Source organism: Tachypleus tridentatus, chromosome 10 (genome assembly GCF_004210375.1).
Source record: "Tachypleus tridentatus isolate NWPU-2018 chromosome 10, ASM421037v1, whole genome shotgun sequence".
NCBI classification, from domain to species: Eukaryota; Metazoa; Arthropoda; class Merostomata; order Xiphosura; family Limulidae; genus Tachypleus; species Tachypleus tridentatus.
The window spans coordinates 151,674,365-151,776,271 of record NC_134834.1 but is presented as its reverse complement, the minus strand read 5'-3'; the positions used below and the strand labels follow the sequence as shown (position 1 = coordinate 151,776,271).

The 101,907-nt window shown below is 32.4% G+C and overlaps 3 protein-coding genes across 5 annotated transcripts in view; 2 read left to right on the top strand and 1 right to left on the bottom strand.

The window, feature by feature from the left end:
* Positions 1-1,759: 1,759 nt before the first annotated feature.
* LOC143230645 (uncharacterized) lies at positions 1,760-34,964 on the bottom strand. Of its 3 annotated transcripts, XM_076464520.1 has the most exons (11): positions 34,832-34,964; positions 33,311-33,525; positions 26,303-26,391; positions 24,506-24,602; positions 24,247-24,346; positions 23,523-23,619; positions 22,385-22,511; positions 11,426-11,594; positions 9,649-11,185; positions 3,117-3,228; positions 2,985-3,007 (listed from the first exon to the last, which is right to left on the bottom strand). In XM_076464520.1, the coding sequence occupies exons 3-9, from the start codon at positions 26,307-26,309 to the stop codon at positions 11,015-11,017; spliced, it is 768 nt and encodes a 255-aa protein (XP_076320635.1). In that variant the 5' UTR covers positions 26,310-26,391; positions 33,311-33,525; positions 34,832-34,964; the 3' UTR covers positions 2,985-3,007; positions 3,117-3,228; positions 9,649-11,014. The 3 variants fall into 3 exon arrangements, with proteins under 3 accessions (XP_076320633.1, XP_076320634.1, XP_076320635.1); XM_076464518.1 differs by lacking the exons at positions 9,649-11,185; positions 11,426-11,594; positions 22,385-22,511; ... (4 more) ...; positions 33,311-33,525; positions 34,832-34,964 and adding an exon at positions 4,301-5,213 and having other exon boundaries at positions 1,760-3,007; XM_076464519.1 differs by lacking the exons at positions 9,649-11,185; positions 11,426-11,594; positions 22,385-22,511; ... (4 more) ...; positions 33,311-33,525; positions 34,832-34,964 and adding an exon at positions 4,301-5,213 and having other exon boundaries at positions 1,760-3,007; positions 3,117-3,225.
* A 7,616-nt stretch (positions 34,965-42,580) lies between these two features.
* Positions 42,581-71,740, top strand: LOC143230644 (delta-1-pyrroline-5-carboxylate dehydrogenase, mitochondrial-like). The gene is made up of 14 exons (XM_076464516.1): positions 42,581-42,857; positions 44,938-45,136; positions 53,247-53,294; positions 53,718-53,873; positions 55,832-55,912; positions 56,547-56,621; positions 58,295-58,369; positions 59,291-59,478; positions 59,989-60,062; positions 65,699-65,847; positions 66,137-66,315; positions 66,938-67,126; positions 69,985-70,103; positions 71,034-71,740. The coding sequence occupies exons 1-14, from the start codon at positions 42,790-42,792 to the stop codon at positions 71,147-71,149; spliced, it is 1,716 nt and encodes a 571-aa protein (XP_076320631.1). The 5' UTR covers positions 42,581-42,789; the 3' UTR covers positions 71,150-71,740.
* Positions 71,741-80,814: 9,074 nt separating this feature from the next.
* LOC143230642 (dnaJ homolog subfamily C member 11) overlaps positions 80,815-101,907 on the top strand; it is a 29,253-nt gene continuing 8,160 nt past the window's right edge. The window contains 13 exon segments of the mRNA XM_076464515.1: positions 80,815-80,934; positions 82,477-82,609; positions 83,855-83,928; positions 84,485-84,586; positions 85,130-85,197; positions 87,431-87,605; positions 91,961-92,028; positions 93,615-93,679; positions 94,041-94,165; positions 94,473-94,552; positions 95,069-95,185; positions 96,648-96,803; positions 100,981-101,050. Coding sequence (XP_076320630.1) covers positions 80,851-80,934; positions 82,477-82,609; positions 83,855-83,928; positions 84,485-84,586; positions 85,130-85,197; positions 87,431-87,605; positions 91,961-92,028; positions 93,615-93,679; positions 94,041-94,165; positions 94,473-94,552; positions 95,069-95,185; positions 96,648-96,803; positions 100,981-101,050 — 1,317 coding nt within the window. The 5' untranslated portion in view covers positions 80,815-80,850.

Here is a 101,907-nt window from a genome sequence, read left to right as displayed (position 1 = left end):
CCCTCAGAAATTCCTGGACGAACTCTGCTTTTATTGTGAGTTCGTCTATTTCATAGTTGTCGAGAAATCGGTTTCATTCACGAATACAACCACCATGTACTTTTATGATTAAATTAGATATATGGCGAGTACTAAGAGTTAATCTCTGGCGAGTTTTTTCGTATTAGCGTAAAGCTACACAAGGGCTATCTGCACTCTGTCCACCATGAGGAATCGAGACCCGGATCTTAGCCCTTTTAACTCTGTAAACCTATCGCTGACTCACCGGAAAGAAATCTAGGATGAAGGAAATTGTTAGGCCTACATTACTAAATATTTTCACTATTATTTACAATGACACTTAACCTATTTTTCTATTTTTATAGAACACGCCTAGTTATGTTTAACTTCGTCTCAAGTCAATAATTCTAACGTTTAGTATATTATAATAAAAACAAAACGACCAAATATCGTGATTTATAAACTTTATATTACATGCTGTTGGCAAACGAGCTCAGAACGCAAATGAGGATATTATGGAGAATTCTTTTCTATGGCCAAACCTATCCTATAATGTTTTTGGAACAATGTTTACACTAATTATCAAAGTACTTATGGCATATATCAACAGTATATTAATAGGCCAATTCTATAAAATATTCTTGATTTTTAAATCAAACAGATTCCCCCTAATTTAAAAGAAAAATTGAACTTTCATGTTAAGAGTTATTCATAAACCATTCATTTACGGTTTGTTTGTAATTAACCACAAAGCTACACAATGAGCTATCTGTAGTCTGCCGACCACGTGTATCAAAACCCAGTTTGTAACGTACTTTTTTACATCTTTGCTTTCTTTAATTTTTGTATATTTTGCTGTATTTAACTTGTATACTGTGTTTTGAATTTTTACTTTTGTATAATTTTGCTTTGCTTTTAATTTCTGCTCACTTTTTGTACATTTTTCATTGTACAGTTCACCCGTTTATTAAAATTGTGTTTTTTGTTTAACTTTAATCTACTTTGTTTAATTTGTACATTTTTTCTTTTTTTTTTACATTATTGTTTAATTTTTGTACGTATTTGCTTCTTTTTTTTTTCACTTGTATAATTTTGCTGTTTTTCTACTGTTGTACATTTTTGTCATTTCCGTACATTTTTTCTCACTGTCACTATTTTTGTTATTATTTCATTGTACATTTTGCTTTTTATACAGTTCCTTGTTTTGCTTTTGTACCGTTCCGGTATTTGTCCGCAAACATACCACTAGAAGGCTTAAGTTTACGAACTCAAAACTCTTAACATTCACGATTCGACTCCTATTGATGGAACAGAGGACAAATCAGCTGACTCTGGAGGTTTATGTTAAGAAACAACAGCAACGCTCCGAAAACTTTCAGTGTGCAAGTGTATATATGCGTGCGTTATTTTTGGCACAGTAAAATAACGTTTTTATTAGTTCTTTCAGTCAACTAGTTGCCATCATTAGGGCTTGTAAATACAATTATTGACAATACCTTTACTGGTGAAACCAAGATCGCAATAAATGATGCATTTGTAAATCATTCAGTTATCTTGTTTTTCTTCAATTCCCTTTTATTTTTAATACACGGTAACACAACAATGTGTTTTTCATAATTTTTTCCCGAAAAAAAGTTTATATGCAACTTGTACCACTACAACACTTGTTCTAATGTTGTGTTTACCATATGGAATTGCCGGAAGGATGGATCTCCAAAATACGAAACTACACGCGAATAAAAATCAACAACCAAGAAAATGCGATTCAATATTGTTTATTCAGCATATTTACAACGTACATGACAACGATTATCACGATACATACATCTAGTTAATTTCAAATACAAATATCTCACACTTTAAAAAGAGACGGCACAGTGTTCTCATACTTTATTTTTCAACCCCAGATACAAAATTCAGAACCATTTGGAAACTAAAATTAAAAATTTATGTAGCTTGTTGACCTTGGTGAACACTAACACTAATCCAAATAAAAAGTAAAACTGTCTTTATTTAAACAAAAGATACAAAGACTAAACAATCTAAACACGTAAAATATATATTATTGTTCCAGAAAATAACAAAGAACATTTTTCTCTCTTACTTTTAAAATGTTTCTAAAGTTATTACAGTAAGTAGTTCTGCAAAACTCAATCTTCTCGTCTGCACTTTATTTTGTTTTGGACATTCAGAATACTGTTGATATATTTCTTTTTAACATCTTCACCTGACTGAAAGTGGTTTCTTCAGGTAATTTATAAATATGATAAGACTGACTATACAAACATACATACAATACTTATTTAACCGACTTTTGCCATGGAGTGTGTGTACCTATTCAAAGCAATGTAACAAATTATCTTTACTACAGATGTGGGAAGACTAGAATCTGTTCTCCTTTCGTCAAGCCAGTGTCAGTTGATTAGCAAACTCAATCAACCTCAAGTCACGCTCTTTCTCTTGGCACGAGTCTCAAGATGGTAGCCTTTCAGGCTGCAGTCATCAAATTCCACCCTGTGGACCTCAGCTACTGCTATTCGCTTTGATCTCACGAGGGAGACTATTCCTATAAGCTCAACGTCCTGGCTCGTTTCTAGCCGAATATCTAGCCCATTGCATGCGTTTCTGATTTTAGCCCATAGCCTAACTTCAATGGTTTTTTCAACGACTCCATCTTTGGTTACCCGCATGTCTCTCTCAGATTGAGAGTTGGAACATTTTCTTACTGTTAGTTCTCCGCAGACGACATCTTTATCATCTTTGATAATGAACTCATCACCCTTCTCCATGGCAACAACGGTAAAACCGTAACCATTTGGATCCGTGTCAGACCAAAAATAATTTTCATTGTAGTTCAGGCTCTCGCTTTCAAAGGTCAGCCGCTTTCCATAGCCCATTCCGATTGATTTTAAATTCAAGGCCTTGCCATCGAACTGATAAAGGTCGGTTTGAATGATTCGAACCCTGTACTTAAAACCTGGTACAATTCGCCTATCTATGTAGGTACCTGTGAAAACATTCAAGAAAAGAATATAAAATTGTACGTGTGTACACATATACACACACGGAAAGTATTATCTTATAATTAGAAAATGACAATTTTATTAACCTCTTACCAACGACAGGAAATTCATAATTTTGCAGACCACTGATGGTGTAAACTGTTGGTATATCTTCGCCACGTATTGTAAGACCGGTATCTACATCAGAGATGCGAGTGGGAACCTGCTAACAAAACCAATCAAAGAATACTTGAGGTCAGTACATTGTTGTTATAGAAGGCAAATATTAACCCACCAGTAGCTTGGGAGTGGGGGAGGATGTGTTACAAACACTAACCGTTTATATTCATGTCTACGTAGCTACTAACTAATATGTAAAATAGAGGTTCTTCCACTTCATAGATTCCATCCACACTCCCACTATTTTCAGATATGCATTTTAAATAAAATGATGTACGTCTCACATGTTTCCAAACCCTCCTACAGTCAGATATAAGACTGTATCACTTGTGGTATGGTAGTGTTCTTTTTAAGGAAAATATTTATTTGCACCAAATTTTTCCTTATTTCTTTTTGGAAAAGACCGGAATACATCCCATAGTTTGAAAACTGACTGATGCGAAACATATTACGATATTTCAATAACCAAGGCTTAAAATGCACGACAAATTTTGACTTCGTATCAAAAGTTTAAAATGTAAAATATATACATATATAGTTATAAAGTTAACCTACAGCACTGATATAATACAGTACAACCGATTCAACTTATAACTTACAAATGGGTTGTTTTGATTACCCTGGAAAACTCCGTTGCTAAACAGAAAAAATATCTATTAGGCGTAGCTCATACTATTAACATTACATGTTTGTTGTATAGCTCGAAAGGTACAAAATGGCTGTGTGTATCTGAGCTCGATGTTTAGTGTTATAAGCCCCATACTTACCGCGGTATAACTGAATGGAAGGATAGAGCAATACTGATACAGTTAATATGCTGAATATTGTTATATTACACAGGAAATCCAGGGCTTTGTTGGGGGATAACGAAACATCACATGCACTTAAAAAACACACACAAAAACCTATTATACCAGAAAGCGTATAAAAGACCCGTAAACAACAGTTTGTTACCTTGTTTAAAACAGTATATACAAACGAAATAAATTTTACGTTTTCTCATACCTAAAATACAAAGCGAGTATCAAAACACAGGCCTACTTATATTATTTGTTGAGAAGTAAATGAAGTGCCTCACTACTATTTGAGGCCTAACCAACCCTAATATTCAGTCCTACCTTCTGGGCGAAATCCAATATATCTGAAACGGGTTTGCTAACGCTATCTTCGTACAGAAATTGATTCTCCAAACTGCTAGAAAAAACTTGACTTTCGACAAGCTGAACTCGGTGCTTTTCGGCATCCCAGAATTCTTCCAGTCTCATGTTTAGTACATCATCATTATCATCTTCATTAGAGCAAAGAGGTTCAACACGGCGTTCATCTTTAATCTCAATATTGATGGGCTGACTCGGATAACAGTCCATTTCAAACCAGTCAAGTTATCCAAATGAAAAATTGTTTCTTAGAAAACTTTATTATTACGAAAATAATAAATTCTACGAGTTACTAGTTTTTACTTTGGTATAGTCTGAATTTTTACCAATTTTAACAATAAAAAATACTTATCACTTAAGCACTCTGTACAGATTTGTAATTATGTATATTTTGATCCCAGATAAAGGAACTTTTTAAACATAAAATGCAATTCCGTAAGTAATGTAAGCTGAAATTTCAATTTATGAGTCTATTACAAAAATAATAAGCGACGTTTACTTTTATAATCAGACCTTAATGGAACGGTTGTGAAAAGTACGCGTTTTTCAAATGCGATCCTTTATTACAAAACTTCAAACCTTTTAACATTAAAGACTTCTTCTCTTTCTTCTTTAACAACTGCACCTTAACGCCGGTTTTATAACACAAGTCTAAACTGCGTGATGTTCTTGTTATTGGTCTCTTTACTAGGAATCCACACACTCTGCACGTGATCGGGCGGATCCTCATTTTTCATTGGTCAACATTAGAACTTATTCCTTTTTCTAAAAATGATGCAGTTTTGACGTCGTGGGTATTGTATAACAGGGTATAGATGGAGTAACCATTTCCATCCCTACCCCTCCCTTCTGACATTCTACGTTCTTTCAACAATACTAAAGTAAAACGCACTACCAGACTGCGTCTTGGCAAGTTGCCAAAGTTTATTGAACGCTGCATGTTGTAAACAACGTAAATGGATTTATAATCATACTGTATGTTACGATATCTGACATACAGCCTACTGTCTTGAAAGCACACCCATGTAACAAAAACTAAATAAAAAATAATAATGTTTTATTACTAATACCAGGCACTAAATTAGCTTGAGATTAGTATAATAAGTTCATGTTCATGTTGCATGTTATAAGGTCTTCAATCTGTTAGAAATGTCTAATGGATAATCCGTTAATTTTATATTTACGCATTATTTCCATAGTTTTACAATATGAATATATACAGAAAATATTTAAAATGGTTAACTTTCACATTGCCAAGATATAAAACAGTTGTATATACCTTGTGATTATTTGAAACAATAGATATGCGATTAGTGAAAAAGACCACTAATTATCAATGTATTCTTTGATAGATTGTTTAGGTCAGTGTGTGTGTGTGGGGGGGGGGGGGTGTTGTCGGTCGTTTATAGTGTCCTGGTGGATTGCGAAAGGCGGAAGACTTTCGAAACGTCGTCCTCTACACTTGTCTCTCCACAACTGGCAGTTGCCGTCCATTCTACAGTTTCATCAATTATCAATGTTCAATAAATTCTTAAAACACCCTACATCAGATTAAATATGCTACAGAGAAAGTGACAGAGGATCTTAAAACTTAAAACAGTTTGATAAGTAGATAGAGAGATGGATAATAAATAAACAGCTAAAGAAAAAAAAAACACAACGAAATAAACGAATATTAATGCCACTGTTTTAAAGTAAATAATACACAAAATGAATCACTGAAATTTCTGTCATCTTCTCATATTTTTTCTTTTAATCTTGGACTTTTCAACCAACCCACGGCTGTTGCTATAAATAGCGCAATTATCCACAACGTTTTTACCTTTTATATAAGAGTTAAGTCAACCAATGAAAGCGAAACAATATTGACGTCAATGCGGACACCAAACGCCTACTGCATCCCTCCTTGTACCGCAGTATCATAAATTAATATTCCTGTCATGTCTTAAGCTATAGTATTACAATTCAACGTCAAACAATAAATAATAAATTCTTGGAAAAACTGATGTGATAAGACTGGAGTTTGTGTAATGTGACATTACAGCATGACTAAAGTGTTAAAATTATTGTTAACAAATGATATAGAAACTTATAGAACATACCGAGCACAAAGAAACTTACACAGAACAGACACCAAAAAATTGTTGAAAAATGTTATCCCTAGAACGATTTCTATGCCAACAGGACGAAACAGAACTACTGAACGTTTCGTGTACCAAATATAGCTGTTTAACACTTCGTTAGTTTACAAGGTTCTACCTAATTGCTGTTGCCAAAACAAGAATTAATGTCAGAATATTTTGAGGATTTAACATGTTTATTTCATTTTTGTTGAAACTGATATATCAGTTACGACATCATATCAAAATGTAGATGATATGCTGAAGTATTAGGTATTTTAAAACACAGAAACAAGCAAGAAGCAAAACTTGAACGAAAAAGATGCGATCTCTTCAGCTCATGCTTTAGAATATTCTGTTTGTTCGTGTTAGTCATACATCTATACACACAAACACGTACACGTAAACTTTATTTTGAATATATTGCAAGTCATTATATTCAATATGTTGACATGAACACATTACTTTAGAAACATGTTTGTTACAAAAGTGAACATTATTTTACAGACATGTTAGTCATAGCAGTAAACATTACTTTACAGATATACTTACGATAGTAGTAAAGTTGTACTCAAATTTTCTTTCGAAATTTTCATGGACGTTTGAAGGTCAAATATTTTATATTTTAAAGCAATGATGCAGTGGTTGACGTAAAGATTAAACTGATTTTGATTGGCTACATATAGAGTTATAAAACCAATTTTGTTTTCCTTTTCTGTATAATTTGTTTTCCCTATAAAATAGTTCCAGAAATTTAGCACACGCGATGACACTTGAATTTTGTTATTGTCAAATAATTAACTATGTTTGGTTCTCAGGAGGGAAACTACAGTTCTCCATATAACTCAATAAATACGAGTATTCACTTGCCTTTTAGGAATTTAACATTTTGTTTGGTAATTAGACAGTCTCTCCTTTTATTTATTGCTGAAAGCGGAAATGTCTAAGTTTCACTCTTTGTAAAATAGTTTTGAAGGGATGAAAATATTTTCCCAAAACTTGATAAAATTAATTTGCTGGTTTAATTAAATGTTATCCTGCATGTAATTTTTATTAGTATACTAGGTTTTTGATTAATTTCCATTTTGAAAAACAAAGCATTGCAGTTTGTCTCTCTCTCTCTCTCTCTCTCTTAAAAGTCAAAATGTATAAACTATCGTTTCACAAATAGAAAAATATTAACACTCAGAACCTTGAAAACTACGAATCTGAAAGACACGAGACAAAACGGTAGAATAAAGCCCCATGACCAAATACGACAGATTACTTACTACCTAGTGTACCACAAACTGCTGTAAAACTAAGATTACAACATGTATTTTAATAGATCACTGAAAACATGCTCCAATTTCTCATAAGATTTCAGGAATTTTGGCTCGTTGCCAAGTTCTACTTTTGGCTTTTTACTTAACACGTGATAAATGTACGTTATATCTTACCTCATTAATAAGGTATATTATACTTTGAAACTCTCATAGTGACTTATAGCTTAACTACCCGTATAAAATGCACCACTACTTCCTGTTTCGTCACGCAGACCCGTACAGAAAAAAAAAAAACAACACTGAAAACACAGTATTAAATCTTAATTCATTAGGCTTAAGATAGTTAATCTGAGTATAATTATTCGATTATCGTTATAAAATTTCACTATTTAAAAAAATACACGAAGTACAATCTTTGTTGGATGACACTTTTACTGTTTGGCGCTATTGTAACGAAAATTACTCAAAACGAATCAAATACAATAACCACAAAACACAAGTTACAGCTAAAATAAAATTTATGGTTCGATAAGGACAGTTTTTGTTTGTTTTTCAACAACAAAAGAACATTTGAAGGAAATCATTGAAAATCAAATGAGTTTAATTCACTGCGTTAAACACGATAAAATGGTTTCAAACATTGCTACTGTGGAAAGTACATGGAAATATATAAAGTGTTCTTCTATAAAACGTTACTCAAAATTATAATAAGCTAATAAAACTTGGCAGAGAGAGGTGGTACTTGTCCCTTACATTTTACAACGAATTGCACATATTATGATCTAAACTTAACATCGTAGTTAAACTAAATATTTCTATTAAAACTGTACATAGATGGTTACGTCTCTTTAATTCAGGTTTATAACAATATCATTTTCTATATGTCCCTGCTTTTAATTAAATTTACATTAAAAACCGAAGCCTGGAGTTAAGTGTAAACACGGAAAATCTTTCGTGACAAAGTACAAGTTGCCAGTATTGTGTCATCGTGCACGTGAAGAATTTTCAGAAAATTGGGGTGACTCAGACACACACGGTCAAAGCACGTGAATAGCACGTGGAAGGAGAGTTGATAGTTTCAATTCGATCTGGAGCAGTGACTTGTTCAGGTTTACCCGTAACTTACCTAACTCTGACTTAGGCCTAAAGTTTTCGTTTTGCTGCCGTTTATTTAAGATTTGCTCAGTTTTCTTTCATATGCAATAAAATACAAATTGTGAAGTTGTATGTAACCATTTCTACACATAATTTAACTAAAACAAAATAAATACAAGACAGAAAAAATCAATGAGAATATAACGAATAAATTATTATTATTTCATTTTTCTTGTCTCATCATCACAGTAATGTACTAAGTCACCTTTCGAATGGTTACCGAAGTTACTCATTGAAATATGAAGTCATTCACGTGTTTTATTTTAAATATAAATGTATGCAGAAGCTTAGAAAAGATTCAAATACACCATTCAACATACACTAACCGTGCAGGGCAATTTGTTGCCCCGTAAGAGAGCTGTGGCGCCAGTGCTCACTTAGGGTGCCTAACCATCGTAGGGAAGACAGTGCATGGTGGCTATGAGCGATTTGCAGCCTTGTATAGTAATCTCGGTTGAATTTTGTTTTCATGTCCAAAGACAAAACACATTTACTTCGCTATTGGTGAGCAACGTACTAATTAATGATAAAACTCACCTGGAGTCTCAAGAGATTGGACCTTACCTTATCATGCACCCTTCATTGTTCACTTTTCGTGTCCTTTTCTGAAATTCTCAAAAAATATTTTTTTTACGGAATACGATTTTTCTCAAGGAAGGATACATGTTGAAAGGTTATAATAAATCACATCATAATGAATACAATATAAACTCAATAAATAAAATAAATAATGTTTAAGATGATAATTATTTTCTACTGTTTATCTTACCTTTCATTTTATGTTACTTTACAATAATTTGAGTGGCAGACAGGGAGTTGCTGATACTTCATGTCAGTATACTCGTGACATTATCCTGGCTTACAACCGGCTATGGCCAATTTCGTTCCTACCCTGCCACACGTGTGTTTCACCAACAATGACACTGGTCGTGTATTTTGTTGTCACCAGCTATAATGTTTCAACAACAATGACACTGTTCGTGTATTTTGTACGATGTAAAACGAAGCTACCAACTACGTCTAGAAACAAAATAAATGTGAACAAATAGGTCGGATTGAGTGTTTTAAGAAAATGTTTTACATTCAGTAGAATGTAAATTTCAACCGTTTTTTTCTGAATCTCAAAACGCACCAACAAGAACCGGAAATGACGTTTTATGGCGTCATAGACAACACAAAACTCATTCTGAAGCTATTTATCGATTTCTAACTTTGTTATTCATGAAAGACAATTAGATCCGCGTGTAAAGTGTTCATGATGTACTATCTTCCCCCTACGTGTTTAAAAACACTTTTCTAAGTTTTTTTTTCTCAATTTCTGGCCACAAATGACAGGATTTCGCTTGAATAGTCGCTTGGTACTTGAAACACTGATAACACAGAACTGTTTCTGATGATATTCACCGCTTTATAACTCCGTAAACATCGAATCTGCGTGTTAAATTCTTCACCTTCGTTGGGCTCCACTACGCGCAGCAAATTCATTTTTTTTTCCTGCACATTTGAATGGAGAAAATAAAGTTCACGACAGGAAACTGAGGCGAAATGGAAAAATTCTGTCCCCACTGCAAGTCTATATGCACACAGGATAAAAATTTCGCGAAGTTGGGAGTTGCACATCGCTTAATAATGTTTTTTTTTTCCAGTATCATACAAGCAAGAGTTTTATTAGAGTATGATGCCATAATCAGCCAGAGTCATTCTACCCAAAACCAGTTTGATTAATATTTATTTATTTGTGATGTAAAATACATTATTTCATTCACAAACTGCCGAAGCTTAGTTTCGATAGTACCAGAAACCTGAATCAAAATATTTATATACAGTCGCATTTTTTGAAGAATTATATAGGTATGTTTTTCTTTTGAACTTGAAACTTTATCATAGTAATTTAGGAAACATTTTATTTCTATATCAATAAGATGGAGACTTGATTTCTCCACCATCAAGTATTTGAATGAATGGATTTGTTCGGAAATTCCATTTAAATCAAATTAGTTTGTACTACTCATTATATCATATTTTAATATCAGACTTTAATCGTCGACATTTCATCGCAAGTTGTTTCACAAAGTGGATTGTGATAAGAAAACAGGAAAAATCATTTAAAAATTTTGAAATAAGCTAACTGTAAGTTAAGAGAAAAAACACGAGTCTTGACAGTTTTTGTTGCTATACAATAAGACTGAGAAATTTCTAACTTGCCACATGATGTACACCGTAAGCATTAACAAAAACAGTGCTAAAGCAAGAATTAGTATTGACACATTACTGTGGCTCTCTAGACGGTCTCGGACAGCTTCAATCTGAAACAGAGGAAAAATATGCGTTAAGTCTACAGGAAAAAGAAGTTCTTATGTATATAAATAAATATAGTTGAAAACTGAGAATGACAGATGTGATATGTATACAGAACATAATAGATGTGTTGTGTATCCAGGGTAGGATAGTTGTGTTACTATATTATAATGGTATTACATCTACATCAAGAAATAACACTGCTGTTATATGTACATCTAGAAGTAACACTGGTATTATATCTCTACCTTTTTAATAAATTCCTTGTCTTCAGATGTAATATTTGTCTCTCTAGTCTCTTTATGTGAGGTCATTTTGACCGCCGGTGATGAAGGAAACATAATGGATGACTGTTGTTGTATATCCAAAGATTCAGATGACAGGAGCACCGAATGAAATGGAAAGCTGCAGGTTAACCTGAAAAAAACAGTCAAAGAAGATTATTCAGGGTTCTCACATGTTCATTGTATTATAGTTTTGAGACCGTTATTTTATTCACTACACTAAATGGGTAAAAGTGTAAACAGAGGCAAGGTTCGATTCTCTCTACATTCTTAGCACTTATTTCAAATTATCATACAAGTTTCTGACAGACACAAATATTTCAGCCTTTATATTTTTAATCCTATTAACCAAAACAACAATGGTAGACAATATGATCAGAAATGTGACCAAGTAAAGGGGAAACATAGTTATCACACTGGTCACTGGTGACGTAACCTTTGTGAACAACGTGGAAGGAGTGTGTGTGTGTGTTTTTCGTATAGCAAAGCCCCAAAGGGCTATCTGCTCAGCCCACCGAGGGGAATCGAACCCCTGATTTTAGCGTTGTAAATCCGGAGACATACCGCTGTACTAGCGGGGGGCCGTGGAGGGAGATAAGTTAGTGTTTTGTTGACTTTCGAAGAAAGAATTCATACATTGACCAGAACTAATTAACATAAAACATCCGGCAAGTAGAAAATGGACAATAATTAAAGTATCTACGAAAATTCTGTGACATAATTCTGTAAAACTTTACGTTTTTAAACCCTTTCTTTTTAAATCATTGTCCATTGTTTAAAAACCTATCGTGTCCTTCTAGCAACACTGGGCAGTGTTGAAATTACTTTAGAAGTATATTGATGCACATTAACATATATATGAGCCATACTTAGAAATCGATTATAATTAATAGCATGAGCTCGGGTTCATCGGGTTTACAGGAATTATTTTAACGGTTTGGCTCTATGTCAACATGGTCACACTTTTTTCATAAGACAGTTAGAGATTGACAAAAGCCAAAAACAGAAACTTAAAGTAAATTGCCGTGATAGGGTTGGAAGGCAAAGTTGGAAAGACAAATGAAAGAAGAAATGTTATTGTATAAAACTCGGAGATACATAAATTATAAAAAAACGACGTCAAAACTAACAAAACGAATGAAGTCTGAAACCACATTAATGAGACTAGCTTCGTCTAAAAGTAACTTACCATAAATTCAAACACAACATGGGATTTGTTAGTTCATTTAGGGCGTCACATACATAAAAATGATCGTAAGGTTAGTCGTTACCACACATATTAAAATGTTTTATATTAGGATTTTTCAAGAAATTTGAGAATCCAGAAAAGGGATGTGTTGTAAGCCATATTTTCAATGTTTTATTTTAATTGTTTACTAGAGGGAGCTGTTAACACGGTGATCACTAGTTTAAAAAAAAAAATAACAGTATACCCAGAATATTCTTCAATGTTAGTCTAGAAACAAAGACCCATTATAAATACGATAATAACCGGTTCGAAAGTGATTGAAAAGTGAGTGAAGTATCCAGATCAGATAATCGATCGATTAACCATAGAACTGTACAAGGTTATTTATACGTTGGTCTCAGTATCATTATCGAGCAAATGTTTGCTGAACGTTCAAATATTATACGACTGTGTAAAAGTGATCGTAACTTGTAGCAGGCTCTGTGGAATAAATTAACTAATTTGTTATTGCTAAGTAGACCAGATCTCACATTATTCATACCACTAAGAAATAAAATATCCATAAAACAAAACGAGTGATAGGGTACATTGAATAATTTATTTTGTTAGCTTTTGGCCCGGCATGACCAAGGGGTTACGGCGCTAGACTCGTAATCTGAGGGTCGCAAGTTCGAATCCCCATCGCATCAAACATGTTTGCCGTGGAAACGTTATAATGTTACGGTCAATCCCACTATTAGTTGGTAAAACAGTAGCACAAGAGTTGGCGGCGGGTGGTGATGACTAGCTGCCTTCCCTCTAGTCTTACACCACTAAATTACCGACGGCTAGTGCAGATAGCTCTCATGTAGTTTTGCGCAAAATTCAAAACAAACCAAACTCAGCTTCCCCATAAATTTACTGCTTTTACAGCATTTGGAGAAAACTCATTCCAAACACTAACTATTCTGTTCAAAAATTGTCTTAGCTGAAGATGACCCCTACCTCGATAAAGGTTTTCTTAGGTGACTCATATTCCTACCCTTCTTACAAGTATACGACACACCACCCCTAGCAATTCCTTTAAACACGCCATTTAGATGACCCTTACCTCGATAAAGTTTTTCGTATGTGACTTATATTCATACTTTTATTATCAGTAGACGATGCACCAACCATAACTATTCTCTTAAACACGCAATTCAAATGACCCCTACCTCGATAAAGTTTTTCACGTCACTCATATTCCTACCTGTCTTACCAATGGACGTTACACTAACCCTACCAATTCCTTTAAACATGCCATTCCGATGGCCCCTACCTCGAAAAAGTTTTTCTTACGTAACTCATATTCCTACCTGTCTTACCAGTAGACGATGCACCAACCCTGGCAATTCAGTTAAACACACAATTCAGATTCCCACAAAACGTCTTTTTTAAAGAGTTCTTCGCATATTCTTGTATTACATTCTTCCCATCCCAGTTATCAGCCTAGCATCTCTCTCCCTAACCACTTCCAACAACTCAACGTACTTCCTGAGGTAAGAATCACAAGAATGAATACAATTCACAAAATATTGTGTTACCAATGGTCTATACTGTAACTTTAGATTTGCATTCAATATTTCTATATTTTTTTCAAAAGCTTATTAACGAGAGCCGTGGGGGTGTATAATGTGACGGTCAATCCCACTATTCGTTGGTAAAAGAGTAGCCCAAGAGTTGGCGGTGGGTGGTGATGACTAGCTGCCTTCCCTCTAGTCTTACACTGCTAAATTAGGGACGGCTAGCACAGATAGCCCTCGAGTAGCTTTGTGCGAAATTCCAAAAACAAACAAACCAAAACTTATTAACGAGACCATTATTAAAAAACAGCTAAAAACAAAAGTATTGAGATAAATACGAAGTGTTAAACCTTTGTAAAATTTTAAAAAATATTTTACGAAACGGGAAATAAAGATATTTTATTGCTAAACAATTTGGTTATAGCCTCTTTAAACTTGTATTATGTATTTATATAGATTTAATCTAAGACACTATTTACGCTGTTTTGGAAGACTTAAATAGACTGGTCAACCATAACGCTAGGATCTTTCTTTTTCATTACACTCTTGAGGTTATTCGTATAAATGTTTACACAAAATTCAATAAAATTAGAAACACTATATTACCACTTCGTTTAACATTGATTTCAGGCCTGAGCTTATGAATGAGCAAACAAAGGATTTGTTCATTATGTAACTCCGCTATGTTTGTTTGTTTGTATTGAATTTCCCGAAAGGTTATATGAGAGCTATCTGCGCTAGCAGTCATTAACTTAGCAGTTTAAGACTAAAAGAAAGGCTGATAATTATCACCACCCCTCTTTTACCAACAAATAGTGGCATTGACTATCACATTATAACGCTCCCACGGCTGAAAGGAGAAGCATGTTTAGTAGTGACGGGAATTCGAATCCGCGACCCTCGGATTACGAGTCGAGCGCCCTAACCACCTGGCCATGACCTTAACAAATTAGATATAACGATAATGTTCATTATCATAGGTCGTGTTTGAATACATGACAGCCGTCATTCGTACTTCATGAATTAATTTGTCCTTGGTGTCAGCAAAAAGACTGATGAAACGAGTAAAAAAACATGTTAACAAACAAAACAAACGTACATGAACGCGTTCTAAGGCAACGTGATGAGCTCTTTCACAAGTTCAGGTCTGAAATTCGCATGCATTACCTTGCATTTATTATAATTAAAGTCACCTGCCATTTATTTGACAAACTCATCGGACGATCAGCAAATTTAAGTAATTTATTGACCAGTCCTTGATCTATGTCATGTCATGGTGTAAAGCAAAAAGTTTGTTTGTTTTTAATTTCGCACAAAGCTACTCGAGGGCTATCTCTGCTAGCCGTCCATAATTTAGCAGTGTAAGACTAGAGGGAAAACAGCTAGTCATTACCACCCACCGCCAACTCTTGGGCTACTCTTTTACCAATGAATAGTGGGATTGACCGTCACATTATAACGCCCCCACAGCTGAAAGGGTGAGCATGTTTGGCACGACAGGGATGCGAACCCGCACCCCTCAGATTAGGAGTCGCTCGCCTTAACACGCTTGGCCATGCCGGACCCAAAGTAAATAGAGCAAAGGTACTGGCATTGAACCCTGGAGTACCAACTTGTGACATTACTCCAGTTTGTGATATAATTCCTTTAATAGCAACTCTCTAATTACTTCTATCCTACCACTTTCTATCCAATGAATCCAATTATTCCTTCTCACTTAGTAAGTTCATTTTTAACAATCTTTTTATGTGGTACCTTGTAGAATACTTTAAGCAATAACAAAGTGGTTATTAAGGAAATTAGCAGGAACCATGAAGTCTAAAATGTATTAATAAAAAAAATGTAGAGCGAAGCCTAAAAGAACAAATTAAAGAGACAAGCGAGGTCGGTGACACCAAAGTTGATTAGTGAAGTGTCGCGGTGCTTAATAAACAGATTTTTCATAACTTAATTAGTTTTATAGACGAGTTTAAAATTCATCGTCGATTAAAATAAACAAACATAACGTGTACAGGTGGCTCAATGGTATATCTAACAACTGAAACTTCTAACAATCAAAGAAAGTTCAATACTTTCCTGACAAAAGGAATAGTCATCTTTGTATACACTGCCATCTATCGATAATGTATGAACTAAATTATTGAAACTAAAATACCTTCAGATAACTTGTAACTATTTCATTATGAAATGTTATCCAAATTCAAAAGGAAATTATTAATTGAACATATAAAGGAAACTAAAATGAACTTTTTTAACGAATGAGCTATTATATAATCACAAGTTCATCAAGAATCAACGGTTGTCATGGAGATATTTTTTCTTTTGAAGATTGGTCTAGCTTTCGCTTCGTCACTAAACATTTTTCTGGATTTTTTTTCTAATTTATCACTCAACAGACTTCCAAACATCTCAAAATTATTTAATGATTAAAACGAGGGGTTTTAAAACTTTATCTACAAAAGGATATTATGGAAATAAAACTTAGAAATTATAGTCTGAAAAAGATTAGTATTTCATAAACTAAACCAGAGAAGTCAACCAATATTAAATATAGTATATTATGATGTGAAAAATGTCAGTATTAGATAACTTGAACCAGAGAAGTAAACCAGAATTAAACATGGTATATTATGGTGTAAAAATGCCAGTATTTCATTAATTCAAGCAGAGAAGTAAAGAAGTATTAAACATGATATACTATGGTGTAACAAATGATAGTATTTTATAAATTTAACCAGAGAAGTGAACCTGAATTAAACGCGGTAACCAATGGTGTAAAAATGTCAGTATTTTATAAACTCAACCAGAGGAATAAACCAGTATTCAACATGGTAGGTTATGGTGTGAAAAATGTTAGTATTTTATAAATTCAACCAGAGAAGTAAACCACTATTAAACATGATATACTATGGTGTAAAAATGTCAGTATTTAATAAATTGAACAAGAAAAGTTAACCTGTATAAAACGTATGATACTATGGTGTAAAAAAATGTCAGTATTTTATAAATAGAACCAGAGAAGTCGGCACGTATTAAATAGGTATATTATGTTGTAAAAAATGTTACTGTTTTATAAACTAAACCAGAGGAGGAAACCTGTATTAAACATGGTACACTATGGTGTAAAAAAATGTCAGTATTTTATAAACTGAACCAGAGAAGTAAACTAGTATTAAACATGGTATATTAAGGAGAAAAAATATGAGTATCTAAAAATTTAATCAAATAAGCAAAGCAGTATTAAGTATACTATATTATGGTATAAAAGATGCCAGTCCTTTATAAATGGAACCAGAGAAATAAACCTCTATTAAACATTCGAAACTGTGGTGTAACAAATGTCACTATTTTATTAATTTAACCACAGAAGTGAAGCAGTATTAAACATGATATACTATGTTGCAAAAAATATCTGTATTTTAATAACTGAGCCAGAAAAGTAAACCCATATTAAACACAGTATATCATGGTATACAAAATGTCAGTATTTTATAAATTGGGTTAGAGAAGTAAAACTGTGTTAAACATGGTATTTATTGTGCAAAAATATCAGTATATTATAAATGAATGAGAGAAGTTAGCCTGAATAAAACGTGGGATACTATGCTGTAAAAATGTCAGTATTTTATAAATTGAACCGGAGAAGTCAATCTCAATCTCTATTAAACATTGCATTTTATGGTGCAAAAAAATTCAGTATTTTATAAACTGATCCAGAGAAGTCAACGTCTATTAAACATTGTATTTTATGGTGTAAAAAATTTAAGTATTCTATAAACTGATCCAGAGAAGTTAATCTATATTAAAAAGAATATACTAAGGTGTGAAAAATGCCAGTATTATATAAATGGAACTAGAGAAGTAAACCAGTAATTTTAATTTAACAAATTAAACCTGAAAAGTAGCCTGTAATAAACATGGTACACTATGGTGTCGAATATGCCAGTATTGTAGAAATTTAACCAGAGAAGCCAACCTTTTTTGACCGTCGTATGCTATGGTGTAAAAAATGTCAGTGTCTTATAAACTAAACCAGAGAAGTAAACCAGTATTAATATGGTATACATCGGTGTAAAAAAATTCAGTATTTTATAAATTGAATTAGAGAAGTAAACCTGCATCAAGATGGTATAAATTGGTGTAAAAAATATCATTATTTTATAAATTGGACAAAAGAAGTAAACCAATATTAAACATGGTATATTATGGTGTAAAAATGTGAGTATTTTATAAATTCAACCACAAAAGTAAACCAGTATTAAACATGGTATATTATGGTGTAAAAATGTGAGTATTTTATAAATTCAACCACAAAAGTAAACAAGTATTAAACATGGTATACTATGGTGTAAACAATGTCAAAATTTCATAAATTGAACTAGAGAAGTAAACCAGTATTAAGCAAAATATACAAACATGTAAAAATATCAGTATTCTATAAATTGAACCACAGAAGTAAACCAGTGTCAAACATGTTATATTACTGAGTGAAAAATGTATTTTATAAATTGAACTTCAATTTCTCATTACCTATAAAAAAAATTACATTTTTGAACAAAACGTATCGAGAGACACAAAGCCTTTTATCGACGTGTACTTTTGGCCACAGTAAGTTTTTTAAAAAAAATTGTGTGGGGTGTATCACCCTGAACTTAAATAATAGCAGAGATTCGAACCCGTGATAATACTTACAGCACAGGTACAGTACTGTGTAAAAGTGTTGGGAATATCTTTATTCTTTCCATTTTATGGGGCTAATTCTTCCATGTCATTATAGAATGTATATTTTAACACTATGGCAATGTTTCACTGATCCATATTGACAATTGAATGAGCCAGGGTGAGAATACTTGTCATTCTTTATAATTCCCACATATTTGTATCGAGGACATGTTATAAGGGTTATGTTTGAATGAACGTACTGATCAAATTTAGGGTCTGAAATAACTGTCATGGTACCCTATGTAGTGTCTTAACTATATAGACAGAAACTAGCAAAAAGTTAGCGTATGGTACTGATATATACACTGCTGGCCAAAATCTTAAGGCCAATGAACATAAAGAAAAAATATGCATTTTGCGTTGTTAGACTCAACCACTTATTTGAGTAGAGCTTCGAAAGATGAAAATAAGAAAAAGGAAATAAAAATAAAAAACTTTTTTAGCACTTAATAGAGAAAACGTGAACATTATGAAATTAGCCTAAATACTAGCTGGTCAAAAGTTTAAGACCATTCCAAAAAGAAGTCCTAGTTTAGGGTAGGAAATGCCCAACAAAAGGTCTCAGTAATGAGTTGCACGGGCGTCATTGCGAATAACTGCAAACATTCGCTTTGGCATGGTCGATATAAACGTTTGTAGAAGACTGGCTGGAATGTTATTCCAAGTGGTGAAGATGGTTTCACGAAGATCATGCAATGTTTGGAATTCACGTCCATTTCTATAGACTTCCCTTGCCATCCACCCCTAAACATTTTCAATGGGGTTCAGTTCGGGCGAACAAGCTGGATGGTCCAAAAAATCACGTGATTCGCCATGAAAAAGTCCTTTGCCTTGCTGAAAGATCCAGTCATGTCCACACAAGCGAGGGGCTTCAGTCAATAAGGATGCCCTCTCCAACATGCCAATGTAGCCAGCTGCTGTTTGACGCGCCTCTATAACCTGAAGCTCCATTGCTCCATGGAAGGAGAAAACACCCCAGATCATGATGGAACCTCCTCCACTGTTTCGTGTAGAAAATGTTTTCGGTGGGATATCCTTATCGTGCCAGTAACGTTGGAAGCCATCTGGACCATCCAGATTGAATTTTTTCTCATCAGAGAACAAACCTTCGTCCACTTTTCTAAGTCCCATGATTGATGCTTCTCAGCAAAGTTTAACTGAGCTGTTTCGTGGTGCGGAAGGAGGTGTGGCCTTTGAAGATGTTTACGGTTTTTAAAGCCTTTCTCTCGTAGATGCCATCTTATTGTTCTTGAGCTGCATTCTGCGTCCGTAAGAGCCTTAATCTGGTTCGACGATCGGCTGGTGTCTTGCCAGACAACCCATCGAATCCTCCTGCTCAACGCCTGCGAAATTGTCTTAGGCCGACCATTTGAAATTCTCGTTTCGCATCCCTCAGGGTCTTTTAAGAAATTTGCAACAGCAGTTTTACTACGCCCAATCTCACCAGCGATGGCACGTTGAGGGAGACCTTACTTTTGCAGCTCGACAATTCTGCCACATTCAAACTGTCAACTTTTAGCCTTTGCCATGTTTTTACTCAATGTAACACAGGAGATGTGAGTAGGAGATGTTGACAACGCTAACGCTTGAACACAAATGGCTAAATTTCGTTAAGTATTTACCAATTAATGCTTCGTTTCAGTATGGTCTTAAACTTTTAATCAGCTAGTATTTAGGCTAATTTCATAGTGTTCACATTTTCCCTATTAAATGCTAAATTTTTTTTTCCCCTTTTCTTATTTCCATCTTTCGAAGCTCTACTCAAAAAAGTGGTTGAGTCTAACAACGCAAAATGCATATTTTTTCTTTATGTCCATTGACCTTAAGATTTTGGCCAGCAGTGCATGTTAGAAGAAATCAATTTAATAACACTCCACATATAAACCTTGGTAAAAACAGTGTTTAAGAATATATATTAAGTTTTGTTGTTATGCCGTGGCCCCCAAACACACATACAAATGTCATTAGAGCAGAGAGTTTACATAAAAGCTATACATAATGCTGGTTGGACTCTTAGACAGATTACTGCAGACTTGAAATGTTCCCTAAACACTGTCAAAAACATCATACGTTGTGAGACCAAAACAGGTAAATTTGAAAATAGGAAAGGAAGAGACAGAACACCTAAACTTATTGATACTGATGTTAAGTATCTTCGTTTATGTATCCTTCAGGGCAGAAGGAAGACTACTACTGATCTTAGGCATAAGATAAACAACCATGTATCAAATGATAGAAAAGTGTCCAAACCTAAAGTATCTAGAAGACTCAACTAGAATGGAATATTTGGTCGTGTTGCAGTTTAAAAAAACCTCCACTTTGATCTTCAAATATTGTCAAGAGACTGAAATTTTGTAGAAAGCACAAAAACTGGACTGTTGATGAGTCAAGGTTCGAAATATATAGATTAAAATTGTAGGTTGTACCTTCAGTGGAATAAAGATGAAAGATATTTCCCTTACTGCATAACACTTACCATGAAGCATGGGGAGGCAGTGTGATGACTTAGGGGTGTTTTTCTGGTGAGGCAACAGGAGATATTTACAAAATAGATGGAATAATGGACTAGTGCATGTACCATCAGATACTGATCCATCATAGTATACCGTAATTTGATATTTGGTATACCGTATTATTGGTAAAGGTTTCCATTACCAAGAACATAGTTATCCAAAACACTCATCCCACTTATACAGAAATTACTTATCTAGGAAATAAGCTGTTGAAGTCCTTTAAATGATACAATGACCCCCACAGAGCTCTGATCTCAATCTAGTTGAACAGATCTGGGATTTTACAGCTCAAAAACTTGACAAATCACAAGTTACTTGTAAAGGAACTTTATGGTAGTGTATTAGAGACGTTTGAAGTAAAATCTCAAAGGACACTTTGATTAAATATGTTATAACAATGTCTCTAAGACTGTCTGCAGTTATAAAACAAAATATTAACTGTTTGTTGAACTCAACCACTTCAAGTGAGTTTCTGTTGTACTAAATATGAAGGTTAGTAATATGTTGATGTTTCACCTGTGATTTACCTTCCACTGTTGTTTGAAAATAGCCTGACTTTACCGAAATACTTTTCACAGTACTGTATATTAGTTAATAAACAATGTACTCTTGATGTTTACCTAATTCATATCACTGGGCCTAACTAACTCTGACGAAGAATTTATTGCCAATCGGTTTCTTCGAGTTTGTTTCTTTGGAATTAAGCAAAGACCGACACATCAGACTATCTGTTGTCTGGCCACCATGGGTTTCTAAACCCGGTTTCTAGCTGTCCAAGTCCGTAAACATACAGCTGCGCCACTAGGTGGCATTTTTAAGAGTTAAAATTTACTTACTATACAGGTGGGTGATACAGAGTTGCGTCCCGTCTGTTCCAGTTTTCACTTCATAATAGATTTCAAACAATTAGAACAAATATTAATAAACAACATGAACAAATACTGACGGTAATTACTTCTGATTGACTATTCTTTCTGAAGAAATATTTCTCCACAACTTTTTAATTTCGTGAACGTTCTTGTTATGTTTATTTGCAGCAACCATTTGAATCAGAATCTTATCGTTTGGTTGAACGACCATACCTATAAAAATATAAATATATTATCACTTTTAAAACAGGCATTTCTTGGAGTAAAATCATTTAAATGTAAATATTGTCATAGTGCCATATTTTACAAAAAATAAAAACACGAAAGTCTTGACTGTAATGTAAAAGTGTATAGAATTGGTAATCACGTACCTTCATCCATCTAACAACCATGTCACATGAGGAGCACGTGTCACAGAGAAGCAGGAATCATAAACCAGTTGTTTTAACAGATATGGTGAAAAGTAAAACATTTTAAAAATTAAATGTACTATTAAAATGTTACAATATAGTGTTAAGTTGATGAATCGCTGCTTTCTGGTCCACAAATTAATTTATATCGAAACTACGTGCGATATTGTTACGCGTTTCTTTCTTTTTTTGGTTCAAACCCGTTGTCATAATAATATGTTTCTTATCTTATGATATTATTACGAACAATACTGTTGTTGTGTTTTTCTTATGTGATGGTATTCTAACTAACTGTAATATATATATATATATATATATATATATATATATTGCCATATTCGAAAGAGTTGTACTTCAGTTCTTTCTTTCTTATGACATTCGAACTACATGAATATTGTTGTGAGTTTCTTATAGAAATATATAATTGTGTGTTGTGTTAACTCCAGTTGTCAGAGTGACGTTTTGTACTACACCGTTAGGTTACACACAGACCATAATTGTGTATTGTTCTCCAAACATTCCACCATTTGAATCACCTCTTTAAGACGTTCTTCAACAACCTTCCTACCAGGAACAGTTTGAACCAACACTTTAAGACGTTCTTCAAGAACCTTCCTACCAGTTTGAACTTTAAGACGTTTGAACCAACTATAAGACTTAATTACCAGGAATAGTTTGAACCAACACTTTAAGACGTTCTTCAGCAATTAACCTACCGAAAATAGTTTCAACCAACACTTTAAGACGTTCTTCAATAACCTACCAACAATAGTTTGAACCAAAGCTTTAAGACGTTCTTAAACAACCTACCTACCAGGAATAGTTTGAACCAGCACTGTAAGACATCGTTTGGGCCACAGAACACCGCAAGCTGGTTGAACTTTGAATGCACCAGGGTTGGAAGTTTTAATCTATTAAAAACAAATGTAATTAAATTAGACACCATAATATATAAAATCATTTGTTTGTTTTTTTGTAGTTAAGCAAAAGCTACACAACAGGCTATCTATTCTCTACTTACCACGAGTATCGAAACCCGACTTCTAGCATTGTAAGTCTGCATATATACCGCTCTGCTACTTGGGGGCGTTTGTAATCAATGTACATCAGTTTTAAATTTTTAAGAATAATATAAAAATATAGAATGTGACAAAATCTACAAAACAAGAACTCTATTAAACTGACGCTATATAATATAATAATAGATGTTTTCAAATAATAAATTGTACATATTATTATTTTGTTAAATAGTTTGGTTTGAATTTTCGCCAAAGCTACACGAGGGCTATCTATGCTAGCCGTCCCTAATTTAGCAGTGTAAGACTAGATGGAAGGCACCACCCACTGCCAACTCTTGGCTTTGGTCTATTCTTTTACCAAAGTATAGTGAGATTGACCATCACTTATAACGCCCTCACGGCTGAAAAGGCGAGCATGTTTGGTGTGACGGAAATTCGAACCCGCGACCCTCGGATTACGAGTCAAGTGTCTTAATCACCTGCACATGCCAGATCTTTGTAAAATAGCAGAACATTTACCTTGAAAGCAACAGCATTGTCCATTTTGTTTTGGAGTTTTATCAGCGCCTCCATTGCCGCACAATTTTGTTGGGACGTATGAAACTGTAAAGTACTGGGCCTAGAATTCAATGAGAGTAAAATATTTGCAACAATTATTCAAGTAAATATACGGTACAGATATTTTATTTGTAACCGTGCTTAGTTAAAGATTACATTAATTTACACACATACGCCTTGAGCCAAACATTATACTGGGACAGAGTAATTTATAACTTACGAAATATCCAATAATCGTTCATTTTGGTTCTTTGTTTCGTTACTGTCGGCAATGTTTTTGTGTGGCACATCAGGGGTCACGGTCATTTCACATTCTCCTTATACAAATTAAACAAAAAGCTTCAGAAACACTTTCTCCAATCATATTATACTCTTGTTAGTTTAATTGTTCCTGAGCTTGGTTTTAGATTTATTCGCACAAACTACCATTATTAAAACATTTAATATAATGATTAAAGTTTGGTTAATATCAGCTCTTCGTCTAGTTCTTTGAAAACACTTGGATCTCCATGGTGAATGTCCTCTTCATATGATACATGAACATAAGGAGATCAGAGTGTATCAAAGAATCAGATAAGACGTCACAAAGAATTCCACAGAAACTGCTTTGACATGAATCATACACAACTTGATTCATTTTAATATGCAACATGTACATATTAAAACCTTCCTCACATGCAACCTATACACCTTCTCACATGCAACATACATATCTTAAGTCATTCTGATAGGACCTTAGAATATTCAATCGAAAAATAGCTTTCAGGAAACATAACAAAACACAGTTTTCATGTTTGAAATTCTGTAAAGTAGACGAGCATGGGCAGTAGAAGAAATTTGAAAGTTATAACCAACAGTATTTAATGAAACAATTTATAGAGAAAAGAGGAATAAAGAACCAGCAGTTCGCTACTGAGGTCCAGCACAGCTTATGGACACGTCCACAACGGTTTGTGTATTTGCAAAAAGTGCGCGTCCATCTATCACCATTACAAACTTATACCGTGTACATCCACCATCAGTGATATACCTAACGCTGCATTGGAGATTAAAACTTTACGCAGATAGCAGTTTTAAAATGTTCAGATATATATCCTTTATTGAACATTTCTTATATTTTTAGGATCTTCTTTTTCCCAAATTTATGATTTGCGATATTTCTAGTACTGATAGAAAATATTATAAAAATAAGTATTTTGTAGTTGGATTTTTTTTATGAAAGATGTATTTACGAAAGTACGTTTTTCAGACTGAGATAAAATCTATTATTATTAATTTATTTTTACTTTTTGTTAAAATATATTAAAAGATATGCTAATTATTTCTGAAATTGTCTATATTAATCTTTCATTATTCCTAATTTCGATTTATGAAAAGTTTCTTCAAAAAATTGTCTAGAGGCGAATTCTTAAAGGTTTCTCTGTTGAAGATGTGTGATCTTTAGATACTTTTTCTTTGTTTAGAAACTGGTAACTATTTTTGTTTATCCTTATGTTGGTTCTAAAAGGTATATTAATGTATATTTTTGCAAACACAAATATCAGATTCACAAAACCTTTCATCATGTGACCAGTGACAAAAACCAACGTACCTCTCTTTTTGAACTACCCGCCGTTACCAGGGCAACATAAATAATTTCATTGTTGTGAAATATAGGCTTTCGTGGAACAGTTCCTAACGTAATATATTGTTGACGCTTTTCTTCTACTTGTTGCTAACGTAGTATATCATATAAGAAAAACGTCAACATTTAATAATAATATAATTTATAATAAACAATCTCAGACTTGATAGAGCTACTTTTGCGATAAAAACTACACTATTTAAAAGTACGCCCATTAAGATATTTAGTATTTTCTCAGTTTCAACAATAAGTTTTCAGGTTATAGGAACCCTTATTCTTAGACCTGACTATCTTACCATCGTTTATTTAAAAATACAAGGACTATTATAATGTAACATAAAGCTAAGCCTTTACAACTGTCTTAGCGTCAAGGAAAAGGAAAGTTAAACTCACCTTTCATCCTTCAGTATACAATCAAATCCATTCTCAACCACCTGAAAATTACCGTCCCATAGGACTTCTGTTGCAGTTCGCGTCATTAGCTATCCAAAAAATAAAACTATGTTTTAATGGAGCCTTGTCTATTTTTTCTATGTCTTAACTTGTGTTCGATTATCTTTGTAAATCAAATAAATAAATGTATCGGATACATTTATTCGATCACTTACCAAACTGGAATTACGTTCCTTTTTTCGTTTACGAGGTTTGAAACTAACAATAGACAATATATTTCAAAACTTTGTTTTTTATTTTCAAAAGTAGTTTTCTTCTAACTGAAAATATTGGTAACGATTCGTTATTCTCGGATTCCAAACATATTTTTACAGCTGGATGTTTTCGACTTAGAGCCATAACAGAAATTACACGGTAATGTTGATATACACATTTGTGACATTTTAATCTGCAATCCTACATGAAATAACACGATGGTTGTGATGCTCTACTCCCAATGTGTGAGACGCAGGATTGAACACTACCACCGACCACACTCGCCCTTTGAGTCCTGGGGCTGTTATAATCAGTGATAAATCCTATTATTCGTCGGTAAAGATTTGGTAGTAAGTGGTTCCAAAAAGAGTCTAGTCTATCACTACATGCACCCCTCTAGTTCAGCGGTATATCTACGCATTTACAACGCTAAAATCAGGGGTTCGAGTCCCCTCGGTGGCCCAAGCAGATAGCCCGATGTGACTTTGCTATAAGAAAAACACACTATCACTACAAAATTAGGTACGACTTGCTGAGATAGCCCATGTGTAGCTTTATCAAATTAAACAGCAAGAAATCCAAAACGAACCAATCTCTTTGAAACACTGTATATCATTTGTATTTCGTCACATGTGTGTTATATGTTTAGTTATAATCCATTGGTGTCCAGGTCATGGACTAAATTAAATTATTTAGAAGGCAATAATGGAACAACTGGTGACATTGAAAGATGACGTCATGTAACTGCAAGAAAATTCTCCCTCTATTATAGATATTTTCATTAGCTTCATCAAACCTACACGATTACCCTCTCTCAACGATAATAATAATAAAAAAATTAATGTTCAAGAATAATTAAAGCACAATAATATAAAGTTCAACAATAATGAAAACACAATACTTCAAATTTCAACATTAATGAGACACACGATAATTTAACTTTCAAGAACAATTAAAAATATAAAGAATTTAACGATCTTATTAAAATAATGGTTAATAGTGTATTTATTTTTCTATCAAATTTCATAGTTTTAAATTTTTAACTTGTCAACCTTCTCTTAGATTATATATTTTTACATTTTATATCGTTCATACTAAAATTATGGTGTGAATAAATATAATACGTAAATAAACATGACAAATGGAAATTGTTAAACATAAAATATTTTTTGTTAAAATGGAATACAATGTGTCTAATATTCTTCTTGTATCAAGTTATTTTTTATTCGCCCAATATGAGTTCTATCAGATTTGATGTTTTGTTGCCTAAGTAGGTCAAGGTTAATATTTTGATTGCAAATGTTGAAAGCATGCAACAATAATTATTTGTTTTGAACTGGTCAGCGAAGTTGTTCAGAAAAACCGAGCTAATAAATTAAAGAATTAAAGCTAATTAAAGAAATATTTAAATATTCAAGGTGACATATTCCTTACAAAAAGAAAAGAGTAGCTGCAAGTGAAAAAACAAACAAAACTGAATTAGTTCACAAAGAGAATAATACATAAAATTAAAGAAAAGTATAATAAATTTATGGAATTTAAGTTGCCTTGTGCGACAGGAAGCTTAGAAGATTATAAAATATCAAGATAGTCAGTGAAACAGGAAATTAGGGCATTAAAAGGTACGTTTGAAAAAAAAGTGACTGAAATTGTAAAAGTAAGGATTTCTGTAAACATATTAAAGATGAATAGAATGTTAAAATCGGAGTAGAACCCTTGAATTATAATAAAGGAAAGTTAGTATCTGATTTTTATGAGGTGCCTGGGTTATTATTTTGTGTTTTTTCTTCAGTTTTTACTAATGAATACTTAAACAGTATTTCACATCTTGAACAGTTGATAAATGGAAACAAGATAAAACAAAATGAGTACATTAATTCTGAACTGGTTAAGAAAAAACTGGGAAGTTTAAAAACAATAAGGCTCCTGGGCCAAATATTTCCCAAAAAGTTTTGACAGAGGTTAAAGCTTGGATATGTGAGCCACTCACTATTTTTTATCAGTGCATGAATGGTGGACAGGTACCAAAGGATTGGAAGTTAGCTAATGTACCTACTCTTCTAAAGGGAAGTGATAAAAATTGTTCTATTAATTATAGATCCATTAGTCTTACACATCATTATGGGAGAAGTTTTAGAAAGTCTGATAAAAGATGAGTATTACTTCTTGAGTCTTGTGTATAATGTTAAAATAAATACACAATTTAAAACATTTTATTGAAGGTAGATATATGACTACTAAAACGTTGACTTCATGTTTCAACGTTCCAACATTATCTTCAGGAGTGAATGTAAGACAGAATCATCTCTAATTTATACTTTTTCGTGTTTTTGTTAAATAGATCAAGTTTACAATTCCGCGTGAACATTTTATAGGTCACACCACATTTTTACATAAGTACTCGCCGGATCTTCATCTATTTAACCTGTTCAGTGCCGTAGACGAGATAACTCGTCCAAGCCGATCGGTAACACAGAACCACGGAAGAGTTAATTCGTTCTCAATAATACCTAACTTCAACGCTAGATATCAGCATCATAAATGCATTTGACCTACTTACAAATTGTTTCACTTTCGATCCAAAATGGCGTCATGAAAAAGTTACAAAATGAAGAAGCATTAGAGTTGTATTTTGAACTTGGTTCGGAGTTTGAAGATAGCAGTGGCGATTCAGAAGATTCGGATTTTGAAGATTCTTTGAAAAATACGGAAATACAAGGCTCAGATGTTAGTGAAGATAACTGGCCATTAACCAGCACTGGTAAACGGGCGATAACACCAGGGAGTAAACGTAAAATTGCAAGTCGTGATAAGAACAGTTCCAAGAAAAAGTGCCCTAATGACAATGATTGGAACGCTGAATCCTTTGCTGCTCCAGTTATAAACCCCTTCTCAGGAACTCATGGTGTCCAGTACGACGATTTGAGTCAAGACTCAAAGCCCTTTTATTGTTTTCAAAAGTTCTTCCCTCCCACAATTGTCAACCATATCGTAACAGAGACCAATAAATATGCAGAAACTATGATGGCCCGCGCTGATTTGAAGGAACATTCCAGAGTAAAATTATGGAAGCCAACTAATGAGAAGGAAATTTATGAATTTATGGGCCTGGTAATGCTAATGGGCATAGAAAGAAAACCAACTGTTTCCATGTACTTCAGTACTGACCCTTTGCTTGCCACACCAATGTTTGGTCACTGTATGTCAAAAACCGGTTTCTTTTGCTGCTATCGATGCTACACTTTGCTGACAATACCCAGGAAAATATTGTTGACCAACGACATCACAAGATACAGCCCATTATTGACCATTTACGAGAAAAATTTAGAACCTCAGATTCACCAAACGAACATGTTTGTATTGACGAATCCTTGATACTATGAAAGGGTCGACTGGGATTTCAACAGTACATTCCATCTAAAATGGCTAGGTTTGGAGTCAAAAGTTATGAGCTGTGTGAAAGTGTAACAGGCTATGTTTGGGATTTTTTCATCTATACTGATGCTACTACACAGTACAGCACTAAAGAGGGCGGCAGGGCAAACGTGTTGTACGCACATTGATGAAACCATTGTTTGGACAAAATTATAAGCTCTATTTGGATCGTTTTTTTTTACAAATCCCACTTTAGCGAAGTCATTGCTTGATCGTGACACCTATTTGTGTGGGACAGTAATGAAAATCGAATTGGGACGCCGAAATGTTTCACAAATATCCAAAAGGGAGAAATGGAAGTGGCATAAAAAGACAACATTGGTGTTTTTCACTGGAAGGATAAAAGGGACATTTTCATGTTGAGTACAATACATTACAATACCATGCAAAACACTGGAAAGATCAACCGTGCTACTGGTGCAGCTATTGTAAAACCAAAATGTGTCATTGATTACAATAGGTATATGGGAGGGGGTTGACTTGTGTGACAGTGTGTTGCATGCTTATCTGAGTATGCGCAAGGCTGTCAAGTGGTACAAAAAAGTACTTTTTCACATGATGGATATAGCAGTGCACAATGCTTTGGTAGTTTACAAATCACTGGGAAACAACCTATCTCTCCTGGAGTTTAGACTCGGTGTCATCCGTACCCTGATTGAAGATTACCACACCCAGCGCCCAAAATCCACCAGAGTCCGGCCTTCCTTGGAAAACCCCCTTTGCCTCACAGAACGTCACTTCCCAACACTTATTCCTCAAACAGATAAAAAAAACACCCCACTAGAAAGTGTAAAGTGTGCTCTGACAAATCCACGAGAAGAGAAAGCAGATATAAATGTACTGATTGCAAAGTGGCTCTTTATGTTGACCCACCCCTGCTTCAAAACATTTCACACGAATTGAATTATTAAATGTGTCATGTATTTCAATACCCAAAAATGACATTTTGTGCATTATTGTTTCATGTTTTGTACATATTTTTTTATTTTATGTACTACTATAAGTTTGGCTTACAGAAAAAATAGTATTTGTTGCTTATTTCCTTTGTTTTAAAAATTACTCAGTTTTGCTGAAAAAACCCCGGCATAGGAGCTGCCGTAGCAACTGAAATACTTGGCAGTCAACAGGTTAACGATCCATGATCTTTTTAATATTTACTTATTTCCAAGGATTTTCGAATATCATTAAATATATCTTTTGGTTGAACTAATATTATGGTATTTAAGCACAATATCGCATGTCGTGTTTCATGTACATGTTCTATTAATACCGAATTTTCATGTGTTTTTTTTTATATGTTTCTAATGTATCCTTTTTGGTCCATGAAACGATATTCTAAATTACGTTTAGTCTGTCCAAAATAAATATTTCCAGATTTACATTAAAACGTCATAAATTCCCGTTTCTTCCATTAAGCGTATTTTATATTTCGTATTACATAATTTTTTTCTTTATTGAACGGTTTAAATATAGGATAAATTATTAGCTTTTTTATTTGTTTCTTTTTTGAATTTCGCGCAAAGCTACACGAGGGCTATCTGCGCTAGCCGTCTCTAATTTAGCAGTGTAAGACTAGAGGGAAGGCAGCTAGCTAGTCATCACAACCCACCGCCAACTCTTGGGCTGCTCTTTTACCAACGAATAGTGGGATTGACCTACATTATAACGCCCATACGGCTGAAAGGGCGAGCATGTTTGGTTTCACGGGGATTCCAAACTGCGACCCTCAGATTACGAGTCGGACGCTCTGGCCACCTGGCCATACCAGGTCCTGAAGAAAATAGGAGATGATCTAGAAGTTAAAGGTCATATTCTAAAGTCTGTTGTGTGACCATTAATATACTAGTATCGGTTCATGCGTCGTTATGTAAACAAAGTGTTAAGAATGTTAACACGGTATTCCTTTGACGGATATTCAGTCACTTTTTCGTATAGAATTCAATAAGCAGTATAGGTCGGTAAGCCATATGGTCGCTAAATGATGAACTGAACTGTGCGTATCGATATTTTCTTGGTATGTTTCTTATGGTATGAAAAGACAAAGTTGCTGTTTTAAGTTTTGGTTTTGTTTTCGAATTTCACTTACTTTCGCTTCGTTGTAGAGAAGTATTTGTGAAACAGGTAACCCAATAATTAATTATAAAGAATTACTGAATTTAAAACAGACCATTGTTTTCAAGTAAACATATGTCTCAGGAAGTATATTTAAAAATGGTTTCTTAGAAATGCTTTATTTTACGCATGGTTACTTTCTCTGAAATTAGGATTTCGTTTATTTAATTTCCATAAGTGTACACCTCAAAGTTTGTTTCAGCTGATGACATTATCAAACTTACTACACGTTTTCACGATGTTATGCTCTTATCTAATCGGCATCATTAAGTTTCTCATGATTAAGTTTTGTTTTCCTTTCTTTTTTTATTACAAAATAACGCTTTCTCCAACTGAAGATACAAAGTTAACCTTCTAAGTTTTGGTGTTGGTTTCGAATTGTACTTATTTATTATCAAGTAATAAACAATTGTAAACCATTCGGTTCGTTGTAGAGAAATATTTGTGTAACAGGTAAGCCTAGCATTAATTATAAAGCGTTTGTTTGTTTTTAAATTTTTCGCATGGTTACATGAGGGTTATCTGCGCTAGCCGTTTCTAATTGAACAGTGTAAGACTATAGTTTGTTTGTTTGTTTTGTTTTGTTTTGAAATTTCGCACAAAGCTACTCGAAGGCTATCTGTGCTAGCCGTCCCTAATTTAGCAGTGTAAGACTAGAGGGAAGGCAGCTAGTCATCACCACCCACCGCCAACTCTTGGGCTACTCTTTTACCAACGAATAGTGGGATTGACCGTCACATTATAACGCCCCCACCGCTGAAAGGGCGAGCATGTTTGGTGCGACGGGGATTCGAACCCGCGGCCCTAAGATTACGAGTCGAACGCCTTAGCCCATCTGGCCATGCCGGGCCTAATTATATAGAATTACTGAAATTAAAACAGACCTGTTTTTCAAGTAAACATACGTTACACATTTAAAACAGATCCTTCTATCCAAATAATTAATGTTTTGTATGTCTTACAGTAAAGCCGCATCGAGCTATTTGTTTTGTCAACCATGGGAAATCGAGCCCCTGATTCTATCGTTATAAATCTGCGTATCCAAATAAAACATTCTTTTATAAAACCTGTGAAACGTGAAGCGTCAAAATACGGGTGTCTAGCATGATTAGTGGTGTATAGTATTAATTTGTCAAGTGTTCATAAGGAGAGTCCATTATTATTTTAAGAAATTCCATATATGGGTAAGTGAAGTACGAAACTTACTCACAAAAAAAAGTAAAAACATTTTCAACAAGAATCAGAAACTTTCCGGTCTATAACGTGAATCCCTGGCGCCAGCCCCTTCGTTTGGTCAAATAAACCTCTTCCCTCCACGCGTTTTACTTATCTGCAAGTCCTCACTGTAAGAGAGAGATGATATCCAGAAAAGTCCATGGGTTCAAGAGCGTCCAATAAACAGTTGCTTCACCAGCTTTCGCCTGATATTAATATTTTTAGTTTATAAATATTCGAAACAAATCTTTTTTCAAACAGATAAAATAGAACAAAGAAACTTTTCTGAAAAACGTTTACACGAGAGATGAACTATTTGATTTGTAATATGTTTACAGAATGTTGTTTTAATAAGTATAATAACCACTTAGAATATAGTATGTTAACAGAAAAGAATTTATACAGAATGTTATTTTAACTAAAACCTTACTATACAGGATATTATTTTAACTAAAACCTCAAAATACAGAATGTTGTTTTTAACTAACACATTAGTATACAGAATGTAGTTTTTAACTAACAAATTAGTATATAAAATGTTGTTTTAACTAAAATCTCAATATATATAATGTTGTTTTTAACTAACACATTAGTATATAGAATGTTGTTTTAGCTAAAATCTCAACATATAGAATGTTGTTTTAACTAAAATCTCAACATATAGAATGTTGTTTTCAACTAAAATATCAACACATAGAATGTTGTTTTCAGCCAAAACCTTAGTATATAGAATGTTGTTTTAACTAAAACTTTAATATACAGAAAGTTATTTTAACTCACACCTTACTATACAGGTTGTTATTTTAACTAAAACCTTATTGTACAGGGTGTTACTTTAACGAAAACCTTAGTATATAGAATGTTTTTTAACTAAACTCTTATAATACAAAATGTTGTTTTAACTAAAACCTTAGTATACAGAATGTTGTTTCAACTAATATCTTGGCATGCAGAATGTTGTTTTAACTAAAACTTTAGTATACATAATGTTGTTTTAACTCTAACATTAGTATACAGAATGATGTTTTTAACTAAAATCACAGTGTATAGAATGTTGTTTTTAACTGAAACATTAGTGTACAGAATGTTGTTTTTAACTGAAACCTTAGTGTACAGAATGTTGTTTTTAACTAAAACTTTAGTATACATAATGCTGTTTTAACTCTAACATTAGTATACAGAATGATGTTTTTAACTAAAATCACAATGTATAGAATGTTGTTTTTAACTGAAACCTTAGTGTACAGTATGTTGTTTTTAACTAAAACTTTAGTGTATAGAATGTTGTTTTTAACTAAAACCTTAGTATACAGAATGTTATTTTAACTGTAACCTTATTATACAGAATGTTGTTTTAACTGAAACCTTATTATACAGAATGTTGTTTTTAATTAACACCTTAATACATAGAATATTGTTTTTAACTGAAATTTTAGTATTCAATATGTTACAGTTGTGAACCGGTGGTTATAGATATATGTGAACTGGTGGTTATACAGGTGGTGAACCTACCTTTATATATTTGTCCTTCATTAGGTTTGGAAGATGATAATCGTCATTTATTTTTCCTTTTATTCCTCTCCTCTGGAGAGGCTGGTTCTCCATGTCCTCCTCCACAAGATATAAACCCTTGGTTGTGTATGAGTACTCCAACCTTCTTTACTCGAAACTCCTTTATTACCGTCATCTGTAACATACCGGGGTGCGAGAGCAATCTAGAAAGGGTTGTTGGCATTAAAGGTTATCTTTTACTGGACCGGGTGGTCATTTTGAATGTTTAAAGAAAGGATAATGTAAAAGATAAAACGACGATGGAAAGTTAAGATTTCCACCGTAGTGGATGAACCAGTGACGAGTACGAGAACTGGAGGTTCGAAACACGATTCTGTCAAATTGAAGTTTTTGTGACAATCCTCTTAATGGACAAGAGTTTTATCTCAAGAAACTTGTTATATCTAACTGCCTCCTGAAAGGTGAGACCTGTGTTGACTGTCCCACAAGACAGGAAAGTGTTGACATTAACCGCTACGAACACATCTACGTCAACGTAAAACTTGGTTTCGAAACACAGAACCTGAGAAACCTGAAGAACTTGGAAAAGCTGGATCTATCCTTCAATAAGTTTGAAAAAATCACGAATACATATTTTCCTTCTGATTTGATCAACATAGAAAACTTGATGTTGTCTCATAACAATATCTCAGTGATAACGACCTTTGCCATTTTTCCTTCCCTGACTATCGTGGACCTGTCTCACAATAGACTAAAGAATATAACCAGAGACGTAGTCGCTGTTCCAAGTAGAAACCTAAGAATTCTAGACCTGAGGTAACAATTATGTACTTTATCAACATCACAACATGTGTTATTCTAGTAACTTCTTAAGATAAACAGTCTCACTCAATTCGTGCCTGTCGTATCCTGGTAAGTTCTGGTATATATGTTGTTACACGTGCTGCTTTACTTTTATTCATAAGTTCTTAGAATTTTACAGCTAACACGTAATATGAATTAGTGTTACGAATTATTCACAGTAAATTTGTATATCTTACAAATTTGTTTTAAACGATTTATATAAAAGTTTTAATTCAGAAAATTAAATCGTCGAAATGAAAACTTCTATGTTAGAGCAGTAGATGTGTTTTAAAAACGTTAAGTTTGCTCTTACACTTTAAAACAGGCTTACCAAGAATAGTCTACAAACAGTGTTTAAACTTTTGTTTCATTACCAACATGGATTACTAAAAAAAAAAACAAATAAAAATCAACACTCGTTATATATATTATCAGAGTAATACAGTGTGTTTAAAACATTTTTAAAAGTTTTGTGAGTGTATTTGGTGTTCTAATGTTATACTGATGTGTCTTAATAACTATGATATATGATAAAAAAAACATCTGTCTTTTAACGCTTTCGCTTCTGCTGTTGAATCGAACAAGTCATATTGTGTCTCACGCCAGTTCCTAAGAGAGAGTAACAATGTGAATGTTGCTGCTCAGATTGAGAGAACTCCACCACTGGAAACAGGGTCACAGACAACCGGAATGTTCTTTAACATTCTGAGTGAGCACTACCACTGGACATGGATCACAAACAGTCAGAATGTTCTTTCACATTCTGAGAGAGCTCTACTGTTGGACATGGGATCACAAGCAGTTAGAATGCTCTTTAACAACTGAAATAGCTCTACCACTGGATACGGAGTTACAAACAGTCAGAATGTTCTTTAACACACTGAAAGAGCTCTACGATTGGACAATACAAGCAGACTACACCCCTTCTCACGACAGTTATTAATGCTATTACTTTATTCAAAATTGATTCTTCAGCGCAACATGCCTGCATGAGAATTCAAAACAGGGCAACACTCTTTCAGTAAACCTGGTCTGAGTTGTAAGTGGACAATCAAAAGAGAACAAATTGTGCCTTACTTATTTTTCTCTGAAATTTGTAGTTTTGGTGTTGTAAGAGCAAAACAAAACGTTATTTTACACATTACATTAAATATTAGGAAAGAAAGTAAAAATGTAGTACTTATCAAGCACTTACCTTGCAGCTATAACAGAATGTCAGTGTTACCCAAAGACGTGTTTTCCTTCATGCCGAAACTCCGTGAAGTGAGTCTTTCTAACAATTTCCTTCAGTTTTTGCCTTAAGATACCTGGAAAATAGCTCTGAATGCTATCGAGACGATAGATGTAGTTGGTAAGTTCTGTGTTGGTTGATATGATATATGAGTGTTTTGTTCTGTGTTGGTTAATTTCATCTATGAGTATTGTATTCTGTGTTGACTGACGTGACCTGTGAGTGATGTGTTCTTTGTTGGTTGATGTGACAGGTGAATGTTGCTTTGAATATAAAACAGGTGAAACTGGTCACTGTTACGCATTAGGTTTTATAGAAATGGTTGTTGTTATTAGTGTTCTAGGTGTTACAGGTGCACAGTAATGACTGGTAAGTGTTATATTTTTAGTGAAATAGTTTGAAAGTTTATTGCTTGTTCCTTATAAAGCACAAAACTGCTCAACGAAAGTCTCAAAATTCAATTTTTAACGTTATAAACCACAGACTTACGATAGAATCACAAGTTTGGGTATTGTTAAAACTATTATCTTACAAATAAATTATTATTTAAAACTTTCAAGTATATTTAATTAAACAACATGAAATTGAATGGCACGAGCAACTGGTATTTTATTAGTCCTTAAATATATGAACAAATTCGTGTATTTAAAATCATAAACATTTATTTTTTATTATAACCCTAACTACTAGTTTGTAAAAGCATAAATTACCATAAATAATACTGTCAATTTTGCCAGTAGATATTTATTTCACAACTCTTTTTGACTCAGTAAAGAAAAAATCTACTAATAATATCTTCTTTATTACACAGCGTTAATATGGGATTTTTAAATGTCTGGATTTCTATCACTTATTTACTTTTTACATTACTTGTACTTCATGTTTTAAATTTCGACTGTCGCTTACCTGTACATATTTGAGAGCTATTGTTTTCTGTGTGTATGCTTTTTCACTCGATTTCATCACTAGGTAATAAAAACAAAGTAGTAACAGAATTAAAGTATATTTTAAACTTACCTCTTCTAAGTTTGAAATTAAATTTAATCGTTTATTATTCATTTATTGTAAATGACTGTTTTTTTGTGTGTGTTTCAGAAAATGTTTTTCATTTGTGACTGTGAAATGAAATGGATAACAACGAATTTAACATCCACAACGAAATTAAATGGCTGATGCAGCGCCCCCTTTCGCCTTGAAAAAAAACCCTTAAAACAGGCAGCTCAAATCGTTAGCTGGTACTAGCACCAATCAGCTCTTCAACGTGGGAGTGACTGTAGCTGTTTTCTTTCAAGAACTTTACTCTTAAAAATACTTGAAAGTAGAAATGTAACATTTTATTTTATTCTCTTGTACAACAAAAATAAATAAATAAACAAATTCAAAAGTAGATTGTTTCATGAAACTGAAACCAGGGAAACTACTACGTTTAAAAGAACAATGGTTTAGTTGTTGTTAAGCGCAAATCTACATAGATGGTTACTTTTTGTTCTGCTCATCACCGGTATCAAAACTCTAAGTAGTCTACAGAGGAGGTAAAATAACACAATTCATGACACTAAGACGTCGCGAAGTGTCAACAACAACAAAAACACGATAACTCACAAAACATAAAATCTGATCAACCAAGTGATTTTTCTCTTTTGAGCCACTTGGGTTATAGGGTTCCCTGTTTTATGTAAAAAGAACACTGTTAGCTCTGACTCCAGTAAATATCCATTTATTTCATTCACCTGTGTTGATCGACTTATAATTGAACAAACGGAAATTAACGAATAATTATCTTTACAATTAAAATATTTACACGCTATTAGCTGTAGAGAAAACTCTGACAACTAGACCTAACGGATTTAGCAAGCTTTGTTTATTTTTTATTTTTTCATATTACATTAACGTACATTAAGAATTGTTAACAAAGTAACCAAGGCTTGTGTGCAATTACCATGGAAACCATCGTCGTGAAATGTAGTCCACACATTTCGTTGGTCAATATTTCACAGTTAAAAAGGACACAGTGTTCATTTAGTCATTAGCTTTTTGACAAAACGAGTGTTCAGTTGGTAATTAGGTAGTTAATATTTGCTATAATGACCAAAAGGTAGCAGCACACCCACTAGCAGTGGTCAACCACAAGTTTATGGTGGGGATTAAGATTTTATTTCTTCCTGAAAAACTTCGAGATTGAAAAGATACATATTAATTACATTAGTACTTAACAGTAGGAATCACCATGGAACAAAATGGCGGCCAAAAAACGCTTTAAATTGTCTGACTACTAATAATGACAGTTTCACAGTACTGGCTGAACAACAATAAAGCTAACTGAACTTATATAGCCGCCTAAATCATTATATACACGTTTGTGGAATTAAAGAATTTTCATCTAAGTAAGTTTGTTTCTTTGATTTTGAATTTCGTGCAAAGCTACACGAAGGCTATCTGCGCTAGCCGTCCCTAACTTAGCAGTGTAAGACTAGAGGGAAAGCAGGTAGTCATCACCACCCACCGCCAACTCTTGGGCTACTTTTTTAGTAACGAATAGTGGGATTGACCGTCACATTATAAAGCGCCCACGGCTGAAGGGGCGAGCATGTTTAGTGTGATGGAGATTCGAACCCTCAACCCTCTAAGTAAGTAAATTACTTTTCTAGACAAGTATACAAAAATAATGACGGACCTTGACCGAAAAGGATACCATTATGTAGATAACTTTGAAAAACATATGTAGACATATAATTAGATTTGAAGATATGCTGATGAGTAAAATCAAAATGAGTATACACGCGCCTCACGGTTGGTATTGCTTATGCATAAACATCTAGTTAATAACAACGAAACAATTGATCGCTTGTTTGGAGTTAACTACAAAAAACAACAACATAATGGGCTGTTTGTCTTACAAACAAGTATAATATATATTTTTTAATTCTAAATAGACAACTAGGGATTGATATATATGTAAGCTAGGTAGCTAGCTATAAGAATACAGGTTTTAATAATACAGAATGTATTGAAACAAGAAAGTCAAAACTACATTAAAAAAATTAAATTACTCTGTTTTTGTAATTTTGAATTTCTTGTTTAATTAGATTTTCTATAGTTAAAACTTTTTATATTACTATATAGCTAGCTAGTTTTTGTATTTATCGATTTTCATTTGTATTTATAAAATTCATTTATTTATTTTATACTTCTAACAAATAAGATGGCAAGAAAACCTAGGGTGTCTGCATCCCACAGCAACATGATCTTATGAAAATGACAGAATATAATAGTTTTGGGTATAAACATTTCAAGTACCATTAACTGTACGAGTAAACCCAAGAAACCAAAGAATTTATAAAAAGGCCTATCTTATCTATTCCCCACTCGAAGCTTTGCTTTTACGTCAGTTATTTTCATGGGACTCGTACAATTGCGTAGTTGTCAAATGAGAATATAAAAGGTGTGATTAGGTTTATAAGATATTCAGAAATTGGGGCATTTTTTTACCATACGGAACGACACTGTAACAGCTCTGAAACAGTTTAATTTAGAGTAACTCGCTCTTTAACGTTTACTAAATAATTTTATATTTATTGCATCGCGTTTTAAAATCATGGACAAAATTTGTTGTCTAGTAAAAAAGATAAAATAAAAAAATGCTTTGATGTAGTCTTGAATATATACGAAAGAAATATATCACTTCTTAGTTTTCTGTTTCACGGTTGGGCAAGTTATCGAACCTCAGTGGCTGTGACTGGCTATTGACAGTTCAGGTTAAGAAATCGTATATTTATTGGAAAGAAACTTTAAAGTAGCTCGGTAAAAGTGACAAACTGTATACATCAAATTGATATTAGATTACAGTTAGATTTTTTCACTACTTAGGCCACTCAGCATAGAACGCCTAAGCCTATTTTACTTTACAAAATTTAAAAAAGAGGCGTGACCTTTCACATAACACTTTAAAAAAGTATTAATTATCTTATATTTCAATATTATATCAATGTAGCCTAAATTAAACATTTCCCGTTAATTTCTTTGATATACTTGATAACGTCAATCTTTCTCATAATGTTATAACTTTTTACTGTGAATTCGAGGATCCATGGTTCGCAATCCACTGCCGCAGAAACGCGCTCCACACTTTGCAGCCTTGAGTGAGTTATAACTGTGATGGTCAAATCCTACCATTGGTTAGACCTTTAAACGTTCAAGAGGAGTTGGCAGTTGCTATTGTTGATTTGCTACCTTCTTATAAAAGTTCAAATCTAGGAAGGTTGTTTACAAATTGCCCTTCGGTTGTTGTGCTGCGTGAAACAGTTAAAACAAAACAAAACTACATTCTTCTCTGCAAGTTAACAACTCAGAATCATGTCTTACCCCATCTATCGGTTTCGATGCTTGTAAAATCCAGTTATTGATAAATAACCATTGCTATGAAACATTCTATCTACTTGTCCCCTAAACGAGATAATTCCAGTTAGCTTGAACTTGAAAGAACAATTACCTTAATTACAATAATTGAATTTCTTGGAGGAACGCCTTGGTGTCAAAATGTATAGCAGATCTAGTGGTCTTAACATGATTTTCTTCATGTGCTTGAACAATGTTTAACTATGCTATAATTAAGATATAAGCACATTATAAACCATGAATTTATACCTAGCTTAGTAAAATCGATGAAAGTATAAACGTATTTAAATTAGTAATAGCTATATATCTTATTAAACTCATCGAAAATACAGCATTATTCTCGGAAGTATTCGTAATACGGAGAGATAGATACATGTGGCTTTATCTCTGTTGCATAGAACGCTTGAAGATACGAGCTTTTGAATGTATACATACGTGGAAATCCTTAAACACTGGGTTCAAGGATAATAAGTTGATTATATATATATTTTTTTTTCTAATTATTACTTTAGGAAAAGGTGTCAACAAATTGAGATAACTACTGCGGGCATGTCATAAAAGAAGAAAGTATCGGGTTTATACGTAATATGTGTATACGGCTATCAGAAAGAGATATAATTTATTTCAATCCATGCAGCTATTAAGTAAATAAATATTTGTTTCGAATTTCATTATTTCAAAACCTTACATAAAGTATACCAGATCGTTCATCAACCAGAATATATTATTACCTTTACGATTTATAATTCAGACGACATACACACTTCACATACAAGTAATGATTTTATTATAAAATATAGATTGAAATACATTATTTTATAACAGTCCATAAAATGCTACGTACGTGTGTGTGTATAAATATATATACTTTTTGTTTTTCTACTGTAAGAGCCCCCAGTGGTACAGCGATATGTCTGCGAACTTACACTTGGTTTTGAATCCCATGTGTGAAGAGCATAGACAGCTCAACACCAGTAATTACAACATAATAAATACATCAATTGAAATATTAACACTTCAACAGATATATAACTAGAATTTCAGCTTTATATTCAATTCTTGTCCGGGCAGAATCGTCAGAACCTTGACTCGTGTTATGTTTTACCATTTACGTGTGTTAATCCGAAATATTCAGATTCAAATATAAATATTTGTTAGGTATGACTACATTATTTAAATTATATATATACATGTGTGGTTATGTTATTGATAAATGTCTATTACAAAAGCAAATCATTTATTGATTTAATATGTATATATTCTTGTTAATTTATGCGTCGTAGGTATACATAGTGTGCTTAGGAATATGAGCATGTGACTCCGTAAGCACACGTGTATAAAACCCTATTGTTTGTAACATAGTACAGAATCGTAAACTGATACTAGACTATAATAATAACAAGCAATACCACTGTGACTTTAAGTGAAAGAAACAGTCTTACCCTTTTCTGCCGTTACTGTTATATATATTACAGTTTATTCTCCCACCATGATGGCACTACCACGTTGTATAAATGTCATGCGTCATTCTACAGTTAGTTTATCGGCGTTTTCAAGGTAAGGCCAATTTCAACTTTATAATTACTATTACGCTTTATCGTTAAGTAATAAAAAGGGAGTTTTTTGTAATTAGTCACAAAGCTAAACAAGGTGTTATTTGTGCTATCTCAACCACGGGTATTGAAACTTGAATTCCAGCGTTGTTAGTCCGCAGACATAGCGCTGTGCTACTGGATCCCCCCTCCCGCCAAAAAAATAAAAAGACGAGAGCAGCTGTAGTTTATATTTACAAAACTAATTTTATTCTTTTATATAACATGTTCATATGAAATTTGTGTTCGTTGAGTTTAAATCAATTATCAGACTCAAAGATATGATTTGATCCAGACTTAGGCTAACTACGTAATAACAATTGTTGTACAACTTGGAAAACTAGTGGATTTCTAAATACGAAAGTAGAAATCAGTGAAAGGGTTAGTTAGTTATCGAAACTGTTCACAATATACATTTAATTCAAGGTTTAGATACACCAGGGTGTATAGAAATGATCGATCAACGAAGAATTCGTGTAATGTCGTCCGTTCCTTTTTACCATTACCAATACCAGGATATCATCGTCATGTAATTCCACAGAACACACGAAGCAGTAAGTAAACAACGTCACAGAATACTACAGATGAATAACTTTTCCACACACTGTCCATCGGTTACTTTATCTCTCTACAGCCCAACATGTTTAGGTTATGTACTCACTGTCTTCCCTGCACCCAGTATAAATATTTCTGTAGTCCTAACATGTGAAGGTTAAATAATGAAACCTTAGTAACACATAACCTTATACTTTGTTCTAATGCTCTTAAAAGAACTTTAATTCATGAATCGTGTGAAATTGAAAATTAAATATATGGAGCTAGTGAGAATATAGGAACCTGGGACAAATTTGGAGATAAATCAAAATCCCGGATAATAAAATTATGAGTAATATATGTGTGGTATCAGAGTAGTGTAAATGACTGTACACACCAGTAATAAGCTTGAAGAAAACCGTTTCATTCGTATAATTAAGTTTTAATCTTCCTTAGCAACCTAGAATATCAAACTCATAAGAGGCCTGAACGAATGATAATTCTATCCTACATTTTCCGTGTGTGAAACGAGACCTTGATATCTTGTTAATAATTCTGATCAGGTGTTTGGCAGTCCTCCAGATATGACTTTGTATCACACGTCCACGTGGAAGCACTGCTAGGCTGGATAGAACATCAGTGTAAAGGGATTTGTTCCAAACAGGAACAACTACACGTCCTTGCTCTTTTGACACAAAACTAACTTTGTCGTACAAACAATTTTATCAAAGTAGTTGTAGATATTCGAGCACAGTAATATACTAGGTTTGATGTTATTATTTTAATTTTTATGTGATTTTTCTAACAACTGAAACAAATTTGACGATATTTTCAGTTACAAGAGAAAATAAATACATGAGTTGTGTTTGAATTTTAGACTTGTATTATTCAAGTCTTTTTTCCTTTATATAAAGAGATGCCATTTGGATTTATAAACTCTAAACGTGGAGTATTTAAGTTTCTCGTCTAAATTTATAAATTCCAAACATGTAGTATTTAAAGATTTGTCATCTGGATTTAAAACATCCAAATATGTAATATTTAAGCTTCGCAATAGTCATCTTTTATAGTTGTAGTTTTTTTTGTAGTTATCAGCTGATAACTATTATATATAGTATTTATTTTACACGTGTTTGATCAGAAATAAAATAATAGCTATTAAATATATTGTATATTTTACACATGTTTGATCAGTTATCAGCTGATAGCTATTAAATATATTGTTTATTTTACATTTCTTCGATCAGTTATCAGCTGATAACTATTAAATATGTTGTTTATTTTACACGTGTTTGACCAGTTATAAGATAATAGCTATTAAATAGTTTATTTTACACGTGTTTGATCAGTTATCAGCTGATAACTATTAAATATATTGTTTATTTTACACGTGTTTGACCAGTTATAAGATAATAGCTATTAAATAGTTTATTTTACACGTGTTTGATCAGTTATCAGCTGATAACTATTAAATATATTGTTTATTTTGAACGTGTTTCTATATTTCACAGAGTAAGGTCGCTATCGTTTGTGACGCCGGTAGACGATTTTGAAGTTACGAATGAACCTACTTTAGATTACTTGAAAGGAAGTAATGAACGAAAAACACTGGAAGATGCATTAGAGAAATACAAAAACACTTGTACCGATGTTCCAATTGTGATTGGCAATGAGGAATTTCGTACAGATAATGTGAAATATCAAGCTATGGTAGGTATTTAGAAATTTATTGTGAAGCTGCGTATTGCGAATTCTAATATTCTGGTTGTATTCTTAAAACTTTCATATATTTGAGGCACTTTTTTCTCAGATATTTTTCCAAAGTTCTAGAAAATAGCTTAATCTATCTAAAACTTACAATGATGTTTTATTTTTGTTATTGCTGCATTTAGAGCTAAAAGGAGTATGCTTTTGTACTTTTTGAAAAATGGTTTGCAAAAAGAATTTGGTTGTAGATTACACATTTATTATTTCGGTCATCAGAGAGAGCTGTTTTACATTAACTGGTGATTTGTAAAGTCTGGAAAATATATAAAAATTTAGACTTCCATGGAATCTTAAACTTCCTGTAGTTTATAAAAACAAGAAGCAAAAATGAGGTGTTTTTTACTGACGTCATAAGCGTCTTAATAATAAATTATATCGCGCCATCGTGGAAGACAAGCTGCCTGAGAATATGGCGGAAGTAAAAAATAAATATTTAAAGACACCACCATACAAGCGCATTTTGACACTTTATATGATAATCAAACGCCAAATATTTGACAATAATTAAAGACTCAAGTAATGAATTAATCTGATTTCAAGGACTTGTATTAATTTACGTTTCACAACACACATCATAATGTGATAACAGTATCGTCGTATTTAACGAAAACAAGTAAAGGCCTTTATTTACCCCATTTAGTTTGATAAACTAAAAATTAATACAAGTCCTTGAATTCAGATGAATTCATCCCTCTTCCACTGCAGATTCAATTTAGAAGCGCAATGAAAAAAAACAACTCACAATTAATACGATTTTCATCAACAACTTTAGGCAATTACTGGCTTTTAATACGTCGCCAGATTTCAGCATTTAAACTACAACTTTTAAGCATGTAAATATTGTATACGTTTAATATTGTTGCATTAGTTTATTTGAAGTTAAGTACAAAGCTACAAAATCGACTATCTGTGCTCTGCCCACCACGGATTTATAGATTCTAAACTTGTAATATTTACGTTTGTCATCTGGATTTACAGATCACAAACATTTAATATGTAATAGTTTGTCGTCTGGATTTATGGACTCTAAACTTGTAGTATTTAAAGTTGTCATCTTGTCTCGTAATCCGGTTTCTACCGTTGTAAGTCCGCAGACATAACACTGTGTCAGTGGGAAATATTGCATTAATTATTGTTATTGAAAACAACCAAAATTTGTTAACATTTAAACCCAATTTTAAACTTACTATCAATGACACGTTCGTACAATACTTTGATGTAGGTGGAGTTACTCTGTAAGTGTTTGTGATGTGTGGGCACTTATCTCATTGATTTTGTGGTAACTTTTTTCTTCTCCTTGAGTTTCTATTGCATTATATAAATGGTAAAACGACTTTTCTTTATCCATGCCACCTCTGTTCGAACAGTTGATTGGCACACAAAAGGTGTTGTGTAATGGTTCTTACACAATTATTAGCACAATTCTTTTAAATTTAATGTTAGTCACGATCGATGCGTGGCCGGAAGCCATTACTTGTTATCCGAAATGGCTGCTATAAATTTTGTAACGCCATATACAAATATCTACATATAAATGCTAAGTTAAACATAAAAACAGCACAACCACAGATCTACATGAATGGTGAACGACTCCAGATTGACACACCAGCAAAATTCTTAGGACTTACGTTTGATTCAAAACTTACGTGGATAAACCACATAAATAAAATTAGAACAAAATCTGGCGAAGAACAAACTATGCTATGAGTCTAATTGGCAAAAACAGTGGAGCTACGGCAGACAACATTGTGAAAATACGTATATCAAACATACATTAGATCCGTCACTGGCTATGCATCTCCTGCGTGGATAAATGTAAGCAAAAAAAGCTACTTCAAACAAAACTGCAAACAAATCAAAATTCATTACTCACAACAGCGTATAAAGTACCTAGAACATCTTTCGAATTTATGCATAAATACGCACATATCGAAACAGTAGTAGATAGACTCTCACATAGTACAATAAATTATTTTAATAAAAATTGGAGAAAAAATAAACTAGTGAGCGAACTTGACAGGTATTGTTTACATGATGGTAATAGACCTAAGCACCTTTCCCCAGTGAATATATATTTTCTAAATAAAAATAAATAAATAAAATAATAATAAAGCGCCACCTATTAACTAGACTCCACATTAGTTTAGAGATTAATTACAAAACAATTTTTTAATGTTTTCTAGTTAATATCTAACTGATGAAAGTACAAATAATCTATAAAACTATAAGAGAAATGTTTTATTTGCACCAATTGTACGTATAGATCATGCATGGATATTGCCCTGAAAGGGGCCTGAGTAAATGCGGGTTACTCTGGCCCTCGTATATATATATATATATATATATATATATACGCTTGACAGTTGAAAAACCAAAACCTGTAGGAAGAGGTTAACGAAACCTGACAATCCTGGGTAGACAAACATTAATACCCAAATATCCATACAGAGAGAGAGAGCTAATTCAGTTAATCAGTTTAGTTTTGGTTAGAGAGACAAACAGATTTAGTGTGTTTGTTCACATGCGATTCAGTAAGCGAGTTCGTTATCAATCAATAAGTAATGAAATTCTTGAACATTATTTGCGAGTTAGGCATTTATTAGTCTCCGAATTTCTGTTGAAACTTGTTTATGAAGTTGGGCCTACCAGTGGACATAGCCTTTAATAAACTTTATTATTTGTTCGTTTGTTTGTTTGTAATTTCGCGCAAAGAAAAAATTGTAGAAAATTAAGAGATGAGAAATGGAAATTTAGAAGGAATTAAATACACAATACTTAAAAATGGATTACAACCAAATAAATCTGAGTGAAGAAAAGATCCACGAATCTGTTGGAGATGTACAAGGAATTACAACAAAAATATTATTGAAGTACAAGACTGATGTAAGAACAAAACCAAAGAGGTAAAACAAAAATGGAAAATGAAATGGCAACTTTATAGATTATACCGGCATCTGCCTAAACATGGAATTGAAGAAACTATTTGATCTATACAAAGGAAACTGCAAGATCTGTGTGGACTATTCCAGCTATGTCACTACCGATTCCATTTACAGGATTAAAATGACACACAAAAGGAAGTATCTAAAGCATGGTTCTAGGAGCTGAGCACAAGGGAAAGATGCTTTAGTCAAATTTGTGGAAGATTTGGAAAGGCTTGCTCAATTATCTTACCCAAATGCTCCAAGAAAATGATGAATTTATTGGCATTTCAACAATTCATAGATGCCATAAGAGATGAGGATATGTGAATTAGCTGAAGCAAAGTAGGATTGTATACCTTCAAAGAAAGTTCTTCAGTTCATGATGGAACTAGAATCCATTGAAATTATAGATAAATAACTAACATCAGCATCTGTAATTTAGTGGATCATCAAATCTATTATTGAAACTTCAATTCCCTTGATACTTGTATAGCCAAGAAGGCAACTAGTTACACATAATGGATCAAGTAAATTATGAGATCACATGTGTATTAAAGGGCCTAATGCCAAGAACTGCAAATTAAAAAACCTATATGGAACAAAAACAACTTTTAAAGGATGCCAAAAAGAAAGAGAACCGTTAATACTGTGAGAAACGTGTCTATTAAAGGAGAGATTATGAAGGACCAATGGCTGATAATGAGCCAGGATACAATACCATAAAATGAGTCTCCAAGCTCAACCAGATCAAAGGATCAACAAAGAGCTGATGAACAGACATAAAAAAACAAGAATTAGCTGGACATACGGAGCTGAGTCCAGCTGGACACACTCCACCTGCCATAAATAAGATAAGAAGTTCATTATATGAAGAAATAAGTCTGCAAATGTATGGATTTTGTTGGGAAATATGTTGAGTAATAGTTATTCTATGTCAACAACTGTTTAATCCAATTTTGGAATAACAAACAGGAAACTGTTTCCAAACATAATGAAAGGTGATGGACCATTGCAAAAATTAAGTGGAAAAGGAAAGTTGGAAGCCTTCTTTATAGTGGGAAGCTTCTCAGTAGCACATACATAAGGGCCCGACATGGCCAGGTGGGTTAAGGCGTTCGACATATAATCTGAGGGTTGTGGGTTCGAATTCCGGTCGCACCAACACTGCTCGCCCTTTCAGCCGTGGGGGCGTTACAATGTGTCGATCAAGCCCACTATTCATTGGTAAAAAAGTAGCCCAAGAGTTGGCAGTGGGTGGTGATGACTAGCTGCCTTTCCTCTAGTCTTACACTGCTAAATTAGGGATGGCTATCGCAGATAACACTCGTGTAGCTTTGTACGAAATTTAAAAACAAAACAAAACAAACATACATAAGAGCAAATACATTGACAGAATGTGAATAGTGGGTTACACAGATTTATAGGTGCAAGATTAGGCCTACTTCAAGTAAATTTATAGATTATAAATGGGTGATTTCTGTCCACTGCAACACAATCACTACACCAGAGGTTGAACTTCCTGTGACAATAAGAAGAACAGTCATAGAACTATCAAAAAGTGAAATATTCATATCTGGATTTATTAGGAATAAATTTATATCTGGTGAGTAGAATAAAACCAAACACTTCAGCATATTTTAGGAGATTTGTTGCAAGAATTTTTGTGGATCTGAGAAACACGTATATCATCATTAGAACTAGGAATGCAACAAACAATAAAATTCAATTCATGTCTACAGGTGGCATTGCAAGATGTGAAGCTGTGTAGAAATTCAGTAGTAATCACCCTTGAACCAAGATGTGTGAAGACTGATGTCAAACTTTCATATAAAGAACCTTACCAACTAACTTAAAAGAGGTTTATGGCCTGAGCTGTTGAAGTCTTGCTACTAATGAATATCATAGAATATGTAACATGCTCATGGAATGTAAAGACACTTTCTACACAAAACTTCATGGTGATGGCTGAATTATTTAAATATTTCATAATATTGATACTGGACATTGTACTCATCTATTTCAATGAAATTTCCCCAAAGGAAGACCTCACAAAGCACTTGCATTGGTTGAATAATCATTACTTTATCTGAATTTCAATTATTGCAAATTGTACCATTAGTAGGTGAATACATAATCATAAGAGAAAGACAGTGCCTACACTCTTATCTTAGATCGAATCTTTTTAGATCTGACCAAGACCATAGAACTTGTATGAGATTATGCTCTTGTTAACACATGTTGTAAAATCAGTTTCTAAAATAGCTTGCCCTCTACTCAGATTACTTGAAAACAAATGTTTGTACACTGCTTATTGTGAACAACCAATACACAAATAAAAGAAAGAATTAACTATAACTTCTGTGCTACCATACCCAACTAATGAAGATTAATTCATCATAAGTACGATATGGAAAATTATACAATAAAGTATTGTACAAACCAGAAGGATTAACAAAGAATACAAACATTGCAAAAAGAGAGAAGCAAGAGATAGTCAAGATGACAAAAAGTACTGTGACATTCACAAGTGATATTAAACAGAACTAATGTGGTATAGCACTCAACTGAAAGATGTTCAGGTAAAAGACATGAGGCTGAAACCAGTTATTGAATGGATCAAGATGCAGGAAAACCTGCGACAAATGGCCATTTCCTATGAGCTTAACACAAACATGCCTTGGGTACAATAGAATTTGCTATATTTACAAGAGGACTTATGCTTGAAATAGGATTTAATGCCTATAACCAATACATCTCCAGTCTCTACATTTCAAAGTACTCTATAATCTCTACAACCTTTAACATTTGGCACATAAGTGCTAAGATGACACTACAGGGAGTATAGTTTCTTTTGTTCTGAATTTAATACAAAACAACCCAAGGGCTACCTGAGCTAGCTGTCCTAATATAGCAGCAAAAGACTAAAGGGAAGGTAGCTATTCAACATCACCTACCACAAATACATGGGATACTCTTTTACCAATGAGTAGTGGGATCGACAGTTGCTTACAATGTCCCCAAGGCTGAAAGGGTGAGCATATTTGGTGATGAGGATTTCGATCTTTGACCTGCACATTGCAAGTTGAATGTCCTGACCACCAAGAGGAAGGATGATTACAACAGTATGTTAACTATGTTAATGTTCTTGGTTGTCTATCATTGTTGTGATGGACTTTATCTAATGACCAGAACCATATTCTTATCCTAACAAACTCATCAGTGGGAACTTCTTTCAGAATTTATTTATCCACTTATCCATTCTACAATAGTGAAAAATCAAGTACTTTCAAATGAATTATCTATTACTGGACAAACATCAGAAAACATTATCAAGGTCTTCCAACACTACTTACAAGCTAGCTAATGGTAGTACACAAAACAGCACACCATCATCAATGAGATTCAGAGAGAACTTAAAACATGCCATTCTAGTCATCATCTAAAGAGTATCAGTCAGCAGAGTCACACACACAGAGACTAATGAACACTATTCTTGTTACACTCTGGAAAGGCTTAAATTAACTAGTAATAAATCACAAATTTACTATGATGATAATACTGGTATAGTGGTGTATCACCCTCACCCTAACAGAGAGTGAAGCTGTTGATAGAAATATAGAGCTTTGAAAAGAATTAATGATGGGATTTTTAAAAAAATCTAGAGAACAAATAGTCCAAGCTGGTTTACTCTGATTCTATTTAAAAGTACATTAGTTAGAAAATAACCAAAGGAATACATCAGAGAAGAATTTCCTTGAATCTCCTGAGAAATTCAGGGTTCATTTCAAGACTACTTCCAAAAGGTCACCAAGGATACAGCCATCAGTGGATTCATTTGACCTAGACAGAATACCCTTAGTGATGTGACAGCAAATTGTAATAAGGGACAAGAGGCAATTCCATCTGCATACCATGAACTTCTAAGAGAAAATTCTCAAAGATACTTGGGGAATGTACAGTTTAGCCATGGTAGAATAAAATATCAGAAGTTTTGTTTTGTTAGTTGTAAGCAATAACTTGATTTTAAGCATAAAGTACCATTTTATTTGTGCATTAGGAATGTTCAAGGAACAATCCAGGAAGGGGGAATTACTGTGGATTAAGTTAATATAATTTTATGTTTATTTCACTAAAGGGAGTTTTAAGTAGTAATTGGTGAAATCTAGAAAATTCATGAGACTGTAATGGACCTCTATGGAATTCATGAGATTGTAGTGGACATCTGTGGAATTCATGACACTGTAGTGCACCTCTGTGGAATTCATGAGTCTGTAGTAGACCTCTGTGGAAGTCACGAGACTGTAGTAGACCTCTGTGGAAGTCATGAGACTGTAGTAGACCTCTGTGGAAGTCATGAGACTGTAGTAGACCTCTGTGGAATTCATGAGACTGTAATGGACCTCTGTGGAATTCATGAGACTGTAATGGACCTCTGTGGAATTCATGAGACTGTATTAGACCTCTGTAGAAGTCATGAGACTGTAGTAGACCTCTGTAGAAGTCATAAAACTGTAGCAGACCTCTGTAGAATTTTTACCTTCGTATACAAATCCAGACTAGGTGAGTTAAATCAGTTCACTGTCAATGAGCGAGTTAAACAGTGGGAGTTAGTGACTCTGTGATTTATTTAGTGAGTTACGCAAAGTGAGTCATCATATTTGTTATTGACTGATTTACAAGGAAGCGACATGAGAGTTGGGCATGCATTAGTTTGAGTATTTCTTTACCAAATTATTCTCTCACCAACAGAACATGTTACAACACATATATTGAATACAGTTCAATTCCCACAATGATCTTAAAACCCCTCAATCAGATCTCTCTTCTTGAACTGAATGTAATATTTGACCTACTTTTAAGTAATACATTTCTTTAGTTTCTACAATAGGAATTGTAGTGATGGTTCCATTTTCCTCTGAAATTAGTGAAAACTGAGAAAAGAGAAGTATGGATGCAACAGTCAATGACGTATGAATGTTATCAGCTAGTAAGTACTAGTGTAATAATTAATGAAGTAAGCATGTAACAGTTCATAAAATACAAGTATAACATTTAATGCACAACTGAGTATATCTGCCATTCAACTAGAAACAGAAAATTCTGATAATTGCAATTGTTGTATTTTTCAGCCATTTGATCACTCCAAGAAGATAGCAAAATATTACGGGGCAACTTCAGTAAGTTCATAAAACTTGTTTTAGAAATTATAAACATACTTAAATAGTTTTCTTTAGATTAATTTAAATAGCAGTGTACAGTTGATAGAACAGTTCTCCATTGGAATGTACTTTTATCTTAAGTACATGAAGGTTACGTCCATATTCCTCAAGGACATATTACGTACTCATGTGAACTTAAGGGTGACAAGCACAAGTAAATTATATAGTTTTTGGACTTAACTAAAACTGTTTTAATGTATGAAAATAGTATTTAATAAAGGAGTTGAAGTTAAGGCAAAAAGTATACAGAGACAAGAGGCAGAAATTTAAGATACAAAACTGGCTAACTGAACAGATTTTAATATACTGTCACTCAATACTTCTGTGAATCATGGCTCACTAAGTTAGTATGACATTACACTATACATATTCTACATATAGGATATTGTTCAAAAAGCAATTGATTCAAGTATTGAAGCAAGAAAAGAATGGGAAGCACGACCAATATCGGAGAGGATTTCTATTCTGCTGAAGGCAGCTGACCTTGTGAGTGGCAAGTATCGCATGGATTTGAATGCAACAACGATGCTAGGGCAGGTAAGTCATCAGCTAACATACATAAACTTGCATAAAATTTAAGAGTCCATCTAACCCATCCTATCCCTTTAACTAAACATTAAAAAAAGCTCAGTCATCCTTTATTATTCAAATATTTATCAAAGCTTTCCTTAAATTTACTGTCCTCACAACATAAAGCTGTCATTGGTGAGGATGATTCTGATCCTGTCAAAATTATTTATATTAGTAATCATAGTCCTACCATTGTTACTGTTGAAAACAATAATGTACATACAGTGTTAACTTTCCTTTCTCAAGCAAAAATCATTTCTGAGATCTTCTAGTAGCCCTCCCCTGAACCATTTCCAAAAATCAAAATTCTATCTGAGGTCAGGAGCCCAACACTGAACATAATTGTTCAAAGCAGACTAACTAGGGACCTACACAATGATGTTGTAACCTATTTAGATTCGTATTCAACATTTCTATAGATATAACCTAAAACCTATTTACCATGCCATTTGTAAGAGACTGATCAAACAGAACACACACATGGGTCTTTTTTCCGTAACACTTTTAAAGGTTTTTCTGATTAATATTATAATTGTAATATCACACATGAATTACCTTGCATTTATTATAATTAAAAGTATTTTGTCATTTATTTATTTAACTCACTAAGTGTTCTAAATCTTTTTGTATATCAGTAGCATCATCCACAACCAACAATACTCAAGACCTTTATATTATTAGCAATTTTAGGAAATTTATCGACAATTCCTCTGTTTATGTGGTTGATATAAACAGAGATGTCCTAACACTGAACCCTGACATGTGACATTAATCCAGTTCTGACTAAACTCCATTCATTAAAATACTTTACTTTCTTTCCTTCAGAGAGTGTTCATCTAATTTATCCTTCACAAATCAACAAATATAACGATTTTTACACAAGCTTTTTTGGTGAATGTGTCAAATGCTTGCTGAAAATCCAAATACGCAATATCTACACTTGTACCATTATCAATATAAACAATAACCTCTTAAAAAATTCTCAAAAAAACAGTAATGTGAAATTTTTCACAACTGAAATCCTACAATATTCAAAACTTTGTTGAATTATTTTATAAAGTATCTTATATCAAACTTTCCTCACAATTGATGTAAGACTAATGGGTCTATAATTACTGGAAAAATTTGTATTACTTCTCTGGAAAAGAGGAATGACATCAGCCAACTTCTAATCCTCTGATACCTGCCCACTCTTCAGTGATGTATAAAAAATAGAAGCACTTGAACCTTTTCAAAAACATCTGGTAAATATTACTGGGTTAAGAAGTTTTATCATTCTTTGTTTCTTAACCAGCTCATAACTAATGTGATCTTTTTGTTAAACATTGTTTTCATTGAAGAAGTGGTTAGGTTGGGGAAGGTTGCTTAAACCTTCATTAGTAAAAAATAGTAGTTGTAACAAATGCGCTCCATTTAGCCATTTTTAATAGCAAAGAAAATAAATGCAGATGTACACTGGCTAGTATTAAGATATAAAAGTGCTTCTGTCTTAAAAATGGTGAGAGTTTAGGAAAGATGACTTGCCACCTGGAATCTAAGATTTTCATGAAACCATGATTATGATATTAAATCCTACATCCTGGTGGATGTTAAAGTGAGTAGCAAGCAGCCTGCTAACAAAAGGAAGAAGGAGGGACAAATAATGCTAACCTCTTGTCAATCTATCAGTTCATATGGGTTCTTATCCTACACTATATCATAGTACATGCATACGAGTTAACCTAGCTTTATGTTATATTGTATTGTGTATGAGTTACTCTAGCCCAACTGGAAATATCTAGCAGATATTACCATTTTCCCTTCCACAGACCCATCCCCAAATTCTGCTAGACAGGATCTGTAATTTTGAAAAGAGCTGCTGGGTTGATTCTTAGAATATTTAAATGTAAAAATAATTTTTTTATGGTATTTATAATATGTTTTAGGGTAAAACTGTAATTCAAGCAGAAATTGATGCTGCTGCAGAACTTGCTGATTTCTTCAGGTTCAATGCATACTTTGCAAAGGTAAGTAACATGTTCAACTAATAGTTATTATGTAGGTTAACATGTTCTTCTGATAGTTATTATGTAGGTTAATACATTCTACTCATAGTTATTATGTAGGTTAACATGTTCTGCCAATAGTTATTATGTATGTTAACAAATATTAAAGTTTTGAATCCCATAATCTGTGACAGGTGACCAAAAACTTGTTTTTTTAAAATTATATTTAAAATAAATAAAATTGATATATTAAAATTGGCATATATATGATAGCTCATGTTTAGTGGGTAAAAAATTCCATGTTGAGCCAAATTATAGATAATAGGTATATCTGGTTAACCACAGGTTCAATATAAATGAAACATATCTGTGATTTTTGTTAATGATATACCCAACAATTAACATAAATTAACTACATTACATATGAATTATAATCAACGGATACTTTATGATCATATTACTACAGAGTCTATTATTTATTTTCATGTAGGTCATTTCTATTGTGGAATTTTTGTATACACAAGTTTTTTGTACATGTACTTTCTGTTTAAAGTTTCAGTTTATAATCACATGTAGTTTAGGTATTACTGAGAGTGTTATAGCTATTGTTAATTTGCAACAATATTCTAACCCTTGGATAATTTCATTTCTTTAGGAGCTAACAAAATATCAGCCACTATCTCCTTCTCCTACCATATCAAAGAATACTTTCAGACACAGAGGAATTGAGGTAATAGGACAGTTAAGTGTATCTGTGTAAAGCACACCCTATAAATGTCTTTGGGAGATTTAGAAAAACAATAATTTAGTATCTTTTTCACTGATAAAAACACATTGAAACTTCTCTCCAACTCATAGAAGAAACATGTTCCCAAAGAGGTACTTACTGGCTAATCCACACATTGAAATATTGAAACTTCTCTCCAACTCATAGAAGAAACATGTTCCCAAAGAGGTACTTACTGGCTAATCCACACATTGAAATCTTGCAACAAATAAACATTACACCACATTATCCTGTAAACGTACATTTATTTTCTTATTTTGACTGAATCTTCCTAAATGTTTCAACAAATAAATGTAACTACTTCTGATCTACATGTATTATTATAACTTACCTTGTAAGGATGGATGCAGTAAGACCAGGACACAGAAAAAGATGACACTAATGAGATTGTGAAACTCTAAAATAAAAAGTAACTATCATATACCATAAAAGGAAATTGAAACAGTATATCTCTGATTATTCATGTTAATTTTCAAGTGAATGTGATGAAATTGTTTCATAAATTAATATATTATAAAAGAATGATTATTATCACAATTACAATGTCTATACATCATTAAGCTTACATTATTGTCCACAAGTTCTACCTTTCCCCATATGACATTCTCTATTTGCTATTGAACTCAAGTAAATACTTCATATATCTTTTAGGAATTATTATTCCATCATAGTTATTATCCAAATTATTACAATTAATTATCACACACAATTAATATTCAGTCCAACATATCTGTACAGTTCATACTATACCATACATAGTGTTCAGTCCAAGTTATCTGTGCAGTACATACTATACCCTACATAGTGTTTAATGTGAGTGAATGTTATAGAAGTATGATTCTTTGCTTTATCCAAGTAATAATTATTTTATGTGGTAGATAAGGGCTGTTTCTAGTTAAACTGTTAGATTTAGATAGTTTAACTAGTATGAGTGTTAAATTTAATTATTTCTAGAGGCAACAGTTTATCACAGGTTCATTTACAAATCATACTTTGTGCAGTTCAGCAGTTATGAATTAGTGATTATTATAGTATTGTGTTGTGTTACTGAGACCTTCTAAATTTTTTCCTTGTTTTATTTGAGTATCATTCTATCATAATATTTTGTATAACATGGAACATTAAAAGTCCATGTTGGGGTATAAATATGTATCCAAATATATCTAGACTGTGTGATTATAGGTTTAGTCATAAATAGAATATAGTGACAGTTTCTAAATTCAAATTATTATGGAAAGTACTGTAATAACAAGAATGGAGAAATATAATTTTTCTTATCAATTGTATTTCAAAATAAATGAACCAGTTTGTGTGGACTTTGTTGAAAAGGAGACAATTAATTAATCACTGGATATAACTGTGACATCCAACAATGTAAAGAACATTTGTATATACTTTTGACTTATTTTTAATATATTATTTTTTAAAAAATGTACTATGTGCTGTTTGTTTATTGTTGAAATGTGTTGAGAAGTTACAGACACTTAATTAAAGAATCCAGCCCGTATCAAAATAAAGCCTGATATTCTGTCTGCCAGACTTTTTTATAGGTTTCTTTATTTGGTTTAAGAAAAATTTTAGGTCACTTTAAGAAATTAGGCTGTTCTTTTGTCTAGGGATTTGTGGTTGCAGTGTCACCTTTTAACTTCACAGCTATCGGGGGAAACCTTTCTACCAATCCTACACTAATGGTTTGTACTAACTGCTTTAATATGAATATTTTTATTGTTAGACATTTTGGTATTCTTACATTAGACACTGCTGTCTCATACATCTGAAATATATTGTTAAAGTGAGACATTATTTAAATTAATTTTTTTCTTAAATTAGACATTGCTGTTTCATACATCTGAAATATATTGTTAAAGTGAGATTTTATTGTTTCAAGTAATTTTAAAGCATTCTTAAAGTAGATAATACGGTCACAAAATCTGAGGATATCTTATATTAGATGCCACTGTGTATATTTTAACAATACTTTTAAACTATTGTTAAAATTGACACTACAGTTTCTTACTGCTTGAAAATATTGATAAAATACATACTACAGTTTCACACAGTTTAAAAAAAAACAGCTACTGAAACTTTGGTAAATTTTTATCAATATAATCATTGTAAAATTATGTAACAATAAATAAATAATATAAATAATAATCGAATTTTAGTAAATAATTCCACATGGAAAACTCAAACACATTTAATTCTACCAAATATCACAGATAGAGAGATCATTTATTTGTAGTGACTCTAAAATTGTGTCAGCATAAGGGTTATCATTACAAATGACTCTCACCGAGGAAACTAATCCACACTGGATAAGTATAGTTCATGTTAGAAATAATGCATGTTGTTTTGAGTATACTTAATCATTGAGTTAACATGAGCTGTATCTTTTGATGCCAGTTAAACTTACTCTTATACATTCAATGGACTGTTATTCAAAATACTTTGTACCAAACAAAACATACCAATTTGTTCATCTATAGTTTTAAAGTATGTAATTGTAGTTAGTAAAGTAACTGTACTTGATATGTTAGACTTAATTTTTAATTTGACATGTTCTTCCATCTACTGACTTAAAAGTTAACAGTGTTACTAATATATATGTGTAGGGAAATGTTGTGGTCTGGAAACCATCAAGTACATCTGTTTTATCCAATTACATCACCTACCAGCTGTTGAGAGAAGCTGGTTTTCCTCCTGGAGTTATAAACTTTGTGACTGCCAATGGACCCATCTTTGGTGATACCATATGTTCATCCCCGCAGTTAGCTGGGATTAACTTTACTGGAAGTGTGGGGTAAATTGTTATACATTCTTGTTTTATACATTTCTTTGAGGTAAGGAAATGTTCAAGACTTTAAAAAAATAGAAGAATGAAAAAACTGTGTGTTTCAGAACTGATGAGAAAGAATTTTTTTATTTTGTTTCTGAGTTTATTACTGAAATTTGAAAAACGTTTGAACTGTTTTCAGTTAATGCAAGAGTCTATTCTAACTGAAAGTTCAATATGTTCTATAAGGTTTCAAAACTTTTGTAGCTCTGGTACAATAACGAATTGACTCATTACAAGTATTACTTATAGGTAGGTAAGCAGATAAACTATATATTTAAGGGTTACTTACTATTTTGAGCATATAAACATTTTCAACACTGAGAGATCACAACAGATAATGCTCCTATAGCTCTGATAAGTGATACAAAGTTTTGTCCAGGTAGATGTAATATTGTGTTTTAATCTATAATCTGAATTTCTTTATGTAGAAAAGCCTGTCATCCATTTGAAGTTTGCTTTTAATATTTGTTGTAGCACATTCCAGCATTTATGGAAACAAACAGCCCAAAACCTGGAAAAGTATCACAACTTTCCTCGATTTATTGGTGGTAAGTTCACAGAATGTAAAAGATTGTTGTGTTTTTTAAACTTCTGAAGACTAGATACATTGATCTTGTATTCAACTAAAGAATTCAGTTGACAGGTGAAGATTACCTTCAGAAAAAAACACTAACGTACAGAAATTGTGTTAACAAAACTTTCTCAATTTTAATAAGCATTAGTGGGTGGCTCAAGGTATTACCTGCTACAATATGAAGTTCAACTGATACATAATTATTGTTAACACAACTTCTTACAAACAAGATGGTTGTCTTAACTTTATCTTCTTATATTATCACTAGTTCTCTCCTGTTAACATACCATTACATATAAGATATAAGAGTAGTTTCTTTAAATTTCTTTGCTGGTACTATCCATATAGATGCCATCATTCTAAAAATAAGCCAGGGGCTTCACACTAATTAGGGGCCCCAACCTATGACTATAAATGTATTACATGGAGAGGTTCTCTCTCGAAAGGGCCTTCACATGTTCAAAAGCCCAGGGCCAAAAAAAAATACTTGCTGACAAATTAAGGAGTTATACAAAAATATATTGTTTTTATTTATTTATTTCAAAATGTTTTATTTACCTTAAAGTGTAGTGATCAGTCATAATTCCTGTATGTTATTTGTTATTATAGCATCATAAAATACATAAAGAAAACATAAATGTTTTTCAGACTTAGACAAATAATATACTCATTACTGGAATTAAAGTATATTTAATACATCATTCAAAAGTCTTTTCATAAGAAAAGATTACAATAATTAACATGTTGTCTTGTAGCTACATAAATTGTTTACCTTTACCTACACTGATAAACATGTTCTCTTGTGGCTAAACAAACTAGTTAACATTACCTACACTGATTAACATGTTGTCTTGTGGCTATACAAACAGGTTTAGATTACTTAGACTGATTAACTTGTTGTCTTGTCACTACACAAACAGGTTTAGATTACCTACACTGATTAACATGTTGTCTTATGGCTACACAAACAAGTTTAGATTACCTACACTGATTAACATATTGCCTTATGACTATACAAAAAGGTTTAGATTACTTACACTGATTAACATGTTGTCTTATGGCTACACAAACTAGTTAACATTACCTACACTGATTAACATGTTGTCTTGTGGCTATACAAACAGGTTTAGGTTACTTAGACTGATTAACTTGTTGTCTTGTCACTACACAAACAGGTTTAGAGAATCTACACTGATTAACATGTTGCCTTATGGCTAAAAAACAGGTTTAGATTACCTACACTTATTAATATGTTGTCTTGTCACTACACAAACTAATTAACATTACCTACACTGATTAATATGTTGTCTTGTAGCTATGCAAACAAGTATAGAGTATCTACACTGATTAACATGTTGTCTTGTGGTTACACAAACAGGTTTAGAGAATCTACACTGCTTAACATGTTGTCTTGTGGCTACACAAATTAGTTAACATTACCTACATTGATTAACATGTTGTCTTGTGGCTACACAAACAGGTTTAGATTACCTACACTGATTAACATGTTGTCTTGTGGCTACACAAACAGGTTTAGATTACCTACACTGATTAACATGTTGTCTTGTGGCTACACAAACAGGTTTAGATTACCTACACTGATTAACATGTTGCCTTATGACTACACAAAAAGGTTTAGATTACCTACACTGATTAACATGTTGTCTTATGACTACATAAACAAGTTAACATTACCTACACTGATTAATATGTTGTCGTATGGCTACACAAACAGGTTTAGATTGCCTACACTGATTAACATGTTGTCTTGTAGCTACACGTTTAGAGAATCTACACTGATTAACATGTTGTCTTATGGCTCCACAAAAAGGTTTAGATTATCTACACTGATTAACGTATTGTCTTGTGTCTACATAAATAGGTTTAGATTACCTACACTGATTAAAATGCTGCCTTATGACCACACAAACAGGTTTAGATTACCTACACTGATTAACATCTTGTCTTATGGCTACACAAACTGTTTAACATTACCTACACTGATTAATGTGTTGTCTTGTGTCTACATAAACAGGTTTAATTTATTTACACTAATTAACATGTTGTCTTGTGGCTACACAAAAAGGTTTAGAGCATCTACACTGATTAACATGTTGTCTTGTGGCTACACAAACAGGTTTAGATTACCTACACTGATTAACATGTTGTCTTGTGGCTACACAAACAGGTTTAGATTACCTACACTGATTAACATGTTGCCTTATGACTACACAAAAAGGTTTAGATTACCTACACTGATTAACATGTTGTCTTATGACTACATAAACAAGTTAACATTACCTACACTGATTAATATGTTGTCGTATGGCTACACAAACAGGTTTAGATTGCCTACACTGATTAACATGTTGTCTTGTAGCTACACGTTTAGAGAATCTACACTGATTAACATGTTGTCTTATGGCTCCACAAAAAGGTTTAGATTATCTACACTGATTAACGTATTGTCTTGTGTCTACATAAATAGGTTTAGATTACCTACACTGATTAAAATGCTGCCTTATGACCACACAAACAGGTTTAGATTACCTACACTGATTAACATCTTGTCTTATGGCTACACAAACTGTTTAACATTACCTACACTGATTAATGTGTTGTCTTGTGTCTACATAAACAGGTTTAATTTATTTACACTAATTAACATGTTGTCTTGTGGCTACACAAAAAGGTTTAGAGCATCTACACTGATTAACATGTTGTCTTGTGGCTACACAAACAGGTTTAGATTACCTACACTGATTAACATGTTGTCTTGTGGCTACACAAACAGGTTTAGATTACCTACACTGATTAACATGTTGCCTTATGACTACACAAAAAGGTTTAGATTACCTACACTGATTAACATGTTGTCTTATGACTACATAAACAAGTTAACATTACCTACACTGATTAATATGTTGTCGTATGGCTACACAAACAGGTTTAGATTGCCTACACTGATTAACATGTTGTCTTGTAGCTACACGTTTAGAGAATCTACACTGATTAACATGTTGTCTTATGGCTCCACAAAAAGGTTTAGATTATCTACACTGATTAACGTATTGTCTTGTGTCTACATAAATAGGTTTAGATTACCTACACTGATTAAAATGCTGCCTTATGACCACACAAACAGGTTTAGATTACCTACACTGATTAACATCTTGTCTTATGGCTACACAAACTGTTTAACATTACCTACACTGATTAATGTGTTGTCTTGTGTCTACATAAACAGGTTTAATTTATTTACACTAATTAACATGTTGTCTTGTGGCTACACAAAAAGGTTTAGAGCATCTACACTGATTAACATGTTGTCTTGTGGCTACACAAACAGGTTTAGATTACCTACACTGATTAACATGTTGTCTTGTGGCTACACAAACAGGCTTAGAGAACCTACACTGATTAACATGTTGTCTTGTGGCTACATACACAAACAGGTTTAGAGAACCTACACTGATTAACATGTTGTCTTGTGGCTACATACACATACATGTTTAGAGTATCTACACTGATTAACTCTTCCTTTACACACAAAGGGTGCATGTCATAATGTTTTGAATAGGGATTTTCAAAATCTAATTAAACAATTTTATCATTTGTTTATATCAATAAAACTGCCATCACATCAGAATTTATAATTCAAAATTTAATAATATATATAGCCAATAAAATGAACACATTCCAAGCTTAATAAATCTTATAGTTGTTTGTAGTTGGCTTAAAGGGAACCCAGGAGTTTTACTGCAAATGTTAACATCTGTTGATTAAGTGATTGGTCTGAATATAACTGGTATTTTTTAAACCTAAGTATCACAAACATTTCCTTTTGTTACCTTAGACAATTATTATTGCAACCATTGTACCATAAATAAATTATCTCCCACAGTGTTCTCAGAGCTAAGATTAACATAAACTGTGTAGGAACGTTTAGTAATTCCACCAAATGAGCTGATTTGCCATCAAAAGAGTCATATTATAGTGTCACCTAAATACTCTAATGACAGGAATGACAATTCCTGTTTATATTTCAGCTGCTAAAGGTAAAATAAACATGGAAAATAGATGTGAAAAGATTAGAAATAGAAACTCTCAGGTAGTGTCTTTTAAACTTCATGGTCAATACTATAAAGAAACAACAGTACTACTCATTTTATACCACATTTTTTTTGCCTCTGAAAGTTTTATGGTGGTTACAGGGTTGGTCAAAAATGACCAAATGCATATAAATTTAGGATGGAGAATGTAACAGATAAAATATAAAAGTTTCTCTGAAAACAATAATTTGACATTTATTTAGGAGGTTTTAGATATTATGCAAATGAAATTTGAAATTTTCAGACATGAAAGTATTTTTTATGTTAACATAAAAACTCACTTTGACTTAGAGCAGTCATTATTCTGACTCCTATATTCACAGATAATTTTTTCTTAATAATTCTCAATTAAACAATTCTTATTTGTGCATCTACAAAAGACATATAATGTTTACTCACAGCTTGAAAAAATTGACGAAGATATACAAAACGTATTGAAACTTACACAATGGAAACTTCAACAATCACTTAGGGTTACAAGGTTGGTGTAAACTACAGAGTCTGTACAAGGAGAGTTAACATGTTGTCTAAACATGAGTAGATTATTTTCATGGATTTTTGTAGATTCTAACAATACAGGGTGTTCCAAAATTAATATATTAAAAATAAACTATTTTATTATTTGAGACAACAAAACAAAACATCTTCTGAAAACATGTAAGTTTTATAAAACAAAATGTCTTCTGAAGACATGCAAGTTTTATAAAACAAAACATCTTCTGAAGACGTGAGTTTTATAAAACAAAACATCTTCTGAAGACATGTAAGTTTTATAAAACAAAACGTCTTCTGAAGACATGCAAGTTTTATTGAAGTTAATTATTATTGTTATTAGTTATATAATTTTTCTATATTATCTATGTATATGTTTTATTGCAGCTTTTGGAACTGACCTTGTTTCTGAGTTAAATTACAATACCAAAAGAAATCCCTGAAGTTCTCCCATGGACATTTATTTTTTAGGTTTTTTGAAAACAGAGGTCCATCATAAGAGATCACAAAGTCTTAAAAACTGAAACTTCATATCAACGTTGTTCTGATGTTGTATTTTCCATTCCTACAGCTGTATTGGAAAATGTGTTATCAGAATTTGGAAACAAATGTTCCTTGACTTCTTTTTTGGTATATTAATTTTGGGACACCATGTATTATCTATCACTACTCGGAATATATCTTTCACTAATAGAGATTTGATCATTTCAGTTTTTTCATATTAAAAAGTTACACCAAACTGATGACAAAAGTTATTAAATGTTTAACAAGATGTTGGTAGAGGACTAGGGCTGCTACCATAACACACAATATTTGCAAAAATTTCCTCTTTCATGAGACATCCAGAAAAACTCTTATCATTTAAACAATATTTCTTTCAATGTTCTAGCTGCTGTATGCATATCAAGGAGATTTTTATGTAGTGAGAAAGAGGGATTATTGTTTTTTGTGTATGATAATAAGATTGGATGATGACATAAATATTATACATCTTCATGTATTTCAGAATGTGGTGGAAAGAATTCTCATTTTATCCATCCAAGTGCTCATATCCAGTCTGTGGTGAATGGCACTATAAGGTCAGCATTTGAATTTGGAGGACAGAAATGCTCAGCATGTTCCAGAATGTATGTTCCAGAGTCCATTTGGCCTCAGGTAACAGAAGTAGACAATAATAAGTAACGCATCGTTCCAGAGTCTATTTGGCCTCAGGTAACAGAAGTAGATCATAATATATAACACACTGTTCCCAAGTCCATTTGGCATTGGATAGTATTAGCATACCATAATAAATTACACATTGTTCCATACTCTATTTGAACTCAAGTAACAGAAGTAGACAATAATAAGTTACACATTGTAATAATCAATAATTTCACTTTCTTTCTAAATTAATTTCCAGCAAGTTCAAGTTTAAATACCTCTCCAATTTCATCTCCTCCAGATAAAAGAAGGATTATTAGAGACTAGGAAAAAGCTAAAGCTGGGATCACCTCTAGAATATGACTCATTTCTGTCTGCCGTTATTGACGAGAAAGCTTTCAACAGAATCAAGAGCTACATCGACTATGCTAAATCTTCTTCCAACATGGAGATCCTAGATGGAGGAAACTGTGATAGCAGGTATCTTCCATTAAATTTCACATCTTTAGATAGGTCAGGATTTTACAATGTGTAGAAACTACAGTGTTTGAAATGGCAATGGAAAAGTTGAAGTCAATTTTGATATTTAATTTTCGTGTATCTTTTCGGTGTTAAGATCTAAATATTTGATATATTTACTATGTATAAATGTAGTTTATTTATTTATTGTTGAAAACTTTTTATATATTTTGAAAAATGTTTTTCTTCTTGATTAATTGATTAATTAAATTTGGTAGACTGTCATTTCTTATTGTCAGAAGTGGAATTTTTAACCATTGTTTTACTTCATGACCAGTTTAACACATATGTATTAAACTAAAATTTTTCCTACTGTTGTTATCACATATTGTAGACTGGTTCTCTAGCATGTTACAGTCATATGGATACTTAAATCTTGATTTTAAGAAAAGAATATTACATACAGCCTACCATTGTTATCACCCATTGTAAACTATTTCTACAGCATATTACACTCATATGGATACTTAATTTTTGATTTTAAGAAAATGATATTACATAGAGCCTACTCTTGTTATCATGTATTCTAAACTGGTTCTTTAGCATGTTACAGTCATATGGATACTTAATTCTTGTTTTCAAGGACAGGATATTATGTAGAGCCTACTGTTGTTATAACTAAAGACCCTGAAGATAGGATCATGAAAGAGGAGATTTTTGGACCTGTGCTTACAGTGTTTGTGTATCCAGACAAGAAAATAGAGGAAGCTCTGAGACTAACTTGTGAGACAGCACCTTTTGGACTTGCTGGATCCATCTTTGCTTCAGATGAGTCAGTAATTTCCTGAATGTATAAATATATCAAGTTAAAAAGTGACCATAACTACAATCAAGTTAGTGAAATATAACTGTTACTTTGGGTTTAGCTGCTAAAATAGTTTATCAGTATGTATTTCGCACAGTTCAAAATCCAAGCATGCATAACTATCTGTAAACTACAACATATCTGAGAATACATCAATTCTGTTATTACAAAATTATACAATATGTAACTAAATATAACCAACAATACTGCTGAAAATTGTTCATTATTAAACACAGTATGTATCACATAAGTAATTATTAAAAATACAAGTTATTAAATATAACAAAGGTTACATAACTAAATATAAACAACACTGCTGAAAGTTGTTCATTATTAAACACAGAATGTAGCACATAAGTTATTATTAAAAATACAAGTTATTAAATATAACAAAGATTACATAACTAAATATAAACAACACTGCTGAAAGTTGTTCATTATTAAACACAGTATGTAGCACATGAGTAATTATTAAAAATACAAGTTATTAAATATAACAAAGATTACATAACTAAATATAAACAACACTGCTGAAAGTTGTTCATTATTAAACACAGAATGTAGCACATAAGTTATTATAAAAATAAAAATTATTAAATATAACAAAGGTTACATAACTAAATATAAACAACACTGCTGAAAATTGTTCATTATTAAACACAGTATGTAGCACATAAGTAATTATTAAAAATACAAGTTATTAAATATAACAAAGGTTACATAACTAAATATAAACAACACTGCTGAAAGTTGTTCATTATTAAACACAGAATGTAGCACATAAGTAATTATTAAAAATACAAATTATTAAATATAACAAAGGTTACATAACTAAATATAAACAACACTGCTGAAAGTTGTTCATTATTAAACACAGTATGTAGCACATAAGTAATTATTAACAACAGTACATCTTTTAAAGTTATTAATGCAGTATTATGTTAAGGAAGAAGTATTTAAGTATTATAGATATTAATTTTAAGTATTTTATGTAAAGTACTGATTACAAAGTATTGTTTCTCATATACACTGTAAAGTGCTGTAAGCCACATACATTTTTGGATGTTGTGATCTATGTGCACTGTAGAGTGTTGTAGACTCTGAAAAACATAGAGTATTGTGGTCTAAGTACACCATACAATATAGTTGTTCATGTTATTTTTTTCTAGACACCCATCATCATTCACATAAGAAGTCTGTAAGTGGTTTTCACTTTTACATATTTTTATAGTACGTAATATTATAAATGTTAAATTTTCATATAAATAATTAATTTTATTTTTTCACACCTACACTGTGCAACTTCCACAAAAACTTCATCTTTACTTTAAACAATGTCATGGACTGATAAACTTTCAAAATAAAATGGTAGTTCACTATCTCTCAAATACTGACACCCTAGGGCCTAGACCATAATCTAATAGATATTCAATATGTATATCTGAACAGCTGGTATGGGTATTAACAGTTTTACTAGGCTAACTTGAAGGTGACTTAGGAAGGTCAAAACATTGTTCTCTCCTTATCAGTAAAAGTGTTAATACCCATACCAACCATTCTGAGATGCATTTTTATTTCAAGTGGTTTTTTTTTTGTCATCAAGATATTCAATATGATTCTGTTTGGTTACTACGCCATAGTCTAATAAATAATACGGCTTTGGTTGTTCATTATTCCACAGTCTAATGAATAATACAACTTTAGTTTCCTGTTAGACCATAGTTTAATTGATATTATGGCTTTGGTTATTCATTATTCCATAGTCTGATGGATAATATGGCTTTAGTTTTCTATTAGACCATAGTTTAACTGATATTATGGCTTTGGTAGTTGATGAGATCATGACTAATAGAGAACACAAAACTGGTTGTTCACTAGACAGTGGTCTCATGGATAACATACTTTTGGTTGTTCACTGGACAGTGGTATAATGGATAACATAGTTCTGATTGTTCACTAGACAATGGTTAAATGGATAATATGCATCTAGTTGTTCATTACACAGTGGTCTCAGGGATAACATACTTCTGATTGTTCACTAGGCAGTGGTCTTATGGATGGATAATAAACTTCTGGTTGTTTACCAGACAGTGGTGTGTGTGTGTTTTTCTTAAAACAAAGCCGCATTGGGCCATCTGCTGAGCCTACAGAGGGGAATCGAACCCCTGATTTTAGTGTAGTAAATCTGTAGATTTACCACTGTACTAGCAGGCAGCAAGACAGTGGTCTAATGGATAATATACATAAGGTTGTTCATATGTGAATAACATGAACTGTAAATAGAAAGTGCTGTTATGCTTACCAATGGCTATTTTTACATATTTCATAGTTAATCTCATTAAGTAGATACTTTTGTTCTTCTGGTCAAATCTTTAAAGTTGTTCTCTAACATAAACACTTGTTTAGCCCTCATCAGGATAAAGTTCTGAACATTTTATTCACTTTGATTAGTAATTTTACTGTTGTCGATCATGTGCACAAGAATGAAAAAAAAATACTCCATGTGATGTGAAACTGTATTAACAGTGGATTTTATCCTTAGAAACAATAATAAGAAATACTGAACTCTGTATTATATCATGTTTAAAGTTCCCTGTCAAGAATTTCTGGATTTTTGTTGATGGTATGACAAGTACCACGTTTGTGTTAATGGTGTAATGAGTACTACCTTTGTGTTAATAGTGTAATGAGTACCACCTCTGTGTTGATGGTGTAATAAATACCACCTTTGTGTTGATGGTGTAGTAAGTACCACCTTTGTGTTGATGGTGTAATATGTACTACCTTTGTATCAATGATATAATTAGTATAACATTTCCTTCCAGGAAGTTTATTTCAGAAGCTACAGAACTGTTGAAGATGTCAGCTGGTAATTTTTACATCAATGATAAGAGTACTGGTTCAGTTGTAGGACAGCAGCCATTTGGTGGAGGCAGAATTTCAGGTAGGTCAGAGAAAACCACTGAAAATAGTTGGTTCATAACACTATGGCTACAACTAGATGCTTGTTATTGTAAAAGAAAGTTTGAAAGTTCAATAAGAAATTGTGTTTCAAACTTTAAAACTTTTGGTATATCTTGTAGATGTTGTCTGTGTACATGAAGTTGCTAACTAATATGTAATATGCTTTACAGCTGCAGTCTGTGTGTGTGTGAAGGTGTTAACTCATGGGTGGTATATATTGTAGATGTCTGTGTACATGAAGTCATTAACTAATATGTAATATACTTTACATCTGCAGTCTGTGTGTGTGTGAAGATGTTAACTCATGGGTGGTATATATTGTAGATGTCTGTGTACATGAAATCACTAATATGTAATATACTTTACATCTGCAGTCTGTGTGTGAAGGTATTAACTCATGGGTGATATATCTTGTCTGTGTGTGAAGTCAGTGACTAATATGTAGTACATTTTATACCCTTGGTCTGTGTGTACAAATTTGCCAACTAGAAAATATTATATCTTACAGCTGGAAATGTATCTATGTTGGTTATAACATACACCAGTGTTTGATATAGCTTTAAGATGTTGGTACGTTGGTTGTAACATACACCAGTGTCCGACATAGGTTGGAGATGTAGTAATATTGGTTATAACATACACTAGTGTCTGATGTAGCTTAGAGATGTGGTGATGTCAATTATAACACACCAGTATTTAATATAGCTTGAAGATATGGTCATGTTAGTTACAAAGTACACTTGAGTATGATCCATCTTACAAATGTGGTCATGTGCTATGATGTTCATCAGGAACCTAATTATGTTGTATTTTAGAGCTATTATATAACTACTGTTATGTTTTATGTTATATGGTGAATGTTAGTGTTATATACCTAGTTTTAGTCAGCAACTGTCTGTTTATTTTCTAGGTACAAATGACAAGGCTGGAGGTCCTCACTGCCTTCTACGTTGGACTTCTCCACAAGTTGTAAAAGAAACGTTCAAACCTCTAACAGAGTGGGACTATCCTTATATGAGAAACTAGAATGTATCTCAAATATTCTGTGAAGAATAACAAGTTGTTCCTTATTGAACTTGAGCTTTACCAAAAATTAATATTACACTAATTTCTGTTGCATTCTCAAGCCATAACCATTCATAAGTGTGTTTAGGTAAAATGTAAAGGTAAATATTAGTTGTGGTCAATTTATGCATAAGCTTTGCTACTAAAAACAACAGGTTTACCATTTCTGCAGCAAATAGATGAAAAAATAATAAAAAACAATATAACTGGTATTTAAAATAGACCAAGAATCATGAAGTAAAAGCTTCTTTCAATATGAAACATACAACATTGTAGCACACTGAAAGTTTTGTTTAGCTCTGTTATTATTTTTACTGTACAGTTTCTGGTGATGTATCACACGTTTTCTAACTTTGTGCTAATACTTCATTATCTACAAACTTACATTTCATTATTATTTCATGGTGCAAGATTTCTGTTTTTTGTTACATCAAAAGTTCTGTTTAACATACATCTTTGATGCTGACAGAAACTGTATAGTTTTTAGTGTTAACTGTTGTTTGCTTTACAATGTTTTATTGATAGCAATAAAAGCAAGTAATAGTCTGAAAAGTATTGTTGTGAAGACTGTTTACTACCAAATGTTTAGTCTTTATGGTGATATAATATTGTTATAAAGACTGTTTACTACCATTGTTCAGTTTTTATAGTGATTTACCTATTGTTGTAAAGACTGTTCACTACCATTGCTCAGTTTTTACAGTGATATATATTAGCTTTGCGTGCATAAGGTGCCCATGGTGCTCTTCAACAATTGAGTGATATTGTACATATTCTTTGGGAGACTGAAGGACTAAGAGAAGATATAACTTTGAGTTAAAGGACACAAGTTTAAAACAATTAAAAATTCCATGTTTTTATCGTTTGTTTTTGTTTACATTTTAAACATCTGTAGTCTCAGATACAATTGGAGAATTGCTTTAGATAATGTTGAGCGATGTTAAAAGTGTAGGCTTAAAAAGCACTGATGTATTTCAGAAATCTGTTGCCTTCTTCATCTTAATTACTATGATGTTCTGGATTTATGAATTTTTTTTTTTCCATTTATTCTTTGTTCCATTAAGGAGGAACATAAACTAACAAAACACTTATTATTTTCTTCAATTGCATGACATTTGGTTTTAAACTGACCAGCAGCTTTTACATGGTAATTTATGAATCACATTCAACTTATTTGAAGCTTCAATAAGGTTGTTGACAAGGTTTAATAATTTCTTTTTTTTTTGTTTTTTTTATTGAGGTTACATGCAATCTCACATTTTCAAAGATCTTTTCGATAACATATCATTATTAAAATTTCACATTACTTAATCTACACTCTTGTTGTTTTTAAAGGTTTCAATTTTTACTCAATGCAACATAACTAGTTTTTGTTTTTTATGCTCGTTTCACATGTACATCAGATACAATTACTTAATTTTGATGCTACCTATGATTACTTCATGGCAATAAACTAATGATATTCTAAGACTGTATAACATGTTTACTGCTACAATTCTATAACATCAGCACTTCATGGCAAGAAGCTAATGATACCCTAGGATGGAGATAACATGTTTTCTGTTGTGTTTATAGAGCATTACAACTTGAGAGTAACAAAATAATAACATTCTAGGACAGATGTAACATGTTCTATAACATGTTTACAGAACATTACAGGTTTGTAGTAACAAATTAATGAAATTCTAGGACAGAGATAACATGTTCTCTGATGTGTTTGTAGAACATTACAACTTGATAGTAACAAACTAATAATATTCTAGGACAGAGATAACGTGTCCTCTATTTTGCATTTACAACACTAGAACTTTCTGTTAATGAAGTAGTGAAATTGTAAGTTTTGTTCAGTATTGGTTGGGTTTTTATAAGAATAATATAAAACTTTTTTTTATTATCTGAAATATTTCCATACAGAGCACAATACTCAACAGTTTTCTGCAAATGCCAGTATATAAGGATAAGAAGTTTACTAATATGTATAGTATTACATATACTGTATGTAATACAGTACCACAGTGTATTACATACACTCTCACTTTACCAACAAACTATGTTCAATAGGTAAAGTGAATTAATGGTAGCTCACACTTCTCAATAACTTACAGAAAATGGACCATTTAGATTTGACATCAGACTTATCATTGTGTGAGAGTGAATCAAAAGTTGTTGGAAACATGTAGATTGTTGTGAAACTAGTTAACAGTGGTATGTTGTTATGGAAACTGTACCTGTAATAGTTGAACACAAAAATGTTGCATAACAGTAAAAAAAAAAGTGTTGTTAAGGAAATTGAATCTATCTAATGTGTTTAGCTAGACATCAACGAGTTGTGTAATAGGATAGTGGTGTACTGTTATGGAAATACTGTACCTGTCTACTGTGTTTAAATAGAGATAACAAAATGTTGTATTAAAGGTTAACCAAGGTGTGCTGTTATGAAAATGGTGTAACTTTCTACTGTGTTTAGATATGAATATCAAAGCATTGTGCAGTGGGTTAACCAAGGTGTTCTGTTATGGAAATACTTTACCTGTTTACTGTGTTAGATATGGCCATCATATGAATGTCATATGTTTCTCTTAGTATTACTCTCTCACTCATTAATGTTATAAGCTTCTTGTAGTTTTACCTTCTCACTCATTCCATTAATGTCATAAGTTTCTCTTAGTTTTACCCTCTCACTCATAACATTAAATGTCATATGTTTCTCTTAGTTTTACCCTCTCACTCATAACATTAAATGTCATAAGTTTCTCTTAGTTTTACCCTCTCACTCATTCCATTAATGTCATAAGTTTCTCTTAGTTTTACCCTCTCACTCATTCCATTAATGTCATATGTTTCTCTTAGTTTTACCCTCTCACTCATTCCATTAATGTCATAAGTTTCTCTTAGTTTTACCCTCTCACTCATTCCATTAATGTCATAAGTTTCTCTTAGTTTTACCCTCTCACTCATTCCATTAATGTCATAAGTTTCATTCTTAAGTTTTACCCCCTCTCACTCATTCCATTAATGTCATAAGTTTCTCTTAGTTTTACCCTCTCACTCATTCCATTAATGTCATAAGTTTATCTTAGTTTTACCCTCTCACTCATTCCATTAATGTCATAAGTTTCTCTTAGTTTTACCCTCTCACTCATTCCATTAATGTCATAAGTTTCTCTTAGTTTTACCCTCTCACTCATTCCATTAATGTCATAAGTTTGTTGTACTTTTACCTTCTCACTCATTACATTAATGTCCCAAGTTTCTTGTAGTTTTACCTTCTCACTCATTATATTATTGTCATAAGTTTCATGTAGTTTTACCTTCTCACTCATTACACTAATGTTACAGGTTACAGGTTGTTGTTGTTTTTTTATCCTCACCTTCACAATTGCGCTGGGCAAGTCATTTCTCATAGTTTCTTCTTGTTTTCCAACTATCTGAATTTATGTCTTTCATGAGAGTGTCATGTGCTTTATCGACCTCTTTCTACCATGGTTTCCTCTATCTTACCGGGACTTAAGTTCTTTTAGTGGTGCTGAGAAGGGCAGGTATAACCTTAGCCTCTTCTTTCCACATTCATGGGTGTTACTGGTAATTTTATTATTAGCACTGTCAAATATTAAACGAACATAAATGAGGATATTGCTTTCACATTTTTTATACTAATTTAAAACCATTATCACTATTAGAGACACGTGGCTTCCTTCACTCTCCTTGAAACGCATTTGATTCTATAATGAGTTCTGTACTCTCGTTTTCAAGTTTTCAAATGAAATCAAATTCATGACAGATATTTCGATTTAACATTTTGCGCCTCAGAAAGAAACGCAAAGCAATCGAGGGGGCGTTCAGAAGGGACCTTCTCTTCACCCTGCTCATGAACTTAAATTTTACTGAACTAATGATTAATAGCTAAACAGAAAGAATTTTAAGTATAGATGTTTATGTTGCAGGTTAGTGACAAAGGTCCATTGATAGTCTATGGGAAGTTAAATATTGACCCCCCCCCCAAAAAAAAAACACACAAGAGGATATGGATCTTTAAATCCAAAAGCCTGAGAATTTGATGTGGGGGAAAACGAGAGTACCCCGAGAAAACCCACTTTCACGATCAGGGCGCCGAATAATCTACCCTGATCGTGCCCGGAAGCTGCTGAAAAGGAAATCATGGTTAGTAAAGCTTTAAAGAAAAACAACGCAAAAAAACAACAACAAAAAACACACACATACACACAAAACATACGATTTAAAGCAACGATGGATCATAAAGCCGATGTAAGGCACCAGGAGGATATAAATAGATAGATTTATATAGGCTGTTCGTAGATATAAAATTGAGTGATCGATTCTATCTGTATCGATGAGTCGTTCTATTTCTGTCTGGGATAATTTGTGTCTTTTTGCGAATCTGGTTTGTGTCTTCTTACTAAACATGATATTACTGATGACGAGAAAACCCACTTGTAGAGAAAAATATATATGTAAAAACGGCTGGTTTGGGTTGAGAAAAATTTTAAGTAGAGGAGCGAAGAAGGTCGAAACGTTGTTTGCTCCTCTACATAAAAAATTTTCTAAACCCAAACCAGCCGTTTTTACATATATATTGAACGCTATATTGATGTCTTTTGAGGCTGACGCGTCTGTGGTCTCTTAACATGCGAGAGTTGAGTCTGGCTTGTGGCTGTATTTTTCGGATTAGGTCGCTGTTGAAAATTTAAGTCAACGTTGGTCAAAGTATACTTGTCTTATTTCTTAAAATTGAGTGTAGATATGCTGCTAGCAGCAGAGATAATAGGCACAAATGGAGTTGAAAAGCTTATTGGACGAGGGGTACTCTGATTGGCAGGCTTGACATGTTGAAGTGTAGCTGGTCGACGCCGGGGACGATCAGCACTAAAATGAAAACAATATAGGGTGCATCCATGGTTTAGTATACAATAAGCTATCTGTTTATACTGAGTAACGACTTTTACAAAATGAGTTGGTAGGCCTGTTGTCTTGAAGTGGATTCTGTGGGCTGCATGGAGTTTCGAGGAAGTAGTTGTTTCCAGAAAATGTTGCATTTCGACTGGAGTTATAGAATGATGAACGTTATTAATGAATACTAAGTATAGGCTACTGTAACTTTTGGTGGGAGAGCACTGGACGTTGATATTTGCATTCCACGGTTTACATGGGTAAGCGTGGTCCTGGAATGTTGAAGGCTGCAGTAATATACCTCCTCGACGAAGGATTCTTGTTTCTCTAGGATAAACTGAGACGTTGGGTTTGTTTTGGTCGATGAAGGCAATAATCTGGCGAGGGGAAAAGGTAATTATTGACGGATTACTGTGGGTACTGATAATGTTGGCGTAAAAGGAAACTTGTACGATAAAGGCAACATGGCAGTGATGAGTTCACATGTCTGAACACTTCAGCTACTAGTCAAGGAATGAAACGTAACAAAAGTGTTATTCTACTTACTTACATTAATAAGTCCTATGTAGCCTCCTACCCATAAAGGGCATAAAGTGATGCACGTCGTGTGGGGGTTTAATAGCGGTAATTTGTTCTTTAACTTACAATTAACAAAAACAAAGTTGAAGCGTATTAAACAACTGTGTGTAGATTATTTCAGGAATACATTTCAGTTTATTTATTTATTTTAATAATATACAATGCAACTCATGTTCGGTAAAGTTTTCACACATCATATCTTGCTGCCAATAGTTTATATCATTTGTTGAGGAACCTTTTTTGCAGTGTTTTTTGTGATATTGAAAATCATTTTTTTACAATACTTGCCAGGTGACATTGTTTTGAAGGCTAGAACGTTAAAATCTATATTTAAATAGGTTAGTATAGGTAAATTTATAATAAAGTAAAACAGAGAATGCAGTTCCACAATTTCTTCTTTCAACATATAAGTCCAAGAGAGGTGTATGAGACTCCCGGCATTCTTAAACTCTGAATTTGATTGTTTGGAATAGGTTGTTTCTAAACACTACAAATATATGCACGATGTAAAATAAGTTTTTTTTGTTCATGAAACAGAAGAAAAAATTGCCAAACTTAATGTCAGATTGTAGACCTTGACAATTCAATCAACACGATTCTGTATTCTCCAGTGAATAAAGAATTGTTACTTTTCTGTTTCAACGGTTTAAGGGAAACTTCTTTGTTCATACTTTCACATAGTTGTTACATTTAAAATTAAATTATCAACAGATTACACAACTTCTTTCAATATGTGAGTAAACCGGTTTATCGACGTTAAAATCATTGATTTCATCTGCGAATGAACTAGTTTTATTTCTAATACAGGTTACAGGTATAACAATCTGTATCCAACAACTGGAAATAATCACAATGTGATATAACTTTCAGTTATTTGTTCACATACTATTACCTGTGATGCATCGCTGAATACTTCGTGTTTTCTTCGTTTTTTTTCACCTACACCTGAGGCGTCTGAAAACATTTTTGTCTTCCTTTTATAATTTACGTTATAGACTTGGCTTAGAAGTTAAATATAAATATATCTATAACAAAATATACCTAAAATATTTAAAGTTGTTTCTTATTGCTTGTTAATTACCTATTCTTTTAAGGTCCCAAGTAAAGAAATTCGAAAAGCGTAGTACAGAGTAATCTAATATATCTGGTGCTATATAAAATATTAAACCGTTAGACAACACTCTCTGTTTTATGTCTGACAACTTATAACAACAAGATATAGAATCCATCATTTGACCTAGATTTGTTTAACTGTTGTTAACTGTAAGGCTATACAATGGACTATCATTGCTGCGCTCACCGCGGGTATCGAAATCCATGTTTTAATCCTTAGTCACTAAGAGAAGAAGCGATATAGCTGCTGAGAATGAAGAGTTCAATTTATACCCGTTTAATTCTGCGTGATTTAAATAAGTGATTGAATGTGATTTCTGCCAACGTAGTCGTATCCGGTTCGATGGCTCGTGCAAGTCTAGATAAAACACTACTTTCTCAAACATCTACCTGTTAATTTATAATTCTTCGCCTAGATTTCTTTTTAATTTAGTTTCTGTATCTAGGAAGCTCTTATGTGGCTGATGATATACAAGATATCTTAAATCTTGGTTAGAAACTTTAAACCGTAACAATTTAGGCGGTAGCTTATTCCTAGGCTCGGCATGGCCAAGTGGGTTAAGGCACTCGACTCCTAATCCCAAGGTCGCGGGTTCGAATCCCCGTCCCACCAAACATGCTTGTTCTTTTAGCCGTGGAACCGTTATAATGTGATGGTCAATCCACTATTCGTTGGTAAAAGAGTAGGCCAAGAGATGGCGGTGGGTGGTGATGACTACCTGCCTTTCCTCTAGTCTTACACTGCTAAATTAGGGACGGCTAGTGCAGATAGCCCTCGTGTAGCTTTGCGCGAAATTCAAAACAAACAAACAAACAAACCAATTATTCCTTTCACATTCTTCCCGAAACTCTAAACTAATTTGATTCTTTTATCCTATTAAATAGATTGTTTGTCATACTTTTGAAAGCTTCGTATACTGTTATTTCAATATATTAATTTATTGAAACGTGTTTTGGAATCGAAACCCCAGAAACCAAAAACAAGATATAACCTAATAAAACTGTATTTTCAAGCTACTAAATTTGGGGTTATATACCCTTGTCATAAGCAAAAAATAGTAAATATACAGTAATAAAATAAAATTGAAGAACACTGAGGACATTGTACCTTCTATATATTTATATATGTAGTGTTCACAAGATAATTTAAAGATTATACAACATAGCCAGATAAGCAAATAGATTCTGTTCAATTTAACATATAATAGCGTGATAAAATACCAAGGTCATACTCAGGCAGAGAATTCTTTACAGATTCAAATGCAATGTTTGTGATGGAAAATCAGGTGTGATCTTTATCAGAGTAAATGATATGATGAATGTGATGATAAGAAGTAAAAGTAAACATTATTAAACTCAAACCTACGTTATGTTTCATAATATTAATGCCGTTAACTATCAAGATTAGTTTTACTGTTTACACAAGTTTAACATGGCATAATTTGTTGGTTCGTGTTCGACGTACTTTATAATTTGGAGAGAGAGGGCAGAAATATAAGATCTGTTTTTTTTTTTAGATTGACATATGTACTTTTTATTATTCTTATTGTTAGAGTGAGCTTCAAAGCCATGTGACGGGCAAATAACTTGAAGATTGAAACTGTCTTGGAAATAAACGAATAAGTTAATTTGTTTATTTGTTTTGAATTTCACGAAAAGCTACACGAGGGCTATCTGCACTAGCCGTCCCTAATTTAGCAGTGTAAGACTAGAGGAAAGGCAGCTAGTCATCACTACCAACTCTTGAGCTATTCTTTTACCAGTGAATAGTGGGATTCACCGAAACATTATAATGCCACTACGGCTGAATAGGCGAGCATGTTTGGTGTGATGGAGATTCATACCCTGCGACCCTCGGATTATGAGTCGAGTGTCCGAATAAGTTGAACGATGTGCAAAGTGTATAAAGCGAAATTATATTAGAATACTGACTGACGTTTAATGAGCGTAAGAAAAGTAGAATGACAAAAAATATAGCGAATACGCTTTGTAAGCTGGTGGAGAATGATTAAATTATACTTCTCATAAGACTTTAGTGTTTGTGCTGTTACATTATTTATGTAATATTATTACAAGGTAAATAAGATTAGGAAACATTAACAACGTTAATGCTGTGTTAGGTATTTTATGTCAAACTGTTTTTGAATATTCAAACCAGTAAACCATGTGAAAACCAAATTAAAGACTTAAAGCCCAAACAGAATTTTGTTAACTACATATTTTCTATAAATTAATAATGATTTGAATATAAAATAAGCCAAACTAAAACTAAACTGAAATTAAGAACAATACCAAAAGTGGCATTCAGTACCTAAAGTTTCTGTACACAGAAAACATTGCTGTTCTGGTCATATTATTTTACTCTTTTAATAGATAGTCATTCTATTCCATAGGAAAACCTACAAGTCGATTTACTAGATATAATTCTTGTGGATTTCTTTAGGATCAGACTGTTGAAATGAGCAGTGAGAAATTGTTCTCTTTTTAGTAGATATATTATGAAAAGGTGTGAGGGGATTATTTTGAGCATAACTACTTTACGACAACTCCTTTTTAAATGGAAACTGCGTTGATAGCATGGTCAATATGCACGATCGTTGGAAAGAGAATGGCAGTATGATGCGCAAAGACGCGGTAAAGTTCCAAAATCGTTTTACTATAACGAACTCATTCTCTATACAGGCAGAAAAAATACGACTAAAGACCATTACTTAAAGCTACTGACTTATTTTGCATTTGTTGTTAGGTTGCATATATCTTACATAAGGTAAATAGTCGGTTTAAACATTTCTAAAGTTAAACATATTAGTGTATTAAACGTTTCAGTTATTACTGATAATAGAAAGGAATAATTTTTAAGTGTAAAATGGATAATAGCTGTTATTTGAGTTTCTTAAAATAAATAAATAACCCAAATAACCACAATAAACCTTTTGCTATCATATGAGTATTTTAAACACAATCTAATCTGTACGCTTGCGTACACAAACAAATTATTTTATTTATTTATAAATTTGTAATATTAAGCAAAATTACGTTAGATGTCTCTGTAACAATGTATCATGGCGGACTCCACGAGTGATTGTGAGGAATTGAATGACGAAGTTTTAGAAGATTATTATGCTTTTCTCAATGTGTCGAAAGAGGTTTGTTTTTAATCTTATTACTTGTAGATTGTATTTGTTGAAATTAGGCACTGTTTGTATTTTTGATTTAGCAACTCTGAGGTATTGAATTTGAAATCGTCATTTCTACGTGTAAACTAACACAGTGATTTCGATGGCCATTATTTGCATTGTACTACGAATATTTTTAAAGCTTGTACTAACTTCAATCCGGTATAGGCGGCGTTTTAGTCGCTATCAAGAAAATCAAAGTGTTTGTATAATATTTTTCTGTACAAGTGAAGTTGTTTTTAAATTTTATTTACAGTTATAGATATTTCATTTTGTAGTTTAAATTGTTTGACACAAACACCTTAACGCTAATAATTATGAAGTTATATGTATGAGAATTATTACTGGTTGAGTGGTTGGACCTTCATAATAATTATCTGACAACAAATAAAATATAAATATTTCAAATACTATTACTAGACAAACATTGAATGCCAAGAACTCAAGGTTTATTAAGTATAAGAGGAAAATCAACATTTGCTAAGTAGATAGTATACGTTTGAAGCCCTCATTTTTTATGTAAGTATTCTATCTTAATTGCTTTGTGAAAACGAATTTAGTTTTTGTTGAGAATGCTCTTACATAATCAGTTATATAATAATGATAATAGAAGAAAGAGACATTACTGAGTAGGAAATCATCTCTACTGAAAAGTGATCAACTTTTGCATTGAGTTAAATTCTAAAATAAAGAAAAAACTATAAATGTACAGAAAATAAGACTTGAATTTATATCAGAAATAATGTATAAACCACCTTATGTTTCATTCATGTGTTTGTCATTCATTTTGTAACTTTACAGTTAAGAAAACAAAAGTTAGGATACATAGCAGTTTGTTCCTTTTTTAATTTTATAAACAAAAAATGATATATTTCTAAATCAGAATAGTGGTATTTTGGATTTCATTTTTAAAATATTACATTATAGTTTTTGGTTAATATTGTGAAAAATGTATCCATGTGTGTAGCAAAAATAAAGTTAACATTTTTCCCAAGATACCACTTATGATATGAAAAATGTGTAGAAGGAATTATTAATGTTGAAATATTTAAATTCAAATAACTATATTTAGAGAACAATTTAAAATCTGTAGTATGATAAATAACTTTATATTTTGAAATTTTTTTATGTTTTGTAAGTAGATTTATATAAAGTTTATTGTTTAAGTGAAAAAAATTAAATTTTTCATCAAGTTTATAATAGTTGTTGTAGAAGTGTTACAGTACCTTTTCCCATAGTTATATTTATCTCTCAACTGTACATTTTGTCTGAGAATTTAACCAGATTGAAAACATACCACTAACCCTTTTTCACCTTCTAATGGTGATAATCAGAATTTTATATAAGGAATGAAGTTACTTCACACAATTGTCTATATATTATTGGTATAAAAGTGTAGAATGTTTAAACATATTTCAAGTGAGGGTAATTTCAAAATGAAGTAATTGTTTTTAATTCCATTTAGGCCTAAGCCATTATCTTTTATTTCAATGTTTTGAACATTTTTGTCAGGCCTCTCAGGAAGACATCACAAATGCATACAGACATATGAGTAAACTTTACCATCCAGATAAACACCATCCTGACCCAGTAAGGAAGCGAGATGCAGAGATTCTATTCAACAAGATCAAAAAGGCCCATGAAAGTATGAAGTTTGGGATAATTTTGTGTAAAATAAGTAACAGAAATTGTTTTCTGAATGTAAAATGAAGTGGGGTAAATCTGTAAAATTTTAATGTTATTTATAAAATATCATCAATGAATCTTTCTCTCTACAACAGATTGATATGCAACTTATATACATAAAAACAGTAATAAACCATATTTGATTTAAGCTTGAAACATAAATTGTTTCTGTATTTTAAATAAAATGATCTAACAAGACTTAATGTTTTATTACATATATAGATTTGAAAACTGTAATGAAATAAAATTAATTCTGATTTCTACAAAATAATTCACATTAATTCACATTTAAAGATAAAATTTAACAAATATTCCCTTTTAATTTATTTGTTTATGAATGACAGGTAAAAATAAAATGCCTTTTTGTTTTTTTTTAAACTATTAAATTTTAATATAAGTTAAGCTAATGAAAATTATTATAAATCAATATTGGGTGTTGCCAAAGTTACTTTCACTGCTTGGATGACTGCATGGAGGAAGTCAGTAGAAAGAATGTTGTGAAACTAGGTATGAAGGCCAACTTGAGCTCACAATTATTTGGTGTTAAGAGGTCATGGTTTTAGCAGTTTAACCATGTAGTATATTGTACAAAGAGGTTATGGCTTAAGCATCATGGTGGATAACTTATGCCACTAAAGTAATAGTACTGTTACTTTTAGAGATTACAAAATTTAATAAAAAGATAGAATTATCAAAACAAACTACTAGTTAAGCCACATGTGGAATACTGTTACAGCTTTCGTCTCCTTATCCAAGAAAGAATAATGACTTATTTGGAAGGGTCCATAGGACAGTTACTGAGATGATTCTAGGGATACGAGGGTTATCTTACAGAGATAGGTAAAGATCTCTCAAATTTTTTTCTTTAAAAAGAAGCATGAAAGATGATACAAAGTTTACAAGGTTATCTGGGCAATCTATGAGATAGAGGCCTCTGATTTACTCTGCACAGTATTATGAAGATAGTAGAATGACCGAATCCCAGTTTACAGTTTGAAACAGTTGAAAAGAGTTTTATTTCTCAACAGGTTGCTTGACTTGTGGAAGGAGTTGCTGTTGCCCCTTTAAATTTTAAAAAGGGAATCATTTATTTTAGAGGGCAAGTTTAAATTTTTAACCTTTTTCAAGGATGAGTATTCTGGAGCATTGTTGAGGGACAAATGATTCCTTATTATGCATATGATATTTATATACTTGTTTTCAGTTCTGATTGACCCTCACAAGAGAGCCATATATGACACACTTGGTTTAAAGGGCCTGGAAACTGATGGGTGGGAGGTGAGTAATTATTTCAATTCATGTTAACTAGATAACTGTCTTGTGTTGGAAGTTATGGCTGCAATGTAGAAGCCAACACAGCTGGAAATAAAAGTTTGAATGCAGGGAATATTTCTAGTGTATTCATCACTCATTATCTAATTAAATGTAAAATAGGAGTATTGTCAAAACTTTCACGGGGCTTGTGTGGTTTAATGTGTACTGTTCTTATCAGCACACAACTGGAATTTTATTTTTTTTAAAGTTTTCAAATGTAATAGTAGGTAAATAGTATATAGTTAACATTTTTGTAACCAGCATGACTGTATACATGTGGCTTAAAAACTTGTATATTTAAAGTTTTTAATTAAAAAAGTTTGTTTTTGGATTGTTTGTACTGATTTTTTTATTCTTACTTATTACAAATATTTATTCTTTTATTACTGTTTAAATTAATTTGGTTTTCAAGTCTTTGATTATGTAAGTTACCTGATTAAAAAAAATTCTTTTTTTACATAATCTTTATTCCAGAGAAATGTTTCAAGAGGAAACCCTCTTGTATTTAATGTTTTGATAGATTGTCCAAAGGACCAAAACTCCTCAGGAAATAAGAGAAGAATATGAACGATTAGCTCAGGAAAGAGAAGAAAGACGGCTACAGCAAAGAACTAATCCAAAAGCAAGTAGCCGTCATAAAATTATATATTATAAATAAAATCTAAATTTAGTGCACTTTTATGTGTAAAATTGTTAAATGAAGTTTCATAGGTGTTTGATATGTCATTCGTACAATAACAAAATGTTTAACAGAACATAGGTTCATGATAATATTACTCATAGAGTGAAACTGTGAATTTAAATATATTTATGGTAGAATGTGTAACTGCCATAAAGAAAAGAATTTTTGAATGATATCAAGGTTTAACCAATTTGTTTCACTGTTTCCTTTGTAGTAGATAATTAACAATTAATTTACTATCTATTCAATTTAACAATTATGAATAATTGTGAAAATATAATCACATTATTGAAATGCCTAGGGTGTCTTAGTTTATTAGTAATACATAAAGAACTTTATATCAAATTCTGCAAAGTTTATGTTTATTGTTAGATGATGGTCTTTTACAAAGTATACTTATTTCAAACAATGTAAAACATGGTTGGTTCAACCATAACTAAACTGATATGGAATTCAGTCTGACAAAAAGTCTTGTTTCACCAGGGAACAGTTAGTGTTGGAATAGATGCTACTGATCTATTTGAACTTTATGAAGATGATTTGGAGTCAAGGTTAGTATTAGAATATCTATTAGAATTTTACTAAATGTACTTGTTTGTATTATTTTATATGACTTTCTGTTTTAAACAGTGGCAGACAAATCATTACTGGGTATGACTTCTCTTGGCAGCTTTATTGTGGCTTTTGGACCTGATAAATGATGTCATACAGTTTCCTACCACACCTGATCACTTTAGTAATTAGAGTTTGTTGTTGTAAGCATAATGTTGATAAGGTTATATAATGTTTATAATCTGTTAGAGGTGTTTCACCTGCCTGTCTGTTTAGAATGTGTTGGAAATGACAAAGACCTACTTACAATGTAAGCATGTAACTCACAAGAGTTCTTTAGAAAAATGAAACTAGTTGATGAAATCCTTTTACATTTGACTTGAATGGTTCTAAAGTTATGCAGTTTTAGAAAAATAAAATATTTAGTTTTCATTTGTTCTACTTTTTTATAATAAAACATTCCTTATTTGGACTTGGATGCTGAATAGTTTACATGCAATGTGATTTTCATCTTGAGTATAAAAATACTATTTCTTATCTCACAGTTTTTACATTTCACTTGTACAATTTCTAGAACCTTCTAAATGAACATCAAAAGTTTTTAAGGTAAATGTTTATGTCAAGTATATCATTAACTCCAGATTTCATCATCAATGTACGATGCAATTAAATGTTTAAAATTAAGAAATGGAATCATGTTCATACATTTTAAATTTTCATAGAATAGATTTTAAACTTCTTTTTGTCACACACATAATTTTACTTTTTTATCTTTTCATTTGTATTTTATTTTTAATTATTTTTTCCAATTCTTCTTTTATTCTTGATGACAACACTGTCAACATGTTCCCACAACTCTAATTATACAGGATGAGTCTCATGCAAATATTCAAAATATCTAGCTTGCACACATGAATGATGCCACCTTGCTCAAACATTTAGATAAGTTAAGCTGCAAGAAGTTAAATGTATAAAAATCATAAAACATTTCAAATGTGCACTTTAAAACAGAAATAATACAATATTGATTTAAATATATATGTGTAATCCCTAAATGCAGTCTATTTAGCAGACTACTACATCTAAGATGGGAAGCACTTGCCAGGCATTTTATATGCCTCAAGAGAGTGATAAATTATGCATGTTTTCTGTTTCACACTACAGATTCATACACAGGTAGAGGTGTCTTCAGGCCATAATTACATAGTGTGAAATCTGCTCATTCTATTGGTTATAAATATGCCATTCAACTTTAAACTGTTGTTTGGCAATACAGCTTTGACTGACCTTTACACTTAGAAATATTATAATGTTATTTTGTAAAGGGAGAAATTCTTCAAAGTTTTCCACCTGCTGATGAAAGACAGCTAGAAATGTACTGTTGACCATCTGTGCTGACAGTCTATAATATTAGCTTCTCACTGTTTCTTGTTTTTAGAGCTCTTAAACTTGAAAAATTTAACCACAAATGGATCAAATGACAGCAAAATCTTCAGATTAATTATTGTTATAGACATTTCTTTTTAAAGTAAATGAATAAAACTTAGAAAATATAAAATTTTACATTACACCAAAGTGATCTAATTCAATTTTCATCTTAGTAAAATATAAAGATGTGTAGAAAGGGGCTTAAAGAGTTAGCTGAAGCCACAAGATTAAAAGTTAGAACATTTGTGGTTTTTGTTACATCTGTAACATGAGTAAAATATGCAGGAAGTTTTGTCCAAAGGGTCATAATTATAGTTTGTTGTGTTACATGGGTCATAACTGTAGCTAGTTGTGTTACACAGGTCATAATTGTATTTTTAACAATCAAAGTATCAATAAGTCTTGTCAAATATTATTGTTACCAGATATGTGTTGTTATTTTTCACTAGTGATTTGTCATTGGAGTTTTCACCAATGTCACCAATTGCTGGGTGGGTCCAGTTGAACCTGTCAATAATAAGTTAATTGTCCAGCTGTATTTAGATAAGTTTTTACTAATAAAAACTCCTAGACTGTGTGTTATCATGTCAGCCTAGATTCTATTTTATTGTTTTAAATTTTAGTAGATTATTATTGTGTGGAAAGTAATAAAAATGTTTGATTGTAAAATCAACTGATTGATAAGAAATTCAAGTGGTTTGTCATTTATGAAAGGAAAAACAAGAATTAAAAAATAGTGTTTTAACTGACAGCTAGAGAGTGAACATTCTGACAGTCTTATTTGATGTTCTGACAAAAACCTAGGGGGTACCCATCTTTGGAGATCAAATCTATGACTATATCCCAGTCTATTGATGCCCCGTTAACCATGAGTGATACTGCAACATTGAGTGGAACACTTACAACTCAGAATGGAACAGGAAATGGGACAGTGGCTTGCTCAGTTCGGCACGTTGTATCTGCTAAAACATGGACAGAGGTATTGTGATTTCTTTTGTGTTTTCATTCATGGATTTTATTTAACTTGCAAATGCCTGTGATATTATTGTTTGTTATCCATTTGCTACTTTAACTCTTCTTGACCCCAAAGGTGTTATTGATGTTTTTTTTCCCTTCTCACAATATATATATTTTTTTTACCCCTTGTAAGATGCACTTTTCCTTTAAAAATACCCAGCATGGCCAGGTGGGTTAAAGCATTCGACTCGTAACCTGAAGGTCACAGGTTCGTATCCCCATTGCACCAAACATGCTCTCCTTTTCAACTGTGGGGGCATTATAATGTGATGGTCAGTCCCACTGTTTGTTGGTAAAAGAGTAGCCCAAGAGTTGGCAGACATGTAGCTTTGTGAGAAATTCAAAACAAATCTTTAAAAATCCCCATGCATCTTCCAAGACAAAAGTGATGGGTTAGGGCAAGAAGTTAGCCTAGGGTCTACTCCAAACGGTCTTTTGTAGATATCGTAATCTCATTACTTACCAATTACAAGTATTTTCAATAACATAAAACATTCAGTTTAACAAATATTGTCTATATACTGTGAAGAATATGATGTATTTGATTGTATTTATTTAGTAGGTTGAGAAAGTCAAGGTTACATCAGGGTGTTGGTTGTTGAGTCAAAATATTTTTTCTTAGAATTGTTTTTCCAAAATTAGGGTGCATATCCCACAATGTAGTATCTTACAAGATGTAAAACACGGTGTGTGTGTGTGTATGTATGTATGTATACCTAACCAAACTGTATAAAATTTATTAAACACTATATATTTTCTGGGCTTCCACTAGAAAAATAACTCTCTTAGCCACAGTGACAGTTGTTTAGCCACAATTTTAGGTCACCAAAAACTGTGTGATGAGTGACTTTTAATATGCATCAATTCCATCCAGTAAAAAATAGTTGTTATTATGTGAAAATCTACAAGACATTAAGTTTTGTACTATTTTTTATTTTCCAGCAATCTTCCCTGCCAAAAAAAACAAAAAAACAAAGAAAATAAACATGATAAAGAGGAAAATAAAGAGATACATTTCTCAAAATAACACAAACAAACAAAATGAGTTAAAACTAGAATACAGTAGCATGACTAGTAAGTAGATAAATCCAATGGCAGCTCTTCAGCCAAATCATTCTCAACAGAAGATGTGGTAGAAGTTGACACATGAGGTTCCAAAGCACATTTCTACAACAGGGAATGGCACCCATGTCTGTCTTTGTCAGTGACCCAGAATCTGAATGCAGAGTCAAAGTTAAAATGATCTAAAGGTTTGGACTCCATGGATAAGCTCAGTAACATTTCTGTCTTGGCCACAGACAGATTGATGCTGTTGTACCTGCTAATTCCCCACAGTCAACAGATGTAACTGGAATTATTAATCCAGTTGCTGCAAGCTGAGACAGATTTGGAAAAGTATGATGGGTCTGGTGGATGTATTGCTTGTAGAAGCTCTTCATGTTTCTGTTTTTGTGAGCATCCTGTTCCATTATGTTCCTTAGTAGCAGCCATTCAGTCAGTGCCTCATCCTCATTGATGAAAGGAGAGAAGTGCTGGATGAGTTTCTTCAGATCATCCTCATCAGATTCTGCTGTGACATGGGCTAAATATTGAAAAAAAATGACATGATGTTAGTGTCTGGGAATGCTACTTGTAGTCTTGTGATCACCTCTTCAACAAGTGACTCAGTAACTGATCTGTACTTTTCATGTTGTTTATCAATATCTTTGATGTCATGGCCTCAGTAAGAAGTGTAACCACTGGCATCAGGAGTTTGTGGGAGTTACTTCAGTGCAATCTGTGTGTAAGGACCAGGGATGTGTACCAGTGACAGAATTGACTCATCAATAATTGCTTTAGCCTGATTATAAGATAAATCAGCTCTCTGTAGAGATCTTGACAAAAGTCCAAGAATGCCAACAGCATCAGCCAAAAAATGTGTCATCATGACAAAGCTGTAACATGACATTTGCTGGACTAGACCACGTAGCAAGGCTCGTCCTGGAGTACCATGTTCCATTGCTACAACCTGCAGGCAGCTTATCACAGATGCAATACAATTGACTATTGCTTGGATAGAATCATTAAAAGAGAGCCATCGTGTGAAGAACACTTGCTTAATTTTATTGCTTTTCTCTCCATGCAATGCTCTGCTCTCTTCCAGAATCCGACACAACTTGGGAGAATATTTCAGGCTTTTTGCAAACTGGTTCAAAACTGAAATGTACTTCACAAGGTATGGCACCTGGTTTGTTGTCTTTTCAGCTGCCAATTGTAATCTGTGTGCCAATCGATAACTTGTTATTATCCAGAGGCATTCCTCCTTAAATTTTGTAGCAACACCTGTTTTTATTCCCACCATGACATTTGCACCATCAGTTGCAAGTCCAACCAAGTCAACATCAAACAATCCTCGATCTGCCGTGACTGAGTGCATTGTGTTGTAGATAGAATTAGCCCCAGTGTTGGTCAGCTCATGCACAGCAAGGAATCGACTTGTAACCTCACCTAATGATGAAAGATACCTGATATAAATTATCAGTATAGAGGTGTTTCCTGCATCAGTTGCTTCATCTGCTTCAAGAGCAAAAAATGGGTAAGGCGATGCCCAAAAGTCTGCCTGCATTTCATCCTGAACTACATGATTTAGGGCACTGTACATATCATCCAGAGACTAGCTGTGGGTGTATATGAAGCTCTCTGTTCCACTTTGTGACTGAGTCTGTAGTTTCTTTAGATAGGTCACTCCCTGTTAAAAAATATATAAGAACTTGTGTTTTGAAATAAGACTACCAATTAAAGTAATAAACAAAGATATTTGGAAGAGTTGGCTAGCTACTTAATTTTTGATAGATATTTTCAAAATGTTTTACTTTTAGAAAATTGTCAAATTGCCTTTTGTTTCAAGAAAATACTGTAGAAAACAAAGTATCTTATTAATACTATAATGAAGAATATTCTTACACTGAATACTTGTAGTGAAAGGAGGGAATGAAACTTCACAGTTGGGATGGCTTCCTTTGCTTATACAAGTAATGTGGCCATCTGTGCCTGATAAATAAAGAAAAACCATCCGAGACCAAAACATTATCTTTTGCCACTGTGGGGAAACCAACACTAGATTTTTTAGCCACAGGCTGTTTCTTTTTGCCAATGGCAATGTGGCTAATGGCTAATGGAAGCCTAGATTTTAGGCTTTAAAATGCTTATATAGTTTAATTTCATTTTACTGTCTGTTTTTATGTTGTGAACAATTTTGTTTTCTGATGGTGTTTTCAAGAAAACATTAAAGTGTTTCTTTCAGGATAATTGTTTTTTTTAGAGAGATCCATTTCATATGTGCAGTTGGTCCAGACAGGGTTAATTATACACAAGATGGCTTCAGTGTTTTGTTATGTAGAAATTCATTAGTACCACATAATGTATTAGGTATTTCTATATATATTAGATAACTTGGACACACTTTAAAATAATGATTATATAAATTATAGTATTACAATAGATCCTTTCTTCATTTAAATGAAAATAAACATGTTTTACACATACATGCTGGATGGTGGTCTTATTGGTTGTAATTATTGTCAGTTAATGTAACTTCATGACCAGTCGTTACATGTTAGCACGTCAGCTGATGTAACTTCACGACTAGTAGTTACATGTTAACACTTGTCAGTTGATGTAACTTCATGCCTTTAGTAGTAACATGTTAACACTTCTTATCAGCTAACATAACTTTATGCTTTTAGTAATTACATGGTAACACTTCTTATCAGCTAACATAACTTTATGCTTCTAGTAATTACATGGTAACACTTCTTATCAGTTAACATAACTTTATGCTTCTAGTAATTACATGGTAACACTTGTCAGTTAATATAACTTCATGCCTCTAGTAGTTACATGTTAACACTTGTCAGTTATGTAATGCTTCACCTAACGTTTATGTATTTTTCTTTGAACTACCAGACATTTTCAGTTGTATGTTTTGTAGATCTGGTTTGTCTAAGTACTTAGAAAAAGACTGAACCTTGCTAACAGATAAATAGAAAACAAATAATTAGTTATGGTTTACGAGAATCTGAGTGAAATGCATGGACGCTAGATTAGATGAACTAAACATGGTTGGTTAACTAAATGAATATGACAAACAGTAATGTAGTGCTTTAGGTCTCACCACAGACTCAGTTACTAATTGACATCTGTTATTACCTTAGCTGGTATTATTATAAAAACTTGTCCAAATATGAAATAAACTATATTTTATGATTTGTATGACAGTGGAACTTGATGAGTATTTATGCTTTGTCAGCTGATGTAATTATGTTATCCATCTTTCAGTGTGAAATTTGTGCAGGAAATGGTTTACTGTTCAGTGGCAAAGTGTTTAGAACTCTCACCAAAACCTGGTAGGTTTTGTTGACTTATATTTTAAGATTTTATGTTGATGGTTAAAGTAGAAGTCGTATTTTGTTATGCACCATATCTATTCTGTCATTATATAAAGCTATTATGAGATATTTGAAGATATATTTTACTTATCATTGTCAACTAGTTTTGTCTGAATTCATTATTAGTTACTGTAATTAATGTTTTGTGTTGTTTCCTTCCTTTTGATTAAATATATGTTGATGTAACTTTTTTGTTTAATTTTCTGATATTTGTCATTATTGTATATTTTTTAAACCTATTAATTCTGAACTTCGTTAAAGAATTTTCTTTATATTGGGTTGAGGAATAATTTGCGAGCGTTTTTTCAAGTTAAAAAAATATATTCATAAATGAAACGCTTTCGCAAAATATTTCGTCATTTGGTGGATAATTTTTTGCTCTAATAGATGCTGTGTTTGATTTTCATATGTCTTTAATTTTTGCTTTCATTTTCAGCTCATTAAATGGAATGTCAAGTGGACAAAATCGAGCATTTTCGACACCATCTGCTTTTCTCATTTAATTTCTTGCAATTTCGTTTAAAACAATGCATACTATATACCTAGGTATTACATGAAATAAAGTATCATAATAAATGTTTTGGATGTAATGTGTTCATGCATTGAAGTATTGTATAGTCTTGCATGTAATGCTTGAATGAAATTATTTAAAAACGCTCACGAATTATTCCTCAACCTAATAGTATGTGATAATTATATTGTTAAAGGATGGCAAGTTTTATGTAACACTTACGCTTTCTATGTAGATTTATATTTTATCTAACTTGATCTGTTAGAATCCAATAGAAAAGTACTGAAAACAGAACATTCTACAATGAAATAAATTTGGTATTTTCAGTGATGTAAAGTTATGTTAAATGATGTTTCCTGAGGTTCTGTTTTTATGACACATTTTCTTTTTATTCTAAAGTGATTTAACACATAATCTGACAATCTTAATATATAAAAGGTGAATCAATTCTATATTACAATTATGGTTTTCATGCCTGTGTTATTCTGTAAGGTATTTCAAAGTTTTGTTGTAGATTTTCTTAATAAGAATCAGTAAACTAAAGTTGGATCTTAACTGAGTTTAAACCAACTATATTCATGCAGCCAACCAAAGATTCAAGTGTGTGCATTCCTGTTTTAATTAGTATCATACATTATAACATTAGTTCCTGATCAATAGAATATAATGTATGATTTTGTCTTTTTTTAACTTTTAGTTTATCAAATTATTTGCTTGTCATTTTCATCCAAGAACAACTGGCTAACTATTGTTAAATTCAACCAGTCAGACATTACTGCATCCATCCACTAGTTTTTACATGATTATAACTAATGTATCTAATGATGCCAGTTAAATCTGTTGAAATGTTGTAACCATACTTATACTGTTGATTCATATAATATAGTTTTCCAGTGTTAGAATCTTTGTTATTGTTATTTCTATGGAACATCCCAATTCTGATTATGTTAAATGGGTTTTCAGAGATTAAATTTGTTCTCATTGACTTTAACTGAGTGTTAAATAATATATTTGTAATTATACTTTCTTACAGTTTTGGAACAATTCAAGGCATTTTCCATGCTACTCCATTTGGACTCAAACCTGGAATTCAAGCACGTATGTCACACTTGTCTCCTATTCTATATTTAATAATTTCTCTGAGTAGGTGTAACTAGAATGTCACATGTTTCAGAAAACAGCCACTACTTGACAGTTGCATTGATTTCATGTTTTCTCATCATGTCAAGTGACTGGTTTGTATTTTCAGAACAGTTTACCTTCTTATTACTAAGAAAGGTTCTACTTTATAATAGAACTTCTTAAAATTTCATGTGCGTTATATTCTCATTAAAATAACAATTTTTGATGTTTTTGGTGGTTTTTGTTTAGGAGATCAAGAAATTTCTTTAAAATGCTTATACAAAATAGTCACCCATGTACATACAGACATGTCTTCATACTTTAACTTTATTGACAGTTGTGGCAAAGCAGCTAGATAAACATACTGTAGGTTACTTGACATGGAAAGCTGGACATCAGTCGTGTATGAATACTATGATTGTGTGGGACTCGAACGCGGGACATTTTGTTGGTTCGATACAGGTGAGTGTAATGAGTGTGTTAGTAAGCTATAGATAGACAAAATTAAAGATCTGTATAGGTTGGGCAGTGTTTCTCTGAACACTTTCTCCATACAGTACATACTGGTGTATTTCTGGACATTGTTAATATAATAAATTAGATTGTAGTAAATTTGTTACCTGAGAAATGCTGAGTGTATACAAATACTGGATATTTTAATAGTTTCTGTTGCATGTAATTATAGCTAACATTTACCATGTTTCTTTGTTAATTTCAAAGTTATTGTAATTTAAGCAAGAGAGTAAACCAGTTTTTTTTTTTACCCTAGTTTGGTATTCCTAATACTTTTGTGATGGTCAGTTACACACACAAGATCCTAGATGCAGGAAAAGTAAAAGGTTCAGTCAAGTGAGTACTTTTTTAAATTCATGAAATGTTTAACAGGTTTTTGCTACTTCTGACATTTGTATTCATACAACTAAAGCTTCATGCTAGAAATGTGTTATAAGAAATAGTACTGTAATCTGTAATTTTAATTTTTAAGGATAAAAGCTGTATATGTTTCTGAGAGATTTAATTCTTGTGATATGGAGAAATCCAAAAGTATATTATGAAATGGAGAAAAGAAAGATGAAGCCATTGACTGATGTTATTTTGAATGATAAAACATTGTCAGTTCACGTGTTATAGACTAAATGTTTTATAGATTTAAACATTTTTATAATGGAAGTTGAAATGAATAAATAATATATCTTAGTTAAGGTGAAACTTGCTTAGAGTGTAGAGAAAGGTGTTGTTCTGAGAAGGAACTGAAATAAGATTTATGTAATCTATGGAAATTTCAAGGCCAGTATAATAGAATTTGATAAAATGAAATGGTTGAACTCTAGTTGGTAATAAATGTACTCTTGTTTGTTGTCTCAGACTTGGAACTTTTGGTGCGATAGTGGAATATGGATGTGAGAAAAAAGTATCACAACACAGCATTATTGGGGCATCTGTGATGATAGGAATACCATCAGGGATAACCCTAAAACTGAAGTAAGTATAGTGTTACATCTGTGATGATAGGAATACCAACAGGGATAACCATAAAACTGAAGTAATCAAATATAGTGTCACATAGCACCACCAAGGATAACCCTGAAACTGAAGTAAGTAATCCAGGTTATAGTAAATGTATAGTGTAACATGGCATTATCAGGTCAGGAATAATACTAAAACTGAAGTCAGTAATTCAGGTTTTAGTAAATGTATAGTGTTACATAGCATTATCAAGAGATGAATAACCCAAGTTTCAGTGAATGTACAGTTTTGTATAGCATTATCAGGACAGTTGTCATGATATGAGTACTGTCAGGGATAACCATGAAACTGAAGAAAGTAACCCAGGTTTTAACATGTATGAATGGCAATTTATATAAGAATATTTTTATTTTATAAGGAGACCCTGTTAAAGAGTTCAAATGCTATTGATATGTTACAAGAAAGAGAAGCCACTCTAATATGTATAAAAAAGAGAAGTCACTCTAATGTGTATAAAAAAGAAATCACTCTAATAACTATGAAAAAGAGAAATCATTTCAATATTTATGAAAAAAGAGAAGTCACTCCAATATGTTCGAAAAAGTCACTCCAATATGTTCGAAAAAAGTCACTCTAATATGTGTGCGTAAAAAAAAGAAGAGTTCACCCTAATGTGTATGAAAAGTTCTGTTCTGATATTAATTTTTATGAATGGACATATTGATGTGGTTATTTAATTGCTGACTTCTTGGGTTTTTTATGTACAAAAAATCAGACTCACGCAAGCTATAACCTCAAAAGATTTGTCAAGAAGTCGATTCCAGTCATTGAGATTTTCCTTTGTTTTATGAACTTATTTCTTTTACAATAAAGATTGTATTAGGATGGTGAATAAGGACATAATCTACTGTCAGATTTCAAGCCTTTAACTACTTTTCACATCATTAGATAGACTAGTCTTCAAAGTCTTAGCAAACTTTTATTAATTTAAGCAAGTTGTACCTCACTTTACCAGTCACCACCTAACACTAGCTATATTTTCCAAAAAAATACTTGAACTCGGCCAAGGTCAATCAAGTTCATTGCAATACCTGCTTGATTTAATCTGTATATATGATATTTGATAGTTTTACAATTAAGATTTTGTTTGAAAGAGTGAACAATGTTAATTATTAATGAAATCTAAAACCAGACTATTGCCTTCTCTGTTTGTAATGTTTTGCTTCATCTAACTGTTTTTATATGTGTGCATATAAGTTTTCTTAAACTGAAATTCTTGAAACTGGCCCTTCCTTCAAATGGATTATATTCTCAGTCTCACATGACTTACAGAAGAGCAGTGTATGTACAGAATAAAAATTACAATTTCCTTTTGAATCTACTGTTAAACAAGAGTAATTTATTCTTGTTTTATCAGTACCCTAAGCTGTTATTTATGCTTTAGTACTTGATTTCTTGTTCAACTTTTTCCTCCCAGGGTTCATAGAGCAAATCAAAACTACATTTTCCCAATTTTCTTGTCAGAAGAAATATTACCCAGTGCTGTTTTCTATGGTACGGTGGCACCCATCTTGGGTTGGTATGCTCTGAAGGTGTTAATTATAACCCCATACCAGCAGAGACAGAAAGAAAGGTGAGTTTTTTGTTGATGTGACTGTTATTGGATGGGAGGACTGTGTAAAGATGGTTGTTTGTTGATGTGTTGTTGGACCATGGGATTGTGGAAATATGGACTGTTTATTCAAATGACTATTTTTGGACCAAAGGATTGTGTAAATATACAGTGTTTGTTGATGTGACTGTTGTAGGATCACAGGATTGTGGAATAGATGATAATTTGTTCATGTACATATTGCTGAATCATAAGATTGTTTGTTGCTGCAACTAAAAATACTAGATTAGCTTACAAAGGGTGTAAGAGATAAAAAATGAAGAAAAGTATCACAAATTTATGAATTTTAAATTAACTTGTATTATAATAGATCATGAAAGTTGGACAAACAGGAAATTAGGACATCCAAAAGGATGTGTGAAACAATTTGGCTGAAAACATAAATTTTAACAGTAAGGGTTTAAGTACATTAGGGGTTAACAAAATGTTAAAATGGGAGTAGGAACCTTGAGGGATGATGAAGGAAGGCTTGTATCTTATGTTTATGGTATGGCTGGGTTATTATATTCTGTTTTTACTAATGAAGACTTAAACAGTATTCCTCATCTTGAACAACCGATAGATAAAAACAAAGTTGAACAAGACAATTGAATACATTCTGAACTTGTTAAAATTGGAAGTTTAAAGAATGATATATATGGCTTCTGTGTCAGATAATATTTCACTGAGGGTTTTAAAGGATGTCAAGGATTTGATAAATGAGCCACTTGCCACAATTGTTTGCAAGTCTTTGAAGAGTTGACAAGTATCAACATGTTAGAAATTAGCTAATGTCACTTCTATTTTCAAGAGAGGTAATAGAAGTTGTCCCAGTAATTATAGGCCTATTAGTGTTACATTAATGGTGGGTAAAGTTTTGGAAAGTCTGTTAAAAGATACTTTGTCAAGTGATTTAATTGTTTCTAGACAGGTCATTGTGTTTGATAATTAGAAAGGAGTAAATATGTTTTAAGAGTTTATTAATGAATCAGAAATGTTAATAATGTATTTAAAATGAAATATAATAAAATATACATGAAATTTAGAATGTTCATTACAATAATGTTTCTTTATTTAATCACAATGTTATTCTAATATTTCTGCTGACTCACTGTTATATTCTGAAGTTGAAGTATCTTCATCACTAGATTCACTATTGTCCCAAAGAATGTCATCTTGTGTTCCATCTTCTACATTGGATATACAACATTTTAAGACCAATTTTCTAATAATACTGTCAGACATTTCTTTCCAAGCTTTTGAAATCTGCTCCAATATTGTTGATGCTGATGCCCTTTTTATTTTACCACTTGGTATCAAAGCATGATTGTTGTCATTCAGCCAATCATCATAATGCTTACGGACACAATCTTTGAATGACTTGTTAATGGACACATCAAGAGGTTGGAACTGACTTGTCATTCTGCTAGGAATTATCACCAGATCACTGTTTTGTTCCTTAACATACTCTTGATTGTATCAGAGAGATGTCCACAAAAATGCATCCATTGCAAGCATACTCTGTTGCTTTAATAATGCACCAGGCTGATATTCTCATACACATACCAACCACTCTTCCATTAACTCTGATGTCATCCATGCACTATTTTGTTAACAAATTGTTACATCTTTGCAGAAATTTTTCTTTGGCAATGTGTTTCTGTTTAATATGACATCTGGTGGTAATTTATTTCCATCTGCAGTTACACATAACATGCCACTAACTCTAACTTTTCATAACCAATGGCTTGGATTATCATCTGTTTTTCTCCTTTAGCATTTACAGTGTAGTTGTGCAGCATGTTGTGAAAAAACTACTGTTTCATTTGCATTACTAATTTGGTTTAGGAGAGTATTGATTCCTTTGGCATAGACCAATAAAGTAACATTGATATTCAATAAGTTTTGTTTCAAAATCTGATGCCAATTTTTGACTAATTGTTGTCCTTCACCATAATAATAAACCTCTTTTCATAAATTTCTCACACCAGTCACAACTAGCATTGAAAGAAATATCACTATTTCCTGAACATTCTTTCTCTTTTAACATTACAGGCAGCCCTTTATTTTGCAACTCTCTGAAATATGTTAAAATGCTAGCATCAATTTCAATATGACTTCCTTCTCTTAATGACTTTTCTTGCAAGAAAACAACTTGTTTTTCATACTATGCCAATGATGTACATTTGTCTCACTCACTGTATACTTTTTATTCTCAACCTCTTCGGTGTACAGAGTAAATTTTATTTTAAATTTGGCATTGAACATAAAACACTTTTCCATAAATAAAAAACACAATAAAATAGCATCTGAACAATTGGAAAGTTAGACAAAGACCAAGGACAGTGATATTCAACTACACTGCTAGAGGCAGTGACATTAGCAAAACTCGACATTTTGTACATGTTTTTTTAGTTTTTCTAAGGAAAGTTCTATTTAAAATAGTCCAATCACTTTGTTAGTGTAGGATTTTGTTGAAAGTCTTTGTTGTTCAACATAATTTATATGTATTTCTTGATTTTATGTGGTGGGTATGAGATTGGTCAAATTGGCTGAAGCCATACAGATTCAATGGTGAAAATGACATAATGTTTTTTTAAAAACATTTGATAAAATAATCTAGACATTATAAGAATTTTGCATGTGAAATTTTAAATTTTTCTGATGCAAAAAAGTATTTCTAATCTTAAAAAAAAAAAATTCACATAGGATAAGGGCCTGACATGGCCAGGTAGTTAAGGTGCTCAACTCATAATCTGAGGGTCGTGGGTTCAAATACCTATCACACGAAACAGTCTGGCCCTTTCAGCTGTGCAGTGTGATGGCCAATTGCACTCTCAGTTGGTAAAAGAGTAGCCTAAGAGCTGAATGAGTGGTGATGACTAGCTGTCTTCCCTCTAGTCTTGCACTGCTAAATTAGGGACAGGTAGTGCAGACAATTCTCGTGTAGCTTTGTGTGAAATTCAAAACAACTAATCAAACAAACATATTGAATAGGCAAAATTGAAAAATAAAAAAGGCATGAAAAACATTGCTCAACAGACCTTAAGACTTAATTATAAAAATGTGTCTTTTGCCTGTGTAAGTCTTGTAATGTTTACTAATAATCTGCTAAATTTTGTTAATGTATGCATACTAATTTAAATGTAATGGCATGAAAATTATAAGAAACACAAAAAGATTACAAGGTCTGTCCCAGGGACTGAGCCCATGCTTAAAAGATTAATAAAGTTTAACATTTGATTGGATAGTCAACATGATTTCACTAAGGGAAAATTTAGCCTTACAAAGCTTTGGAAATGTTACTGCATGTACATATGTGGGTAAGGGTGTACATTTGATGAATCTGGATTTTCAGAAAGCATTTGACAAAGTACCACATTATGTTATGTTATATGAATGTTGCTGGACCACAGAATTATGGAAAGATAGTCTTTTTGTTGATGTAATTGCTGTTGGACCCCAGGATTGTGGAATGGTAGATTGTTTGTATATATGAATGTTGCTGGACCACAACATTGTGGAAAGGTGGACTGTTTGTTCATGTGAATGTTGTTGGACCCCAGGATTGTGGAATAGTGGATTATTTGTTTATGTGAATGTTGCAGGACCCCAGGATTGTGGAATAGTGGATTATTTGTTTAAGTGAATGTTGTTGGACCCCAGGATTGTAGGAAGGTTCAACTTTTCATTGATTTTAATATTACTAATGATGTCAAGAGGTAGTTAACTTTTATCAAAAGATATTTTATCATGCTTATAAATGTTATTTGTTTCTATTTTAGAGACGAAAACATTGAAGTTCATCAGTATTAAGGAATATTATAATCTTAATGTTTTTAAATTTATCTTTATTATGACGTAATTAAATATTTTCATTTATTACTATAATGTGAAATATATTACTTAAAACTATATCTCTTGGTGAGTTAATAATCAATTTTATTGTGTTACTTCAAGTAAAATATAGTATGAAGAAGGTCATAAGAAATATGATTCCAAAAACAGTAGACTTCCCACCTGTTGTGTTACTTCTGTTAAGATTGTTTTATTGATAACTTTGACATGTTGTTGGATATCAATATTGTCTTATTGTTATTTATATAGGTTAATTAAATGGTAGTATGGATATGAAGGTAATGGTTTTAGTGTTTTACAGAGAAACACAAAGAGCCAGAGAAGTTAATGCAACAAAACTAGTAGAAAGGCGTAAGGAAGCTGCAGCTGCAGTGAGTGGTGTAACCTTGTTATTATTGTAACTGTTGTGATTGTTCAAGTTAGTAAGCTAGCTGTTAACCATCTACCAAACACATTATGGAAATATGGTGGAAGAAATAGTTTCTTTGAAGTTTTTACTTAAATATTTCACTAAATAATGTTTTAGTAAATTCATTTGAGAAACCAATAAACATAATTTCGATGTTTATTTAGTGTTATCTGAAGTAACAATAATCAAACACAGAAATGAAATGTTTGTATATTAAACAGCAACTGTGTGTTAGTGTTTAACAAAGTTAAATTTGACGTAATGTGAGGAAACCACAATTACCATAAGTGGTGGCTTTACAACAATCATCATGACATTTAATGCTAATACATTAACTATTAAATATGTATCTGCTATGTGAATACTAAATAATCCACTTTAAGTTAAAAGATAATAATTAAACCTAAAAATATAAAACATTAATATTGTACATGAGTCTTAACCTTTCTGTTCCTGTACGAGCATATAGGAATTCTCACTATTCATATTTTTATAGATCATAAGGGTGTACTTTGATAGTTTATTTTAACACTGAATCAAATGATATCTGTTTTGTAAGGCCATTCTTCAATAAAACATACAATAAATAAATCACATTAAAACGTTGATAATTGGTCAAATTTTCCAGTTTTCTCTGGTTCCATTATTGTGAGGGGGAGGGTAATTTGTAAGCTAATGTTAATGATATTTTCCTTGGTTCCCTAGTAGTGAAAGGTTTAACTTGTGGGCTGTTTGTAATATTTTTCCCTGGTTCTCTGTTAGTGAAAGGTTTAACTTTGGGATGTTTGTAATATTTTTCCCTGGTTCCCTGTTAGTGAA

Coding starts and splice junctions, on each gene's coding strand:
- LOC143230644 (XM_076464516.1), top strand. CDS start 42,790: ATGATGGCACTACCACGTTGTATAAATGTCATGCGTCATTCTACAGTT. Junction 56,622..58,294: donor TCAGACACAGAGGAATTGAG/GTAATAGGACAG, acceptor TCTTTTGTCTAG/GGATTTGTGGTTGCAGTGTC. Junction 59,479..59,988: donor AACTTTACTGGAAGTGTGGG/GTAAATTGTTAT, acceptor TATTTGTTGTAG/CACATTCCAGCATTTATGGA.
- LOC143230645 (XM_076464518.1), bottom strand. CDS start 4,549: ATGGACTGTTATCCGAGTCAGCCCATCAATATTGAGATTAAAGATGAA. Junction 3,229..4,300: donor TATTGGATTTCGCCCAGAAG/GTAGGACTGAAT, acceptor TGGTTTTGTTAG/CAGGTTCCCACTCGCATCTC. Junction 3,008..3,116: donor TTATGAATTTCCTGTCGTTG/GTAAGAGGTTAA, acceptor ATGTTTTCACAG/GTACCTACATAGATAGGCGA.